This window comes from Phasianus colchicus, chromosome 1, assembly GCF_987193195.1.
Source record: "Phasianus colchicus chromosome 1, bPhaCol1.hap1.1, whole genome shotgun sequence".
NCBI classification, from domain to species: domain Eukaryota; kingdom Metazoa; phylum Chordata; class Aves; order Galliformes; family Phasianidae; genus Phasianus; species Phasianus colchicus.
The window spans coordinates 6,197,677-6,341,855 of NC_143436.1; the positions used below are offsets into that span (position 1 = coordinate 6,197,677).

Below are 144,179 nucleotides of genomic sequence, written 5' to 3' on the forward strand. Positions count from 1 at the left end.
ATTTGCCATCACTTCAGTCAGCACTGCAGAGCACTGCCCTCCCTGTGCCCTGCTTTCAGTTGATGCAGACTTAATAGCACGAGGACAGTTTGGCTGTTGTTGAGCGATGGTTGCGCACTTGGGGCCACTATGTGGGGAAGAACTACCACCTTTATAGTGTGAGGCAGAGGGCAGGCTGCACACATCCCCCAGGTCATGAGTTGCGGATGCCTGTTTTAAGAGGATGGAGGTCTCCTGATCTCTGCTGAGTGTGTGCATGCACTTACATGTATTCATGTGTACATGTGGTTTTACCGTCTCCGGTGATATATCATGTACATTTTTCTAATAGTTCTACCCATAGTTTTCAGTGATAACAGAAATTCCTATCCTTTTTCATGTTTTAAGTCGTTTTTTCTCTATATTTGTTTTTTTCAAATTTCCTAAATAATGGGGAAACTAAGCTGTGTTGGAAATGGTAGGAAAGAGAGGATTAAGTTTGTTCAATCAGACAACTAGATATTCTTCCTTTCATCACTGTGAAATAAATCAGCTAACTAGTATTCAACTCTGATTAACTTCCATTGTGCTCTTTAGCATCTCATTAAAAAATAAATAACAGCAGGTATGAGCTTGAAGACAAAAGTTCATACAGTGAATATGAAGAAACTGTAGCAAATCTTGAATCCAGCCCAAGATTTTAAATACAGAATGTAATGTTTTTATCGTGTTTGTTCTGTTCAGCTCACACACACACAAAAATATCACTTAATGGTTTCTGTACTGAGCTACTGTATACGTTTTTTTTTTCCCCTATTTTCTACAATTTTCACTCTAGAGATGGCAGCAATAGCGGACGAGCTGGAAATTGTGTACATAAAGCTTTTTGTTGTCCTGAATTAAAGTGTTTTCAGAGAGACAGTGGGACTTTCAAAAATTTCAGCTAGCGAAGAATCACTACTTCATAAGTACAGCTCATCTACTATCAGATAATATGCTTTGACTTGTTCACTACCTCTCATTGAACCTCCAAGAAGATCAAGGAAGATTACTTTAATGGAAATTAAGTTGATTTTTATTACTTTTCTTTCACCAATTCAGAGCCATAATTTTAGGCAACATACAACCTTCAATATTTTGAAACTTCCTTGGTGTTTTGTGACCACTTGTTCTAACAATTTAATAACATGTACTAACAGCTCACAAACATTATTTTCATTTTGGTGAAAAAAAAAAAAAAAAGATGCCAGAAAAGTGTTCTTTATATAATAACATGGTATTTACTTTAATAAACTTTACATTACTTTAGTAAAAATAATTTATTTCAATTCAAGCTTTGTTTCAGTTGTTTTAAAATATCAAATTAACACCAAACATTTATCTGGGGGCTTTATACGTGGGAAAAATATTTCAAAATGGATTACAAGCAGTTGTTGATTTTCTTTAGAATGTTGCATTCTTTGGAAAGTTAAGCTAGTTGACCTTGATGAAACTAGTTCAAAACACTCCAAAACATCTCCATGCATTAGTAAGTGCCTGGTTCTCCCTTGTCTTTTATATCTAATTGTGCTGCTCATTATATTTGCAAGAGAATTTTATCTGGGGATCTGATGAACTAAAAGCATGAGATGTGAATCTGTAATAATTTGTAGTAATAACAGAATCCAACCTTTTGCCAAGGTAAAAGTTATATAAAAACAGAGGTTGCAGAAATAAATTTATTATCACCTGTCCCCAGTAGTTTGCATAACAAGGATATATCTTTGCAAAACTGGATATAGAATATAGGGAAGTCGTGAAGTCACTGTCCCTGGAGGGTTTCATGAATAGGGTAGATGTAGCACTGAGGGACATGGATAGTGGGCATGGTGGGGATAGGTTGACAGTTGGACTAGATGATCTTAGTGGTCTTTTCCAATCTGAATGATTCTATTTTTTGATGAAGTAATCACATAGTGCAATGCCAAACATGAGATAGCTTAAGTAGCCATACCATCCTCTCCTCCACTGTAGACTGCCACCCTCTGCACTGTGCCTGTGTTTGTCAAATAACTGTAAAACAAACCTTTAGTAGAGATAAATCCACACAGATCGATTAAACTCCAGTTTACACCAACTCAATATCAGCCTTAGTGCTAAGACTTGGCAGTTAGAATTAAGAACAAACAGGTTGGTTTCCTTGTTTGTTTGTGGAGGAAAAGAGGTGTTATTGGCTGCCTCTGGGGAAGCAAGGAAGATAGAGTTGAAGCTGGAAACTGTCCAAACCAGTGAATAACTAGGGCTGATTCTCAATCTTTCTCTGGTAGCAGGCTTCTACCAGAGAAAAAGAAAGAAAAATCTGTGATTATCCTAGCAGACTTCCAGACACTACTGAGTTCTCTTCAACCGAGAAAGTGTTCTAGAAAGTTGTTTTGTCTGGCTCCTCATTTTAATAGCCAGATTCTCAAACAATTCTTTTAAAAGCTAGTGATGCTACCTGCTTGAGGGGGAAAAAGTTTTTAATGATAAGAGTATGGAACACTGGCACAGGTTGCCCAGAGATGTGGTAAAAGCCCCATCCCTGGATACATTCAAGGTCAGGCTGCATAGGGCTCTGAGCAATCTAATTTAGCTGAAGGAGATATTTAAGCAATTAAACAATATGAGCTTAGAATACTCTACTTGCTGAACAATGCATAAATCTGTTCCATGTTGAAAGATTCAGTGAAAGTCCTGTAAGTTCTAGCTCAGAGACGTTTTTTCTTTATTCTAACATTGTCAAAATATTGGACAGATTTCCTGCTGCTACAAAAAGATTCAGCCTCATAATATCTCTGAACATCAATTAGCACATAGGCTAATTTATAGAAGTAAAAGCACCAGTTTCCTGCTTTCATACAAAAGATTGTTGAAACTGTAAAAAATTCCAATACTTTCCAAGATTTTTATCATATTTCTCTTAATATTTTCAGTAAATCCCCTGTATCTGTAAAATAAAGTGTTTGGGTGAGAATCTCAGTTAATGCTAAACACAATAAAGAGTAACTCTTATGTTTATTGAAATTTGTGAAAAACATTCCTACACTTTCTTATAATACTTATCTCAGGATGATTTAAATATTTTAAAATTCATAATATTATTTATCTGGGAGGATTTTGGTGGCACAGTATTGGGAAATGAACCAGGAACTGAAAGCTCATGCCAAATGCAGGCAATTAAATATTGTATTGTGAGAGAAATCAGTGCTTTTGAGCTAAATATCTTTAATGACTCATATAATCATTGGCTCACCCAGGAAAAGATGTGTAAATCCCAGTCAGGCACTTTTAGTTGAACCTATCCATTTCTACAGCCAGTTCAATCAGAATAACTGGTTGAGTAGTCATTCACATTATGCACCCTTCTGGCATTACATTTCATGCCTTTTCCCAACAATCTCGGTCTTTTATCTTGTGTAGTATTGATTTATACAACAACAGCACAGGAGATTTCCATTCTTCCAGATAGGGGTCATTGCATACATTCTTAAGTCCAGTCGCACAGTACGTTTTATAAGCTTTGGATAATGCATAGGTCACTAACTGGAACACTGCACATTCATCTGATTTGCCAGCTGAATGCTAACAGGGCATCAGTATTTGTCCATTCAGCATTGCATTTCCATTTACAACAGTTAATAAACTTCTTTCCAAGGAATCATGCTGTCTAAGAGAATTGTAGCAGTGTTTATTCCCATATTTATTCCCCAAAGGTTTCCTCTCGGTCCTGTCCCTCACTGACTCAGAGGTCTATTTTGTATGAAGAAGACAAAGAAAAGGTTACATGGTTATCCACAGAAAGCCAAGAAAACATACTTGGTGGCATGCCTTTTTCATTGTTACTTGGAAACCATTAAAATATTAAAATGTCTACAAAAGCAATAAAATGATCACAGGAGTATGTAGTGATATTTAATTTTCCCACAAGTTAAATATCACTGATAATTAACTGTTAGAAGTTTATTTTGAAATGACATTTCGGTGGTATATCAGACCTTTACAACATAATTAAAGGTTTTCTCATTGTAATGGTGCCCTATTCCTGGTATGAAAGCTTTTTGAAATTATCTGTCTGCTTCATAAATGATTTTTTTTTTTTTAACCTTTTTAATTTTTTTTTTTTTTCCATTTAGTTTGGCCATTTCTTGTTTTGTTTCTCTTTTAACTACTGATCATAACCATCACACTAGGTAGTGCGGATCTCTTAGATGGTAAAATGCCTTTTTTTTTTTTTTTTTAATTGTTTGATCTGTTAGTTTTGTCTGCTTAGATGGATTTTTGTTGTAGTCTGGAAATAATTTGCTATAAGGAGAGTGTCCTTCAGGATATTATACCTGGGTGACTTGGCCAAATAGAGTCAAATTTAAAAACATGCTCCATATCTTATCTGAAGTAGGCTTTTGATGCTCCATGGTTGTGCATTTTACATACTTCAGATCAATATCTAGTCTGCCCTGAATGAAAAGAGAGACCAGTGTTCATTTTATTGTAGACAACACTAGGAGTGACAAGCAGAAATTGCAAGCATAAAATAATTTAAACTTGGTCCTATGGTCATAGAAGGGCAATTCCTGAGGCAATTTCAGACTCCTAGGCCAGTAGTCCATTTTCTCTTGTGAATCTCCTTTAAGCTCTAGTCCAAAGCTGAGGACATTATCAAAGGCACAAAAGCTTCAAGTGTTACACCATCAAGCCAATGCACAATGATAATTATATGGACAACCTTGTGCATTATCATCCAATGCTTGATAATAGCTCTTACTAATATTCTTTGGTGCTGCTGTCAAGATGGCTTCATCAAAACTAGTAAATTAAATTATATTAGAAAACTTATAGCTAGTTAGACCAATCCCTGATAATGTTTCTACAAAAACAAATAAACAATCTCTCAGCATTTTCTAGATGCTCTTTGATATTCAGCACACCTCATAGATGATTTCCAATAGACAACTGGAAAGGAAATAAGCAGTCTTAGTGAAAAAAGGAGTTAACATTGTGGGTTTGAGATGCGGCATAGAAGGTGGTCTCAGTGCTGGAGAATGGTTAAATTTAATAGAAGAGATAAAACTTCTGTATCTTTGCCATCCCAAAGAGCAGACCGGGCATAAGGAAGAACAATGCAAGCTAACTTCTGGTGGCTCATCACTACAGGTTAGTACAGCTGGAAAGAAATAGGCAGTGAAATTGTGCAAGTGTTCATCATACACATATTGCCTCTGAAGTTTCAAAGGTGATCCTAAAGATTACCAACCAAAGTGGTTTTATATAATGGAAAGAGCAGTTGGTGCTGGTGGATGATGAATTCTTTTCATTTAGGTCATAAAGAAAGCTTCAAAGGATGATTTCAGCCAACAACAACTGTCTTTAGTAGGCACTGGGATCCACAGAGGCTATCCTGGACTTCTGTACCAAGGACACACCTCAGAAAAATCTTCATTTTGCAGATATTACTTACTCAAGTCCCTAAGCTCTGTAAGAGTTAGATAAATTTCTTATACCTTATATTTTATTGGTGAAAGTCTGAAATAGACAAAAACAAAACATCTCTTACAGAAAGAACAATTTATCCCAAGAGTCTTTGCACAATATTTATTTTCTTCGTAACTTTAGTTTCTTCTTGGTCTCTTTATCAGAACTATTCCAGAATTTTAGCTCTGACAAGGTGAGAAATAATATAAAGGGTGTTAACATCATATAAATCTTCTGTCAGGTAGTGGTTGTCAGACAACCTCTTTCCAGAATTAAGTGGAAGAAAAGACTGATAAAGAACAAAGAGTAGTTTAGTCTTGATTTTTTTCAGGAAATGCGTGCTGTTAACCCTTATATTTCAAAGATTAACAAAATTCTTTGATTAAAACCTAGTTATAAAGGAGTTATCTTCAAGATGAGTAATTCTACATGAAGTATGCTAACTGCAGTTTGTAGTCATATTATATTCCAGACAAGAACCAGCTGAAGGCATTCCATAGTAACAGTCACAGGATGTACAACGATGTTGGAATCATCTGCTGAAGTAGACACAGATGCTTATAAGGAGTTGAAGATATTTATGCAATTAAAAATGAGAACATCAGTGCTATAGTTCCAGGATGCATTAATAAAGTTTCTTCATGGGACCATTATTGTGTTGAGGGAAGTAACATAGGCCTGTCCAAACCATGGAAGTAATGAACTCGGATTTTTTAAGGATGAGTTAATTTGAAGGGTTTCATTTCAATAAAGGCATTTGGCCCTTTAGAAAGAGGTTCAGTAACAGCGAGGGTTATCAGAAAATCTCAGGATGTATTACAGGAGAAGTAGCATTTTTCTCTCCATTTTACAGATAAGAAGGAACTCAGTATTAGAAAAAAAGGATAATTTGCCAATAGGCAGACATAAGCATATCTATAATACAATATAACACTGTACTCCCACAATGCTATTGGAAAAAATAGTATCAGCTAAGTAAAGTGATATCTCACTCACCATCCATGAGAAAGTTAATAATGAAAATGTCATTCTAGGAAGAGAAATAAACAAACAAACAAAAATCCTTAACTGCAGTCTAGCAGGTCACAAACATTTTTCAGACCTTGAAATCTTCAAATAAAGGGGTAAGACATCACAATAATGTATTGACATTGTCTTTGATGTCCTTCAGCTTCACACAGATATCTCCACGTGCACTTTCCTGAGACAGTCACCCAGCAGTTAAGGGCCTTCTGCAGAAGGAAGACTTGTATTTTGAACGAAAGAGATAACACATTTCATGAAACATTTGCACAAAACATTCACTGGCCAGTTATGTTTGATGAAAGTGTCACTACCCTCAGCTGTTTTCCATTGTTTCTGTTGTCTTCCTGTTTATTCTTATTTTCTGTAAAGAGTATGTAAGGGAAATAAAGATTGCAGGTATCAATGAACTGACAAACACACTCATTTGCACTTTGGAAAGATTCAGACACATAGAAGAGGAGAGTGGCAAGAAGCCAGAGTCCTCTTGGGGAGATTTTCATAAGTCTTGAAGAATTTTGCTGTGTTCAAACCTCCAGAATTTCTCAAAGGCTTTATTTGGTAGGGATAAAAAAATAATAAGTGGAGCTGCAAAGGTTGGCAGTACCTTCTAGGCAATTTCACAATAAAAATGCAATTATCTTTAAAATGCTTAGGAGTATCCAGAAAGTTGTACCCAGCAGCTATGTACTTGGGCAAATTTATGTGCACAGATATCCTATTCCAACTGATAAAGAAATATTCATATGTCACTGCTGGTTACAAATTGAAACTGCCCCTTTATAAGGGAAAAACAAAATTATTAGATAACTGTGTTTAAAACAGTTGCAACTTTTCTGCATTGGTATTGTCACATCCATTTCCAAAATCTAATCTGTAAACTCTCTCTTTTTTATTTCTTATTTTTATTTTTTTATCTTAAAGGCTGAATTTAAAATGTGTTTGATTCCATCCTACCAGAAGTTCATAAACAATACATCTCACTAAAAGGTAAGATCAGCAAGAAATTAAATATCTTTGTTGGACTGGTACTTAGGAACTGAGGGATTCATTATTTTTTTAAAAATAATTTTCCTAACCTTTCTTCATAGCTGTGATTCCTCTTTATCCCCTAGAGATATTGGCCAAGTGGATACAATCAACAGCAGCAGTTTGTTCATTGATTCAAGGACACACACAAAAGCAGAGGCTACCAAAAATGTTCAATAGATATGCAGGTACTGCACTGTTAAGGTTTGTCCATGAATAACTACTCCTAAAAATCAATATGACAGTTGTCTAGTGTCAAAGGTAGTCAAGTCAGTTTGCAGGTAATGTGGTGATTTTCTTCCTAGCAGGTTCAGGTCCCATACAAACGAATTTATCATGAAAAGAAGAAAAAGAATCAAGCCTATTATTAGACAAAGCAGCAAAGGAATTTTGTAGCAACTAGGGCACAGTCAGCTGTAGACACAGATCAGCACAATTTTTGTTTCCAAGGAGGTAGAGAGATTTTGAATTCATAGAAGAGCAAAAAATATGCATATATATATTTTGGAAACAACTGCAGGATTCAACAAACACATTTGGATTTTAAATTGTTATTATAACCATGCAATGGCTTTACTTAGAGCTCACTGGGGTCTAATTACCATGACATCAGTCATCCAAGTACTGAGCTACTATCCATAAACCACCATCTAATCCTTCTTTTCATCAATTTAACCCCCCACCCACACAAAGAAAATGGAATAAAAGACATGACCTGTCAATCAGCAGTGATAACACCCTCATACAATCGAGCAGCAGAGTCCAAGGAAGGATTAAGCAAGGGGGAATATCAGGGTTATCAACTAGAGAAACAGCAAATCAGACAAAGAATGGGTAAACATATAATAACAATAAATATCCTGGGAACAATTCTAACACACTCCAGTAATGAAGAAAAGCATAGCATATCCAATCTATGTTTTTTAAGAAAAGATATTGTGGGCTATTGTGTGGAGAGGGCACTGGTGTGAGTGAAATGAGTTGGTAGCTTAATAACTGCCGCTATTTCTCCTCCTGTGAATTTGGCCAAATTTGTTCCTGTTTCTCTTACTAAAAACATAGCTAGAAGCTGAATATCAACTGCAATCAATAATTCCTCACTATGTTTTATATGTCTAGTTAAGGTGTTTCTCCAAGAAAGATAGAGGTAATAAGAAAACTGAAATTGAAGACAGGCTTTGTCTTGCACAGTAGTAAATGTCTACCTTGTTAGACACAGTAGGCACTCTTAAGATAGTTTGTTCTGGGTTTAAGGACAAAAGGAATTCTAGAAAATAATCCCTACACACACACACAGAGAGAAATGCTTCTATCTCCTAACGATATCTTTAGGAAAGCAAAATGCTTCAGACCATCACTGGCATGTTGTTCAGTGAAGTATCTTTCCATGAAAATTCTGCTGTGCTCAGTGTAACTTCTTTCAGAGCTGATCAAAGCTGTCTTAACAGGGAATATATCACAGGTCTATGGTAGACTAGAAAGAGACTAATTCTAGAATTGTTAATATGGATGACCAGAGAACTTGTAAGAGCAAATAAAGTACAAGATGACACTCTGACCGCCTCAGCCTGTCAGTGTATCGCTAAAGCTAAGTAGTGGTCTCATATCCTTGACCTGAAGGATATGAGACAGATCTCCCTCCTGTTTTCATTTCAGTGCAGAACAGACACACTTCAGAATTCTCCAGAATTTTAGCAGAACAGAAAAAAATTTACTTTCATGCACTAACATTTGTCATCTCAGACTCTGAGCTGCCCTCTCTAATATAACTGTTTTCACAGTTTTCTGAAGGTTTGAGAAATGCTAATTATCCGTGCTTTGTGGTTAACAATACCTGAGAAATGAAGGGAAAGGCCCAACAAAGTGTGCAGTCTACAATGACTAACTTTTGTGGATCCAGATAGTATCCAAAACCTAAATGACACATTAATTCCTTCCTTAATGTTGGGTAAAAGCCACATAAAATAAGGTATTGAATAAAGACCTGTGTAGAAAAACCTGGTACAAATATAATTTATGTAGTTTGCATATGAACTTCAGCTCAATGTACAGCAGGAGCATCTGAGTCAGGTCTCCAAATAAGCATCTTTGTGCACATGGGATTAAAACAGATGCATTTTACAGCACAGCTACAGAAGAACTCAGTCATGCTATTTCGTGTTCCCCAATCACTCCTACATTTGCTATAGCACAGAGAGAAAAGCTAACTGAGATCACTCCCCTTTCCTCCTTCTAAGTTTGCTATTTTTTGAGGAAAAAAATGAGACAGTGGGAAAGGAAGGATCAGTGTTATCTTGTGGCAAAATAATACAGAAATGCAGAGTCCTTGTTTGAACTATCGCCTCCTTGTGCTGTTTCCATTTTCATCTAGCTCTACAAATTGATTATACGAAGGCATGACAAAAATTCTGGACTTTTTCTGCCACTCTCCAAAGTTTGGACAATACATTCATTCAGCTAAATCATGGGAAGCTATCTCTGCAGTCATTGGTCCTGCAAAACAGTCTGGTCGTGCTGCCTGACTACCAGGAAGCATCCAACATCTAATTTTTCATCATTAATTGTTTGATACTAGCTAGGAATAAATTATTATTTTTGTCTAGAATGGAGAAAGGCAATGGACATTATCAATCATTTACTAAAAATAATATATCTAAAATGAGAGAACTCATAAAGAGACGTGTTTAAACAGCTGTACAAAGACTGACAAAACTGAAATTTGAACTGCTTCCAGTCCATAAAAAACAACTTGTGTCTGTCTCTTGATTTAAAAGAGAATCCATAGCATATTGATTACACTAATTACAGTGCAGCTGAATCCTTTCTTATTCCTCAGCCACTAGGGACCACAAGTACATTGCCTATGGTTCTGTCTGAACAACATGCTTGACTTCAAATTATGGGCATAGAGAGATTATATTCTAAGTCATTTCATACTCCACATGAGTAGAATAACGAGTTTTCCTTGCATAAGTTTCAACGCATGAAGTCTTCTATTTGAAACTGAGCAATGTAGGATGTTAATACCAGAGATAAAAATGAACACACAGCATCCCCTCATAAAAGAAGTAAAGGTAACTGAGAAAACAAACAAACCAAAGAAAAAGAAAAGCAGAGAGAGAGAAAAAAAGAGGGAGTCTCACTATTTGAAGAGTCCTTAAAGGTTTGAGTTAAGGCACACAACATGGAAGTGAATTCTAAAGACTGATCTAATTTCCTCAGATCCACCTGATGTATCTCATGACCACTTTATAAGACAACACTTGTCACATGAAGAAACTTTTAAAAAACTGTATGAAAAACTTGGGAATATTCTTGTTAAAACTAACTTCTTGTTAGCATGAAGAGTGTGAACAGTCTGACTGAGATTCCTTTCACTCTTCTACCTGAGAACCTCTTTTCTTGTTAATTAATCTATTTGCTGTCTCATCATAGCTGGAAGCTTTAATTCACTGTTCTTATTAATTATCACATTAAGCACTACAGCCACGAACAAAATAGAAGGGAACTGTGAAGATACAACACCAGAGGGTAGGGAGAAATCTTAAGCAGAAAATGCTTGGCAGAGAACTGAACTTCAGGAGAAGCAATGAGCATTCATGGTAGGAAGAAATATACTGCTCTCTTGGGCAAACAACTCCTTCCATCCTTGTCAGAGCTATGATGTTGTCTGAATAGTGACTGGGCTCTTTCCTAATGTTCTTCCTACTCTTTGATGTATGTGAGGCATAGTTTTAGCAAACCTGAGTGGATAAATCAAAAGTTGATTTCTCCTTCAGTCTAAAAGTAAAAATAAAATAGCCTGTTGCTGCAATATGCTTTTGTCTTCAGTACCTACCTCTACATCTTCATACTGGTTTCTGTCTTTTTCTGAGTACAGATCAAAGGTACTTGCCCAGTGTTCCAAAACACTGCATAGCTAGGACATGTAGCAACACAAACATTTCACAGTGGATGGGAAAGTGTCAACCATTAGCTTCAGCCCAGGACCCACATAGTTACTCTGTATGACTTTATGATCACACAAAGATCAGGTTCATGTTTTATTAATTAGGATATACCTCTTGCACATGATTTTGGGTAGTGTTACTTGAGAGATAACAAAACCCTTACACTGTGGTTAAATGAATTAGCCAGGAACAGGAGGAAGACCTTGATTAACTTCCTTGTCCATCCCTTAGATTCTTTCCTCATAGTCACCACCAAAATTTAGTAAGCCCAGAGCTTCCTATGTTCTTCACAGTAGTTGTTCATGGAGCAGAACAATAATGCAGAAGACACTTGCCCCAGTCAAACTGCTTCACCTCTCTCCCAGAGTTCTTCTACTCCAAACTGCATAAAACTTCCCTGCCAGAGCTTATTCTTCACTCCATTTTCTAGTGGGCAGATTTCACCTAATTAGATGTAGAGAATTGGAGTGATCAGCTTCTGAGTTAGTTTTCCTGGGATCTCTTCATGATGAGTGGAGACAAAAAGACTGCCGTTAGAACACAAGTCATATGAAGTTTAGTTCATATGAATGGAGATGAAGGGGACTGCACCATGAAATTAAGAGGTTTAACTTAGAATAGTCAAAGTTTCATTTTGATGAAAGACAACTTGGGAAGTTTTCATTACTCCTTATTCAATGTTTCTATTTGTTAGTCCTTATTCCATTTGTATAGGTCCTACTTTGATTACACTCACCAATCATATTACAAGAATACCCATCTGCAACCTGTGTTCAAGAAGATGGACATTAATTCACAAACAAATGTGAATTTATTTGTGAGTTAAATTGTGAGCTTATAATAATAGTGTTCCACTAAAGAGAAGTAATAGTTAAAACTTTTCTAAATGGTAAATATATCTCCTAAGCAGACTCGCTGCTGTAAAATGAGATGGAATTTTTTCCTCTCATACGAGAGGTGGCCTTTCCTGTTAGCAATTTTCTTAGAGTTTCTAGTATGGTCATGAGAATGTTATTCCTTTCTTCCAAATTGTCTTCTTTAGGTACTCAAGCTGTTTTGATCTGAACTTATTGTTCATTGGAACTATGGACTTAATGGCTCAAAAATCTTTTAGCAGTGACTTGGCAAAGGTTATGAAGTGACTCAGTAGCAAAGCAGGAACAAGCACTCAAGCAGACCTGGTTCAAGGTCTTTCTCTGTGGCTCTCCGCCTGGCTTTAAGTACTTACATGACCATCATCACTCAATCTTTCTTAACAAGAGTATTTTTCATTACTATTATTTTAGAAGTGCTTTGTAATAACTCAGAAGTACTAGGGAAAAAACTCAAAAGCTTTTTTTTTTTTTTTTTTTTTTTTTCCTAACTCAAAATATATGTTTCCTTCCACTGTGTACAATCTGTTTCTGTGGCAGTGGCTTGGGTTTCCTAGGAAACGGCTGCAGGTCAGACCTTGATTGGTTGTGTTGTCAGCTTGATTGCAGTGTTTCAGGTGGTGGGCCTTGTAAGTGCAGCTCTGAAGCAAGTAAATAGGGGGCTATCCAAGAGCTTTACATTAGTGGTCTGAAAGAAACCACACAGATGGCATTTGGGGGGAGTATGTGACACAGGGGGCACCTCTTTGAAGAGAATAGGAGCCTGCGTGGGATTAGAAAAGAGTCAAATCAGAGATGTGGGCAGGAAGGGTGGGATGGAGGGCTTTGAGGCCAGAAGTCTGGCTGCAGCAAAAAATTGCCATAGTCTCAGCTCTCACTGAAGAAGGAGCTGAAGCTGTGGTCCTGTCGTGGCCTGAAACCCACTGATGCTTCTGTCTCTCAGAAGCTGGGACTTAAACACTTCTTTTCATCTTTAACTTTATTGATTGCACTGCATGTTCTCTGAGACAAATGTCTACTGAGAAGGGGAAAAAAAAAAAAAAAGATGTTTTCTACTGTAGCATTTAGGTGCCACTAAATTAAAAAACAGAGATATCAAAGAGAATAGCATCTTTGTATCCTGCATTCTTCTGGGAGAGGAAGAAAAGATTGCCTAAAAGGGATATATCTGATGCTGCTTTGCTTGTGAATCAGAGAACAGCAAAAGCACATGGGAAGAGCACTCACACTGGGAAGTAAACAGCAGAAGTGGGAACAGTTCTGGAGAGTTCCTTGAGCTTCAGTTCATTTCCTTTTTCACCCGTCTTTGTACACACACACTCCAGAGTTTTCTGTGCTGATATGTGAACACAATCACTTAAGCTTTCTTCTGGTTAAACCCCATATAATTTTCTAAAACATAATTACAGAAATGCAGAATACTCCCTTCCTTTCCCCTCCCTTTGTTTCCTGGAAAGTACTTTAATTTTGATCTTTGGCAGAAAAATACCAATGTGTACTTCTAAGTCATTCTGAAAAATTTCCACATAGTGATTATGTCATGTTCTGACTCCTTAATGCGCTTTATAAGTACTTACGTACTTGATAAATTATTTGATGAGTTGACATACCCTATGCCAAATAAGTAGATGGATCTATGGATTAAAAAGTAAAATGGTGTTACTTCTTTTCAGTGTGTGCAATTGCATTTATTTTCTCCCTGATTCACAAGTGCATCACTTTCTGTTATTTAAGTAAAAAGTACTTAATAGAATTAATCTGAATTCAGGTCCAAGAGCACTCACTATTTCTGCAGTTAATCTTAGGAAGCTGGTGGCAAAAAACATATATCAAGACAAATTTGTGGCGGATGCTGCAGGCACCACCCATGGTTAGAATCACAATCTGCAGTTTAACAGCTTGGCTGAGTGTCAGCTGAGAACCAGGGACTGCAAGCATGCTTTTGCCTATAGAATATGCAAGTTAGTGTAACCCTGTACAGTTTGCTATGATATAGACTGGAGACAAAAGATAAATCCTATTTTTTCATGTTTGTTGCAGGTCTGCAAAGATCATCTCAATTCATCTGATGTACTGTAACCTGTTAAATTGTGTTTAACAGATACAGCCCATGTTGAAGGGTGTTACAGCCCAGATAGATCAAACCCACTGTGAAGTTTCACAAGTTAAATGGAGAAGGGAGAAAGGGAGACCAAAGAAAAGGAGACCAGGGGATCCTTCTGCTGTCACATGGAAAAGAAGCAACAAGTGAGAATGTGGAGAAAAAAACCTCCTGATTTCTTCTGTGGTGCCCTGCATAGTTGACAGCGATGCTCTTCTTCAATAATGTAACACTTTTTTTTTTTTCATACAGATGTGCAGCTCTCACTTAGAGATAATCCTCCACACTACCTCACCTTCCATTTTCTGGCTTTACACAGGCAACGCTGAGTTATCGTCCTTTTGTTGCCTTGCTCTATTTTGTCTACTTAAGGAGCTACCTGCATTACAGTAATCTATGTATATAAAATAGAATTAAGAAGGGAATTGAATGAATCAGAGAGAGTCATAACTAAACAGTAAAGGAAATTTTAAACAGAAAAATGCATAACTATAACTATTCAAGTAGCACAAACTGATGTTATTTTATTTTATTTTATTAAAAATTTCCTAAATTCTCAGCATAGACAGATTAAATGGCACAGAAATGTTTCTTTTTCCCCAGTAATATCTTTCCCTGGAATACTTATTCCAGACAATGCATTTACTAGCATCCTTTATATGGTACATAGAGGGAGCTGTTGGCATAATTTTATTAGACCAATCAGAGTGAAAATTTTCCATTGCTACCAAGCCCTTTATAGGATTTCATTATTACTTGAACTGGAAAAATCATGGCTTCATTAATATACAAATAAAAAAATCTCATGAGTTTTAGGCACATAAAGTAGATATGAACTATAATACAGTATTCTGCATTCTGTGGGACCTAACATTCATTAGTACATACATTCTCTCCAATACTCAAAAGTTTTTTGCTGTTCAATAACATAAGATTAGAAATATTATCTTTACAGTGTATGAAGAATATAAAATGTACCAGATACATAAGACAACTGCATACATTCTGATATGTGTGTTATGCAGTTCTCCTTATTTTGCTACTATCCCAGGACAGTCTGAAGCCCTAGTCTAGCAGCTGGGATTTGTGTCCTCAGCTCAGTACAGACAGAATATTATTTTGACCTGTCACTCTGCTGACCTTCAGGGGTTTTGTTCAGGCTGCTGCAGAGACAAGGATCAGATCAGTATTTTAAGGCTGAAATGTTTAGGTGTTGTTAATTGCCACTGTAAAGTCAGGGGTGCTTTTCATTCTATAACTCTCTATCTCCTAAATCAGGAGCGTTTGCCCTCAGGATTAGCATAAACACATAAGAAGTGCAAAAAAGTAGATTGGAGAAATACAACAGTTACAAAATCTGTCTTTAAAATGAGATAAGGAAAGATCAATTAGGACAAGAATACTTTTTAATAATGAGAAATAAAAATGAATGTAACATTTTTTTACTAAACTTACAGAATACTTTCAGAATATTTCAGAAACCCCTAAACAGGAAGTACTGGAAATGATGACAGAGGAATTAATTCTCATCAAACATCTGGCAAAGCTGTTCAGGCTCACAACTTCAAAAACACAAATGAATCCTGGCAATTTAAGCCAGATCAACATCGAGACTTTATACAGAGAGCTGGACATCCCAAAAAAATAACATTAACATTTTATGAGATCATTCTAGACTTCAGGAGCATGCTATGTATGGAATATGTTTTGCACACTGCAAACATTACAAATGCTGCATGATAACAATGTGGTTGTTTAATTTCACAAAGAGCACACAGATGTTAAAACGTACTCATTTTTCATCTGCCTAGTAAATGAACAAAAGGATATTATTTGCAATTCCCAGTCTTTGACTGGCCTCTTCATTTTCAGAATCACAGAATCACAGAATTCAGGATTGAAAGGGACCTCAAGAGATCACTGAGTTCAACACCAGTTAGAGGAAGATCCCTACAATAGGTCACACAGGTAGGAATCCAGATAGGTCTTGAATATCGCCATGGAAAGAAACTCCACAACCTCTCTGGGCAACCTGTTCCAGTGCTCTGCCACCCTTACCATATAGAAATTCTTCCACGTGTTAGTACAGAACTTCCTATGTTCAAGTTTTAGTTCCTTATTCCTTGACCTATTGCTATGCACCATCGAGAAGTGCCTGGCCTCATCTATTTGCCTCCCACCTCCCCTTAGATATTTATAAACATTTTTCAGAACTCCCCTCAGTCTTCTTTCCCTGTGGCTGAATAGACCCAGGTTACACAGCCTTTCCTCATATGAGAGATGCTATAGGCCCTTTATCATCTTTGTGAGATCACTACCTTCTGTGTGAGCAACAAGGAACCTTTCATTTCAGCTCACATGCAAATAACATTTTATTTACTGCTCAGTGCTGTGCTGAGCAGGTACAGTAGACACCTTGATGTCTGAAAAACAAAGACAATTGTATAACTTGTATGGATCTTAAGCTTTGTACCCACCTGGTACCTGGAATAAACCAAATTTAGCTTTTCTTACTGGATATCTCAATTTGGCACAACACTCAAACAGAAGTTAACTTCAATGCACGCACACAGTTATAAGGAAAACAGTAGAGTTATTTGTAAGCTAAGGATGGCTTAATAATTTTTGAATGGTGATTAAAACATTTGCTTACGTTTCTGCTTTAGCAAGTTCACCATATTTAAATTTATTTAGTCAGCAATTTGATTTTAACTTAAGTGCTCTAAAACACCCAAATGTGTTCTTTTTTGTTGTTTTGATTTGTATATATAAATATATATTATTTAGAATGAATTTATATTTATAATATTTGAAACTATCGTTCCTCTAGAACATTTCTGAAAGAGAAAAGAGGATATTTAGTTTAGGATAAATGTATTTAAAAATAAAAATCAAAATTCTGTCATTTTGCATTTGGAAGAAAATTAAAAGATAATCTTAACTATAGTGCTATCGCTTTGGTTCATGACACTAACAGCTGCTGAAATTTAGTGCTGAGGCAAAGAAATTTCTGTTTTGTCGAAAATGTATACTAAATTGTTCCTAAGAACCGCATAAAATCATTCTATTGGGTTTCTTTATGTTCTGCCAGAAAACTTGTATAATCACAATGCATTTATTTTTCATTGAACTGTGTTCTCCATAGCAACAAATCACAAAAATATATAAGTACTTAGTATGGAAAAAGTAAAGATACCCAAACAGCCCATACAAATCCTCAGTTGCCCATAAAAAGATAGTGTGATAAGTCTGAGAAAGAGGACCCAAGAGGTTTGAAAGAATTTATGGTCAGCCTGCTTCCTCCTTGGTCAGGACAGGAATAGCTGATGATTAATAACAAACATCATAAAAATATCTAAGAAAACGAGGATGAATGGATTTGTCTTGTCCGTGGATAGGAGGGAACAGTAACTGGAAGGCTAATTGACATGGTTCAGGACACTGGTAACTGGTAGGTGCTGTCAGAGATTTGTTTGTTTCTTTGTTGTTTGTTGTTGTTTGTTTGTTTGTTTGTTTGTTTTGCTAAAGAAGGGGAAATAAAACACTGATGGTGCTTTGTTAAATTTTATGACACTTTTCCCTGGACCCCCCTCAATCATAGTTTCTAGTTTATTTAAACGTAAATACAGACAGTAAATTTCACAATGGATTATGACTCTTCTTTGGAATTCTTGGTCCTGATTGCTAATACTGACCATGTATTCCATGATTTCTATCATAGAGGAAGGGTTCTGTGGGATGGATGAGCTCAATTTCTCTGCACTGCTGCTGTATTCTTTTTCTTAGCATGCAAAAAACATTGCACATTGGTCCTTTAGAGTACAAAGTCTATTTGAGCAAATAAAAAATCCAGAAGTGATTGTAGAATAGATTCTAGAATCTGAAAATTCTAGAAAAGTTACGTGTTGTGGTTTAACCCAGCAGGTGGCTAAGCCCACACAGTCATTTGCTTGCCCTCTCCTTTCCAGTGGGATGGGAGAAAGAACTGAAGGGAAAAATGTAGAAATAGTGAGTTGAGTTGAAACTACTTGCTAAGATAGAGGAAAGGAAAAGGATAATAGTTATTACTATATATCTATATATGAATGTATATAAAAAGTGATGCACAAGCAGTAGCTCAACACCCCTCACTACCTCTCTGAACAGCAAAAGAGAAAAAGATGAACTCCTACACCCTTCAAAACTCCTGCATGATGTGGTATAAATTATCCTTTTGGCCAGTTTAAGTCAGCTGTCCTAGTTCTGTTCTCTGGCAGTTCTGTTCAGCCCCTTGGGCCCTTCACTAAAAATGGCCTTGGCTCTGTGCAACACTACTTAGCAGCAAAGTATAAATACTGTTGTGTTATCAACATTGTTTTTTTTTTCTTAGTATCAAAAACATAGCATCACAACAGACACTGTGAAGAAAAAAATCCATCCTAGCTGAAACTAATACAATAGGTAATAATTTTATTGTTTCTGGAGTATTTTCTACATAAATATAGGCATAGATAAAATTTATCATGTATAAGTTTGGAAATATACAGAGAAATGCCAATAATAAATTGCTTTTAAGGTGTTTATTTGGAAGAGCCAACACATAAAGAAACACAATAAGTAGAATTTTCACCTTTAAGTGTTTGGTCATGCTTCCAATAAATGGTTGAAAAGGATGAAGATTATACAAAGCAGAATTTAGGTCATTATGTTCTGCAATCTATGTATAAGATATGAAAGCTCCTACAAAACAGAAATCAGATGGGTACTCTATTTCTAAGACTGTAAGGTTTCAAAACCTTTGTATTCTGTGTCAAGATGAAACTAAGCCTTTTCAAAGGTCTTTTCATTTATGTCTTTTCAGGTGAAAAATGTGACTTTTTCTTGGACTGTTGTTCCATTTATTGAGTAAAAACAATAAAGAAACCAAACAAACACCACTTCACTACTCTTACCAACCAACACATGCTCCCAAATTTATCTCCTCTTGGTGAAGATTTGAACTGAAAACTCATCTACCCCCTTCAATAACGTCAGGGTAATTAGATGGTTCGAGTAACTTTTACTGATTTTCTCTTATGGGAACTCTTCCATTTTGCTTCAATAGTTCAATCACCCCTCTAGCAATTAGGTAAAGCAGTTAAAACTAATGAAGAAAAGATCATAAAACTGGTGGTTCAGACAGAAAATGAAAGATATTTCCTTTTTCATAAAGCCTCTCTTAAAGATACATAATTGGTTAGTAACTAAAAGCAGACATATAGATTGCTGTGATATTAGATTACTTCTTTGCAATGCTGTTTAGAAGAAAAAGATGAAAGAAACACAAGATGTGGCTATGCAGATGGGACAGCAATGAAAAAAAATGGCTTTTTGAAGTTATACTGGAAATTCCTACAGTTTACCTACCTGAATATTTTGGAATAGTCTTAGAATATAAGTCCAGTTCTGCACAGTAATCAGCATTAGATCTTCAGGCACTATAAATTGCTAGGCTTGTGGTTCTCAAAAAAATGCTTAAACTAAATGATGCATATTGAAATTAATATGCCAACTTTAAAATTAGTTTCAGCATGTTAGTGAACTCTTATTTCTTTAATCACTTGTTTAAAAATGGGAATGACTTTACAGAAGAACACTCATTTTTGGATTATCTTCTGAGACAAGTGCTTCATAGAACACAGAAGGTAAGGGGTACTTTGGTGCTATTTCCACAGTGAAAGAAAACTCAGTTGTTTATACAGAACTTAAAGAGACTCACAGCAGTTTGCTATTATACTCTACAAAAGGAGATATAAACAAAAGAAACCAGTCAGCTGGTTGTTAGTTCAGCATTTTCTGAATTTCAAGAAAGTTTCAGTCCTGTATCAAATCTAAATCGATAGGGCACCTTCAGATACTGAAGAGCTGTCTAGGATAAGTTTCATATTTGAATATAATATTTGTGTTTTAGTATTGACTATTGGGTAAAAATAGATATAAAACAGCTGTCATTCAAATGTTGTCACACTTTCTACTACATCAAAAGTCACCTTAAAAGTTTAAATATTTTTCAGGGTTTTTTTAAGCTTTATAGCTACTTAGATCATTTCTTTTTCAAGGGCTGTAGAACAATTTTATCATAATAGATACTGGCTAGAGGGCCGTGCCCAAGGGGTGGTGGTTAATGGAGTTAAGTCCAGCTGGCGACCTGTTTCAAGTGGTGTTTGCCAGGGGTCGGTACTGGGGCCTATCTTGTTTGATATCTTTATTGATGACCTAGACGAGGGGATTGAGTGTACCCTCAGTAAGTTTGCAGATGACACCAAGTTGGGAGGTGGTGTTCATCTGCCTGAGGGTAGGGAGGTCCTTCAGAGGGACTTAGATAAGCTGGATCGCTGGGCTGAGGTGAATGGGATGAGGTTCAACAAGGCCAAGTGCTGGGTCCTGCACTTTGGCAACAATGACCCCATGCAGCGCTATAGGCTTGGGGTGGAGTGGCTGGATGATTGTGAAGAGGAAAGGGACCTGGGGGTGTTGGTTGATGCTCAGCTAAAAACATGAGCCAACAGCGTGCCCAGGTGGCCAAGAGTGCCAGCACCATCCTGCCCTGCATTAGAAATAGTGTGGCCAGCAGGAGCAGGGAGGTAATCATCCCCCTGTACTCAGCACTGGGGAGGTCATACCTTGAGTATTGTGTTCAGTTTTGGGCCCCTCAGTACAAGAAAGACATTGAGGCCCTGGAGCGTGTCCAGGGAAGGGCAACAAAACTGGTAAGGGGTCTGGAGCACAAGTCTTATGAGGAGCGGCTGAGGGAACTGGGTTTGTTTAGTTTGGAGAAGAGGAGGCTCAGGGGAGACTTCATTGCACTCTACAACTTCCTGAAGGGAGGTTGTGATGAGAAGGGGTTTGGCCTCTTCTCCCAGGCAACGAACAGGACCCGGGGAAATGGCTGCAAGTTGTATCAGAGGAGGTTTAGGCTAGACATGAGGAAAAACTTTTTCCCTCAGAGAGTGGTCAGGCACTGGAATGGCCTGCCCAGGGAGGTAGTGGAGTTACTGTCCCTGGCAGTGTTCAAGAGGCGTCTGGATGAGGAGCTGCAAGATATGGTTTAGTAGCTTGTGGTAGCAGTGGGAATGTGAAGATGGTTGGACTAGATGATATTAAAGGTCGTTTCCAACCTTGTGATTCTATGATTCTATGATTCTAATATCTTAGAAAAAATATTACAGAATCTTATGTCATAGTCAAGTTTATTTTCGCCATTTTGCACCTAGAGTAAGAGGAGATATGAAATCTTCAGATGTACTGACATTTAAATTTCACTGGCATCAAAGATAAGTACTTTTCTACTGTTCCTCAGCAAATTTTATTGAAAAAATGGCCAGGTTGAAGAAAATATTGAAGAAAAACACGGGTTTCTTGAGTCCTAGACTAGAATTCAAGTGAGTTATCTAAGAACCACTAATAACGAACTTAATCTGATCACTGAGAATCACCTTTTTAAACAATCAGGAGATTAATATTAAATTTCTAGTTGATTAGATAATGTGGTTATTTATGCAATTGTAAATAGGCTGGAGTATAAGTAAACTGGAGACATGGAAAATCTAGGCATTCTCTCAAAGATTGCTATGTAGATTCTCTCAAAGTCCTGGACAGAGAAATTTGCATCTCCACAGTGTCATTCATCCTATGTGTTCTAAGCACTATTGAAAAATAGGATGAATAAAGACTGTCCATTGGCCAGAACAGAAGTGTATCTTAAACCAAACACTATTGTTCAAATAAAGTTAGATGAGGTGAAAGCCTCTAGTAATGACAGAAATTTCTGCTATGAAGTTTCACTAGCTTTCTGTTAAAAAAAAACAATTCTTCACAAAATTATCACAAACCTAAGGATGTAGAACTCTTTGCACTGCATTAATAGGTCTGAAATCTATATGGAAGTCATGTAAATAAATGTGGTTCTCTATACACATTTATGAAAGTACCATCAGAAAATCCATCAAATCATTGAATTGTACATCAAAATTAAGACATGTGTTAAAGAACAATATTTTACGACGTTTGTAACTCATTTTAATACAAAAATGTCAGTAAGAAGGTAAGTTCTTCAAGATTCATGGAATGCAGAGTTCAGCATGCCATCAAATTAGTAGGATAACACACAACAGTCTTACTGATTACTTAATTCTGAAAAATTATGTTAATAATCTATCATATTCGACAATCTATTGGCTCAGTGTCGTGGAGGGGAGTCAAAAACTTGGCTGCCTCTTTCTCCTGACATGTTCTATCTTTTAGGCTATGTCAGCAACAGACAGACTTTGTTATAAACTTTAATGTTACTGAAGCTGAAGACTCAATGAATCTCTGGAATGGGCTCTGGCAACATTTGCAGTTGAGCATAGACACCTGAGCTTGGACATTTGCTGAGCTTCTCAGTATAAGATTACCACACATTAGTTTTCCTTCTCATTCATCTCTCACAACAGTGTGATAAGTAATTTATTAAGAGATGCAAATTCCATAACTCAAAAATTGAGACTTTCCTGGAAGTAGATCCAAGTTACATTTGGAGCAATTCCTCAAATTCACGCAAAATGGAATATTTTTCCTAATAGCATGCCAGTCTTAAGATAAAGCTCATGTTCCAATATGTCACGTACCAAAATTCTCACTATATTTGTTTTGTAATTTCAGATGATAATTTTACCCCTAGTTCAAAATTTCTTTGCACAGAGTTGTCTGTATCTAGAGAGAAATAGCAAGAATCTGCCTTCTCTTTAAAATGTAAGGAGTTCTAAATATTATCTGATATAACAATATATATCCTCGGAAATACATTATTATTTCTATTAATTATCTTTCCTTTGGATAATTTTAAATATTGGTAGGGTAAGTTAATTCCCAGTATTTGGGTTGTTGGATTAATTTATTATCGTATGAAGAGAGCAGAACTTACAAAACATTCTCTTGATATTTTAAGCACAAGTCCCAGGTGTTTCATTTTTAAAAGATGTTACAGCAATAAAAATGTTATTAAACTGTCTTCATTCACGCTGTTATAGTTGAGGCTGTGTCAGCATTTACATTACAAGCTCATTTTTTCCAGAGAAAATGCTCTGGTCCATTGGGTAAATAACATGTGCTTTACTGTGACATATACCCAGGAAAGCTAGAAATATTCAAGAACAGAATTATTTAGGATCTTTTCTTAATTCCATATCATCTGTGTTGTATTGCAGTTTTTTCCTATTAATGAATAAATCAATCACCTCCCAATCATCATAAATATCCTTTATACCCCAAGCTATGTTACTGTTATTTTTATTTAGATTTTTAATATTGAGAAAAATGTATTTCCTACTGTGATTGTCTATACTGACCATTGGTGTAACTCTTTGAAACATCACCTAGTCCTAAGAACTGAATTGCCCTGAACATTCATTAAAAAACTCAGAGGTAATTGCCGAGTTTTCAGTTCACTGCTGAAATAAGGTCCCAAATGTCTCAAGTTTCACGTTACATTATGGAAGCATCTCAAATCATAAATTATTTCTGGGACTTAAGTGACATACAAAAGACTGGAGGTGTTCAAGACCAGGTTGGACGAGGCTCTGGGCAACCTGATCTAGTAAAGGTGTATGTTTGGTGGCCCTGCTAGGCAGGGGGGTTGGAACTACATGATCCTTGAGGTCCCCTCCAACCCAGGTCATTCTGTGATTCTGTGATTCTGTGACTGCAGACTAGACTATACAAGAAGGAAACATAAATGAACATATATTTTCTCTCAGGTCTTTGTTAAATAGTAGATCCCTCAGACTTATAATTTCTTAGTTAAGTCTCCTTTCTCAAGACATATCTCACAGACCTATTAGATTCAGTTTATGTGTTTTCAGTCACCCGTTGCTATGTCTACACCACATCCACTAAACTGAATTGTAATGTTTCCCTCTATTCTGAGGCTGTGATTCTGCAGTTTAATAAACTTCTGGGCCAGTGTTACGAGCCAGTCATATTTCCAGGTTCTTTATACCTCATCTAAAATTACAAAAGATCAGGTTTACAGGTGACTGAAAAAAAAGTAGTTTGAATTTCACACCTCAACACTTTGTACAGTCTTTAAGAACTAACGTTAATCCAGGTGTCTCTGAATTTAATCACAGAATAACGTATATCCTGAATTGGAAGGGACTGAGTTGAGCTCGTAGCTCCACGTAGGGCTACTCAAAATTCAAACCTGATGCCTGAGAGGATTGCCCAAATGGTCCTTGAATTCCAGTAACACAGGGCCATGCCCACGGCCCTGGGCAGCCTGTTCCATGCCCACCGCCCTCTAGTGCAGGCCCTTTCTCTAACACCCCCTGCCCATCCCTGCTTCATGCTGTTCCCTTTGGCCGTTGCTATCACAGAGAGCAGAAGTCAGCGCTGCTCTCTGTTCCCTGTGATGAGCTGCAGCTGCCATTAGGCCTCCCTGCAGATAAATAAAAGACAAAAGTGGAAAGGAGTGTTTTCACACTCAAGATTTGTCCTTAGCATAAGCTTGTTATGGATTTCCTCTCTAATTTAAGGATGGGATTCATCATATATTAGAACTACTCATCTCTTTCTCTCTATTTATTAAGCTAAGGAGGTAAATTTGATGATGAGATTAAACTAAAGAACTCAGTTTAGGATAACTGCAATCCAAGTCAGATAATTCCATCCCACTCTCTCCCCTCTTATTTCTGTTTTTCTTACTTTAACAACTTGCTTTCTTTCCTTACACTAGTGCCTTGGTGTTTCAGTAATGCCTCAAGGTTTCAATCTCTTTTACTGGGGACTATGCACTTTGCTCATATGAGATATCTTTGTCTTTCTAATCCTCTCTTTCTTGTTATAAATAATTTTCCAAAGGAATCAATACTTTTCCTCAAGTTCACAGATGTTCGAAGAAGACGTTCCAATCTCCAGCTGTCTAAGCTAATTTTGAGCTACTTAAAAAGTTCAAACTAAACTATTCATGACTTAAGTATGAGTTGTTTTGAACATTTTTCCTTAAATCCAGTTTTCTGGAATGAAGTATTTTTAACATTGACAGTTCTCATAAAGAGAAACCTAATGATTTTCTTCTGAGCATAATATGCGGATAATTAAGATAATGTTTTTAGCAATCTGAAATGTTTAACTGCCTTCAAACAATATAAATCTTTTTTTGCACTCTTCGTATATTTAATTTAACTAGGCAACAAAACAGTAGAAAGAAATATGATGGCTTGCATAATTACACAGCTATATTCAACATCATATTTGTGGAAGTCTTTCTCAATCTTACACTTGGTAATTTTCTCCATAACTGGGCAATTTGAGATTTATTTTTCTTCTTTCGTCTTTCTTGCTGCATTAAATGTTTGTGTCTGAGCATTACACTTTTGCTTTCAGTTTGCATATATGTAAGTAAACAAAGATGCATAAAAATATGCATAGCTGTATAGATTTTCTGTATAATATGCATGCATATGCATTTACATGTGTACATACATGAGCACATTTGCATATAAAATTTAATAGGATATATGTTCATAAGAAGTATTTAATCAATACATATTCCTTGGAACCATAATCATATAAATCATCCACTTATTTTGAAGTAACATTGGAGAATTATTAATAACTCCTTGATTAAGTTGAAGAAAGCTTTGTCAGTGTGAGAGTGCAAAGATTTGTTCTGGTGAATTCCTGAATACTGCTGGATAATGAACCAATCTGAGGGCTTGTGACTCTTCTGATGCTTTTAAGAAAGATCTGCAGGGAGCAAAGTCAAGTTTAAGATGTATTATACTGGTGGCAAATAGGAAAAATAACAGAAACTACGTGAAAATAGTGCTCTATCTCTGCAATGTCTTTCTCCAGATCCAGATGCACCTTATGTACCTTAGTACACTGTAGCTACTGATTGTTGTCAGTGAGGAGTGGGTCTATGACAAGTCTGGCTCAGCAGCTATGCAAGGCATAATTACATCATGCAGCTGCAAGCATCCAACTGCAACAAGAAAAGGTGTTTCTGCACTGAGGTTTCAGCTATTTTTCAGGGAAGGACGTTTTAGTCTCAGTCTCTTCATACTTGCTCATAGACATGTAATGAGGAGGAGAGATGGTCAGAAACTGGTACACAAGGTTGCATTGTCCCTACATTTAAAAAAAAACAAAATGCTTAAACATCAATTCAAGTGCCAGGGAACCTGATGAAAAATCAGTGGAAATATTTCTGCCACAATTTCTGAACAGAATATATTTGGGATATTTTAATAATTTCTATGTAAAATATCAGCAGACTTTTTCCTTGCAAACTTTCTAAAAGCTTAAAAATCTTCAAGATTTTTAAGGTCTTTTGTGCTCTATATTTCTTTTTCAGTAACTCATCAACTATCAATTGAAAAGATGCCCTGAAATTGTTAAATATTATTACAATAGAACTGTACTTTTTTTGAGATTAGATGAAGGTTGTCAACCCATGCTATTTGCTACTAATATGAATCCTGCTTTGGAAGGGAAAATCATATACTGGTTTGCATACAGCTTGTTGAGAATTCAGAGAAACTAAGATCTTGTAGGCAGACTGTTAGAAACAACTGAGAAAGAGAAGAGTAATTTCTGTGTAATTTTAGCAGGTTTTGTAACAGTCTGATGTAAATATTGCTGAAGTTGAACTCAGCATGATTTACTGAGGATTTAGATCACATTCATTACTTTCCACTTGCATAACTCAATTTATCCATAACTCTTTCTATACTTTTCAGAGGGAGAAAAACAATCATTGTCCCTATTTCCCCAATAGGTGATGTCTGAAAGCATCAAAAGAGGTGATTTAACTGACATTCACACATAACATGAATCAACTAGGAATGAAGAGAGAATCTTTAGTCCCTAAATAAATTCAGTATTGATAGATTATCACATGCACAATCACAGGTTTGTATAGATAGACAAGGGTATTTACATTTAAAATTATTAACACTCCTGCTGCAATTTCACTACCAACAAAACATATATATTCCAGTTCAACTGGAAACTGCAGAGCATGACAGTCAATGTGTTGCTATAATACTTGTTGTTATGAATTAATTAGCTCATTTGCATTTATAGAGCACTTCATGCAGAAGCAACACATGGCATTATGCACTTAAACTACATTACAATTAAACAGAACTTCTGCTAATGAAGTTAAGACTAAACATTAAAAAAAATCAATCTCAAAAAAATTAAATTCCTCAGCTCTGATGGGAAGAACCTTATATAATAACATGATCAAATTTTTAACAAAGGGCAACTACAAGTGTCAGTTACAGGGATAGTGACTGATCGACTGTTCAAGAAGGTAAGTGGATATGGAAACAAGAAATGAATAGTATGTAAACACTGTAATAGCTATTGTGTATTTGATAGGAGGACTATAGAATCCATTCTTGCAATGTGATAAGCTTACTTTTTATATAACTATTCTACATGCTGATTTTTTGCAAACCAGAGACTTACACAGTCAATGGTCAAGGAAGGCTGCAAAAACAAAGCGGCAATAATTCAACTGTGGTGTTATAAAATGTGAATCAGGAGCAGTGCATCCTGCTGAGACAGAAATGGTCTTAACCTTCTAAATTCCTGAGATGGCTAAAATGAAATCTGAACAGCATGGCTCACATAGGCTGAATAGGAAATTAAAATTCCACTCCCAGCCAAATGTTGACTGAAGAATCTCTGTTGAGAGAGTTATTGGACCTAAGGAAAAGAGAAAAAACAAAACAAAACAAAACAACAAACCCACAATCAATTCAGTTTTCTCCAAGCCAGATAAATAAGGAAAAGAAACTATTAGAAAGGATCCAAAACTTGAATTCCAAGGAAAGAAAAAACAAAACAAAAACCCGCCACCACCACCAACAAAAAACAAAACAAAACAAAAGAACCCACAACTGTTTATTAATATCTCTATAAACACAGTGGAAACGTATTCTGGCACTCCCTAAGATGTAAGCCAGTGAAGTTTGTGAGACAACAGTGTCTACATCCAGAGTTGAAGAACTTGCGTCACACACACACATTCTCATGTATTACTCTTGGTGCATTGTCTGAACATTTTTGCTTGAAGTATGATTCTCTGAGCTCTTTTATTGTCTCATTTATTCTTATGAGTTATTTTCTGACTGATTCAAAGTTTTTGTTTCCCACTAGGCTCAGGTTCTTTGGCTATTTTTGCCCACAGAGAAAATAATAATATAATCTATTATTAATATAGTAATAACAGTAAAAGAAAGATTTATCACTCAGTTTCCTTTATTCTGACAATTTGGAGAGCATCAGTCATAAGACTGAATGAGCAGCAGAAGAATAGACTCAGTCACCTGTGACCAAAATCTTAGTGAACTTTCTCTTCAAATGCCTTTAATTATGCTACTAATACATTTTTCTTCATTATATCCTGCTTTACTGAAAATATGATCGTCATATTCTGACCTGGCAGGTGTTGAAACAGGTCGCCCAGAGAAATGATAGAGTCACTGTTCCTGGAGGTGTTTAAAGAAAAGGGCAGGTGTAGTACTTAAGGACATAGTTTAGTGGCCAATATTGGTGGTAGGTGGATGGTTGGACTAAATAATCTAAGCGATCTTTTCCAACCTCTATGATTCCATGATTCTATGCATCCTACTGGATCAATGAAAGAAGTAACAGTTGCTAAAGGCACCCTGAAGTCTCGCCCAGGCTCTTCCAAGATAAAGTCTGACTGTTAAATCATGTCTATTTGCAGTACTAGCTGAAAGCTGAATTTATATCATATAATTGAAATTTAACTTAAAGGTCAGAGAAATTTCAAAAACACCTAGCAATGAGAATTATAGAATGGTTTTCCAGAGAAAGCATAAGAATGTCCTTTGATTTTGATGCATCTGTAAGTAGAGTGAATTATTTGCTACAAAAAAATGGCAAGAGAAGTTGGGGAAAGAGTATGTGATAGTAGGAAGGAAATAAGGAATTGTTTTTTATCTTTTGTTACTTCTAATTCCCATTATTTTTAGAAATGCAAAAACTTGAGTTACGGTTTTCCAGAACAGCACAGCTGGTAACCTCCCTGTTCTGAAAACACCATGAGATAGTTCTTGCATTACTCCTACAGGGACCCATAGATTGGTAATACTTTTGTATTTTCTTTCAGCAATATTCCCACTTTTGTACGACTGTAACAGTGCTCTGCAGGAAAACTTCACTAATTCCAACATTTTTTGGGCTGAAGTGTTTGGAAAACTCTCTTATATTGGATAATACTGGAAAAGATTATTCACTGAGAGGGTGGTCAGAAACTGGAACTTTTTGATTGATGTTTGAACAATAAGCTGATGGCACATCTTTTAAAAGGGATTTTTTGTCCAAGACTTATACCTTTCTGCTGTTCAGTAGATTTACATTTGCAAAAGAATTTGTGAAATTGTATGTGGAAAAAAAAACATAAGTCTAAAATACAATCAAAACCAAATGTATTTTTCAGAAAATATATCAGCCAACCTAATTAGAAAGACAGCAAGTTGTTTTGTTTGGTTGGTTGGGTTTGTTTGCCTGCTTTCCCTTTTTTCATAGGAGTTCAAACTGAAACTTTAACTGTTGTCCTTCAGAAGCTGAAGATAACCCATGTGTCGTAATTCAAGTATTAAATAAAACTGTCAGTTCGGACCATGTGTATATCCCACGTATCCCATCATATGCAACACTATCTGATTGGCCAGACTGCCTGTAAGATTTTGCAAACATGGCATTTGCCCTCTACTATTATAGATTTTGGAAGTTATGGTCACCTGAGATAACTTTTTTCAACTCTACTCAACATTAATCCTGCAGGGTCTTGATACAGTAGAGGCAAAGGAGATGGTAGGCTGTACCCAGTGTGTACAGCCTTATCCTGTAATCATAGAACCATAGAATTACAGAATCATTAAGGCTGGAAAGATGAATAAGATCATCAAGTCTAAGCATCAGCCCATGTCTGTGACCAATCTAGATTATATCTGTCAGTCCCTTATCTACCCTTTTCTTGAAAAACGCCAGGAATAGTGACTCCACCACTTCCCTGTGCAGGTTGTTTCAATGTATCACTGCACTTTCTGAGAATAAATTTTTCCTAAAAAAAAGGAATGGAGCCCCGGTGCAACTTAAGGCCGTTTCCTCTTGTCCTGTCCTGTTCCACAAACCAGGGAAGCTGAATAGTAATATGTGCTGGAAGGGTGATCTTTTACCTCAGACAATGGCATATGAACCACATTATGGGAATGCGAGAGAATTTGCGGTATTTGACCAAAATGAAATTGTAGCTGTATCAGCAGTCAGCAATAAATTTGAGCATCCTAATGTAAATGCTGACAGTTATAAGCACACGTGAATAGATAAGCCAAAACAGGGGATTAGGTGAAATAAAATTTGAAATAAATAAATATCTCACACAGAAGAGGAAGGTGGGAAAAAAAAGAAAGAAAAGGAAAGAAAAAGGAGGAATAAGAAAAAGGAAGGGAAAATGTAGCTACATGTACACCCAGGAAAAAACATGTCAGTCTTCCTCCTGCCTTGCTGGCAATTTGGGCATGGAAAAATTACTGAAGGCAGATCATCATTATTAGAGCAAGAAAAAGATATTCCTAATAACTGTGTTATCTTCCATCAAATCTCCAGAGACAAAAATAGCCTCATTTGCTCCAAGGTTGCAGGGGTTACAGTGTGAGGCAGGAACCACAGAAAAAGAGATTGATACCAGGGATTAAAGATCACAGCTGTACAGAGAGGAGGTTGAAACAAATTTGAGCTATTTCTAAAGCCCTGATGAAAGAAAATGGTGCTTTGTTAGAGAAGGTGACAACTGAAAGATAAAACTAGAAAGAAAACATTTTAATAGTAGAGCTGAGCATAGTGTTGGTAATGAAACTGAACTGCAGTTTTGCTTAGTTTTGTGCTTCTTCACAAAGCAAAAGGTTGGGCCAATTCTCAAGTTGAGCAATCCTAAGCCAATTTATTCTATCTTCAGGTAAAAATGGTATGGGGGAAATATGATTTTACTAGCTTGGATTCAACCCAGCTATCCAGCCTGATGCACCAGACTGTTTCGCTCTGTTATTAAGTTACCTCAGGCCTGACCACGGCAAAGCAAAGGTTCTTCTATGCGAGGGGCTGGAGCAGCCAAGCTTTGCAGAGCTCAAACTAAGCTGGGATGCGATCAACCGAAGGAGCAACTGCGATGGCTATTAAATCTGCTGACACAACAGGTATTAAATTACAGGTTGTTAAGGATTCGACTATCACAAGAAGTGCTAAGTAGGAAAGTTTCTAAATCTGAAATAGTGACAGACTGATATCTCTTTTATGTAACATACTGAGACCTAAAATGCACAATCAGACTAATGCATAGTACTATGAATATTACACTTGCACATAAAACTGAAAACTTATCACTGAGACATTCTGAAGTGACTATTCCCTTCAAACTGGTGGGAGCTGAGCGCAGGAGAGAAAAGGATCTCCCCCTAAAACTGTCCATATTCTTAACTTTATAAATATACAAAGTTAGCTTCAGAAGGTACAAATTTTAAAGAGGAAAGACCAAACTCTTAATAAAATAGTTTAGGAGCATTCCTTTACCTTTATTAATTTTTCCAAGATGCCAGAAATCTTCCGCAGTACCCACCTCACATATCGTCTGCCTACTTATGTTGATTCACTAAAAACAGTTATATGATATTTACTTACTCTGCAGAATTATAACATCTGGTTTTCATTAGATGAGCACAACCTAGATGCCTTTATTCTCTGCTAAATCATTTGACTTTCTAGGAGCCCCATTGTGGTTGTCTGTTTCATGGGGCTATCTTGCAGTGGTGGTGGGAATCTTGCGGAATTTGATGTCTTGCTGGGTAATTTGTCCTATTAAATCATCACCATGTAAGTACCTGAGAAGCTTCAATAAACTTAGATTTTTATATATGTGAATAAAGATTTTATATGTGCAGATGTATAGCCTGTAGTAAGGAAGAAGTGTGTGTACCGTGATTTTGAATTAAAATTGAAGTCTTACAGTACATTAGCTGTGACATTTTCTTCAATGAATGATAATGACAGAATTGGTAATGGATTAGGCCAAAGAGACAAGAGGAATATCCTAAGGATTTAAAGAGCTATTTATCCTGTATCTGGCTCGGCAATCCCAGAGCAGAAGGGGCCAATTTGTTATTTTAAGTGAGGTGCTGAGAGGCTGTAGAGCAAAGAGACATGTTCTGCCTGCTGCCAAAAAAGGTTAAAATGACTTAAAATGACTATAAATATTTGTTATAGAGGACCTTTTGTTCTCTTCAAGGTATTGAAAAAGAATCAGAATAAAAGATTTTATGGTGATAAATCAATATCTATTGGACTGTAAAAAATTTCTTATGTAAAACGGGGTTTGTCAGTTCTTGCAACTAACAATGAATGACCAAAAGATGCTTACTGGGGTCAGATATATTACTGAAAAGTATTAAATAGCTCAATGAAAAAAAAAAAAAAAAAAAAAAAAAAACCCCACACAAACAAACAAACAAAAAATACCTAAAATAATGAAATGAAAATAAGTAACATTAGTATATATACTGTTTTGGCTGTTTAAATTTCAGCTGATATACACACAGGCTGCTATTGAGCAAAGTGGACCCTTTACCTTCTGGATCTTCTAGGACTCAGAAAATTTACAAGAACTATTGGTTTTGCTGGAGATGATACTTCTGTCATTTTGCAAATGACAACTGGGATACTCAACTGGATTTATGTGTCTTGGTTCATCCCTAAGACGTTGAAAATCTCTTCCCAACTCTGAGAAAAACTCTGACCATTAGGAGTAGCAACACCAGATACGTGCAGTACTAGAAAGACAATAATGAAAAAGGCAGAGTTAAGGTTTTCTTTATGTCTTTATGATATGAAGAATATCTTAAATATTACTCAGCCAGGGTAATGGTCTCAACAACACAGCATCATCTTTGGTCTATCATCTGCAGCAGAACATTCTTCAGTCCCTGTTATCACCTTTTCTGAAGATAGGCATCCCTCAAAGAGTAGTGATCTAGTACCAGTCAGAACAGCAGATCCCATGGTGTCTTTGTGGCAAATTCCTGAGAAAGACAATCTACTCTTAAATTTATGACTCCCAAAGATAAATACAAATCTGCTTTCTCTGTCTGTGGAAGAGATTAGAAAGAGATTTCGATTCCTAATGTGTTCTGATTAACACATTAGAAATGATATTTTCCTTAAACATTTCCCTTGTAAATGAGTTGGTGATGGATTTCTGCTGGCCAGTTCTGAAGAATCTCTGTTTCTGTATCCTGAGTGTACAGCATCATCCCAACTCACAACTTCAGTTCAAGTTGTTTTATGAATGATGAATGCACTCATAGTTCGCTCAATATAAAACCTACTGTGGGGATTTTCCAGGAAATCATTATTAAAATAAAAGTAGGAAGAGAGTTTGAAGTTCTGAACAATTATCCATGTTATATTGCTTCTTAGAGATTACTCACCATTAAGCAGATTTAGGTCTTGTTAACTGCAGAAAAGAAATTGCTGAGATTCTTTACGTGTATGTGGGGACCCACTTGCTTCCTTGTAAAGTACCTCATGCATTTGTTAGTACTACTTCTAGCATACAGTAATTAAGATTTATATTGCTTGAGGATATTTGATGTTAATGCTGGAAATTATACTTTTCCATAATCAGAAAGTAAATGAAAAAGATATACACTTGAGACTCCATTATTGTGAACATCATAGCATTCTCATTTATATTTAGTTTAACACTACAATTCAAAGGTTTGATCAGAAAACATCAAGTTGTGGCAGTCAAGGACATAAGTAAACTGAGATTCATAGACAGAACTCACCAAAAATAGGGTATTTGTATTTTAAAACAAAATTTAGTCAGAGCAGAAACCTTACTATTCTCCAGAGTGAATAAAACTATTGTTTCTACAATATAAAAACATCTCAGTTGGGAGAATCTATGGACTACTGAAACCAGAAAAATATTTCTAAAAACTTTAAATTTGTCCAATTTTTTTCCATATAACATTATTGTTTTAGGATTAGAGCATCTCTGACCTAAAAAATTTACATTAATCACAGGAGAAAAAAAAAAAATTAAATCAGCTCTTCACTTTTGGGATAGCATAGTTCTGAAATCCCAAGGAGAAGAGAGAAAAGAAAGGATAAAATATGATAATGTTGATCCACTTCAGATCTAGTAATTACATGCACAAAATCACAGAGAAAGTGACCATAAGAGCTGAGAACTGATTTACAGTTTAATTTTGTTTTACTTTGGTTTTATTTGGTGTTTCGCTGTCTCAAGACTGTGGCCCCTTATACCTTCCATTTTAAAGTAGCTAAAGTGAAATTTTAATTTAATGAAAACAGTTTTAAGGGTTCAAATGACAATAAAGTTCCACTTCAAAAACTAGAACCCTAGGTACAGCACAAGAATGCACCTGATGTCCTGACCTCTAGAAATTTGTTTATTTTAAATATGCGGTCAAGATCAGAAGTGTTTTAGTTGTTTTAGTCATTTGCTGATCCATTAACACACCATCTCCCATACAAGGAAAAGAAAATCCATTTGATTTACCTATCTGTTTCTGCCCCGTACTCCAGAAAGCTTTTGACTCTATGGGTTACTTTCAAACAAATAAACACAGAAACACTGTGTTTAAGTGATAATAAAATTCTTGTGGATTTTGTGAATCTCACCAATCAGACAGAAGACACAGGTTAAAATTAGTGAGAAAAAATGCAGAAAGCACAGCTGATAAATATTCTGTTTGGCAGTAATTTTTTGCAATGAGCACATTAAAAACTCACAGTATGACAAGCTATCATGTGATCATTAGCCTGCTGCTAAAGTGAAGAGGCTATCCAAGAGACACAGGGTAAAGTTGAGGTTGTGTTGTAAGAGGCAAAGAAAAGTTACAATAGACACCTTCTGCCATCAGGAAGAAAATTTTATTAGCTCAAACATTCACAGAACTATATAGTAAGATACAATTTCCTATACACTTGAGTGCTGCTTAGTTAGAGATAGAAACATTACAGTTGATAGGAATACCAAAAAGTAATAATTATATCATAGCTGATCTACTGTAGCACTAAAATCTCCCCCAGGAAGAATTCACTTTGTGAAGAGATTCTTAGATTTCTATCCAGGAGAATTATTTTAACTAGATACAAAGACACAATGTGAAAAATAGTTTTAAATTGCTATTTACTAGTAAACAACTGCTTAAAAAAATTACACCATGCAGGAACTCCTGAGGAACGAGACAAAAGGTAGGAGATAAATTAGAATTTCCTAGACACATAAGAATTTCCTCTAAGTAAAAATTTCTTCTGGAACTGCATAAAGTATCCCCTGGATAAGCTGTGATTCTAGTCATCTTGAAATTACTAATGCATAACTCAAAATTGCCACATATTTTGGATATAAAACAACCACAAGAAAAGGGGACGCTCCATCCTAGGAAATTCCATAAACATGAAAGAGAAGGCACTGTCAGGCAGGGACTTTTCACTTCCTCCAATTCAGGCTGCTCCTTTTAGTTCTGAACAGTGAGTTCTTCCATAAGAGTCATCTGGAATCCAGACATGCAATGACTAAAGTGGCAGTCCAAACCACCAGAATCTAGATGTCTTGACCATGATGTGTAAGTGCTTGAAGGCATATTTGTGTCATTATTTTCGTAGTATGAATCAAATGAAGTGGACTTGAGGCCCTATCTGGAATACTGTGTTCCCAGCACAAGAAAGATGCAGAGCTCTTGGAATGGGTCCAGAAGAGGACCACTAAGATGATCAGAGGGCTGGAGCACCTCTGCTATGAGGAAAAGTTGAGGGAACTGAGCTTGTTTAGCTTGGAGAAGAGAAGGCGCCAGGGAGACCTCATTGTGGCCTTCCAGTACTTGAAGGGAGCATATAAACTGGAGGGGAAACAGCTGTTTACATGGGTTGATAGTAATGGGGCAAGGGGAAATGGTTTTAAACTAAAACAGGGAGGTTTAGGTTTGATGTTAGGAGGAAGTTTTTCACTCAGAGAGTGGTGAAGCACTGGAACAGGTTGCCCAAGGAGGTTGTGGATGCCCCATTCCTGGTGGCATTCAAGGCCAAACTGGATGTGGCTCTGGACAGCCTGGTCTGGTGGTTGGTGACCCTGCACATAGCAAGGGAGTCAAACCTAGATGATCATTGTGGTCCTTTTCAATCCAGGCCATTCTATGACTCTATGACTTGTGGTGAAGGTGGACTTCTTTTGATGGGAAAAAAGAGAAAGCAGGGAGCTGTACTGTGGTGTGTCATGCTATATGCTGAGTATTATAATCATTGAGTTACTAGGTCTTCCCTTTACCAGCTTCTTCTCTGACAATGTTTTATGAATCTAACTTTTCATTTCCCTTTTCTTTTGTCTATTCTGCAAAACCAAAATATTTTCTCTCAAGTTGAATAGAAAGTTTTATATGCCACTGACTTTTCATTTAAAGTTTTTCTTAGTAGACAACAATAAAAAAATTCACTCTGGATCAAACCTTTTTTTTTTTTTTTTTTTTTTTTTTTTTTTTTTTTTCTAGTTTGACTGTGGAGAGGAATAATCTATTATTTATGTCCTGATCCACTACATACACAGTTTTCTCTCCAGGGAGAAAATAAGACTCAGAACAAACAAACTAGGACAGATGTTGCTCACATTCTTTCATATACTATGGAAGGTGTTCAGATCCTGCTATAGTGGAAGTGGCATGAGAAAATAGAAAGTGGAAATTGCAATGGTCTTCCAAGGAGGGAAAATAGCTTATGGAAAACATTCAGTTACTAACAGACCATCCAAAATGCATTAACATCAAGGTAAGAAAACCACTGGGATAAACCTCCCACATGTTACACCTTGCTTTCTAATTGTATCCCCTCCTTAAATTATACCTAAACATTTATTTTGCAAATTCCTAGAAGAATGTTGCGCAACCTAGCTGCAGGTCCCTGATGTTTATGACACCATCTAAATTCAAATCATATATAGAAGAAACAACAGAGGCCTTAAATTAAGAAATTGTCAAAAAACGGCATGGAAATATGTTTTTTTCCTTAACATGGAACACTGTGTAATTGATTAAAATGTAGTAAGTCTGTAGAGAAAACAAAGGCAACGGCAGAGCCTTTATTTGAGAAATAGGTGCTATAGAAAACATATCAAAGAGGAATTAACTTTCCCCTCCCAGTGACAATTTGGAGAAAGGGGTAAGCAGCCTTCTCCTGTTTGTACTCCCACGTCACAGGAGAAAGGCAGGGGGAAGGGGAACCCACACAGACTCAGAGTCCTGGAAGCATCACTGAGACAGAAAGGGTGACTCCAACTCCCCCAGCCGCCCCCACCCACTCCAGGCATTCATGTGGCCATGTATTGGTTCAAAAATTATTATTAAAAAAAAAAAAAAAAGAAGCAGGTGAAATAGAATTAACCATAGGGTAAGTTAACTACAAACATAAACACAGACACAAAAGTACAGAAGGTAAAGATCCTAGGTCAAAAATTCCAACATTAGTTTAAACCGTAATTCTTATTGTTTGTAATGGGAATTAGTCCAGTTTTTCTGCAGATATTGCCAGGTATGAAATTCCTTGCTGGGAGAGGACTTACCTTTCAATAGGGTAATTACCAAATCTGTGAGGCATCCTATGTGTAGGCCGTTACTTCTAATCTTAATCTCAGTTTGGTACTGATTTAAATCATGGAATACATTACCTGTAATAAGATGCCAAGAAGCAAATTGCTCTGAGGCAATAAAAGTGAAGATGCACAGAACTCACACTAGAAGCACTGTTTGCAGATAAACTATCTTCTTGATTGAAGATAATGGTCAAATTCAGACTAATTACACCATATCAGCCAATTGAGTCTCTAGCATTGCTGGTTGTTCCATTCTCTGTATGTTGTCAATCATTTACTGTAAAAGAGCTCCAAGAGTGTTATAATATATCCTTAAATCCATTATGTTGGTACTTTCCTAAGATTAAGTATTGTCTTTTATTTCTGAGTAACTATCAGTGTTTAAGTCAGATTCAATCAAAAGACACTGTACCATTTTATAAGACACCTGTCCAATTAAGAGAAATTTATTGACATTCACATTTCAGTCTTCTTGAGCTAACACTTAAATGTTTTGCAGAGTTCATTACTCCGCTATTACACTGTAAAAAGTGTATGAAATTAGAAATAATTTATCTCATAGAACCTGGTATTGGTTATCATTGGGTGCAAGTTCAGCATGTACCAAGAAGCATGAGCATCTTGCTGATTTTTTGAAGTGTTATGCTATGACTCTACAAGAGCATTCAAGCATCTGTTTGTCTCTGAACCTGGGAGGTGCTTCCCCGACACTTCACTGAATGGTCTTATCCAAAAAAGGTTTTGGCACAAGAACGATGAAGCTTAAAAATTCCCACCTCCAAACTGCTGTCTGAGTTCTGTTTGACTTCTTTGAGATTGTCCACACAGGACCTCACATGTCTCACCTACAGTTTGCTTTCCATGTTGTATACATAACACTGAATTGGGTGATTGTAGGTTAATGTCTCAGCATTGTATTGCATGTGGGACAAAATATTCATGGTCAGAAACTTCAGTATATAGTGATGATTTTTCTGTCTGAACTCAGTTTGTTTGTTTGCTGAACAAAAGCCAATTGCATCTTTTCTAGCTATTCAGGTTTTGTATAATTATAACAAAATGCACAATATTTAGTTCTACCTCCTGCACCATCAGTTTGATACCGAACTTCTTTCCAAGGAAGTTCCAAGGTTTAATTTTTTTTTGTCCAATCATACATGATTAGCTCCAAAATTGATTGAAGCCGATTGGAGCAACATTTACAGAAGTATTTAGAAACCTACTGTACTGATGTGTGTGGGAAGCAAAATTTCTGTTGCAAGCATAGTCTTCATGGAAAAATTGGATATAGTCCTGGTTTGAGCGTATCATCTCAACAAATACTGAAATGTCACACATTTCAGAACTGTAGCTAAAGACAAGTCTCTAGAAATGGTTTTCAGGCATGAAAAGAGTCAGCTTTATTTTATTTCATTTTATTTTTGTCATCTTTGGAATGAGTCTACTCATCTCAAGTATTTGAGACTCAGAAGTACCTCACATATCAGATTCCAAGCTGCTGCTTGCTTAATTCTTCCCTCAGACTGAGATTTGATTGCGCTTCTGCTCATTTGTCCTCTCAAGAAGTGCTAGAGTAGTAGAAGCAAAATATGTAGAAGCCATGGAAAATCCTTGATGATAAAACTCAAACTACTCATCTTTCCACTCAGACTGTGAAAAAAATTCAGAATTTTAAGTTTTTAAATATTATTAAAAATTTCTCTCAACCATTCCTGACTGAGGATTTAGTAGTCTACTATCCAGCAAAATGTTTTCCTCCAAATAAACTTTCTCTAAGGGGGAAAAATGAGGAGAGAAAAAAAAAAAAAAAAAAAAAAAAAAAAAAAAAGGTGATAGTAATCATGTAATACTGTAATGCTATAATAACGCATTGTTCTTAAATTCCAAGGAATATTCTGAAGTGGTTTCACAATTAGAAAATGTAAACATGGTCCTGATGAATATTATCATTAATTGATGGCTAAGTGTAGAAAACTCAGAGCATGTTAGACAAAAACACTGTGAATCTGATAAGTGATAAAGGCTTATAGTCTTTCTTGTCTTGTTTTGTAAGATCACGCTTTGTGGGTTTGTTTTTTTTTTTTTTTGCTAATGCCCCACTTCGCCTATTCTTTCAACTCTTGACTCAACAGACTCATCCTGCTTTCAGAATCTTGATAAACCTAGGAGGCATTTATCTGACATGATTTAGTCCTGGATAACATAAACATCCTGTCATCTGGCCTCTCCTTATGGAAAGGCTCTAATGGCAAATTATACAATCTTGAAATCAGTGCCTGAAATAAGTTAGATAAATAGTCTCAACAGTGCAAATTTCTTATCCATTTATTATGATGAACCTCACAATGTATATGGGGAAGTCCATATTGTAAGCAGATAAAGTTACTTGACGTGACTCCCACTGCTGGTAGTTAGATCATACAAAGATTTGGAGGCAGATTTTAATTTCTTGGAAAATGAGATTTCTAAGCAGGGAAGAACAGATTGCTGTAAAATATGTCTGTGCTGGTGAGAGAGAGCACCTAGGGAATTGCTGTGATTCCAACGTTTTGTAAATGGCAGTCAAGCAAACAACAAAAAAATCCAATTCTGTCCTAGAAAAATAACAATGCTTTCTGCAGGGAGATGGGACATAAACAGAACACTGAAGCTGTCCAAAGGAGTAGTATTTGCACATCTATGTACACTCACATATGTGGCTCTTGTTACTCTGCTAATAGCAGAGGTGCAAGGCTTCTTTTATATTCCAAATCACAGACTTGCTTAAATAAGCTGTTTGCCTGTTGCTATCACAGTTCTACTTGTTGTTTGCTTATTCTCAAGACTTTATAAATGTGACAATTCCCTTTATGAGCACCGATAATAGGATTGTAAGTGAGTTACTAGAGGGTGGCAAATAGCAGAGTACATTAGTTCATTACAGTGAGGATTTATTTCCATAGTATTCCCAAACCCTTTTCTTCACATTTCATATCTCCAGTGTAGGTTGATACTAATCGTCTTTGCTTTTGCATATCTCACTATTATGTTTGGCTTGAACAAGTGAGATAAAGCAAAGAGGAGGGAACAGATGGTAGGAAGCAAATTTGAGTGGACAAGATACATTTTTCTGTGTCTTGCTGCCTCTCACAAGGTGAGAGAATTGGAATGGAGCAGTTTGTAGCTCAGAGCCTACTATGGGTTTGCAAAAAAATTGTCAATAAATTGCATACCACTAAATTTATAAAAACGCTAATAATTTGTTTTTAGCTTTTTTTAGACAAAATCTACTTGTACATGGAAAGAATAGAATGTTTTAGAAGCAACAAGAAAAACCTCCTATCTTTGTGCAGTTAATGATTCTCCATAAAATAAATATAATTATTATAACAGCTGTAAGATACATCACAAAGGAGAGAAAAAATCCTTGCTCTATAGGAGCACAGGCCTCCTGGAATAGATTACTATTATATAGTTGAACATCACAACAGGGGCTGGACTTCATATCCCAGAGATCTTTTCCAGACAGGTTTCTTCATACCACAGAAGAATGATTTGGATGTGAAAAGACTGTAAGAATGTAGTAACAAAAATTTTAAACTCTTAATAAATGACTTGTATTAATTTTTTCATAATTCTTCACTTGTATTGCTTTCCTCACCAGGGGAAGCTTATGGACATTCATGAGCAGCGCATCAAGATAATCATATGTAACTGTTTGCATTATTAGGTACCTCTTATTTATTTCTTATATTGAAGGAACATAATAAGTATGTCATTCATGCTATTAAAAACAAAACAAAACAAAACAACAAAAAAACCCCACAACCCATCACAACTATATATTTACTTGCAAATTCAAGATATTAAGTAGCCCAATGAAATACTTGTGGTTATGTTAACTATGCTGCTGTCAGACTACATTTTTTCATAACAGTTTCATAATTATTTAATCTATCCTACTCATGACATAGCCAATCATTTAAAACTGCAAATATTTTAAAAGGTACATATAGTCCGTCGTCATCCTATTTTCTAGCGTCTTCCCAGAACAAACAAATAAATGAATAATCACATTTATTTTAATTCTGCAGTAAATGTTTATTTGACAAGCTCTTTCACTTCGAGTCATTACCACATTCCACCACCAACAAAAGACATTCACTTGTCTTTTACTCCCCACTAGGAGCCCTTCATACTTTTAGGATTAAAGTATACCATCTTACTCAGGTAGTTATGTTTGAATTAATCCATATTTTCCTTCTAACTGTGTACACAGTCTACTTCAGAATAGTCTTAGATTGGAAAACGTGAAGTTAGCAATTTTTGATTATTAGAGCAGGGCACATACTCATATGTGATAAAACAGCAAGCTTGGTTGAATCTGTATTTGGCCCATAGCGAATAATAAGTGAGGAAATTGCTGTTTGACTTAAATGAAAGTTTTGTAAGTCTACAGAAAAGATCTTCTTTGCATGCTGCTGAATCAGCAAGGTTTGATCTGACTTCAGCCAGCTTTGTTTATGTATGCTAAGGAAAACTATGTTTCAGTTGTCTGGCTCAGCTCTCCATAAAAGCAGTGGAGAGGCATGGATGTTCTAGCTGAGTAATTATTCTCATTCTATGGTAGATATTTAAGGTTTGATTCTGCTGCCCATACTAAAGAATCTAAAGCAGTTATAAACGCCTTGAGTTACTCAGAATATCCACATATAATCAGAAGATGTAACAGAGGACCTAGTGGAGAGCTAATTGCACTAAGTGGTAGCTACACTGCGTGAGATACTGTGCATTCAAATGACATTATACACCTCAGTTTGAGCAACAGAATCAGACTGTAGCTCTAATAGCTCTAACAAATGGAATACTATAATGGCGTGGTAATCACTGACAGTGATCTAACCCAAGCACTATATTGTAGTTAAAGGAGATGTGTTTTAGAGAAGCTACTGGAGTATGTATTAGAGATTGCAGTGATTGTTAGCATGTCATTTTAGATATGGTATTCAGTCAAAGATGACAGAAAGGACAAGTAACAGACGTATTGTCCAGTAAAATATATGTATACATATGTATATAAAAGAACAGCCCATCTAAACTACCACAGAACAGAACAGTTGCATAACATACAGAATATCTGCATGGAGTTAAACAAACAAACAAACAAACAAACAAATAAATAAAATTCTACTTCATAAATTCAAATTATTGGTGAAGATATTGATTCGTTAGTTTATCTAAACTTAAGTGTTGTCCATTTGTGACCTAAAAATTTTAAAGTCTCAGTGTAGTTAACGGAGGTCTAGTCAAAAGAATCTAGAGTTTACAACTGTCCATAGTTGTTTATCGCCTGCACTGTAAACCAAATCTGTCTGTATATTCTGTTGAATGGATATTTATTTACTTCTGAATTTAGATACTAAACTCACATATGGGCATCTAGATAAAAGCATCGTAATGTAGGCAACTTGTCCTGCAAACCTAATCCCCTCCAACTTTTCTTCTCTGCTTCTCATCCTGTCAGCAAAATCAAAACACTGGTATTTCCTCTCTTCCATCTCTTTTTTTTTTTTTCTGTTATGAGATTAGTTTGCGGGTTTGAACTAACTGAGAAACATGTTATGAAACTTCTTTCCCTTGAAAATATCTTTGTTTTCTTCCTACAAAGTTAACATATGTTAATTTTTGACCAAAATAATAAAGAACAACAAGTAAGCTTTAAAAGGTGATTTGTTTTGGAGAAAGAACTCAAGCAATCCTTCATTATTTTATGTCCATTAATCATGTTTAATGGAGACAATCTCAAATGGAGATGATATCTGTGTGAAACAATGGAGGCTTTATTAAAAATATTTGGTTTGATAGTCAACATTTTAAGTCTTTGTGCAGTTTGTAGTCCTACGTTCTAGACTCTTTCACATAAAATACAATAGAATATGAGTGAATTTTACTATTCTGGAGAATGAGGCTTTCCCAGTTATTATTTCACAGAATGATATAAGTTTTGGATTGATGAAAACTCTTCTACTTTGGCATAAATGCTTACATCATATTTCTTACAAACCAAATATTTAGAGAATAGAGAGTAGTGGAAAGAGTTCCTCTGGTCAAATTCTTTGCTTTTTTGTTAAAATCCATTTATTTTTGAGGGACAAAATGCAACAGAAATAAACGTGTAAATAAGCATGTAGAACCCTAGTAATTTAGACTTCAGCAGGTCATGTTGCTTCGCAGGCTTAAGAGGTAGTTCATAACATTATTGAACAAAAGCTAAAAGTATAGTTACCATAGCAACGACCACAACACGTGATGCTGATATTTCCCTCTGAGATTTTAAAGACCCACACATTTTTATGGAAGCAGTCACTGAAATATCTCAGCTGCACTTGTTGATATTTATATTTTTGTTAAAACTTACTAGATCTGTGGGGTTATTTTGAAGAAGGCCAAGAAAGCAGTTGCAAGAATACTAATTGTTTGAACATAGATACTGTAAAGTTTCATTGCCTCCTGTTATTGGAAAGACGTACTTTCACATCGTATATTATGTTTGCAAACAGAAGGAAAAAAGAGAAGCTGCATGAAGTCATATTTCCCAGATCAGATAACCACCATCTCTTTTTTTTTTTCCTCTAGAGTGATGAGTCTAACATATGTAGCAACAGTTTGGTAGGAAATATCTCAAACTCCTCTGCCTAGTGGTTTCCAGGTCTATCCTGTCATTTCCCTACTTTCACGTTAATTTTCTCCAAGTGAGAGAGTGCAGAGTATTTAGTATAGATTATCATATTAGTTTTAAATACATATCACATGTGGGTGCTAGTATTATTAATCTTGTGTTTGCTGACCTATGCATTCTGCTGTTGAAAACTGCTGTCCTGCTGTGATACAGCATTTCTGAAGTCTACATAATAGTTTTTACATTATACTTCTGCAACTGATACAGATGTAGCTATACATAGTCATTGTATGTGCTGAAAGATATGTGGAAAGTCCTATTATTTAATTTTAATAATAATTTAGTGTAGAAGAGAGTTGCATTGCAAATATCTGAGAGAGCATTTCAGAAAGGTAGAGATCACTGGCAATGAAGAATGGTTTCATATAACTGAAATTGTCAAGATAATATTTTACAGATAATATTAGGAAGGGTAAATGAGGAGACAGTAGTTCAAAGTGAAAATAAGCTCAGGATGCAGTGATCCAAAAATTGTATTTGAAGGCTATCTAATGGAAACACAAAGCTGGCAGAGCTGCATGCTTTTGAAAAAAAATATATATATATAGAGAGAGAGAGAGAGAGAGAAAGAGAGAGAGAGAGAGAGAGAGTCTAATTGTTAAATATGGCTCCATTTACTGAACAAAGAGAAGAGTATTATCAGCAAAACGATGAAGAAAAAACAAAGAGGCAAGCACTCATTTATACTGTGGGTAGTGAACTCTCTACAGATGAGTAGAACAAAGAATATGGATTTGTACACTCCCATTTAAATTCTTAGGGGTTATCTTGTACAAGGACAATATCAGTTTTCATTTCTTTACATATAGTGCTGAAAATAAAGGTTTGGTTGTTCTGTCTACAGTGCAAACACATAACTTCCCTTTTGCTTATGAATGGAGGTGTCTTTTTAATTACATTCTTCTGTGCATCTCTGAACAATATAAAAGATTTATTTTTGAGTCACTTGTTTATCAGGTACTTGAAAGCAACACAAAGATACTGTGTAATTATTGATGAAATTTAGTACCAAAAGCATTCAGTTACACTCAGTCAAGGTAAAACAGGAATTCAATCCTCTCTCAAAGCAGGAGGAGATAAAATTTGGATCAAAGAAATGTTGTTAGAAAACAGAAACCCTTTTTTTTATCAGTGGGATATAGAACTAGATCCTTCTTGTGCTGTCAAGTATATTATATAATATCATCAATAAATGTAATATTCTCTGTTTTGAGAGTAATTAAAATGTTGTCCTCTTCTTTTCATTTCAGACAGATGTTGCACAACTCTGATGGTTAGTATCCTCTTTTCATGTTCCAGAATCATAAAATCATAGAATCATAGAGTTGAAAGGTTGGAAACGACCTGCACGATCATCTAGTCCAACCGTCCAGTCTAAAGATACTCGTGATTGATGCAAAAACATTTATTCTTATCCCTCTGTTATTCTTTACATTTTCCCTTCTTTGCAGTACTTTGAAAAGTGAGCTTAACTCTGGTTCAGTCTTTATTTTTTGTGACTTTTGACTGTGATATTTAGTTTAAATTTTATGTGATAGTATCCTTTTTCTTGATCTAACTACTTACTTTCTCACAGAAGTGTTCAGTTCCGAAGTCTGATTTCAACTTCACTGGATGAGGCTGGGAATGTGACCACTGAGGATAAGAAAAAGGCAGAGGTTCTGAATGCCTTCTTTACATCTGTCTTTAAAGGTCAGACCAGTTTTCCTCAGGGTACTCCACTCTCTGACCAGGTAGTCTCGACTGGAGTGCAGATAGAACCCCCTGTGATTCAGGAGGACACAGTCAGAGACCTACTACTCCAGCTGGACTGTCACAAGTCCATGGGGCTGGATGGGATTTACCCAAGAGTGCTAAGGGAACTGGTGGAGGTGATAACTGATCTGCTTGCCATTATCTATCAGTGCTCTTGGTTGACTGGTAAGGTCCCAAAAGACTGCAGGCTTGCCAGTGTGACTCCCATCTACAAGAAGGGTTGTAAGGAGGATCTGGGGAACTACTGGCCTGTTAGCCTGACCTTGGTGCCAGGGAAGGTTATGGAGCAGATTGTTTTGAGGGAGATCACGTGGCATGTAGAGGACAACCGGGGGATCAGGCCTAGCCAGCATGGGTTCACGAAGGGCAGGTCCTGTTTGACCAATCCAATCTCCTTCTATAATCTAGTGACCCGTCTGGTAGATGAGGGAAAGGCTGCTGATGTAGTCTATCTAGACTTCAGCAAGGCCTTTGACAATGTCTCCTACAGCATTCTCCTGCAGAAGCTGGCAGCCCGTGGCTTGGATGGGTATGCTCTTGGCTGCATAAGGAACTGGTTGGAAGGCTGGGCCCAGAGAGTGGTGGTGAATGGAGCTAAACCCAGCTGGCGACCAGTCACAAGTGGTGTTCCCCAGGGGTCGGTTCTGGGGCCTGTCCTCTTCAATATCTTTATTGATGACCTGGATGAGGGCATCAAGTGCATCCTCAGTAAGTTTGCAGATGACACCAAATTGGCTGGAAGTGTGGATCTGCCTGGGGGTAGCGAGGCCCTACAGAGCGATCTGGACAGGTTGGATAGCTGGGCTGAAGCCAATGGGATGAGGTTCAACAAGGCCAAATGCTGGGTCCTGCACTTTGGCTGCAACAACCCCAGGCAACGCTACAGGCTTGGGGTGGAGTGGTTGGAAGACTGCGTAGAAGAAATGGACCTGGAGGTATTGATTGATGTTCGGCTGAACATGAGCCAGCAGTGTGCCTGGGTGGCCAAGAAGGCCAATAGCATCCTGGCTTGCATCAGAAATGGTGTTGCCAGCAGGAACAGGGAAGTGATTGTCTCCCTGTACTCAGTTCTGATGAGGCTGCACCTCAAGTACTGTGTGCAGTTTTGGGCCCCTCACTGCAAGAAAGACATTGAGGCTCTGGAGCATGTTCAGAGAAGGGCAACAAACCTGGTGAGGGGTCTGGAACACAGGCCTGATGAGGAATGGCTGAAGGAGCTGGGATTGTTCAGTCTGGAGTAGAGGAGGCTCAGAGGAGACCTCATTGCTCTCTATAACTACCTGAAGGGAAGTTGTAGTGAGCTGGGGGTCAGCCTCTTCTCTCGTGTAACTGGTGATAGGACTAGAGGGAATGGCTTCAAGCTGCACCAGGAGAGATTTAGGCTGGACGTTAGGAAATACTACTTTTCTGAAAGAATGGTCAAGCACTGGAATGGGCTGCCCAGGGAGGTGGTGGAGTCACCAACCCTGGAGCTGTTCAAGGAACAGTTGGAATCTGTGATTCTGTGAAAAAAAAAACTTTGGAAATGGATTAATCTTAGCCATCATAGAGACAAAGTAAAGTCTGTTATCACCACCTCAAGAGTTTCCATTGATTACACAGTGAGATCAACATGAAACCTCACTTTATGGATGGGCTTAGAAAATAACTTTAACTAAAGCTATGCAGAGCATATTTGTATTCCAAAATTTTACCATTTACTTCCAAGCAGAATGTAAAATGAAATGTTAGATCCCTCTTGCTTCTCTTTCCAGACATTAAGCCATTTGCAGACAGTAAACCAGCTAGCACAGCTGCTATTCTTCTAATGCAATGCTTCTTTTTCAATATACATAGTAAGTTTTATTAAATCTATAATTCGTATTTCTTAGTTCCTTTTGTCACATCAGGAGTTGTAAGCAAATGTAACAATGGTATGCATCAGGAGTTGTAAGTTAGAATGTTAATAAGAATGTCACAACAAGTAAAACATTGTACAAGTCCAATGATTCTCTCCTTAAGCCTCTATATAAAACTTCTGGCATGTGTTGAAGAGTCAGAAGCTCAAAATGCCCCTAGCTACATAAATGATTTGGGGAACTGGGTCTTTAGAATGAAAGGTTGTCTTCATGTATTGTCAAGTTCTCACTGGCCATTGTACACTGCAAAAAGATATCAAGGAAGAATTAAAGTTGATAAAGATTTGTTCCAGTCTGTTTTCCCCAGTTACAATTGTAGCAGATTATAAAGATAAAATGGTTTTAATTTTATGGAAATTGTGCAAAAAGTGCTTGCATATTTAACCTCAAAGTCTTTCTTGAATAAGTGGATGATAAGATACTTGTTTACTCTTTTTTTTTTTTTTTCTTCCCTGCTACAGAAAGATCATTTCTACAAAAAAAAAAAAAAAAAAAAAGGAAGGAAACATGGAGATATGTGCATTACTATATAGGTCAACTATTAATTGGTTTCAGAGGGCTTTATTCTTTAAAAGAAATCATCCTTTTATACTTACAGAAGACATTTGTTCCATTTGCAGTATAAATTGGGACACATGCAGTTTCCTTTGTTGTTTTTCAAACCAAGATGAGTAAGCAAGCCCATTAACTCAATGAGCAATATAGTGAGGCCTTTTGCAAAATACTTTAGAAGAAAAGTAGAAAAATCTCCATAACCACAGGTGAACAATAAAATAGCTATAAGGCAAAAGTTTTGTTTGCAGTATACCCTTAATCAGTGGCTCTTCTTTTTACATCTCAGTGTGAAATCTTCATACCAGTTAAGTTAGTTTAAGAAGAAATAATCAAAGAATTTTTATAAAATCTGAAGGTCACAAGAAATTAGATTTTATCTCTATCAAACATCCTTTAAATGCTCACAAGTAGACAATTCTGAGCTCATAACAGTTTCTGTCAAAACTTTGGCTTGAATAAAAATGTCTTAAATTTTAAAAAATATTACATTATTTAGAAAGAGCTCCATCTTACTTAAGATACACAAAGTTGCCTTAAGTAATTTTTTTTTTCCTCTTCAGATAAATCTTCTAGAATTAGTTTAGACAGATAAAGGAATTAATAACTGCTTACTGTAGAAGCTGTCTTCTGTGGATGACAAGTTCGACTCCAGATTAGCCATGACTGGACAGTTTTATCCTAATTTCAAAATAAAGTATGGTCACAACCCAAAATGATACTGCTTTAATCTTTGTTATTACACTGTACTTGTACCATTATTGTACCACACTGTACTTCTCATACCATTGCAGAATAAATTTATTTCTTTAGCCTGCTGTTCATCCAGTAAACATGCATTTCATAATTTGGTCCTTTATTTCATATTATATTTTCTTTTTGAGTGAGCATTAGAGGTGGAGTGTGGAATGAAAGAGTAAATCTGAGACTGTACTTCTACAAGTCTGTGTATCTGGGTGACATACACTCCAGGGTCCTGAGGGAACTGGCTGATGTGGTTGCTAAGCCACTCTCCAACATATGTGAAAATTCATGGCTATTAGGTGAAGTCCCTTGTGACTAGCAAAAGTGAAATATTACTCTCATTTTTAAGAAAGAGAAAAAAAAAAAGAGCCAGAGACCTACAAGGCAGTGAGCCCCACCTCTATGCCTGGAAAGAGCATGGAGCAGACTCCCCTGGAAGTCATATTAAGGTACATACAAGACAAAGAGGTGAGACAGCCAGCATATCTTCACTAAGGGCCAATTGTACCTGACGTATCTGGTGGCCTTCAAGAAGAACTGACAGCATCAGAGACAAAGCAAGGACAACTGCTGCCATCTGCCTGGACTTCTATGACATGGTACCACACTACAGCCTTTTTTGTAAATCTCTGAAGCTCATAAAGAACAGCCCTAAGGATAAGGAGTTTGGGATCCTGATGGATGAAAAACCAGACACGAGCCAGTGGTGTACACTTGCAGCTTCAAAGGCCAACAGCATGCTGGGCTGCGTCAAAAGAGGGATGGTCAGAAGGACAGGGACATGATTGTCTCCTTCTACTCTGACCTCATGAGGCAACATCTGGAGTACTGTGTCCACAACTGAAGTCTCCAGCTCAGGGAAGACAAAGAGCTGTTGGAGCAGGACCAGAGGAGGGCCATGAGGATGCTCTGAGGTCTGGAACACCTCTGCTATGAGGAAAGGCTGAGGAAGCTGGGCTTGTTCAGCCTGGAGAAGAGAAGCTCGAGGAAGATTTCATCATGGCCTTCTATACTTAAAAGCTTATAGTCAGAAGAGAGACAGAATTTTTACATGGTCTGATAGTGATAGGATAAGGATGAGTAGTTTTAAAGTAAAAAAAAAAAATAATAATAATAAAAAAATAAAGATTTAGATTTAGATCAGATAGGGGGAAAATCTTTACTTGTGCTAGAACAGACTGCCACGGAAGCTGTGGATGTCCCATCTCTGGAGGTGTTCAAGGCCAGATTGGATGGAGCCTTGGGTGGCCTAGTCAAATTCTTATTTAGTGCATAATTTAGTAGTTGACAATCCTGCCCACAGCAGGGTGTTGGAACTGGATGATATTTAATGTCTTTTTCAACCTAAGCCATTCTATGATTCTATGATTTTAAAAAATAGTCATCATTTTGGTAATTAAAAGACAAAATGAAAAAATAACACAAGTACTACACTTGCCATTAAGAGTTTATAGATTCTACTGTCCTTCTGTTCTGTATTTAAATTGAATTTTTGCAGGAAAGGCAGAGTAGGGATTGTCTCATACCATGTATGTACAACTTAGGAACTGGACATGCTCAATCTGGACAAAAAAGGACTATCATTATGTAGTCAACAAAAATAATGACTTTCTATGAAGTACTATACAAGGGCCTTCCAAAACATTTTTTATCTGTCATCTCTCACTGGAGAAAGGCTTGAGTTAGTCACTAGTCTTTCCTACGTTTACATTTTAGTACTAGGTACTAAAATGCACATACTAAGTAACGTTCTCATGTAAGTCTTCATAATACTGAGTTTTTTATGCCTGGAAGCTAGTGCTGCCACAGATAACAAATCATAGAAGTCAAAATGGCTCTTTTGCTATGTGTATAGTATACATACATAAGCAAGTCTGAACCACTGCCCATAAGCCTCCTAGCTTCTAGATGTACAAACACAATGTAGTTTCTAGAACACATCTGGAGGCAGTTTGGAAATTACATTGTAAGAGTATCTAGGGAAGCATATGTAAAATAGTATGTGTTAGAAAGTGCTCAAATTGGAATATAGCACAAGAGTTGTATAGGTTTCAGAAATAAAATACCTTAAACATTGTTAAAAGATATTAAATTCATGCTGATTTTACACAAGAAACAAACATTATTTATTAAGCATCAAGTTAGTAAATTCATACATTGAGTGATATTCATATACCTTTTACTCCTTATTGTCCCAAATGGATTGATTTTCTCAACCAGTTTGTCATGGTTTATGAACAAAATAGGGAAAAAAAAAAAGAAAAGAAAAAAAACCAAGCCATTTAATTTTAGTAAGTTTGTTATCAAAGAAAACAGCTTTGAAAAGAATTATTATTTGTTCCTTCTCATTTTTTGCTTTTCAATATGAATTTCATTCAGTATTTTAATTCAGAATAACAATAATGTCAGAGGATTTTGGGGTCTAGGATGGTGTTTGAGGAGGAGTTGCTTCTGCCACTGAGTGATTACCACTAAAACACAGTCTTTCAATACCTCTATTTTTCAATACCTCTTTACAGTTTATCTATATGGTCTACTTGAATCCCAGTAATTTATGGACATGGTCATTTTCCTACTGTACCTATTATTTATCTAATATTATGTGTACCTGGATTTAAGGCCTCTAGATGTTATCATAACAATGACTAAATACATATAATTCTAGATCTATATTCTGGTTATCTACAATAGTTTTACTGCACTCCGCACACGTTGACTTCCTTTCAGGAGTTCAGTTCATCTGTAGCAACACAAAGTTGAAAAAGTCAAAAGGCAATGCTGTTTTGTCATCATATTTTAAATGTCATGCTGAATGTAAGGTGGAACTCTTAGATACTTACCCCAAGGTTAGTTTCACAGTCTCTTGCTTTGTAGTTTCCAATGATCTGTTTAAAAAGCTTATGTTATGCATTATTGAATTGTAACTGAATCTGATTATATTTGTCCTAAAGGGAAAACTCCCAGAACATGATCAATCTATTCAGGGATTTGAAGTGTGATTTGTATAATTTACAAGCTGTGTTTAATACAAACTATCATCGCACTTACCTTTATTCGAATGTCTTGAAGGTTCAAAGAGTTGTACAAACACTGATAATTAACTCTGGGATTTTCAAAGAGATCTAACAGTGAGCTATGCATCTACCTCTGAATTGGCTAGCTGACTCCTGGAGGCCTCTTTGAGAAATCCAGTCCTTGATTATTTCAATCACAGCTCTGCTCCAGAATAGAAAACCCTTACTTGTTCCATCTGCAAGTCCTAATATTAAAGATTCCACCTGATCAAACTCTTTACATTACAAATAAGATTTTCAAAGAACGACTTGACTCCAAAAAGGATAAGAACAAGTTTAAACAGCCTCTTGAATACATCAGAAACTACAGGTTCTACTAGTGAAAAGTTGAAGTGTTAAGATGAAAATAAAAAATATTGTTCATTAGCAATAAAGTTGATTAACACTTATAATAATTTATTGTAAATTCCTAGAGATTGTCCATGATCAGCAACACTAAATACATTTATCCCTGAGTTATGCAACATTTTGATCTTAAAACTTCTTGTTTCTATTTTTCCTGTCTTTATAACACATACTATTATCTCTTAAAGATTTTGTTTCTGTTTTTTCGGAATACAGCTGCTTCCAAAGAGAAAGGGAAATACCATAAAACATCTAGACACTGTTGAAGGATTTTCATCTAATAGTAATAATAATAAAGTAAAATTGAATTTGTATTTTCCATATTCAAACCGACTGCTCTACTCACAGCCTGTGTAACTACCCCAAATTAGAATCCAATAGGGCTCTTATGTTGAGGCTATTTAATTCCTTCCAAGTGGATATACTACATTCAGATTAAATTGTTTCTAATGTACAGGAAAAACAAAACAAAACAAAACAAAAAACAAAGCAAAACAAAACAAACAAACAAACAAAAAAACAATATCAAAGACTGGCATCCTGGTGGTAGTAATATGTTATACTTAAATTTTCAGCCTCTATTTTCAATGAAAGTTTCTGGGTATCATCAACCATACACAGTCCTGTATTAAATTGTCCTGGTAAGCCTTACAACAGAGATTACTTACCATATTGTATGTCCAACTCTGCTCTCACATTGCATCTATGTTCCAAAAACCAGATATCAGCTCAAAATGAGTTTGTGACTTTCAGTGCAAAATAATAAACTCTTTTTACACTACTGACCCATTATATGCACATTTTCCAGTCTAAAGCAACAATCTTTGCTAAAGAGAAACATAAATAAGTTCTTAGTTTGGCAGTTTTATTCCAAATTGTATTGCAAGATAACAGATGAGCAATATTATTCATTGACAAATGGGTTTGATCGGACTAGTGCAATGGTTCATTAACCTCATGATAAGTTTGGGCTATCTCTGAAGTGTTCTTGCTGTGAATTTAGATTTGATGATGGCTCACACATCAAGGAAACAAATTGCCTTGTCTTTTAAAGGAAAAAAAGAGGGGGGGTTTAAAGAAGTTAATTGATGTCTTTTAAATCCCATGACTAATAAAGCATTTTTTCTTCTATATATTTCTTTCTAATTCTTATGAGATAAATGAGACAGACAGAATGCCAAAAGCAGAGATTGCTTTAGTTCTGTTGTTACCAATTAGAGGGAGTCAAAGAACTCTGATTACAATTATCAGATTTTAATGAGGAATTGTCTGTCAAGATTTTTTCACAACTTTAAAGGTATATGTGAGATTTGTATGCTGTGTACAGGTTGCCCTGTACAGAAGGCTTGCCTTTAGATAATCAGTACCTGATTTTTAACTATCAGTCTTCAATAGGTGTTTTGAATATTATTTTAATCTCTTGGAGGAGATATTGAGGAGATATTGAGGAGATATTGAGGAGATATGGTTTAGTGACAACTAATTGGTGACAAGTGGATGATTGGACTAGATGATCTTATAGGTCTTTTCCAACCTTGGTGATTCTGTGATTCTCTTGTTTAATCTAATAAAATAAAGACTAAGATATTAAAATCACAGTAAATCAGGAAAAGCAAAATTTAAACTTACAAATCTGCTGATGTAAGCTGGCATTTTTTTCAATGAGGTTTTTTTTTTTTCCACTTTTTCTGCAGTTTATTTCACCTTTAAAGGTAACATAATGGAGCTGTTGTGTTTGAAAACTTGAAGTTCATAGGACAATAGATGTCCTAGCATTCAACTTGTTTTTACATATATTAATGCAATGAGGAATGAGGAAATATTAACTTGAATGTTTCTACAAATAAATGCCCACTTCACTTCTATGTGATTTAAAATGGTTCTCTTCCATAATTCTAACCTTGTGCTATACACTTCATCACATACTACTTTTTTGAAATTACCTGTCCTTGAAACACTCTAAATGATGGATGCTAATCAGAAAATTAATTATAGTTGTACACTGAATAGACTGTAGCCTACAAGACCCAAGCTTTATTTGATGAAGGAATTACAAGATATCCAGTAAATGATGCACAAAGAAAGAAGTATGGGCCTTGTGCTTTATGACTATAAATGGAACATGGCCTTTGAATTTGCAGCCCTTTGGGACAGTGAAAGTCACACATGAAGAGAAATAAGAAGGCAAGGCTTAGTATTTTCACTGATTATTATGTATAATTAATGTAAATATCCAGAATCTGCTTTTGGTAGCTTCCTACTACTGTCTGTTTTTTGTATAAGAAATTTGGGTTTCTGAGATTGCCCAGTGAAATAGAGAGCTAATCCCTGTTTAGCCTGCGTGATCTAAATCTTTTTTCTCATGCAAATAACTCACTTAGACACTTAAGAAAATTAGATACACAGTGCCTGTGTGAGAGTTTCTGTATTTTTCTATCTCCCCCCCACCCCACCCAGTTGTTTTTTAATTGATACGGCCAATTTATGTTCCAGCCAAATATGACAGATGGGATAGCAGTCTCAAAGTTATTAAGGTCTGACATAAGGTCTTATGAAAATCACTCTTAGGAAAGTAAAAAACACAAACTAATGAATCCATGTAGAGAAAGGCAGCAGCATGAATTCTCATTAGATGCTGGAGGATCCAAGTATAAAAGATAAAATCATTTTATGAAAGCCCCAAGCACAGACATATCTTTAAGTGAAGTTTACTAGACAATAGAACATCCATTCATGAGCCATATATCTTTTGTAATGCAGGTTTCAGAAACAGCCAAACACTTTGTGTACTCTAGTGCTTTTTTGCATTTCTTTGACTGTTTTTGTCCTTCTTAATATGGAATCATTTTTTTTTTCTAAAATTAAAACAATATAAGTTAGTCTAATAACATCAGATCACAAGCTTTTATAATTTTCTTATTTGTATTATTGTTTAATATGTTGAATAATAATCAAAAAGAAAAAGGCACAGTTATTTTTACTTTCCTTGAAAATAACTCTATCTTAAAATCATAGAATCATCAAAGCATAGAATCATAGAATGGTTTGAGTTGGTAGGGAAATTAAAAATCATCCAGTTACAAACCTCTGCTATAAGCAGGAATACCTTCCTCTAACTACATCAGGGTGCTCAAAGGCTGATCCAACCTAGCCTTGAACACTTGATTAGATTAAAACACTTAGATTGCTATCAGGTTTCCCTGCAAACCAACCTGTCATCCTGGTCTGAAGATTGGAAGCAGACCTCCACTATCACAGAATCACCAAGGTTGGAGAAGACCTTCAAGAGCACCCACTCCAATCCACCTCTCACCAATAGTACTCACTAAACCATATCCCTCAACACAAAATCCAACTGTTCCTTGAACAGCTCCAGGGTTGGTGACTCCACCACCTCCCTGGGCAGCCCATTCCAGTGCTTGACCACTCTTTCAGAAAAGTAGTATTTCCTAACATCCAGCCTAAATCTCCCCTGGCACAGCTTGAAGCCATTCTCTCTGGTTCTATTGCTAGTTACATGAGAGAAGAGGCTGACGCCCAGCGCACTACTGATGTCACTTGGCTCTGCCCTCCTTTTAATCTTGACCCATAAACTCTCTGATGGCTCATCATCCATCCCCAAACAGCACTCCATCTAATCACTGACATAAAGAGCAACACCTACTTCTCCTCTGCCCTGTTTGTCCTTCCTGAGGATTCTGTATCCTTCCTGAAGAGCCTTTATACTTCCGTTCCAGCACAGCTGTTGTAATGGACAACCCACCATGTCTCTGCAAAGCTTATATAATCATAGCTCTGGAAGTCAACTTGTTTATTACCCATGCTACATTTGTATGGGGATTTTAAAAGTAAGATCCCTCTGAAAACTTAGTGGCTGAAGTGGCTGGAGTTTCTCTGTACTTCTCTTCAGGTTCTGTCCTGCTGATCTGTTATCCTTCTCCAGGCTCTGAACATCTTTTGCTGATACTAGCATTACATTGGTAGGAAAGGGATGGACTGAGGCTTTCCTCCACTGGAAACTTAAATGTAAAGCCATAAGCCTGACAATCCTGTGCCTGAATATGCTCTTCCCCTCCCGACCTCTGGGGATTGATTCCATCAGACCCCAGTAGACCACCGTTCTCAAAGTGAGTCTGGTGGTCTAATTAGCCAAACCCCTGTGTACAGCACCAGTCCTGCAGCCATTTCTTGATACTTTAGGTTCAACTGATCTTTCCAAACCTCCTCTCTTTGTCTGGGAGGATTGCTTGGCCACAAACAATCCTCCCAGTTTGCTGCAGACTGTATTTGGAACCAGCTATCTTACTCCTTCTCACTGTTCCTGATATTACACACACTCCTCAACTCCTGAAACTCAGTCACCTGCTGCAGGAGGTCCTCCACCTGGGCACAGTAGTTGAAGGAAGCTCTGCCACTTGTCTCTTCTCTATGTGGAAGGTCTAGACACTTCCTGCAGTGCAAGGTCCTCACTCCAGCCCATCCCTTCAGCAGCTCGGTCTGGGTGGACACGTTGGCTATGTTGGAGTATATGGTGTTGACACCCTAGCTGGAGCTGCAGCCTTTGCCCTCTGACAAGTTTCACCATTCTGCCCTGAGCCTCAGGTAGGATGAATACCTGTACCAATTGTCACAGAATGGTGTCTGGTTGCTGGGTTATGTGTGCTTCAAGTTTCCCTCTTGTCCTTTGGAATGGCCCTCCAAGACAACATTCTATTAATTATTAAGTAATTATTAATATATATGGGTTAATATTTAACAGAGCTGAAAGACTTAACTGTTTTTTATCAACAACCACTTTTTTTTTACTCCTTGTCTAATGCGCTCTTTAGAAATGTATGATGGCTCATTCCTTTCACTTTCTTCAGTGATAAACTAGATAAAACCTCACATGAATCCTGCTTTTATAGCCTATTCTTGTCTTCTTTTTCTAAGTGATATAGTGTAGAATAAGGGTCTTATTCTGTCACTGTCATTTTTTACTGAAGTATGTGCTATGCCATTAAATACTTCCATTAAAATAGATATTGCTACTTCAGAAATAAGGCACTACTCGATTTAATGGCAACATTGGTTCCAAAATGTCACCTTGCTATGAGAGCTAAAGTTGAAAACAAAGAAACTACAGATAATAAATAGACATAGATGTCAAATTCTATCACTATTTTGTTAAAAATCTGCAAAAACATACCAGGAAATTCCATTGTAAGCACTACCAGTGCTTCTGGAGAGAGAGGTTCTGAAATGTCCTTGGACACGGTATGTTCTGCTTTGTTCCGCTTTCTGCCTACTTTTCATCAACATGTCTGCTTTAAACTGTTTATAACCCAAATATGCTTGGACACACTGGACTGAGCATCCCCTAAAGAATTCATTTAGGTTGTACTTAAATTTATGCTTGCAAGATTGCAATTGCAAGTTGGAGATAATCCCCTCTGGTCAAAGAGTAGTTTCAGCCCATCCATAACAGATGGAGCACATATAACAACTAAGTCCAGCTGAGGAATTTTTTAGTAATCAATATGAGAAGGAATATATTACTGCTTTGACAATCTATCGCAAATGAATACCTATGTTTTGTTCTCAACTCTATACTACATTAAAGATAAAATTTACAGCTGTATGTGGTTTTGTTTTGCCTTGAGTGTGAATGGGTGAGATTTAAATTGGACATATTTCAGCATGCCATTGATATGTCTTGGTCTCTACACTTAATTCACAGAGCTGCTGTTAAAATAAAAACAATGTGCTGCTATCACAGCTCAGCAGTTACTATTAGTCGTTAGAAACAGAAGCAGTAGCATATTTGAGTAATAACTCAAATATGTAGTTCAGTAGTTTTTGGTTCATGACCTTTAGCATATCACAATTAAGGTAAAACATTATTGTTTGTTTTTGTTTTTCAATAGACAAACATGATTTCTACATTACCTTTTTGCATTGAACTCATCTGCTGTATTTTAGTTGTGCAGTGATGACGTGACTGACCTAACTACTTTAAACATCTATTTTAGGATTAGATGTATTTGCTTTGTGAAAGTGCCCACCTTTCCACTAATAACGTGACATCTAGATCACATCTCTATTTTAGAAGGTTGAAATAAAGAGTCCTACTTTCTCTGGAATTACCCGTGTATGTATTAGCACATGAATATATGAATGAATATCTATTTTGAATAGCTTTACTTATTTTTTCAAGTTTGTGAATTTTAAAAAATAATTTAAAAAAATGTAAGAATATGATTTTCTTGTTTGTCTTTTCCCAAAGTACTGACATGTTAATGCAGGATATTCTGAAATCAGTGGTTTTAGAATCAAATGGCAGACATTGATTTTTTAAGGTGGAAAAAATCCTTTTCTACAAAAATAAATTTTTGCTGTTTTTTTATAATAGATGAAAAATACTGTCTTTTCTTATCACTAGTCAAGATTATGTCTCCCAGATGTCCTCCAGGATAGATGGATGGCACACATTCAAATGCTCTGAACTCTCAAAAGCTCTAAACCCTGCCACTGTCATGACAGGACAGGATTCCTCAAGCATCAGATTATAATACATTTTATAATTTTATAATACATTTTATATATTATTTTTCCATTATTACTATAGTTATTATAATTTTGGAGGATAGTGAAGCTGATTATGCAGTTTGTAGCTTGTATAGCTAAGCTGTACATATCCCACCACCTGGTAATATTTGTCATGATGAAGAATGACAGTCCCATATTATCCTCACTCATATATGTAATAGAGAGGTTCTAAGGCTTTATTCAGTACATATACCAGAGCAAAGCTACCTAACTTAACCTCCTAAAGAGAGAAAAGCTCCTTCAGATGATGACTTAGCAGTTTCCCTTCCTTAGGCAAAAGTAAATCTTATGAATATCCCAGCTATGAGGGTGATGCTCTGTTTTTCAAAGAATTTAATTACCTGAATGCAGCTGTTCCAGGATGCACATAAACTGGATTTAAACAAATTTATGATTATTCCAAAAACCCATGCTTAAAAACATGTTCTCATATTAGTGTCACCGGCTGTATAGTTGACTATGTTTTTTTTTTTTTTTTTTCCAAGAAAAGAATTAGTACTATCATTTCCTTCCTTTTGATTGAAAGTGTTCTACACAATTTTTTTTTTCATAATCTTGGGACAGATTGCTGGGAACAAAAGGCCAACTCTTTGAATTGTCATTCAACTGAGTTTGTCATTCTTTAGATCTGTCAAAAGCGAGTGTTCTACTTTAAAGAAATATTATGTCTAATTGCAAGAGTCCAAGTAGTAATCTTTGGGAAAAAAAAACCACCTTCATATACTGAAGAGGCAGTTCAAACCTTCTGATTAGCTTGTCATTTATTTTAAAGAGTTGGTTTGATTAATATAATGAGGAAACATTCATGAATGGGCTTACGCCCAGTGCCATGCTCTAAAGATTTATGCTAGATTGATATAATTTTTTTTTTTGCTGGCGTGAAGACGTGGAACTAGTACATGAAGTCATATTATAGCTGAAAAATCGTCTATGTGATCTAAATAGCTGCAACCAAACAGAAAATGTTTGAAGAAAGCCAAAAGAAAAATAATTCATAAGGAAAACAGCAGTGAAGGTGTGAGGTAAAGAATCACACAAGGAAACACTGGAGCAGATCTCATCTCATCACATCAGCACTGGCAGTTTAGCTTCAACTACAGAAGTAATAACTGAGCACTGACTGAAGTCACTGGCAGCATGTGGTGGTGCTTGCCTTCACCCACCGGTGTAGGCAGCTCCCCACCTTATGGCAGCCAGCATCAGTCTCAGACCAGCTCCCCAGGCCCTACTAAAGGAAGGGAAGACAAAGAGTAAAGCATCTTCTTCCCCAGGCACAGAAAGAGCAAACACCCCTGCCACTGACTCTAAGTAATATTCTCCTAAGGGGATGAGAGCAAAAGCAGATATGCAAAATTAATAAAGTCTTCAGACTTCAGTCCCTTCTTTATCTGTAAGAGACACATACAGAAGATAACTTCCCTGCTATTCTGCTTTGATGAGCATATTAATAACCTCAGATTAGCCAAGTTGAGGTGGATGTCACACAACCAATGGGTAGACATTTCTACAGCTTGAATTCAGACATATGTGTGTCTCCACACACACCTCCAAGAGATTATAGCTTAAGCTTTTTGAGCAAGCTTACTTTGTTAATATTTAAGACAGGTACAGTGATAAATAGCCTCATGAATACAGAGAAATCTGTGGTAGCTATGAAGCTGCTGTTGGTAGAGATAGATTGAGTAATAACTGTTCTGGGAAATACAGGAAAGAAAGGGAATGGTGATTTATTAAGTGCAATGAACATATACTGTTTAACAAGTATAGCAAATGGAAGTGAATAATACATGAAAACTGCTAGGCCTTAAATTTAGTGCATAGAAGACTGCAGATTAAATCCTTAGTAGTGGAATAGTAAGTGAAGAAGCCGAAGAATGACAGGTTATAACGGGCAGTGAGGAGAGAAATGAACCTGATTACGATTGTCTAGATGTCATAGAGCCTTAGGCACAAGGAAAAGTAGATTGACACTTGAAAACCATGTAAAACTTTTTGGTGTAGCTAAGGGGCCTGTTATGTGTTACATTCATGGCATGTGGTGCTTAACTTATGGCTTTGTTCCACGCTGAAAATGAGTCATAAGTGCTGCTTCAAGCTGTTTTCATTCTGACGACAACTCTGAAAATATAAAGCAACCAGTAGCTCCCTACAGCAAGCTGTTTCCTGTCCAAATAACATGTCAACCTACCTAACCTCCAGGTTTTCTGGCCTGACAGACTTTTGCAGATTTTTCAGGCCCTAACACCAAAATCTCAGATTTGAGCCTAACTTCAAAAATCTCAGCACTTCCAGAACTCAAGCTGTGCATGGAACATTAAGAAGAGCAAAATGAATGAATAGCAATCTATGAGACTCCCTGGAAGACTCTGCCCTCTTGAAATCCAACATCATTGATGAGTTTAATTTATATTTATTATCTCTACAATATCTGTCTGCCCAAACTCTTTCATAAACAAGAAAGAGAGTAGCCTGGGTGGAACTGTTTGATTCTTCATATCTCAGAGAAGCATGTATACCACACTGAGAATTCCTGCAGGGTTCCTCTGCTGTTCAAGTCTGGATTCTCAATTGAATATGGCTTTAACCAGTCATTAAACACTGTTCATTCACAGATTCATTGTGTCTGAAGCCAGCAGGGACCACTGGATCATTTGGTCTGACGTATTTGTACTACATGTCATTAAGCTTCACCATTTTAGTTCTGTACAGAGTCTAAAAATTTGCTTACATTGTACCATCAAAAAATGTAACTGGAATATCTGAACACAAAGCTATTGAAGAGTAGCAATACTGGTTAATGGTCACTGTAGTCTGAGCTGTCTATGCTAATGCTACCTATCATTTTTTTCTCCTGATCATACTGAAATACCATCATGCAGCCACCTGCCCTTCCTACAGTTTATAAGCTAAACAAAAAGTCTTCTAAAATTTCCTCTGAGATTTTACTGTGGTGTAGAAAATTGTATTTTAGTGCCAGCATGAACTACATGCACTACTTCCCAAATGTGATGATGATTCCACTTTGAAAATACTTGGTAAAACTTAATAAATTTGCAAATGTTATTTGGTCTTATGCATATCATATATTAATTCCCTTGTATTGTCACCAAGAAATGGAATTCAAACCGTTTTAATGGATTTCTTCAAAGATCCATCTTGATTACAATTAACTATAGTCCAATGAATTCTAGCCTATTACGTAACATGCTCCAAAAGTAATGCCTCCTATATGTTTCCATAGAAATTATATCAGATACAAAGAGAACATTAACATTATTTGATAGAGAAGTTTGTCAGATACAGAATAGTATTTTTCAACAGCCACCACTATTAATGTGCATTTTGGCTAGTGAACAACAAGAGCCTGTGTGCTGTGCTCATAAAGTTCTATGCCAGTGGAGGTGACCCACTGTTTCACAGCTGCTATGACAGAGTCATTGCTAGGAAAATTTCGTCCATGCAGTTCATCATTCATTAGCCTGAACAGATAGAAGCGTGAAGGCACAAAATCCAGACTATACAGTGGGTAGGATAGGACAGTCCAGGCAAGACTTTTAATGTGCTCCACAGTCTTCAAACTGGTATGGAGCCTGGCATCACCATATTGCAAGAGAAAGGTTGTCTTCTCTTGCAAGTTTAAAGTTTGAACTTCTCTGAAAGTTCAAGTCTTCAGATTAATCAGCATCACGATATAGATGTCAGTGTTGATGGTTTGTCCATGTTCCAGGAAATTCAGAAGGATCACTCTTTCATATCCCAAAAGACAGTGCACACCACTTTACCCACTGAGGCCTACAACCTGGACTTTTTTTAATAGGAAATTCACATCTTGCCATTCCATCAGCTGTCATTTTGACTCCAGCTCATAGTGGTGACACATCTCATCACTGATAGTGATGTGATCAAGGAAACTGTTATCTTTAGATTCATACTGCTTCAGCAGGTCTGAAAAACTTATACACAGTTCTGTCTTGTGGGACCCACCTGGAGCAAACTTTGTATTGCCACCATCAATTCCAACACAATGAAGCCAGTATTCAGCTCTGTACACAGTGCACTGGTTGTAATCCATGAATTCATGCAGATGAGCTGATTGAGATGTTCTTCTTTTTGTAGCGTGACAGCTGTGCATGGCCATCCTGAACCTGGTTTGTCTTTAACATCACCCTCACCATTGCTGAAACACATCACCTACCACCTCACTCTTCTGACATCCACTGTTTGGTCTCCATAAAAAAACAATCACCAAACACAACCTTTCTAACACCACAACAAAATTAAGCTCTACTATGATGAATATGTGTATGTATATATATTTATCCCCCATAACTTCAAAAATATTTAAAACATGATCCTGGAAGCTTCACTGAGCTTTCAGGTCTGCCGTTCATCAGTGGAGATAACAGTATGAATATGGGAACACATGAGGCTTCTGCAGACAAAATATTTGGGATTTGACATTTTCACCAGAAAAGAAATTTTTCCCAACTTTTCTGATGGCATCAAAATAACTGAAAAAAAGAAATTGCATGTAAGCCCAGAACTTCCCTAGTTTAGGAAAAAATAATATATGCTAGAGCCACAAAGGAAGCTTCAATCTTTTTATCTAATTTTCAAGAATTGCTCCAGAAGGAGGTAGGCTGGACTTTGGTTTGTTTCAATCAGACGACCTCTCTGAAAATGAATACGTATTTTCCTTTCTCAGCCTAATTTTTATTTTTATTTTTTTTTTTCATTTCTCTCTTCCTTCAATGGAAAATCATTAAGAAGCTCTTTACAAATCCCAGACTACACAGGCACTGGACTGGCTGAATGATTTCTAATCCTCTAATTTTGTACATGCAGAGTGCCTCACGCAGTGGAGCTTTTACTTCTTTGTAAGTGGTTCCATTCTTACTCTTTTACTTCTCCAGTTTAAGGTTGCACTGTACTTGAAAACACCATCTTAATTATACTTCAATAGCAACTTCATAGTTTTTGTTCCTCTTTCAAGTGTTTGAAATGAGTGCATAACTACTCCCCGAGGTTATTTCTATTAGCCTAATACAAAACTGCTCATCTTCATTTCAGGTGTAGAGTTTTGAAGGAGACAGCAGCTTTCAGCAGGCATTAGTCACACTGAGTCTGCTGAGTAAAAGTAGTTCTGTGAGTGCTAAATGGTGCCAGAGGACTTTGGCCAGATGAGTGCTCCAAATGAGTCATTTTCATGAGTGAACCACTGAGTATCAAAATGAAAGATGCCCAGTTTGAGGAGTGTCAAGTGAAATACTGACAGGTGCTAGAGCTGTCTGTGAAAGAGCTGCCTGTGATACTGGTTAGCATCAAATGTACATTTCAGTATGGCCTTTCTCTCTTTGAATAACTGATCCAGTTCCTGCAAAGTTGCTAAAGTTTACTGAGGACAGGAATCTTTTTCACTTTCTGATTATTTATAAGTAAGAGTTTAGGAGTGAATGCAAACATATACTCACCAAATTGTGCTCAGAGATGAAGAGTGTGACTGTTTTTTGTTTTTGTTTTTGTTTTTGTTTTTTTAAAACCATATTTCACAGCCAAATGTTCCTTTAAATTAATAATTAAGATACTGAAATTTTGTCCTTTATGCCTATAGTAAGTTCATGTCCCTTGAAAAAAATTATTGTCCTCGTCTATTTGAGATTCCTCACTGAGGTCACCTTTATTGTTATTTTTATCACTAGATATGCTGCATTTTTTTATGGCAGTACTCCAAGGCCACAGAAGAGGTCATTTTATTTGGCTTTCTGTGAACCCCGAAGAGCTTGTGATCTAAATAGGAAAATTATATATCCATCTTCTGTGACTATTTTGACCTTTCTCATATTGCCAACTTCTCAGATACAATGGCAATGATTCTTGTGCTGGTCTAATTACCTCTAATTGTGTTGTTCCTGTTACCTTGCTAGAATGACTTTCTGCCACAAAATGACCTAATATGGACAAACGCGAAGTAGAAAATCTTGTTTCCAGACTGCTTTGAGTTGAAGGAGAAGGAAATAGGTGTCCTAGTGGTGAACTGGTTGACCATGAGCCAGCAGTGTGCCTTTGTGGCATAGAAGGCCAGTGATATCCGGGGATGAATTAAAAGAGTGTGGCCAACAGATTGAGGGTTTTTCTTCTCCTCCTCTACACTGTCCTTGTGAGGCCATATTTGAAATACGGCGTCCAGTTCTGAGCTCCTCAGTTCATGAAAGACAAGGAACTACTCAGAGAGTTCAGCAGAGGGTGACAAAGATGATCAGGGGCCTGGAGCACCCCTCTTATGAGGAAAGGCTAGGAGACCAGCTAAGATTGTTTAAACTGGAGAAGACTGAGAGGGGATCTTATCAATGCTCATAATTATGTAAAGGGCGAGTGACAAGTGGGTGGGTCCAGTCTCTTTCCAGTAGTGCCCAGAAACAGGACAAGTAGCAAAAGTCTCAAACTGGGACATATCAAGTTCCATCCGACTATGAGGAAAAACTTCTGTACTGTGTGGGTGACAGAGCACTGAAGCAAGTTGCCCAGAGAGGTTGTGAAGTCTCCTCCTCTGGAGATATTCAAGGCCCATCAGGATGCTTTCCTCTGTAGGGAACCTGCAGGGAGGTAGGACTAGATGATCTCCAGGGATTCCTTCCAGCCCATATGGTTCTGTGAGTTTGTGAGTCTGTAGTAAAAAAAGATTCAGTTGCATCTTCAAATGTCAATAGAATTTTCCAAGTATGTTGTAGAGTTTACAAAACAAATCAACCTTATTTTGGTAGCAAGAAATGTGAAAACTTTCTTTATTCAGACACTAATATTTCTTATGTACATTCACAATGTGTAAGAAAATACTTAGAGCATTCTAATCCAGACCACATGAGGACCAATTTTATTTAACAAATACAGTCTGGATAAGATGGCAAATAGCAATGGAAATGATTAACCATCTGTGTTATTCAAAGCATTCAAGTTATTCAGGATAATAAGAGACTACAGAATAAGTAGGAATAAATGAAGAACGCAAATGAAATTCACTGTTGAAAAATAGAAGGAAATGCACTTGAGAAAAAAACAGTCTTTAAGTATACAATGACAAACTGACCTGCACCTGACAGAAATTAAATCATGAGGTTATAATCAATAGACTTACACTAAGTAGTTGAAAATGGCAGCTTATTACTTAGGAATGGTTAAAAAAATAGAAATATGTTATGGCATTTCATAGAAAAAGAATACAAGATAAAGAGAAAAACTTTATTACCCTTTATTAAACTATATCTTGTAGAAAACCATTCTGTCTCTCCATTGAAAATAAGCTACACTGTAAGTAAAATGAAAAGAAAACAAAGGATCATCAAAAATGTACTATAGTTTGCATGTGAAAAACATCTAATCCTTTTTAAAATCCTTTATTGGGTGGGAGGAGGGGGAAATATTACTGAATGTGATGTTATTTAAATCTACATAACCTTGAGTGTTGTGGGATTGACTATTAACTGTAAATAGGGACTGGTAGTTAGGTGTCTTCTCCAGCACAAAAATTAGAAGACATTCAGTTGCATTATGGCGTAGCAAATTCTATATAACGTATAGAGAGATGTTTCTCTATACAGTGAGTGAATTTTTTAAACTTGGCTATGAACTCTGTGCTTCTGGATGCTGAGCATAGATGTAGAGCATACACAAAAAGTTACCTGGCAAATTCATAGGAGGAAAATCCAATAGCATCAGTTAACGAAAAGTACACCCTCTTTTCCCTGCAAGTTCCTGAACTGCAATTTCCATGGATACATCACCACATCTTGGCCTGTCCCCTAAACATTTTTTGTCAGAGATTCCACATAATCCTCTTGCAGAGCTGCATGGCCTTTCTGCTTCTCTGTGTGTCAATTACTACTTTCTCCTCCTTGTGTTTTAGTCTTGGATAAAATAATTGTTCCACTAACAGTCAGATTTTGAAAATGCCATTCATGAATTAAATAAAAAAAGAGGGAGAGAAAGAGAAAAGGAAAATGAAGAGGAAAAAAGCAGAAAGAAGAGAGGAGAGGAGAGGAGAGGAGAGGAGAGGAGAGGAGAGGAGAGGAGAGGAGAGGAGAGGAGAGGAGAGGAGAGGAGAGGAGAGGAGAGGAGAGGAGAGGAGAGGAGAGGAGAGGAGAGGGATTATTATCTTTACCTATCTGTCCATGTTGTGTTCCAGTCTGTTACAGGGTTCATTTCTTTCAGGAGATTGATTTTTATTTGGACTCTGTTACGTCTTACACTAAAAGACTCCAATGCCTGCTGTCTTATCCCTCCTTACTGACAGGCAGACATAACTATTCCTTCTGTTTTGATGTATCTAAATAGAAAGTATACTATCTATCTTCCTTGATTTTTTGCTTGGAATGTAGAAGACTTCTAATTCACTCCTAGCTTAGGCTGAAAAGGCAAGGGTGTGGACCAGCTACACAACCAAAGCTAGAAACCTATCCAGGACTGTGAACTTGGCTGCCCTAATGAGATCGGCTGTATTTTTGCCAATTTTGCTATTTGCTACTTCCCAGTTTGTAGTAGTCCTGATCCTAGGCATAAAAGGTATAAATGAGCTCAACCGTTTTGATATCTGACACAGCAGCATTTGATCTGAGACTTTCAGAGCTACAAGTATGAACAACTGTCTTACACTGACGAAACATGCTCACTATAACAAGCACAGAGGAAACCTGCATCGCTCACTTATGAGAGAGGTGATGTGAAGATCTCGTCTGTCTTGACACCTCTGGGGAAAAGAACAAAACTTATTTTTCAAAAGAAAGAGAATGTTAAAACCTTCTTTCTCAAACTCGATCTTCAATTGGCATCAGTGTAACTCAAATGTAATCTCCCTCGTACAGCCTCATTAAGTCTTGACTTGCTTAAAGGAACATATTTAAAGAATCTAATGAGGCACAGCACAGGTGAAGTAACCAACTAATTTTAATATGCTGGCCAATACTTGTGTACAGCTTGACTTGAAAATCATCAGGTGCCTTTGATGAGGACATCTGCAATCCATGGTGATGAGCACCCATGGACATATTTTACTGTGCTGGGCAGCCCCAAAAATCTCACAGAAATAATCTATATAGTACTAAAGAAGATATTTATAGTTGTGGTAAAATACAAATCCTTATATTAGACAATTCTTTCAGTGAAATTCTTAAAGCACTGCAATCAACAGCAAAATATCTTTTTCCATTTATTCTTGTCTTACTTGGCCAAAAGCATAAACCTAGTCTTTTATGATAATGCTTGTTTTACAGATTTGAAGAAAAAGTGTTCCCTACTCTTTTACTACTTGGAGAGCAGATGACAACTTCCTACATTTTCTCATATCACATAAGCAGTATGTATCAGTGTAGGCAGAAGGTGTTCCTAACCCTAATCACAAAAGAAAGCCAGAGAGAGAATCAGCAAGGCAGCAATGACAGAATGGTTTTGTGTTTGTTTTGTTCTGTTTTGTTTTATTATTTCTTGCACCTCTTAGGTCATTGCCTTGCTCCATGACTACGCATTAAAAAGATGTAGTCCGTTTGACCTCCTGAGGCTTGAAAGCTTACTTCTACTGCCATTATAGGTTATCTTGCAGTAGTTTGAATCTGTCAAATAAGTCTTAATTACAGAACTATTACTGATGATATTAAAAAATATCAAATTTATTAAAGAATTGTTTCCCCTCTTTAAATACTGCTTTGTCTGACAGTCTCAGCTGTCTTGAAGTGCTTTCCAGAACGGAACTTGCAAAAAAATATTTAAGGTATTATACTTTGCTGATAAATAACCTCAAACTGTCAGGAAGTAGCAGAGGCTTTACTGGGTCTGGAGCAGAGCCTTTCCTTGGATACTCTTTTGTTCCCTGTATCCATTCCCCTGCTGAGCACAGAATATCAGTCAGTAAATTTATAGCCTCATCAAACTTGAACACTTGCTCCTAGGTTTTAAAAATGCCAACTGTTGCCTTCCCTCAGGAGACAGTGTTTCACAGAGCTGATAAGAGATTGTGAATTGCGAAACTGGGACTGATTTGAGGGTATTAGTTTGGAGATCCAGAGTTGAGCTGGAGTTAATTTTAAATTAAGAGTGTAAGTAAAGAAGAAAAAAGTAAAAATATTGAAAATGTGATATAGATTTATATGGGATTATGGTAAGAATAATACTTTATGACCAAATAACTTCAAAAATACTCAAATGATATGGCAGTTCAAGGACTGCTGTTCTATAATTTTCCTACTTTTCTGTGTTCTCTTTTTTCCATTAAGAGTAAACTATTAATGCTAACAGAAAACATGGACTTGCAGAGTGGTAAAATGCGGCAAGATTTTGGCTTGAAGAACTGGCCACCAAAAAGCTGTCTTTTGTAAATAACAGAATTATTAGCTTGATGCTTGGCTAAACATTTCTTTTCAGGTACAGTTTACCAAATACCTCTATTGCCTTCAGCAATCCTTTCTGAGCTCACCTGAACAATTTCAATCATATCAGCATATTTCCCCACACTTAGTCTTAGTGTGGTCCTGTAGAAGACAACTATTTAAGCAGAGTACAGGGACAATATCTCAGAAGGCATGACTGGACAAGTGAGACCAGAGAAAGCAGACCATAAGCCAGTAGTCCTCAAATGAAATATCTGCATTTTTTGTTTCTATTTCTACTTCTTCCCAGATGTAACATATAACATCAGCAGTTGTGGAAGAAATCATGAGATAATGCTTCATTTATTATAACGGTTATTATGAGCATATCTCAGCTTTTCTTGCCTCTGCCTATCATGGCAAACTAGAGTGCCTTCTGCTGTATAAAAAAATCTTTGTCATCACTACCATAATCTTAGAGCCATATCTACAACTTTTTTAACTGTTGACTACAACATCCCTATTCTGGAGTTAGAGATCTCTTAAATCTTACAACAAAATTATTAAGAAAACATCCAACAAATAATTTAACCTTATCATTACTCTGGATAAAATATATATATATATATAAACAACAAACTATTTTCTCTTCTCAGTCCAGTCAGACTATCAGTGTTCTAGAGAACTTGTTAAGTGTGTGGGGAAAGACAATTGCAAAGTGCTGTAGTACACATAATTTTATCATGAGTGTTATTTCTGATTTTGGGTGTTAACACAATTGAGGTTTTGACACAACCACTGTGATGGATGAGTTCTGCAAAGGCAGAACAAGAAAAAACCTAAAAGCAGCAGATCTGGTGGAATTCTGCAGCAACAGAATTCTGATGGAAGAGGTATGGCATTTATGCCCATGTCTCACATGTCACAAAGCACTGAGACATTTCAAAAAAAGCATTCAAACTTGAATACGTTTAATTTAATTTGAGTAAATGGATAAAGAGCACAGCTAAGATACACAAATCTAGGTGTGTATATTGAGGTGCCTACACATTACCTAGAGTATTTAAAGATGCTATAATCAATGGACATCTGATCAATACAGTTAGTCAAGTTTACTGATCTACAGAATTGACTAAATGGAGGTTGGCATTCATTGAGATTGTTATTTTCCAAGACTGCTCACTGTATTGACTGTTACATGTGTTAAGACTCATTCAACGACATGCCCCCAATTCCTGATGCCATTCAGTATGAACTAAGGAGTTCATGAACTAACGAGGTTGGCCTTAGTAGATATAACATGTGTTTATAGGAGACCCATGTCTTTCTGAACCAGCAGCTGGTAAAGCAGCAGGGTAATCTAGGGCATTTCAAACATCACTGTACCCTTACGTGAGTTATCTGGCATGCCATAGATCTCCACTTTCTCCAAAAAAAAGCTTAAGCTTACAGCTGTCATAAATATGCCTACATATAGAAAATGTATACCCCAAAATGCAGGTGTCTATTCGGTTATTCAAACATAGCCATCTAATTCCATTTCAGATTTCCCTGGATATCCCATCTGGCACTCACCTGCCCTTCCAGAAAAGTATGGTTCTCCCATGGGTCTTGCATTACACCTTCCAGACGTGTACAGATGTTCTGGATACCCCAGGGCATCTCAAATGACAGTAAATGCCGAGTCTTAGGCAACTAAATCAAATCCTAAGTGAAGGTTGTAAGTGTCCCTATCTCAACCATCTGTCTAGACTTCTCCTGTTGTCAGCATAATCTCTGGAATTTAAAGTAGAAACTACTTGACCAAAAGCAAGTATTTAAATTAGAGTATGATTATTAACTTTTTCCTGTTCTCCCTTCAATTTTCCTTTGGTCATTTATGCCTAGTGGAAGTAGAAATACATGTATAAGGCTACTGCCTTGATTACTGTTTTGATTAGGTAACATTTCATACATGTAGTTCAAGTGGAAATCATCATACAAGAAAACTAAAGTAAAGTTGGGTCCTTTATTCTTGCTATCTAGGCACAGGTAGTAGTTATATTTGAGCATAGATAATAAGATTTACGTATGTGAATGGAAATAAAATTTTGTGAAGAATACTTTTATGAATTTATTTTTTTGTCTGATGTAGTGAATAGGCTGTTAATCTCTAGTAAAAAAGCACTAAATCAATTTATTTAACTATGTCTTCTTGGAATTAAAATTGAAGCAATCTTTTATTGTTTATATATCATTCAAGTTTTGAGAATCTCTCTTCCAAGTTTTTCTGTTTCGTTGACTGTCAGAAGGATCAAAATCACATGTAATGAAAAATGAATCTGCAGATCTTGACTCTCAGTATTTCACAGCACTAATTTGGCATTCTTTTGCTTCTTCTTGGTAAATGAAGTGGCCTTTATGACTTGAAAACTTGACAGAAGTTTTGTAGAAATAATACTTGTGGCTTTAGATTTTGCAGTTAAATACTGTGTATTGTTACTTTTTCTTTTTTTTTTTTTTTTTTTTTTTTTATATATATATATAATATAATGCAGAGGAAGCCAAATTGAGTGATTAAACTCTGACTTGTATCTGTAGGAAGCAATTTGAACAACCTCTTTTAAGAAGTCTAGCCTTCTCTGTAGCATGCACATAGCTTTCATTAACATTAAATACAGTTACATGTGCACACCGGAGCATAAGCTTCTGAGTATATATTAATTATCTAAGAAATGATCTCATGTTTATTCTCCTTGAAGTTAGTGTTTAGGAACTTCATTTTGACTTGCCACCTTCACAACTTTTTGGGAGTATGTTCCTTCAGTTTCCTTTAATTATTTCAATTAGCAAATTTCTTCAGTGACCTGCTTCAGCACATGCAGACATTTAAAAGAAAGAAGGTTCTGTACTGTAACCACAATAATTTACTTTCCATCCATGCCTCTTTATAGACCAATCTCTATAAGACATTACCAATATTTTAACACTGGTTAATTAATAAGATCAGAGGAAATTAATTCTGGGTCTGTAGTCAAAAATGCTTTGTGGTTGTAGAATTATATTTTGGAAGAAAATGCAGATTTTCTTCTTCATGTCTCAGATGGTCTATCCAAAAAACACTGCTTTCTTTGTAGCAGTTAACCAATTCAAAACATCAAGCTGTGAAAATAAATCAACATAGTGATACAAGGGGCTAGCATTTTACATTAATCATGGCTTCTAAAAGGATCACTTACAAATAGAAATTACTTAATTACACTTGGATTTGGGCTCAGGATTCCCAACCAGCTTTTCCAAATCACAGCCTTAATCCAAACTATAATTTGTGAGTGTTTCAAATCAGCTGCTATAACATTAGAATTAAAAGTGCAAGTACTTACTAGAACTGATAATAACAGTTCCGACAGTATTGGAAATGAAATTCATTTTGTCTTATTTAGATGTCAATGATGTAAACATCCACTGTAGATCTAGTTTCCCAAACTCCCTGGGAATCAGCGGATATATTATGCAATATACCTCATTCCCTTAGATGTCAATTGAGTGGGAGACTCAATTGTCAGCATTGTAAGAATGCTCTAAGTGTGAGTTAGAACCAAACAACCCTGCAAGTCCCTTCTAACCTGAAATATCTGTCAATCTTGTGAACCTTTGAATAACTATTTGTCTATTTCTCTCTTTTTACTGCAATAATAGTCTTGCTAGTTCTCTCAAACAAAGCTGTTTGGTAAGTTTAGACAAAGCAGTTAAAGGTTTAAGTGAGATGTCATCTATCTTTTTCTTTTACTTCTTTTGGAGGTATTCAAAATAAGAGATTCTTTGTGTAATCAGTTTAAAAATCAGGCAGTAAGCTCATTCGTGCTTATTTGATGTATAAATTGGAGTCTTTGGAGCTGATGTTTTCTAATTTTGCAGGCATGCAAAAGAGATGAGTTATGCATTCATCTCCTGTAGGTTGAGTTTTGGCTCAAACATGAATGGTTAATTCCAGAATCAGGGAAATTTGCCTACCTATTCCATACTTATTCCTCTCCTTTATTTATTTTTTTATTTCTCTTTATTTAAGTTAAAATAGTACTGCCCTTTACTTTCAGGCCCTGATAGTGCTGCAGGCTTAAACAGAAAGAAGGCAAAATTAATTAATTTTTCCTTTGGAACTACCCTTTGGCCTGAAGTCTGTTATTTTAAAAATAGCTTCCCTCTGCCTAATGCCAGTATTATCACAGATACAGTTCTCAGTTTCTGTCCAGATCAGAAATGAAATCTCTGTGTTCAAGAGATGAATTCTGTATGCACTGCTTCCCTGGTGTGTTCAGACAAGTTCTTTCCATAGGCTGCATGGCAAGATTTTGTGGGTATTGTTTTGCTTGGTTGCTGTATATTTGATCACGCTTGTCATACAAGAGTAAAAGTTGAGGGCATGATGCTGATGAGCCTTGAATATATGTGTATAAAACTGATGTTCTGCTTTCCTGGACTGCTCAGACAGTTTTGGCAGACTTGTAGCACTTGAATTTGTATTTCTTTAACAGAAAAAGAAAAACAAAACAGCCAAGCAAACATATTTCAAATATACTATTGGGTATGTCTGTTTTCTAGAGACCCTTGTTTGCTCAGAAAAATCCTTCTAGATCCCTACCTTAGCTTAAGCTTTCAGTAAAATAGGCATCTGCTTATTTTAAAGACAGGCTCACTGCAATCACAGGAAGGGATACTGTGTGCAGCTGACATGAAGTTGACACAATTTTCTGAGCACTTGAAAAAATGGTTGGTTTCACCCCTCTCTGGAAAGTGGGAAGTCCAGGCTCATAAACTAAAATTTGTATTTACTGCTGTATGTCAAGATAAATTAACTCCCACTGAGTATAAGAAAGAATCACAAAACTCATGTGCATTTCACTATAGCTTATTTATATCACTGTACTGGTACTCAAAAACCGCAGTGTGTGCTAAACTACAGCACGTTTCCCATCTATCCGGAAACTCAGATCAAAGGAAACGTCCATATGCTTAAACATCTGCCATGATGCTATATCAGAACAAACCTTTCTTCATTTATGTTTCAAGTTGGTGCAGTGCTGAAAAGGAGAGCTAGAAAATTCTCAGGCCACACAGAAAAGGTGAGTAGTGGTTGAACTGCCCATTCAAAGAAAGACTCACTGATTTTGAGACTTAACTTTTCTCTCACCTTGTTTCCCAGAGATTGCTACACAAAATTACAAGAACTGAGATTTTAATATTTAAGCCATTGAAGAACAATGAAAAAAAATCAAGTTCATTTATGTGTTTCCCAGTTTGTATACAGCTGTATAAAAGGTGTTGCATTTCAAGCTCGCTTTCTTTATAGGGATGTTTTGATGATTAATTTTCATGAATCATTATGAGATCTTTAGATAAAAGATGCTATGTAGTATTCCATAAGGCCTCACGCATGAAAGCATCATTAATGATTTAACAATAAAAATATGGTTACCCTAGAGGCTGTCAGATACCTCTGGTGGTAGAAATATCTACACAAATAGGTACTGTAACATTGATAGAATAATTTATTTGATGAATTTCTCAGTACTTTAAATACATTTGACAGTGTCTTTCATTATTCACCTAACTTGCATATCACTGTTAAACTGTTAACTCATGAATGTAAAATGCATACTATAAGTTTTCAGAATTTCATTTAGTGATGAAAGGTGTTGGGTGGTGGGATGGTTGGTGGCCCTGCGTGTGGCAGGGGGGTTGGAGATTCATGATCCTTGAGGTCCCTTCCAACCCTGGCAATTCTGTGATTCTGTGATTCTGTGTTCAGAGAATGTGGAACACTTACCCAAACGTTCTATTAAGGGATACAAAATATAAATATTATAACAAAATATTATAGCCATTTATGAACATTTTCTTGTTGAGGACACTGGACCAAGAGCTTTCCTGGTGTATAATTCAAAGACATTGCTATGGGAAGTATCACTAGCTTTCTGATGATAGAAAATGTGACTCAGTTGACAAGGCAGCTGCAAGTTATCCATACTGAGTTATATCTTCCATTATGTTCAGGACATGAAGTGTCTTGAAGATACGTGATTGTACTGAAATGCATACATTCAGAGCTGATTCTGAAACCTCACATTCATCCACCATACAGAAACCATTTAGTCTGGAAGCTTATCATATAGGTCACACCCTTCAAATCCATATCACTCCAATTTAGAGACAAGGGTGTGGTAGGGGACCACGTCAAAGGACTTGCAGAAGTCCTTCAGTTGCCTTCTCTTTGTCCACTGATTGGTGAAGCACAATCTGCCTTTGGTGAATCTGTTCTGGCTATCTTGAATCATCCACTCATCCCTCATGTGCCTTAATATGTCTTCCAGGAAGACCTGTTCCATGATCTGCCTAGTCACAGAGGTGAGGCTCACCAGCCTCTAGTTCCCTGGGTCCTCCTTCCTCCTTTTCTTGTAAGTGGAAATGATGTTTCCCCCTTTCCAGTCACCTTCCAGGAACTTCACCTCACAGCTGCAGCAGGAGCAGATCAGCAACCACATCAGCCAGCTGTGCTAAAAACAACATGAAGCGTTATATGTAAATAATCGTTAACTTTGTTTTGGCTGGAATTTTAGGGTGATATTGGATAGGTCAAGGTTCACAATTTATCTGTGAAAAAAAAAAATGACTGTAATAGATAGAATTGGCATGTCCTAACATCTACTGTAGAGATATGAGTTTGTATAATGGCACCCAGTCTTTCCTGCAGCAATCTAGACTATCTACAAACAAGACTTTCACTAGACAAAAAAGCAGGCACGGGCAGATTAAATGACTTCTTCATGGTAATAAAAAAGGTTACCAAAAAAGGTTTCTTTCCAAGGTAGTCTTGAATGTCAAATCACCCAAAACGACTTGTAATGCTATAAACCCATCCTTTTGTGGATAATTGACTTAGCTTAAATGGTTTGGAGGCCTTTAGTAATAGGTATGGTGAGGCTGAAGATTTCATCATGGAAAATTGTCGAATACTCAGTAATCTCTAGTATTCAAATACACTGCCATTAAAATATTCCCTTAACAAGAACAGCATTGTTTTATTTAGTAATGGAATAAAGAATAGATGTGACTTATTTGTTTTTGCTTCTTTTCACAGATGATTATATAGTAAAGTTGAAGGAGACCCTATTTTTTAGCACATCAAAGCATTTGTTTTACTATTTAATTCTTTGGTACTTGCTCTCCTGAGGCCTCTGCTGCTATGAGCTAATGCAAATTCCATCAGGAAATCCAACGGTCTTAGTAAACACTGAATATTAATTCAAGATGTTTTTGAAAATGCATAAACAGCATCAGTCCCAAAATCCAGAGCAGAAGCAAATAACAATGATAAATTGATACATCAGAATTTTATGTGGAGTGCGGTTTTGACCATAAAAATGAGCTTTTTTCTTGCCACGTTGAATGATCATGTTGTGCTTTTCTAATACATTAATTCTAAACAGTTGAGAGGTATCCCGGCTTTCCCCAAGTTATACCCAGGGCTCACCCAAATTACTAAGTACAGCTATTCCTGTGTTGACTAGTATCCTTTTTTCTAGAATCACCCATGAAAAGTATTTTTTGAAAAGAACTAGTTTTGTGATCAAGGACACAGAATAGAACTTAGGAAGCACACAGTTAGTCTTTAAGCTTCATCAAGCATTCTGTGTAAGTTATAGCACTGCTATTGTTCACCTATGAATATGTTCCTTCTCTGGTCTTGTCTAGATAATAGATGATTTAGTAGAAATGCTTTCCATACTTCAGTTAGCAGAAGAAGATCCAACTGTCAGCTGTTGTTGCCTAGAAAAATGTTTTCAGATCAGACCCATCCTAAAACAAATTTCATTGTGAGAATCAGAGCAACCATAATTCAGCTAAGAAACTTTCCAATCTACAACTTAAAAACAAGAAAATACTTGTCACTGCCAGGTGTTCCAACATCATCTCTAAAGTGCCTGATTTTTAAAATGCAATTTGTGGCTGCTATAAGAATAATATATGCAATTCTCTTCTCTAATAAGTCTGATGGTATTTAAATATCTTATGTGGCTCTGAAGTTGCTGAGGATATATTGTTAGAAATTCTGGAGGCCAGACTGGACATTCAAGGAAAATAACTATTGTTATCTGCCAGAGGCCAATTGACTGAGACCAAAGGCTGTTTTTTGTTTCTTTCCATATTTGTTTTGTCTGCTTCATTCAGGGACAAAAGTAGGTTTTATGAATATTGAGATACATAAGAAGGATGCACTTGCATGTAGTTTTCTTTATGCATCATTATATATTCATCTTGGGGACATCTCTTATAAAAGTATGATTTTGTAAGCAAGGATCTCTCTTAAAGTCTGAAAAGTATCTGAAAGTTTGAGCTTCTGTTATCCAGGAAAACCCTCAAATTCTGTTAAAAAATACTCCTATATAGAGTGGAAGCAAAGGTTTTACTAAATGTAGAAGATCTACTGATGTACAGAGACTCATCTGATGGTAGCAGATGATACAGTGCAGTACTTGTTCTCTGGAGAGCACAGCTATTATCTCTGATATTCTAAAGATTAAAAAAAATGGCAATTTGAATATTTTATAGGCATCTAACCTCAGCTAATGCCTGGATTCTTTCTGGCAGTCCACAGATGAACTCATGCTGTCTCACAGCTCATTGCAGACATTCACATAAATGCCTTGTGAAACCACTAGCAATTGCCCAATTGTCCAATGTGACAATCAGAGCTCTTGAAGCCACAGGTTCCACTTTGCAGGATGGAAAAGAATTGTGATGTACTCTGACAGCAAAGGAACATCATTTTCTTTCTCTATTAACCTTCCTTTTGGAGACACTGGAAGATGCATGATGTTTCCAGGGTCTATTGACAACAAAAGCAGTTTGGTACAGAGTTGTACTCAATTTTTCTCTAAATATAAACTCAGACCCAATATTACTGGTTATATCAGTTTTACACCTGGGTATATTCTGACATAAGGTATTTTGAGGACAACAGTTTCTGCACTGCTTTTATAAATAATAATTCAATTTTATTTCTCTCATACTGTCAGTTCTAATTTGGATGAACTATTAAACAAGGACACCAAAAACTTTTAACTAATAAGTACTGTTTACTCTTTAGTTTACAACTAATGAAATACTCCCTTTTTAGTTGATTACTTGTACAGTTATGTATCTCTCATTCCTCCCAGGCAGAGCAATGAAGGCTAAAGCCAATGTTGCAGTAGTTATAAAATCATTTGCTGAATTTCAAAAATAGACACTCATACAATCACAGAATCACAGAACTGCAGCGGACCTCAAATGATCATTGAGTCCAAGTCCCCTGCAAATGCAGGCACCCAATACTACATCAAACAGGTAGGAATCCAGACAGGTTCTCTATAGAGAAGAAGACTCCACAGCTTCTCTGGGCAACCTGTTCCAGTGCTCCATCAACCTTACCATAAAAAATTTCTTCAGCATGTTTGTATAGAACTTTCTATATTCAAGTTTTAGGCCTGTACTCCTTATCCTATTGCTACACACCACGAAAAAGAGCCTGGGCTCATCAGTTTGCCTCCCATCTCCCTTTAGAAATTTATAAACATTTTTCAGATCTCCCCTCAGTCTTCTCTTCCCCAAGTTGACCCAGGTTACTCAGACTTTCCTCATACGGGAGATGTTCCAGGCCCTTTATCACCATTGTGGCCCTCCACTGAGCTCCTGGGAGATCCCTGTCTTTTTAGAACTGGGGAGCTCAGAACTGGACGCAGTAGCCTGAATGTGGCCTCACCAAGGCAGAGTAGAGAGGGAGGATCACTTCACTCAACCTGCTAGCCACGCTCTTTTTAATGAACCCTGGGGTACCACTGGCCTTCTTGGACACAAGGGCAGAGTGCTGGCTCATGGCCAACTCTGTAGAAATAATTCTGGTGTTTGAATGCTAATATCAATTAATGACAACTTTCTTCTATTTCTGAAATAAATTAAAAAAAAACCCAAACAAACAGAAAAGAATTCAGTCTGATTTGTTTTGCTTTTTGTTTGTTTATTTCAAATGAAACGTAATAATCATTCTTCTGACAAGTGCAAAATCTAAGATAAAATACTTCTTTTATAAAATGTTTCAACTTTTTTTTTTTTTTTTTTTAATTTGGTTTTGACAAATAAATGAAAGATTTCTGCGAAATTTAGACAGAAAAGGAAATGTACTCTTCATTTTAGTTATTTCTCATGCTAAGAGTGTACTATAATGAATATCAGGTAGAAAAGCAATGACAGAAAGAGATGTATTAACCTCCCTTGGCCACCTTGGGAATCATTAGTAGGGATAATGATAAAACTAAAGATTTCTTGGCTTCCAGCCTGATGTTTTGAGCAGAAAATTTCTGTATTTTCTTATAATCCAGAAGTGAACTGTCTTTGTTTCAGTTTATGGGTTGAATTTTAGTTACCCAAAAGATTTATAGTTTTGCAGGTGAATATTTGTCCCAATTTTAAAGAATTTTCATTAACTTCTGTGGATTCTTAGCAATTCCAGTGTCTCTTTTTCTTTTAAAAGTATATGTGAATTCATGTAAGCAATCTACTCACGGCAATCGTCACTGAACAGAGTCCAGAGTACTTTAAATACAGAATGTAATGCCTAAGGAATTTTTCAGACAAATTGAAAATGTTACTAATCTACTATCGCATTTTGACCAATAAAAGTCACAAAAGACAGTTTCATGCAAGAAAGATTGTGATATTAAAATTAATACTAAAATGATTCCATTCCATTGCACAGAAACAGTAATTTTGAAATACTTAGGAGTACTCAAAGATAATTTAAAAATCTGCATGTCTTATATTATATGTGTCTATTCAAGTCCCAATGGATAAAAAAAAATCCACTGTTTGCATCAAATTTAAAAAAAAAAAAAAAAGTCAATTTAGACTCTGAGGAGAGAATTTGGTACCTTGCACTACCTACATCCATAGGTCAGCAGATAATATGTATGTACCCTTAGTGGAGGTGAATAATTGGTTTCCATATTTCACATTTTACTTGAAAGATGTTGGTATTTTTTATGGTGGGATGGTCTTTGAAAAAGCATTCAGGACCAGGAGTGGTTCTGTTTCCAAAAATGTGTCTTGCATAGTACAGTAAAGATAATAGGTACATTTTGATTCTGCAAGTAAATTCTCGAAGCTGAATCACTGAATTAGAATGCAGGGTAGAGTGTGGTCTTTATTTTGCTTTAGCTCAGAGGAATTTGCTAGAAACGTAATACAGTCTATATACACTGGTTGTATATAGACACATATGTGTTATATGACTAATAATATAACAAAAAGAGAACCAGGGTACAGAAAACATTCATACAACCTTTACTGCTGTTTGATAGAAGTTATTCTGTATTTAAATGATTATACAGTTTTACATCTGAAGATGTCATAAAGAATTACTTTTTTTTTTTTTTTTTTCAACAGCTCTCGAAAGTGAAAATTTTCACTTCCTTTTCACAGAATTACAATGGAGAAAGACTTGTCCTAGTCACGGTAGAGGTTTGTGAAAATCACATTTTACTTTGAGTTCCATCTGTCAGAGGACTCTTCCTGCCACTCGCTGTTCCATGACGGTGTTAGCTTGATCTGTCATTACATACAGGTTAAAGATTTGATCGTGGTAGTCCTTCTTACTAAAATAACAATCACTCCATAGGTTCTCTCCTCTTTTCTCTTTATTTTAGCTTTAGTTTTCATACTGCTATATTTTCCCTTCTCTTGTTTCTGACTTCTGCTTACACCCTCCTCCTCTCTTTCTCTAAGCTTTTCCAAAAATACCAGTATTTAAGAGAGACTTTCAAATGGCATAATGCCTGAGTGAATTTAAAATTAGTTGAAATCTCTCTAAGAGATCATCACTAACTTCACACTTAAAGATAAAACTGATTTTTCAGCAAAGAGCAATAGGCAGAGTAGCAGTAGGCATACATCAGTGTTAAGTCCTTTTTTAAAGGTGCCCATCCTTAATTTGTAACGAAAACATTATAAGAGGTTGGCGTCTTTATTCCTAAGATCAGGCCTTTACATTTGTATAAATTAGTTGTTAGAAATAACAACTAGACTCAAGGAATCTTTTACCAGATATTTTTCAGAAAAAAATTGTTTCAGACTGAGAGGAAACATAGGAAAGTGTAGGAAATACAATGTTCAGATATTCGTGTGTTTTACTTTGGTTTGGTTTTCTAATCACTCCTGTTTATACTGCTTTACCTAGCTAAACATTAATCCATACATCCAGAAAGTTCTCAAATTCTATTGTCAAGCATTCCAACAACACACAATATCTTCTTCCATCTCAAAGTAAATTGTATTAAATGGTTCATATTTGTCATTGTATTTCTGAAGTCATGTCTCAAACTGTGTTGTTTTCTGAAGCAAACTTCTTTTTTTTACTGAATTCCTGGGAAGTTGGATTATCCTCATTGGGTCTCATCACTGGGTTTAATCCTTATTGCTAATTTTTAATCAATTCCTAGATGTTATTATTCCATTGTATTGTTTTTGAACATGTGCTGAAAAAAAAAAAAAGTGTGATGAAAATACAGAATTTGTACTGTGATTAGGTGATTTATTATTTGCCTACACTAGCTTTCTGGGCCCTTCCTACAGTCAAAAGGAGAGGGATTTTGCCTTAGTTATACCTATCTCTACGCAATTTTGAGGAAACCTAGGTGATTGATGATGGTTAGTTGTCTAAATCTTAGTTATATTTAGAAGAGGACTCAATAAAAATATATCAGAGATTTAGTTAATAATGTCCCTTTTGGGTTTCACTCAGAACAAATTGAGTTAGTAAAGATCTTTTTCCTCAGTGAAAACTTAACTAAGAAAATCTTTGAGGATTAGCTACCTATCCAATTCTTATTCTCCTGGATAACTCAAAAGGGAATAAATACCCAGAAACAGCATTATGACAGCTTGTGAAAAAACATACATTACACAGCCTTTGGCATCCAGGCTCCTGTCTTGCTATGAGGGAGAGATATTGCTGTCTAGTCTGTGTGTTGATATGTATGAAATGGTTTTTCAGTATGTTTCTTGGTGGATTGAATTATAAAACTACTGGCATCTTCAGAATTGAATCTGGAAAGATACAGATCTCCATGAGTTCCCAGTGCTTGAAGTAAAAACTGATGATATTCTGCAGCTTGTCAGCACTCAGTCCCATCTGAGTTGCTAAAAGCTGTGCAGGCAAGGGACACCTGAGAGTGTGCTGGAGGACCAGGTGGGATTTATGCAATACCTGCAGATACCGTATCTCTTGAGAAGTCAGAAACTTGATCATTAGCCATTTGCTTGTTTCCTGCTTCAAACACTTTAGTACGATATGCATTAAGAAGACAGAAAGCTGCTTTTTATTTGGCCCGCATTGTTAAAAATATTGAATGAAGATACATGAATCAGATTATTCACACTGCATGGATGTGATTTTGTTAGCCTCTGCCAAACATTGGTTCAGTAATTCCTAAAGTGCTTGTAGCTTACAATGTGAGATGATTGACAGCCATTAAAGTGCTATACCTTGCCTTCTGAGAAAAGAAAAGTGCATTACTGATGAGAACAGTAAAAATTAACGATGAAAATCATGGAACTAACACTTGATTACTATTGGCTCAAACAATATTTCTTTTCATCATGTTTAATCATGTGCTGAAACTAAAATTCCTGTCTCATTAAATAAGAGCGAGGAAGCTTTATAAAAACATCCATCTTTCCAGCGTGAAAATTCAACTCTGTTTAAAGCTCTGCTGGTGTCTAAGTGAATTTATATTGACGACTCCAATGGCTCATCAGATCAGAGTTGGTCTTTTATCCCTGTCTTCATGTTTCTGACCATGTCATCTATTTTTCTGAATTGTAAACGATTATTTCACTTCTACATCCAGCACAAAAGCTGTTTTCTTTTTCTGGAAAAAATCTTTTTCACTCTGTGTTTTTTCTTTTTTCTTTTTTTTTTTTTTTTAAGCTGATGCATTGTTTTCAAGGGCTCTGGATAGCACATCACATAACAAACCCAGCTCATTATTATGCATTATCTACTGCTGCTTGCTGCAATGCAATATTTACAATTTGGCATTAAGGCAGGAGATGGCCCTCATTGTGCGGCACAGCCACCGCTGATAGATCGACACAATGGTTCTTTAGAAACATGAAGAATTGAAAATGGTTCATCTGGGGATTGCAAGTGCTATGAATTCTTTATATCTAACAGTTGGCCTGCACTGACCCAAAGGATATTAGATTTCTTAGGAGCAAACATGCTATGCTGAAATGTACTTAAAAACCTCAATCTCAGTGGCCTGCAGTGGTGCCCCCCCCTCCACCCTCCATTATTGTTGGCCTTTGCCAGGCAGAACTTCCTCTCCCTCCATGCAACCCTTGCTCCCTGCCTCCTGCCTCCCGCTGGCTGCCTTAAGTCTTCCATGCTGACACTGCACAAGGGAGCAGCGGCAATGGGGAGGAGTAAGTGAATTCACCATTGGAAGCTGGAGGAGGTCGCTCTCAAGCCCTGGATTTTACAGTCGTGTCACTTGGATTGGTTTTACAGCTGGCAGGCCAGAGTGACCTTTGGCTGCCTCTTCTCATTTCTGCTGGCTCCTTCCCCAGTGAGTCCATGTCAAAGCCACTTCTCTTGCAGTTTTATAAAGGGCTGCTCTGCCAATGCCGTTCCTGCCCACACAGCAGGAGGCTCTGACCTCAGACTGGAAAATGGAGGGGGAGAAAGACAGCTGAAGGGCTATTGAATGACCCCCCACTTACCAAGTTTTGCTGCTCTGACAACAGGAGGACTGAGCCAGATGCTAACTTACAATTGCTACCATCAGACACCAGCAATTCACCCAAAGTTGTTGGGTACCATGCAGGCAGGAAGATGCTGCAGAAACAAAGAAGGACATGAAGTGACAACAGCCTTGCAGGAAGCACAAGGCAAAATCATCTTGGAATGGTAATGAGACACTTCTCTAACGGTTTCTCACTGGTTATTCCAAACTACTTGACCTACAAAACTTAAGCACAATAATATTTTTCTGCAGAACGTAAGTATAAATCTTACACATTTTCTTTGTGCCTCAGTCTTCTCTGATAACTGCTCATCACACAGTACTGAAGCAATTGGTTCAGAAGCAGGAGGTTGGGGAAGCAATAGCTGTCCTGCTGTGAGCAAAGATCAGGCTCAGGACCACCTGAGAAACCTGAACATTCGTAAGTCTATGGGTCCTGATGAGACACATCCCAGAGTTCTGAGGAAACTGGCTGATGTACTTGCCAAGATACTCTCTGTGATATTGGAAAAGTCAGGGAACTCAGGTGAAGTCCCTGGTGACTGGAAAAAAGGCAAAATTGCACTCATTTTTAAGAAGAGTAGAAAGGACAACTCAGGGAACTACTGACCTGTGAGCTGGAGAAGATCATGGAGCAGAAGCTCCATGCTAAAGCACGTGGAAGACAGGGAGGTGATATGGAAAAACCAGCATCGCTTCATCAAGGGCAAATCCTGCTGGACTAACCTGGTGGCGTTCTATGATAGTGACATTGCATCAATGGACAGGGGAAAAGCCACTGATGTCTGATCTATGTGGGCTTCAGTAAGGCCTTTGACACTGTACCCCACAATATCCTTCTCTCCAAATTGGAAAAAAAAATGGTTTTGACTAGTGGATTGTTCAGTGGTCAAAGAACTGGATGCAAGATTGAATCCAAAGAGTAGTGGTCAGTGGCTCAATGTCTGCATGGAGATCAGTGAAGAGTGGCATCTAACAGGGGTCAGTACTGGGACCAATACTCTCATCAGTGACGTTGGCAGTAGAGTTGAGTGCATCCTCAGCAATTTGCAGATGACACCAAGCTGTGTGGTGTAGTCAACATGCCTGAGGGTTGGGGTGTCATCCAGAGGGACTAGACAATCTTCAGCAGTGGGACCAGGAAACCTCATGAGGTTCAACGATACTAAGTGCAAAGTCTTGCACCTGGATTGAAACAACCCCCACTACCAATACAAGCTGGGGGATGAAAAGATTGAGCTGAAAAGTACTTGGGATGTTGGTGGATGGGAAGCTGGACATGAGCCAGAGGTGTGCCCTCGCAGCCCGGAAAGCCAACTGTAACCTGAACTATATCAAAAGAAGCATGACTAGCAGGTTGAGGGAGGAGATCCTGCCTTCTACTCTGCACGAGTGATACCTCACCTGGAGTACTGTGTTCAGATGTGGTGTCCTCAGAACAGGAGAGACCTATTGGAGAGCATCCAAAGGAGGGCCACAAAAATTATCCAAGAAGTGGACCACCTTCCCCATGAGGACAAGCTGAAAGAGCTGGGGCAGTTCAGCCTGGAGAAGAGAAGGCTGCGAGGTGACCTGAGAGTAGCCTTTCAGGATCTAAAGGGGGGGACAGACTGTTGTGATCTGTTTAACAGGATATGTTGTGATAGGACAAGGGGAAAAAGGTGAAAGAGGGCAGACTTAGGTTGAATATAAGGAAAAAGACTTTTATGCTGAGGGTGGTGAGGCACAGGAACAGGTTGCCCAGAGAGGTTGTGGAAGTCGCATCCTTGGAGACATTCATGGCCATATCAGGTTCTGAGCAATCTGATCTAGCTGTGGATGTCTCTGTTCATTGCAGAGGAGTTGGACTAAATGACCTTTAAAGGTCCCTTTCAACTCTAAGGATTCTATGATTCTATTACTCTTTTGAGATAGGTCAGTTGACTTATGTTACTGTTGATCAGTGAACCAACTCACCGCTAATGGCCATCTGTGCACTGGAGAACATTTCCACTCCACAAAACCATTCTCCCTTTCTCTCTGTAAAGTCTCCCAGCACCTTTTCAGAGAATCATTAAGATTGGAAAAGACCACTAAGTTCATCTGGTCCAATCACCAACCCATCACCACCATGTCCACTAACCTGTGTCTTCCAGTGCCACATCCACCCTTTTATTGAACACCTCCAAGGGCAGTGACTGTACCACCTCCCCGGGCAGCCTTTTCCAATGCCTCAGCACTCTTTCTGAGAAGAATATTTTTCCAATATCCAATCTGAACCTCCTCTGGTGCAACTTAAAAGCATTACACACTTCACATCCCCAAAACGTTTCCACTTCTATGTTAGATGCTCATTACTGAAAAAGTTTTCTTAGTAGCAAAAAACTATATAGTGCTTGTTGTTGATGCTGTTGTTTCTTTACCTAGACTCCAGCAGAGCATTTGGTTCTGCCAACTCATGATGATTTTAGAGACTCCCCCCAAGATGGAAGGCCAGCCATCACAGTGACTTGTACTGTACTACATAGTTGAGATCCAGTCCATCTATGCAACAGCACACTTCTTACCTTTGCCAGCATGGCTCTTGTCCTTCCCCTCATTTGGATGACAATTCAGAGAGAACAGAATCTGGGGGGGGGGGAGGGGGGGATGAAAAGCTGTAAGAAAAATGAGACAATTTTTAATCTAAATGTGTGTTTCACTAACTGCATTGCACAAAGCTTTATTGTAAGGTTGCTGTGGCAACCTTAACTTTGAGCGTCCTGATGTGTGATTAAAATCTTAGACTAAATTCTTCATTAACAAAGAGTATTTTTCATGGACGAATTTGACCAAAAATTGCTGATCCTGAGGATTGAGATTCAGCATCACCTCTGATTTTAGTTACAAAGGGGAAGGAAGGACAGAAGCAGCTATGTAGATGGCCGAAATTCTAGGTGGGAGGGAGATCCTTTTCATGCCTTACAAATGCCTGCCACCTTTCCCCCTGCCCCACGTCTTCCCACTCCCTAAGGATGCTATACTAATCAGACTTAGTAGCTTAAAAGGCCATAAAGGGAAAAATGTCAGGTGTGAGCTGCTCTGCTCAGCATGACAGGAGTTCAGATAAGAACACAAAAAATACCACATGGGGTTAGACATAAGGTTCATTTAGCTGGGTAACCTTTGCCTGGCAACAGCAAGTAGCAAATGCTTAGGCTATGTATAGACCTGACCTTTTTCTCCCAGCCCCTCCCAGCTCCTGATAACCACTACTTAAATGTGTCCTTGCAAAGCTTCCCCAAATGGTGGTTTTTTCCTAGTAAAGACCTTCTGTGCTAAGATAGATGTATCTTTCCCTTTCTTTTTTTCATCTTTTTTTTTTTTTTTTTTTTTTTTTTAATGTAAGTGGCCAAACTTCATCCTTCGAAGGAAAAATGATTGCTGCCCATATGATGATGGAGTGGGATCAAGGATTCAGGGCAGCCCTGTAGGCAAACAGTGAAGTAGAAGCATGCTAGCAATGAGAGATGCTTTCTCTTTTCTTTTGTTCTTTCTGTGCTTTTTAAGAGTATAAAGCAAGTTGGATACAAACACTAATATGCATTTCTATACGGAGATGAGGATCATTCAAGATGTTTCCTTTTCCCATTTAACCATGGCGATAGCTTCAACCTGAAAAGCTGAGGCCAGATCACCATTGCTGATTTTAATCACTGAGGGCAGTGAAGGGAAAAAGAGCAGCTTGTATGGTTAAACTTCTGACAGCCTGAAACCCACAGCCTACAACCTATTATTCATCAACTCTTCTTATGTCTTTTAATTTCGTCCTGGCACAGCTCTCATTTAGATTATGTAGGAGTTATGATACAGTGGAAAGATATTATATGTTAAATAATGAACTTACCCAGGAAAATGAGATCTACATTAATGTAACATTTATTTCTCAACCTACAATTCTGGATTTCTTCATTTCTACACCCAAGCAAGGCTCATTCAGTATTTCATTTTCTCTTGTTTTTTGAAAAAAGGGTGAAAACTTACAGAACGTGATTGTTTGTGCAACACAGGAGAAACATAATTTCCTGGCCTGCTGGGCAATTAGTTTATGCCCTGAAGTGTGATTTTTGATCACCATCCTTACAGACTTAGTTTGCTGTGCTAATGGCTGTAAAATTATTGAGTCTCTTATTAGATGGAGTCACAGAATTTGTGTCAATGATTCCCAGTTACAGCAAGTTACCTATACTGATCAGATGCTGCATGGTCAGGTGCAAACATATTTTCTTTTGGGTTCGTCATGCATCAGAACTGTTACAGAAGAGAGAAAATTTACTCCAACTTGCGTAATATCGAACAACTCAAGAACAGCAGGATTGCTTGTTTGATAATATGATTGTATTACATAATTATATATTATATGATTGATAATATTTAATAATATGCTTGCTACTGTAATCCATATTTTTATTTTAAAAGAAGCAAATTAAAAAACCCTACATTTAGGAATTGACAAGAACCACATTTTATCTTTTTTCTTTTTTTAATATGGTTTTTACAGGTTTTCTCTGTCCTAATATGGGACAAAACCTTGTGACTTATATAAAATATTAACATATATATTTTACTATATATCATTATATAAAATATTATTAATAATTTATATAAAATATTAAAAAACCAACAGTCACACATAGAAGATAAGCTCTGGTAAAATTAACTATTCATACTATGTGTTCTATGTGTCTGTAAGATGCAAGAATTTTTTTTTTTATTAGAGAAGGAAAAAAATACAGAATTGGACTATGACACTTTTTTAGAATATTATTTGCTGTGTTAGAAGATATTCTCTCAAGAAACCTCCTGGCACTTTCATATTTCTTTTTAACTAAGTACAGTCTAAATCCAAATATATTTTTGTTTTACCTACAGAAGTTTTTCCAGAAAACTTTGTTTGCTTTTTTTTTCCTTCTTCGTGGTTCTAGAACTGTTTTTCAAAGGGGCACTTTGTTTTCAGCAGATCAACCACCCATTTCAAATTAAAGAAACAAAAATTAAACTCCCAGTGATTGCTAACAGATCTTCTCTGTTCAAGAGGCGTCTGGATGAGGAGCTACGAGATATGGTTTAGTAGCTTGTGGTATCAGTGGTAATGGGAGGACGTTTGGACAAGATGATCTTGCAGGTCGTTTCCAACGTTGTGATTCTATGATTCTATGAGTACTTTACCTCAAGATTTTTAATGTAGTTAAATAGCAGCATCAAAGTTCCATAGACAATGATTCAAGACAGAAGGAAATAATTATAAGACAAGGATTAATGAAAAAGAAAATTACAGAATCACTGAATTGCAGCAACACAGTGTTGGAAAGGACCCTTGGGGATCATCAAGTCCAACCCCTCCAGTAAAGGAGGTTCCCTAGAGCTTTTACAAGTCATGGTTTCATGCTGATCATCAGGATCTACTGAGAACAGTAAGTCCCATATCCTCATCCAAAACAGAACAACTGAAAGTCATGATGTTAAAGAGTCATTCTTGGATTCCATGAAACTTCGTTTCCATGGTGAAGACATCCATGTAAATTCCTTTTTGGTCTAACAAGATGCCAGGTCCTATCTTCCAGTTCTCAGAAGTGAGTCAAAATTACAGAATTATGAATGGATTGGAGAGGGATAAGAGAGAATTTAGGCTAAAAAATCTCCAGGGCAGCGAAATGCATAAATACAGTATAAAAGGAAGGAAAAGCTGGAAGAAAACTGGTTATATTGTTAAACAGGTATATATGTCCTTGCATTTTTATATCTGTGCAGGGCATGTAGACTACTTTCTCCATTTGGCTGCTGCTACAACAAAGATTTGATATTTGTTTAAAAATAATTTTAAAAGTAAAATCTGAGATTTTTCACATTATCCCCCAAGCAAAGACTGAAAGGAGAACACCAGAAACTATGAGTGCTTTGGCAAAATCACCCTTAATTATGTGTTCTAAGCAACAAAGGCATTGAGCTTTGTAATCACTAGTGAGGAAATAATGGCTCTTGTTGTTCTTCTGGAAACCTAACCTGCAAAACCAGGATCTATAATACAGGATTTTATCCTGACGAAATGCATTATTGAATACAACTAGATTTTGTTCTGAATTATACTACCGAAATCCATGTTTTCACCTTCCCTCTTTGCAAAGTTTGCATCTTCCCTCTGAAAAATAGTGTAGATTAGTTTATGTGTTTTATAAATACACACAGTTTCCCTTGTTGTTGTTGCTGTTGTTAGATTCAATGCAGTTGAACTGTATGGGAATTAAACAGTTTGTTGGAGATTTAAGGGAAGCTGAAACTTACCTCCATTGCCTGCTTTCCTTTTTTTTTTTTTCTCTTGTCTGCATGTCTCTGAGTTTTGACATTCTCCCTGGTGACGGTTGCTATGCTATTCCTCAGCACATTGGTTGGTGATCCTTGCAATGCCTAAGGTGCTAAGGCACATTTTGTAGAGAATATCATTAAAAAAAAAAAAAAAAAAAAAATCTTAGGAAAAATGCTCCTTTTAAAGAAAGAAATAGAAGATGGTTAGATGGTTCCTTGGAACAAGGCTTCAGTACAATTATTTCCCCCATGATGGTGTCAAATTTATTATCAACACGCAGTACAGCTCAAGGTGTACACATGACCAATGATATTTTGTACATGGTCCCTCTACATCCTGTCATCTAGAAGGATGCACAATTAGCCAGATTTGAGTAACTGACTGATTCATTTTAGCCAATATCTGAATTATTGCAGATATCAATGAAGGATTGCAGAGAGAAGAAATATTTGCACTTAACTATTGTGTTCCTGTGTGGAGCCAAGTGTTAGACTTGATAATTTTTAAAGGTCCTTCCAACTTGGGATGTTCTATGATTCTATTAACAAGGTGTGCTGTTCTTACTAAGAACAAGTGGGGAGGTTGTATGTGAATAATGCCTTCCTAATGACTGACAAGTGCAGCCCAGCATCTGAAGTCTGAGATCACAAATCTGTCTTATGCACTGTATAAATGAGTTTTCTCCTTGTTTGATTCTGTTTAACAGCGAATTTCATGTGTGCACAAGAAGGCAAAAGTCTCTTTTCCTAGTTGGTCCCTTTTCACGTGTCATCTGTCTTCCCTCCCAGCTCAGCCTGTGTTCTGAGTTCCTGAATCGACTTATGAAAAAACAAAAAAAACAAAAAAAAAACAAAAAAACAGCACTGTTTGTCCTCATTTTTGTGAACTCTGGCAGACTCAGGCCTCTGGGAGAGTCACCGGCAGGTAAAATTGACAGCAGGCTATAGCTGACTGCGTGCCTGCCACTAGGATCAGCTCCCGCCAGGCCCGCCACAGATTGTCACCCTTGTTGCGCCTGCAATAAAGGATGCACAGGCTGGCAGAGTCATAGAGGAAAGATCTTTTCAGAGTGTGTACTGAGGCTGGCCGGATATATTGAAAGCTTTGGTGAAAGCCCAACACCAAGTTGTGTTCTTGAGGCAGACTGATTGAAAAACTGATTTGTCTTTTCAGAGTTTGCTGCCAAAGTGGGGAGAAAAGTGGTTGTACCAATAGAGCAACAACAACAAATTGAGCTAGCTGTGGAACATGAGGGAGAGATTGCGGAGGAAAATCTACTGCTGAAATAAAAAATGTCATTTCACTCAACTCAAAATGAAAAGTTCTGTTAGTGGCGCTTGTAAAGCAAAAAAAAAAACAAAAAACAAAAAACAAACAAACAACAAAAAAAAAACCACAGCAGCAACAATGACAAAGAAACAAACAAACAGAAAACACCAACAAAGAAGGAAAAGAAAAAGAGCTACCACCTAGGCATTAGCATCACCTACCTTTACTTGGTAGTTCAAGAGTTACCACATGTAACACTATCTCTAATAAATCAGGATCAGATCTCTCATGTATCTGAAAATGGTATATGGGATCCTGAGCATTCATAGTCCCTGGTTCAAATTGCTCCACCAAGCGAGTTTGCAATCCAAATTTACTAAGGTAGCTGAAAGAAGAGGAAACTCAACTCAAAAGTAGGAAGTATTATCAGCTGCTTACCTAAAGAAGACTAGAAGGAAAATCACTTTTTCTTACTCTTCAGCATTCATTTTTTAATTTGCTGCATTTTTTTCCCTGTCATGACTGAACTATTTCTTTAAATCTGTATGTGATTTATCCATGTGTCTGGGGGTGGGTGACAAATTTCATTTAAAGTGGAATTCTTCAAACAGTGAATACTAATTGCTGTAGTTAGCCTGTTTCAGGAATCCAGCCCCTGATAATCAAGTCCCCTCTGCTAATGTTCCTGACTGATGAATGTCTCTTTCTGATCTTTAAATATATCCATTGCAATCTCACAAAATTTAACACATACATAAAAGCATAAGAATAATCCCAGGGGCAGCCCCATACAGAGAAGAGTGTAATGCATCAGTGTGGGTGCTACACTTGAATTCATAATAGATACATTAGATGTATTTTCTCAGCTTGCCAGGTGTTGTTTTATCCACTATTTATAATGAAACTGCCCCACTAGGAAGTAACATTTAAAACTGGGCCATAGCATCACTTCTATCATTATGAACTGAGAATAAATTACGCTGTTCAGTGTTGCATAGAAAGATGCTGAGGTAGAAGTGGTAAAGAATGCTGTTCCAAGAAAACATGGAAAAAATCTGTAAGATTTGTACTAGATGAGTGGCTTGTACTTTTCTATCTTTTTGTCTGTTGTTATTGGTAATTTCTATATGAAGTTACCACTATTACTTTCCAATTCTGCCTTATATGTCTAATTTGAAAAAGTCACTTAAGTAGAAGTAAATTCAGAGAAAAATATTTTTAACAATTGTACCGTGAAGTTTCTGATGTACCTCATATATAAAATCAGTATCTTTATCATCTGTACTAGAAATCTGGACTTTTTTCATTAATTTCCACCACAAACAGAATTCTATTATACTTTGCCTGAAATCCTCCAAGATAATCTTCAGTTTTCAAGCACCAAAGGAAAAATCAAAATAGACAACCTGCCAGCTATAATCTATGGAAAACCTCCAAATCAACACATCTGTTTCCATGAAGACAGTAACCATCCAAAATACATCAAGACAGTTATATTACAAAGCCATGCCCTGGACACCACTATATTTGCTCCAAAGAGAGCATTCATCATCCCTACCTAAATAATTCAAAGAGGAATTTTATCCGAAAATACACTTTAGAGTAGGATATTCTGAAATAAGCATTCAAATGCATCAAAAGAATAATTTCCATGTGTTGTATACACCATGTTATAAGTCACTCTTCCTTGGAATCTGTATGGGAAATCAATGAACAACATGATTAAATGACTTATTTAATTATACATTAAACTTGTATGGGATGATCGTATCTACTCAGAACTCTTCAAACCATTTACAATATCTGCAGATCACTAAACTCATAAGAGAAAGAAAACTTTTTTTATGCCAAAAACATGACTAAGAGATTTATATCAGAACTAAGGAAGATATTTAAACCTTATCAGAATGTCTCCACTATAGCCTCAGTAAATATTCCCACAGTGGATTCATAAAGCCTTTGATCTTTCCCTTGTCATTTTACACAAGGTAATGCCCTTCATGAAGTTCACCAACTGTCCTACTCCTGAAATGAAAGAACAAAAATAAACCACATAGATGATAAATAGACAAAAACACTCCCAATCAGGGACACCCTTTTTTTTTTTTCTTTCCCGCAGAATATTTATTCCCCACTATTTCAATACTGGACATCAGAAGAGATTTATACAAGTCTTCTAAAGCTGAAACTGGGAACCAAAATTTGTGACTTGGTTGATTACTAAAAGACAGGATTTATTCAATTGGCATATTGATTTTGTGGTACACTATAATGTTTCTCATCCTGCCAACTGTCTTTTCTAGATATATTTATCTAATTAAGATAGATAATTTTTCATTATAAATTTTGCATTAAAACCCACTACTTTAGAAACGTGTCTGCATTTACTTTATTTACAACTTCTCTCTGATTTAAATATAGCAAATACTTTTTACTGACTATTTTATGTTAATAATTTTTCTGAATTAATATTCTGTCCTTTCATTTTATGAAGGAGATTCTGTTTTATGTAAAATAGTCCAATTGAAAATATTTAAAAAGCATTTTCTGAAGTGTCTTTGTCCTGTCTGCCCATTTATTTATTTATTTGTTTGTTTTAATTAAACTGAAATTCCAAATCTTTCTGTAGTTTATTCATAGTGAAATTAAATTTTAGGAGGAATTAATCCCTTTCAGTTATTTTTCTCCTTGGGAAGTTTTTTTATTTTCTATTTAATTATAAAAATTTGTAATAATTCTTGGGACCAAAGGTTGGATTAAAGTACTTCCTAAACAATGTCCAAAAACTTGATGATTGGCTGATGACTAAGAATGGGAATATCTTACATAAGTTAATGCATCTGCAGTGTAAATGTATCTGTCTGATCTTCACCTCCTTGTAAATTCTCTGGAGCAAAATTTAGACATTGATTCCTATCATCTCTTTCAGCTAACTGCATTATAGTGCAGGAATCAAAGTACTTGTCCAGATGCTTTCCACCCTAGATCCTGAAGCTTTAGCTGCTTTAGAAGCTTAGTTGAGACCAATCCAGATGCCAGTGATTAACTACTGAAATTAGGAATCCATGTAGAATGTAGAATATCCAGCAATGCTTGGATTATGAATCTACTTGTTGAGGAGCTTTTGGTTTCCATTTTTTGGACTCCACATTTTCTAACAGGGGCTGACTGCATGAATTTTCATCCCCAGGATTTACACACACAGCGTATAGACTAAATACCAAAGGTCTCTGAACTATAAGTGATATTTACCCACAGTATTCGTGTCATTAACAAGTAGCTAAGAAAAGATTGATCTAGATTCTGGCTTTGAGAACATAACTGGAAGACATGTGCATATAATGTGTTATCAGAAGGAATATTATCCTAGTAAAATGCTAGGGCTTCTCATTTAAAATTGTATAACTTGTTTTTTCTCTGCTTTCTGGCCAAATCATGAGAATTTTTTTTCAGATTGACTGAATTGTTGCTATTGGTATTTTTTTAACATTACACTTGATCTGTTGAAAGCAATACTCATTTCTGATCTTTTTTAAAATAACCAGTGTGCCATTTGCTGAAAAATTAAAAGATATCCCTAATAAAATAGTTTTGTTGAGTCACATTCCAATCAGTCAAGAACCATGAAAGATTATTCATAACTTCAGTTCTTACCCATTTCTGCCTGATTCAGAACAGCAACCTGAATTTGAGTCACTCACCTGAAAAAGATGAGTATATTTACACTGCAGTCAGATGATAGCATAGTTAATATTAAAACCCTAGTCCTTTCAGGAGTATTGCTTAACAGTTACAGCAAATCTTTGGTCTTTCTGGGTAGGTCATTCACCTGTGGTTTGTGGGCACATGGTGGTTTCATTCTCTGATTCATGTCCACTTAACTATTTTAATAAGGAGAGAAATTTCCACAGTAGCAATGGAGAGAAAGCTATCTACAGTTATCTGTAAAATTAGTGCTGGACAACTTTTGTCATTGTGATTTCCATTCCAAGTTATCACACAAAATTCAGTTACTTGTCTAAGATATATGTTCTGCCTTTTCACAGACACCTTCTCCTTTGTATAGATGAAAATAGCCCTCGTCATTACTATGTTTCAGAAAAAGAAATTCAGAATCTTTAAACACCTCTAAATACATGTTTTCATTTTATTTACTTTATTTTATTTATTTGCACCCCAATTGAGGTAAATGTACATGTTTGCAAAGTTTTCAGCAAATACAGAAGACACCAAAATTGATTTGTTAAACTATACTAGCCATACTAGCAAGCTCAGCCATCTGTTTCCTTCTCACTCCCTTAACACCTGCACTTAGCCTGTTTTTATTTGGCTCATAATCTGCATTTCCCACAGAGGACTGGAAAGGACAAAACTATGCCCTCTCTCACTTCTAGTGCCCACTTCACAATTAACACTTAGCTGTTTTTTTAACATATTACTTTGTCTTGCTGGAAATCATAGATTCAGTTCCAAACCCCTGGATTAGGCTGGTTGACATCTACTAGATCAGGCTGCCCAAGGCCCCATCCAACATGGCCTCGAATGCCTCCAGGAATGGGGCACCCACAGCTTCTCTGGGCACCCGATGTCTGTGCCACCCTCTGAGTAAAAAAGTTTTCCCCTGACATAAAATGTAATTCTCCCCTCTTTTAGTTTAAAATTGTTCCTCCTTGTCCTATCGAAGACAGATTGCATTTTCTCATTCTTTGTAAGATTGCACTTCTTTTTCTCTTTGAACTCCCTGTGCATTCAGCTAGAAATGTATACGGTCAAGAAGAGAATAATCTAGCTCCTCAAATGATGCAGTCGTGGAGGTGTGCATATGAGATATGCACATGATATATGCAGAAATAATTATAAAAACAAAATACACGGAGAAGAAAGTATTGATAATACAGCTTAGAATATCTCACAAAAAACAAACAAACAAACAAAAAAACACCAATTAGCAAGAAACACAGCACAACAAACATTGATCTTACTGAGTAAGGAAAAAATGATGAATTCTCCTCTTCTAGCAGGTTGTTGAATACTTAATTGGATTGCATTTAAAGATATGGCTGCACATCAATATCCTTTACCATTGCCATATTAAAGCCAGGAAGATTTTGTTCACTAAGTGAAAACCATGTTGGAAGATGCTATTTTATTCAGGAAGAGGTTTTTATATTCAATACGAAATTTAGCACTTCAATGTTAATACACTTCTAGTGATAATTTCTAGTATGTGCAGTTTGCAGCATTACCATTGGAAGATGGAATTATTTTAACAAACCTCTTCCCTGCCTGTGTCATCCACTGTAAGAGCAGATACTATAGATTTTTGTGTTTTATGGCACACGGCTAGAGTGAGCACTCTTTAGTATATTACTTATGCAGCTTGATATTTGTCTTGTATGATTATTTTTTCCTTCAGCTAAAAATAATTTAATCACACATTAAGGCCATGAAAATTCCATTGCTTTTGGAGACTAGATTCTCCAGATTTATAACCTACTTACCTTACATGGTTCTGTTTTGAGCTTTTGAGATTGGCTTTATTTATTATAAATGCCATGAAGTAAAATTATTCTAAATCACTCCTGCGGAACTACAAAAATGAAACTTCAGATATGTGAGAGGATTTTTATGTCTTTTAATTAGAGCTTGTGTTGAAACTTCAAATTCTGTGCCAAAAGGTTTGTTGAACAGCCTTTTTCAAGCTGTCTACTAAGGACAGAACCTCAGCTGTTTGGAGCTGAGAAGTCATGGCTTTTGGGTAGTTTTATATGACAGTATCAATAATCAAAATTCCCAGGTATTACTTCGGAGATTTATAAACACAATCAGATTTTTTTATCCCCACTTTTCAGCTTGGCATATTGAGAGGAGGTAAGTGCTTAGATTAGTGTATTTGTCCCGTGTCCACAGCTGTTTGGAGGCAACATAGTCATGAGTTTGTCCAAGACTTATATGCTGTCAATCTAAATTCAAACAGTGATAACAACTTCCTAAATTTAATCCTTGTGCTTCATGATTTCAGCTAGCCTGTTGTTATTCAGATAGTTTGGTCAAAATTTTCTCATTGTACCTTGATTTCTTTCTTTCTTTCTTTCTTTTTTTTTTTTTTTCTGAAGTATCTATTGTATTTGTTGCAGGCATGTGGATATTGTATTTTCTTTCCTGTTCTCTGCTTGTGGTACATAAATGAGGCTTCTGAAGATTGAAAAACATCACATTAGCTAAAGTCATTTGACTTGACTTAACATACTGCATGCATGTGAAACGTAATCAAGAGCATGGAGTTAGGCTCAGTGACCTAATAGTATCCTTTGGTCATCATCTATAAAATTATTAAAACTATGAAATTATTAAAACTGTGAAAATACAAAATATAAAATTTAGGATAATATTAAGCCATTTGGTGTGGTGGAAATTAAGCACCTTGAGTATTATTAGATGCTACATATATGTATTCATTAAAATCCAAGCAATAGAAATCATCTCAGGCAATACCAACACATAGAAAGAAAGAAAGAAAGAAAGAAAGAAAGAAAGAAAGAAAGAAAGAAAGAAAGAAAGAAAGAAAGAAAGAAAGAAAGAAAGAAAGAAAGAAAGAAAGAGGAAGAAAGAAAGAAAGAGGAAGAAAGAGGAAAAATATTTAAGGTCTCATATTTCTTCTCATATTTGGTAAATGCACACACTAAAATTTGTTTTCAAGGAATTAGGTGCTTGAGGTTCAAGTTGTAAAGTTAAGTAAATCCTGACTCACAGAATATGTTGAATTCAGTAAGGATTATTTTCAACAGAGCTTCAATATGATTGTGTATGCAAATTTAAGTCAACATACCCATACTGTAACTCTGTCTCAGCTATTATTGAACATAGAGTTGTTATCAGAATAGAAGAAGAAATTTCTAATCAAATATTGAAAATTTTAATAATTATATATATTATTTAATTAATATTATTAAGCTATTAATATAGCTTAATTATAGCAAGATTGTACTTCACAGTTACTTCAGCTAGTACCTATCTTAGCTCCAGAAATATGCAACTGGACCTACACCCCCTAAGGGCCATGTAGACAAGTGACAAAGCAAAATCTAATCTCTGGACTTCCAAGATAACTATTCTACTGAATATTCATATTTTCATGTAATTTATCTTCTACTGCAACATATGTCTTCCTTATCACAAACAGGAACACAGAGGCTGTGGCTATCATAACTTGGATCTACATGTCATGAAAATTAGCATATGCAGCATTTCCTTGTTGATGAGAACAACTGTAGTTTGTCTCTGCAAATAAATATCTAATAAAATCAAACATATAATTGAAAACTAAAAATCTCACAGGTGAAGTGTCTGGAAATAATGTTCAAAAGAGTATCTACAGAAAAGTTATAAGACATGCTGAAAATAAATAATAACACCATGTGTTGTTTGAAAAGAAGTCTCTCTTCTGACTGAACATGTAAAATAATTAAAGTAAGTTTACATTTAGCAAGGCATAGTGGGAATACTTTATATGACTGCTTTTAAAGATTTGGACAAAGACATTCAAAGCTCCTCAGTTTTTGAATTCCTCTTTTTTTCTACCTCTTTCCTGCCTTCCACTTACAATCAGTCAACTTATGTACCTTAGAGAAAATGATCTTGATGCATTATCTCAGAAATGCTTTATGATTTTAGGTGTGTCACTTCCAGTTGCCCATTTAAAACACTAAGGAGAGGACAAGCAGGACCGATAAGAAGGGCTAGACACTGGGAACACCTAAAGTCCGACCATGAGGCATATTAGAATAAAAGAAGTTGTTCTGCTCTCTTTTCAAAGGGACAAATTCAGGGTTAGTATTCAGTTCAGTTTTGTCTTCTACTACCTTGAAGAAAAGAGCTAACACTTCTATCATCCAGTCCCTGTCTGTAAAAGGAATAGTAACAGTGATAGCAACAGCAAAATCTGTCTTTATTTTGAAGAGAAATATATTGCAAGACTGAGATATTTAGGTGGTATGTTAATGGAGATCAAGTATTCAAACCTGTAGTTCACTGAAAATTGTAGCCCCTGGGTTAGAATCAGATTTTAGAAACGCTAGTCAGTTGCCTACTAATGTAGCCCTCATCATTGATAACTTTATATATGTCTGTATGTTCCAGCATTGGTTTGGCATGTGCAAATTTTAACTATGAGCACGAAATTTTAGAGTGAAGCTATGTATGTGATAGTGATTGTTTAAAATAATACTTTATAATATTCTTATCAGAAAAGCCATCTTAAATATAATGGTGCAAGAAACAGTTCAGATTTATATTTGCACAGACTAAACCTGCCATACATATAAAAGATATCATTAATAAAGTTAGATTGAAATAGAGACGTATTTCTATGGTGAGCGTCATTCCCATGTAATATAGACTCTCTACTACAGCCATTAATAAAGAACTGATCTTGGTAGATGCTCCATACCTATTTCTCTTAGAGGAGATTTACAGTTATCTCCAGGGTTTTCTGATATTTGGTAAAAGTTCTAAGATTTCATCTTACCTTCGTGACTTATTTTTTCTTCTTCATGTAATATAGTCATTCCCTTTCAATAAGAGTTTGTATCTTCACATTAACTCATTAACTGCACTTGTAAACTGTCACTGAAGCAAGCAGAGCTTACAGGAATCTGGACACAATGTTGGCTTTTATTGGTAAAATGCAATTACAAAGGTAATTGGCTCCTATATATCTGTGTGACACTTTCTTGGCAGAAGTTTCTCCCATTTCTGGATTGCCTTCCCGTGTTCTACTCCTCTTCAATATGTTTTAGTATTGGAGCCAGTAGCCTGGTGACCATTCAGAGGTTACACTTGGCAGGTTTAGGACACAGATGCTGGGTTTCAGCATTCAAGGGTTTGAAAGAGTTTTTATACCAAGTTCTCTGAGTGGCTCAATCTCTTGGATCATGTGGCAATAATAAAATTAACTTTAAATATAATGAGAGTTACTTACTGAAGAGTCAACTTGTTTATGAGCCAACTCATTTAGTAGACCATCAGATTGTTTTGATTTTATTTTTTGAAATAAATCCTCTCAGCTTCAGAACAATGTTTTCCAAATGTTCTAGCCCAAAATGAGATGATGATGAATTATTTTATGTAACTTCAAATGATAGTTCTTTGAAGACCACCCACCTAGTCTCCTGTGCAGTCATTGAGACATTACCATTTCTACACCCTACAACAAATAATCCAAAGTGTAAAAGAAAAGATATGCCAGGTGGCTAAAGTGGGAAGTGGGGGTAACAGGATGATGTGGTTCTGTCAATTCTTCAGTCAAAAGCAGAAATCACAGCCCACAAAATGGAAACAAATATAGCCATAATCTCCTCCATGACTGCACAAGATGTTTGTATGTAACTATGTAACTCTGAGTTTTCCGGATGAGTACAGATGAGGTACTCCTTCATGTCTCAGTAAGCACTGTTGTATACTCAGACTTTGTCCAAAGCACAGTATATACACACATACCCATGAGCATATACAGGGTTGGAACTATAGGATCATCAATGTCCCTTCTAACTGAAACCATTCTATGATTCTCTGCTTCTGTGATATATAGTTCCCGTGTGAAATATGATGTGGATCCCTGGAGAAAGTTCTTCAGACTTGTCCTTAGAGGGATCTCACCAGGAAAGCTGTGAGAGCATGGTACTATATCAGTTTCAGTGAGACAAAATTCTAAAAACATTATCTCAAAGTAAAATACACAAGTATCATCAGCTTCTAACATATTTGAGGAAGTTGAATGAAGCCTTCTGAATACAGGTGAAAAAGCTGAGACTCTATGCTATAAACTTCATATCCCAAATTAAATGGGATATTTACAGTATCAGACATCTCTTAATAATAGTCTTTTCAAATTGTACTGACAAAGCTTTTTGGAATTGTATCTTAAGCATTAGCAAGTTCATGATGGTATAGCTATAGGTATGAATTTATATCTTAAATCCTTTCCAGATACCTTTTTAAGACTTAAAAGCATACACGGTAAGGTAGTAAATTAGCATTCTTATAATTTGATATTAAAATACGGAAAAAGGTACCCACCAACATGGGTCTGCATTAATGGTTAGTCAACTATCTATGTTGTGCCCTGTCCAAGTTTGCACGGAACAGAAAAATTAGAAAATATATAGCTGGAGAAGGAGGAATCCTCTTTATGATTCATTCTTTTTCTCCTCTTTTTGATAAATGTAGATCTATCAGATTCTTAAATAGAGAAAATTCTAAGATAGATAAAAGTTAATGTTTTCTCTTAAATAGAGAAAATTCTAATTTATTCCCAATAAAAGGGTTTATTGGGATAATGGGCTGTTGGCAGGAGGGTTGCTTTATCACTAGGAGAACATATTATCCCTTCTATTTAGACTTTGCAGAGACACTGAGATACAATTTTCGGTTCTGGGTTCAGTGATGTCAGAGGCATTTAAGGATGTCCACCATTTATGAAAATTAGATTCCATTGGAAAATTTTTGCCTTTGGCTCTACATTAATTTATGCAGGAGCTGAAATAGCTTTTTCCATATTTGACATAATTATTTGCCAGAACAAAAACAAGCCAGAATTCAAGCTATTCTTTTTTGGTCATTGTAAGCTAGTTTAAAGGAATATCGAAATTATTCCATTAATACTCATCGGAGAAATTCCAGAGTGCTGTGGAAGGTTCTACAAGTTTGGAAGGTCCATATGCAACTAGCGCAAGTTCAGGTTCAATAATCAATGAGCACATTCAACAGCTTAATGAAGATGGTTAGTTGGAGTTATACTACAATCTGTGCATGAAGAAATCTGTTTTCTACTGCTGACCAGAATTTCTTCATCATAAGGGTTGAATTAGTTCAGCAATAAAGTGCAAGTCCAAAAATACAGACAAAGCTCCAACTAGAAGGAAGGAGAATGAAGAGAATTCAGAAAGCACTGTGAAGTCAACAAGTATTCATTTGATTAATGATTTAGTTATGCATGAATTTAAGTATGAAGAAATAACCATACATATAATGATGAAAAACCATATTAGTATAGGAGACAGACAAAAAATGTATGTGAGTCTGTTCCCACTGCTGAAGATTTGTTTTGGAAAGTAAAATAAGTGTGACTTAACTCCCTCACTTCTTTACGCAATTGGTTGTTTATGAATAGACAGCCTGTGGCAGCAAATATGTCATAAGCAGTCAATAGGTTGTCATATATTTGTATAAAATATTCATCAAATAACTTGAAACTCAAAAAATTCATAAAGCATGTTATACCAATTTTGCTTACACCCAGTGCTGTAGGAAGCATTAGTTCCATTGGCATCCATACAAATTCTCTTATTTGAGCAAAGATGCACAGTCTGGTCTCGGAGGTTTTTTGTTTTGTTTTTGTTTTTAAGAGCAGGCACTTTCGTAAATAAGTACAACAGCAATTTCTTTTTGACAATAATAGATACTAAACTACCAAAAAAATTACCTAGAAACACAATGGATTCAACACTACTGAAAGATATTAAATCACATTTTCTGATATTGTAGAAGAGTTGTTTGATAGAAGAATGGGTGAGTAGTTTGATAGAAGAATGGCTGAGTAAAAAAAGCCTTTTATTTTCCTGTACTTATGAAAGAAGATAGATTGTAATTTTTCTTTCTGGTCCTATAATCTATAAATCTATAATACTGAGAATGCTTTTGTGAATTATTTCTAAATAAATCAACTGGAAATATATTTATAATATCTATTGTTTAGAGAATAGAATTTGTCGTATATCATTCACTATACTGTCTATATATATCTATACATATATAATTTGCAAAAGGTAAGGAATATTTAAATGCAAGGCTAATTTAAGTGAGCATAACCTTTTGATCTAAAAAGTAAACAATCTAACAATAGGATAAATTGCAATCTGTTGAGACATATTTGAGTTATTTTGCTGTAATTGGCTTGGCAGCAGCTTCAGTCACAGATTTCTGTTTCACAGATTGTCCCCAAATGAATGAAAGGTTTGCTTTGAAATATAATTAATACTGCATTCAGCTGCAAGACTTTCTCAGGTTGTCAAAGGAATTTGAAGAAGGTAGTTAAAAAATAAAAGAAAAAAAAAATGAGAAAAGAAAAAAAAAAAAGCAACAAGATAAAGTAGCTAAGTCAAATGTAAAAATGAGATGAAGGACAGCAGAAAAAAATAACAAAGTTGACTGAAAGAATTGACAGAAGTCTCTCAGGTATTCATTTACTATAAAATCAATCATCAATAAATACTTTAATCTGTTGCATAGACCATGCATCCACTTTCACGGTGTCTGTTAAGGTAACTTATGAGCTCTTTGGCTCTGTAATGTGTATGCATTGCAACAGAGAAGAGTCTAGAAAAGCTTAATTTCTCAGTGCTAAAATCATAATTGCATTGCATACACATTCGGGTTAGTTCAGGCATAGTGTTTAGAATTCAGAAATTTAGTTTTTTGAAAATCTACAACTAAAAGTGCAATGTGCAGCACAAATAGAAAAGTGAGGACAATTTTTATCCATTTCACAAGGGGTAATTCAGAGCCTGGGACATTTTTTCTCAAATTTTCTGCAGATTGAGATTCTTGTCATGCACACAGGGAAGGTGTATGAGTCTTCGTAGGTGGTGAAGTGAAACCACAAATCTGGTCTACAGGGCAAGGCAGTGTTGGTGGTAGAGGTGGTGCTGGCATCTTAAGCCATCTGTATGGCAGGGACTGCTGGCCTGCAGTCCCAGGCAATGAGTGAGGAGAGACCCCAAGGTCCTAGTATTTTAGGTACCAAAGTCCCATGGACAACTAAGCACCAAATGTACATAACAATGTATGTAAAACTTCTTTGATATTAAGCTGTATCACTTGTTTATTGAAAGTTTAAAACATACTATTAATGGAATTGAAGTGATCTCCCTCTCCCAGTTGCAAAAAAAAAGGATAACAGCACTCTCTAATAAACATCAATGACTTGAATAGTTCAAATCAATAAAAGCCATACAAATTATGATGGCCAAGCAATGCTTCCGGTGTTGTAGCACTTACTGTTGTTTCATGGTGAAAGGCATTCTAGATCTGATGGTTGAAGTCATCTCTGGTTGGGAGATCTCTTTGCTCCCATTTAGTTTTAGTCAGGGATATGATCATCCTTTTGTTCCCGGTACTGCCAGTAAAGAACCTTTAAGGTTCAGCACTGATACATCTGATACATCTGATACATCCTCTCTGATCAACAAAATAAATAAATAAAATAAAATAAAATAAAATTACTACTTTAGACTTTTATATGCTTAAGGTAGAATAAGAGGATAAACACTCCTCAGTGTGGTCACATTTTTATTTACAAATAAAAAAAGCAACTGCAGCAGCAGAAGAGGGTTTCTCAGGTGAAGAGAAAGAAAAATACAATTAACTGTTCTAAATATCTAAAATGAGTTCACCTTTCAAAATGCAAGAAGCCAAAATGAATTTCCTCTGTGAAAATTACGCACACAAACATCTATGACAACTGTCTCAATACTTCAGTCTTTTGTTATTTGGCATGATAATATTTGGGTGAGCTTTCTTTTATCCCAAGTACCTGGGGTTAAATAAAGGTTATCAGATACCTGTAAAGGAACCCATATTTGATAGTCAGTCAACAGTGAGTGCTTTGCAAGCCATCTTGGATAGATTTCCTTAAATATTTAAATAAAAACTTTAAATATCATTTGGTTCATTTCCAGATTTCCTCCATTTATGTAGTTAAGGTCCAACAGGGAAGACAGAATATTTTTGAACTAGAGTGTCTGTATGTCACACTGTGTTACTAGACTGACAGTTCACTAGGAATTTTAAATTATCAAAGATGATTTACAGTGAAATCCACATAATAGTCTTTTTTTTTTTTTTTTTCTGTTCAGATAATTACCAGTAAATTAGTTGCATGTATTTTTTTTGTGGAAGAGAATGTGGGAAAGGTAAGGGTGTGTGACAGCAGTTTACATGCTTCAAACTAGCTTTACAGAGGGGTAAGGATTAGCAAGAATCTGGTACTGAAGCTGCCTGATATACAAAACAAAACTGTTTGCAAAGGATGCTGTGAAAGAGTGGAGAGAGGGGGGAGATTGAAGATGTGGCTTACTGTATATCCTAAATCTGGCTGGAAGATGGGCTTTGAACAAGCTGTTATTTTCCACATGGGAGTAGCATTGCTACAGTAAAATGCCAGATTTCATCCATCATAATGTCATGGCTCATATTAAAATGTCTTGAGGGACCTTAGGGAGGGATGGGCAAAAGACATCAAATCAATTTTCAGGCAATTGCTACGGTTTTCAGAACCTAAGCCCTATGTGATGGCGTTATGGTTGCACAAAGGGAGGCTATAAATAAGGTCCATGTATCAGGAGAGGAAGTAATTTAGAAAAAGGCAGTTGATTTGACTTTTGCATGAGGCTGAACATATGGTGAAGTACAACCAGGTTATCATTCTTTATATTCCGCACAGAGACAAGAACTGACTCCTTATTTCTGCAAAATTAGCACATCAGTGCAGTCCTAAAAGTGACAGCTTTGGAGCAGGGTACTTCTTGTTCATGAAAAGAAGTAATAATTTAAAAAATAAAAATAAAAAAATTGCATGGATGTTTTATACTTATTTAAATTGTCATTTAGTTATGAGGCATACAAGGCAAATACATCATAAAACTAGTAATTTCTGGAAGCTTGAACATGAACTTTCTGCAGAAATTTGATGTTTTTACAAATGTTTTTAAGTGCAAAGGGTGAGAAATTTGCCCCAGGATGGTCCTTCACTACAGGTAAACTTATAAAGTTTGATAATCTACAGAAAAAAAGCTTAAGTGGGTTTATTATGAGCTTTGCAAGGCAACAAATGGTATTTATGCCAAATGTAGTAGTTGTACATGTACACCAAGCAGGTGGCTTAGAAGCAAATTTATCCATCTAATGGTTTAGTAATCTGCAGCTTAGATGCTGCACCCACTTAGCAACACCTCAGCTCTGTTGCCTACTCTTTCTCCAAGAAAAGGACAAGATCTATTCAAGGCACACAGAATCATAGAATCATTAAGGTTGTAAAAGACCTCCAAGATCATCTAAGCAAGCCATCCACCTATGATTAATATTGGCTCACTAAATTGTGCCCCTAACCACAACATCTACGTATTTCTTGAGGTATTCTGATAAAAACAGGAGAATTCAGTGAGTTCCTTATAAAGATTATTAGAAAAATATCTATTTCTCAGTTGCTTGTGGACATTTTCCCCCTTTGTGAACTGTGCTGAAGAAAGTGGTTAGAAAAACAGTTATTAAAGTAGTCCTACAAAGCTATTCTTTTCCTTAAGTGGTCAATACCTATTGACCTGCAATGACCTTTAAAGAAAGAATTCTGTCTTTTAATGTTTTGTATTAATCTTAGGCAAGCAAATATCAAGATTTTCTACTCAGCAGCTGTTTGTCTTGTATAAAATTAGCAACTGGCCTCAATCCTAGCCAAAATGGACATATGGTTGAATAAAAAAACCTACAATACTTAACACTAATTGACATACTTGTTTGCACTAGAGCTGGGTGAATTCAGTTCTTATTATTACTATTGTTTTGTAGCCAAACCATACCAAATAAAAGTGAGAAAATTTAAGACATGAAAATTGTTTCAGCAAATAATAAAAACATAAAAAAAAAGGATCTATGCTTTATTAAAAAAAAATAATAATAATAAATCTGTACATAAAATTATTTTCTTTCCAAGGTTAGTTGATGCTATTATTTGATCTTTTCTTCTTTCAGCATAGATGATTTATTTAAGTGCAGAGACCTGAACATTTTATTACAAGAAAGTTTCCAGTCAATAGCCTGCTGATACAGACTTCTCAGAGTGATAGAAGTACAGAACCAGGAAGCAAGAAAATCTTTTGGACCGTACACTATTAAATTTAACAGTTCAGTTTATCTGTATCATTGTAGATACAAAATCAGAGTTTCAAGGATGAGTACATCTGGTGCAAAGAAGGTTGGCTTTATTATGAAAGAAGACATTGTGGTTTTGTCTGGCCACAGCATGTGGTTCTCTGATCTTGGGTAATAACTTCTTTTCCATCCAGACATCTCCATTTGTAATCATTAGATAATTCATTAAGCAGTGAGTTGAGCTATGATAATTATGAATGAAAATTTTACAGCTCCAGGTGGGGATGTTGTACAGTAAAACTCTGTAAAATCAACAAGAGTTTTATTTTATTTTTTTTTTACTAGGTAGAGGCCAAAAATGAATATTTCACTTTATTGCATTGATGAATTTATCCATCAGTTTGATTAGCTGAGCAATAGAATTTTTTTTTTCAAGAGAGAGCTACTTTAGTTGTTACTTCACCTTAATAATTGTTACTTCACATTAGTAATTATGTTCTTTTCTACAGCTAATTTGTATACTTTCTTCATCTTGAATCCTTCTTTGATCTCATACCATTAATACAAGTAACACTATTGATTTCTCAGCTCTTATTAAACAAAAAAACAAACAAACAAAAAAACAAAAAACAAAAAACAAACAAAAAAAACATTAGTGGTTAATTCTTTGTAGGCCTGTTAATATAGTATTAAACAAAGTTCAGTTACCTGGACAGAAGCATCTGCCGATCTCCTGCTCCAGCTCCAAAGGTCACAGGTTTCCCTTAGGTCCTGCATCATATTTGTCAGGTCTGTACAGATGTCTTGGATACCCCCAGGCATCTCAAATGACACCAGATGTCTATGCATAGGTAAATGAACTTATTTCTAAGGATAGGATGCAGTTCGATATTCAGATAAGATACGTAGCATGCAAGCGTTTATAAGAAATTCTTTTTTCTAGCTTTCCATTATTGTCCATAGAGTTTTTTAGTCTGCAAGAGTAGGACTGTAGTACAGGGACCACCTTAATATCTTAGTCTCTTTTTATCTGGGCTTAGTTCTCCATGCAGACATCTAGAGTAACCTTAGAAGCTTGACTATATTTAGTACATTTATATGGTGCTTGCATGGACACATGACATACAGGAACCCATATTTTCTGGAGTAGTAGCTGGTGAGATGCTCTACCATACCTTCATTGGTAGTACATACATAAATATGGACAACTGGTTCAAACACTTTTGACCATAACAGTAAAGGACTTGATCTAGTTGCTAAAGTAGACATCTACTGCCTCTTAAAATGCCTTGATTCCCACAGAGATGGTAAACGTGGCATAGATCTCAAGAAGACTCAAGCCTCTCATGGTCATGAGTAGAGGTTGAGACAACTTGAGTTCATACATATACTTCATACATATATATATATATATAATTAGGCATATAGAACAGATATATATACAACTGAATAAAGTCCTATGTCTACCCTGTGCAGAAAAGGAGTAGCAAGCTCTTTACCTCCCACAGAGGCTCCTATAGCACCCAAATTAATTGTTGAAACCTGAAACTGAATGCCACCTGCATTGAACAAACACTGAAACAACAGAGTGTTTAAGTATGCCAGATATCAAAATAGCCGTTATAGGCATGTATTAAAATGCACAAGCTTAAGCATAAGCTGTGCATTGAGCATATCACAGCCCTTTCCCTTCGCAAAACTTTTCTTTTCTTTCTTTCTTCTTCTTGTTATTTTTTTTTCCCCAAGGCAAGAAATAATTTTTCACCTTTTTAAGTGCCACTTGGCTGTGGGTATTGTAAAGATAGTTACATCTTGTGGAAGTGCCAATTAGACACAATAATTACTTGACTTGTCTGTTTTAGCATGAAAATGCCTAGAACATTTTGTCCTTGGCAGTTAGAATTTTTATTTCTATACTCATCCGATTTAGGAAACACACTTTTTTATGGAACCTGATTTAGTTCTTCTTCTCTACACATCATAGGTGAGGCCACACATGGAATATACTGTCCAGTTTGGGGCCTCCAGTACAAGGGAATATACTGGAAAGAGTCCAGCAAAGGGCCACAGAGTTGATCAAGGTACTGGAGCATCTTTGCTGTGAGGAAAGGTTGAGAAACCCTGGAAAAGAAGAGGCTCAGGGATGTCTCATCACTGCCTACAAATATCTGAAGGGAAGATGCAGAGAGGATAGAGACACACTCTCTTCAGTGGTGCACAGGGCCAGAACTAAAGAAAATGGGGACAAACTGGAACACATGATGTTTCTTTACTGTGTGAGTGATGGAGCACTAGAACAAGCTGCCCAGAGGAGCTGTGTAGTCTCCTCTTTGGAGATCTTCAAAACCCAGCTGGACATGATGCTGGGTATAACTCTGGGTGTCCCTAATTGAGCAGGACTTGGATCAGATGGACCCAGAGATCTCTCTCTGCAAATTAACTTTACCTTCTGTAAATTTTCAGCAAGAAGACTGCCCAGTTACAGAATTCTATTCTTTATTAAACTAATATTTCTAATCTGTTTATTTTGTTTATTTGTTTTAGGGATTCCTTTTCAGAGCATTTTGTCTGATCATTTTGTATCATTTAAATAATTCATATTAACTGTAACAGTAATGTAGATTTTATGAAGGATGTACTCCTAGATTAAATATTCTAAAATTATATTGAATTTTCCCATCCCAAGTAGCATTTTCAAGGAAAATTAAATCAGTCTGCACTAATGAAAACCTAATTTACTAGAACTATGTATGTGTTAATGAAATGGAGTGCAAAGCAGAATGTTTGTTTTTTTTTTTTTACATAACTCTAAGTTTTCTGATATTGAGGATGAGAAAGTGGAATAACCCCAAATCATCTAATGCATTTTGATGTGTTTTTGCTTTTTAACAGATCCCCCTAAATCTTAAGGATCATATATATACGCTTATCTGGAATGTTTTTATGGGTTTTTAATAATTCCCATGTGTAAAATAAAAGCTCTGTTTTAACTGCATGTTAGATACTTTCACTGGAAAATGCTTCCAGCCAAATTCTACAGTTTTGTTGTTGTTGTTGTTGTTTGTTTGTTTGTTTGTTTTTATTTTAACTAATACAAAGTATTTTAGAGATTTTTTCAGAACTATTCAAAACCACTTTTGACCAAAAATGTATATTCATAGGTGGGTGTTGATTAGTGGTGCTAAAAACACTTTGTGTAGGATCTTATGCTAATTACCCTTTACACCCTAACCTGTGTCAATTCTAACAATCTAAATTAGCATTTTCTCTTAGGACCAAGGAATGTGAGAATTGTGAAATTGGCTCAGTAAGCTGAATTAACAGTGCTAAAATGGAGACATTCTGCCTCTCTGTATTAACATCTGCTGCTTGTACTAGATATGGTGTTCTAATCTAAGTGATGGAGACATTACCCTATCACCATGGGAAAAAAAATAAAAAGAAAGAAAAAAAAAAAAAGATTAAAAATAAGACAAAAAGGAAAAGAAAGAAAAGATGAGGTGGGGAAAGGGAAATGAAATTATGAAATTCTTGCTGCGTTGTAAAAAAATGTAATTGGTGACAATTGTTATTGGCAGTTCCAGGTAATCATGTCTGGAATAATGGATTTTTGACATGCAAGTCTTGAAAATTGGTTGCATTATTGTTGATGCAAATAGTTTAGTTTCTTTCCTATTACTGCTGTCGTATAATGGAACACATTCTTATAGGCAGTGGGTGATACATAGAGCACACTGCTCAGATAAAATCCTGATTACAAATGGTTCCATTTGGTTTATTTTATATTCTAACAGTAACATAAGTCTTTCTGGGTTCATTACATTATTAAAATAAAAACCTATGTTTCTGAAGAGAATAGGAAGTTTTTATTATTGTTTCTTCCACTAAAACATTGCAAGGATTATTCCGATTTTAGGTTGGAGACATTTAGTTGATAAACAACAGTAATCAATGGCAGTGAGAAGGAGCTTGTGTGTTCAAAATATAATGAAATCTCCCAGACTTGTGAACTGCCCATTGTTGCTCATTATTATCATAATCAGCACTGCCCAAAATATTTCTAGGCTGCCAGGATGGCATCTGTGCAAGAAGCATATCCAGCAGTACTGACACGCTCCAGCTGAGTGCAAGTTGAACTGCAACATCCTATAGGCTGTACTTACTGCCCCTGGGAGCAGGAGGCTGCAATTAAGAACAGATAAATACAGTCAGTGTATTTAAAGATTTTTCTTTGTTCCCAGAGTTAAAAGCACTCATAAATTAATAAAATGTATATCTATATTTAAAAAAAAATAAAAACAACTGGAAAGCCATGCTGGGAATTTGGATGGAAAGGAGAGAGGTGTAAGCCAGACCAGTGAGCTGGTGCCATGTTAATTTAACTTTAATGGGACTGAGCTTGCTCATGGCTGGCTGGGAAAAGCCTGCTCCAGAAGCGCTCCAATGGCCTGGCTAGGCAAGGAGGATAGGGGAGCATCAGAAAGATGTCAGTGGCAGAGCTTGCTTCCAGCTCACAGATATATCACAGTGTTGCTGACAGCCTGAGCTCTTGGAAAGGCTGGAGAGAGCCAGTACAGGGCCTCAGTGCTTATCCTTCCCTGTTTGGCAGGAAGTAATGGGAGGAGAAAGAATTTCCCACTCCTATTTTCCTCGCTGCTTTTGCTCAAACTTGTATGAAAGATAGAAATAATGAGTTTGGCCCCCAGTCATCACTTCATTAAAATAAAAATCCTTCCTGACAGCCCAAACGTGATCTTTAAAATCTTATTACTTGTCAGAATACACTTTTGTCCTATTTCTAGCCAAGAACATTTTAAATGATTTCCTTTTATTATTTTTTTTCATCCCCACAGCATTGCTATACACAGTCCTTCACAATCATTGTATCAGTTTCCAAGAATTCAGTTCAAATTGAATTTCCAGATCTTAAAGGGAGTCCAGACAAAACAGCTTACAAGTACAAAAGTAAAGAAGGCAGTATAGTTACCCTTGGTTATGGTAGCTATATACTCAATTCTTTGTAAACTAACACAGTCCAAGAGATGGTTTTGAAAAGACTAAACAAGTGAAAATGTAAATGAGTTGTCATCCCAAAATACCTGCTTGATATTTTAGGCTTTAAGTCTGCACAACCATTAGACACCTACTTAAATTTTTATTTGAAATAACATTTCATAACCCAAACATCATCAGCCTGATTTTTTCTTGTTAGAACCAAATTTTTGTGAATCTCAAGCAGAAGCCACTGTTTGAACCCTGCTCTTTACTCGCTTCTGTAGAATGTCAGGCAATAAACAGTTTTCTGGGAATCCTCAATTTTACTGCTTTTTCAGTGGGATGCTAACTGACCCAGGCAGAGCAGTGATAACGTTAACAGATACTGCATGTACCTATTGATGAGTTACAGGTCTAGGCTTTGATCTACACAAGTTGCACAATTTGTGCCTGCTAAAGGTATAGATTTATGCACCAGGACTTGCCAGCCACCACCCATCTATATCTCTGAGTTAGTTGTTCACCGGGCATGCTATTAAGATTTTATTTTAACAGTCCTTGAATGTCTGCAATAACGATGCTGTGATAACCTAGTAATCAGATGGTTGGATGGAGACATAGAATCGCTTCTTAAGCACCTGCAAAATTTATCTGGTTTCTTCCACTTTTTCTTAAGGTATGATAAAAGTGATGAACTGCATCTTAGCTTGTCAACAGAAGGGGATGTTTCCCTAACAAATTATCATGCCACTTCTAATCCACGATTGAAGACACATGTTTTCCTGATCTATTTTACTTCAAAACTTTTCCTGTGCTGGACATTACAAACCACACTGACCAGTTATTGGTACTGTCCATCCACTGGAAAAACATTGGGTTTTTTTTGGCCAATATCAGCTTCCCAGGCTCACCTGCTTTCTTCTTACAAAGTTTGCATGCCCCACTCTGAGTGATTTTGCCCCTGAAATCAACTCTGCCTAGCATCTCTTAAGAATGGGATCTTTAACCAATTATGTTCAGAGCTGTGACAGAAAAGACGGTTCTGTCAGTGTCACATTGCATGTGCCTGAGTGCTGAATATTTTTGGCAAACTCGACTTTTATTAAGCATATCTGATTTATGTTTTACAGACTCTTGGGGGCGAAAAGGCAAATTAATTTAATAATAGATTCACTTTCTAGCAACATCTGTTTGCAATCTGCCTAGGCTGCTATGAATATCATTTCCTTGTGTATCAAAATGTACTCTTATATTACTTATACTGATTCCAGACCCCCTTCTCTTGGGAGGGATTTTTATTATTTTATTTATTTATTCATTCATTTATTTTATTTTCTGAAGTTAAATAATATTGCATTTGGAGCTGAAAAACAAATGATTTACTATTCCACAAATGGTACTCTATGCAATAATATTATGTTGCGAAAGGCTGAATAAATTGGGATGTGGAATGGGTAGAGAAAAAGTTGCCAAGCAGAAATTATGAAATTATACATATTTTCCTTCTATTTGAAACAAATGGAAACTTGTTAATCCATTTGATTATTTGTTTTTTATTTATTTATTTATTTATTTATTTATTTATTGTTACTTTATCCTGGTGATGCTTTGGAAGGACCTGCATGTTTATTGATAGAAGTAGTCCAAGCAGTGGAACTAGTTCAAACAAAGATACCGAGAAGACAGTGACCTCAGTACTTCCAGATGTGGAGCACTGCGTTTCAACAAATCACATCAGCTCATGAATTTCTGCAATACTAGTGAAGAGTATGTGCTCAATCATATTGCTGGACTGAGACCACAGCCCTCAGATCTTTCAAATGCTGACATCATGGAATAAAAGAGGAAGAGCCACGGCTGCAGAGAATATTAAAAACAGGGAAGAGCATTTTGAATTTTGGAGATTATTTGATGGTGGAGGTTCTGTGTCCTTTCAAAATGACTGAAGTAATATCTGTGAGCATTTAATTAAGAAATTCACCTGTTGTACTATTTGTTCACCAGTCTTTCTGCTAGTGTATGTGCCATGAGTGCTACTTAGTGAGACTGGTATTTTAGAAAGTTGGCTTCATCCTTCATACAGAGGAAAGCCAAAACAGAGTCAGGGACTCTACATTTCAATCAGAACGGAGTAATGTGGTGCACAATAATTCAGGAAGAGCTCATTCCATAGGCCTATTCCTGCCTTCTCTTCACCAGTATAGCAATGTTCTGTCACATGGTGATGTTTGCCTTCCATCTACAGCTAAAATACTCTGCACCTGAGCCATCGAGACGACAATGGAAGGGGTCTGAATTCACTGGGAAATCACTGGAGGGAGGAAAACATTTGAGGAAAAAAACGTGATATCTTTATCTTGAAAACAATTGTTATGTTCTTGATTTCCTGGAATTTACAAGGAAATATTGCTACAAGGTGTATGATTACTAAACCAGATCAGTTTTGACATTAAACATGGTAAATTACTTTGGCCTTAAGTTCCTTTCTTCATTGCCCCCTTTGCAAATTCCCTGTATCTCTTTTCTCTATCCTCTTAGATAGATTCTCATCTCTAATTGTAGGGGAACAGTTAGGTCACAGCTTAAACTGGTGATCGGGCACCTGGTGAAGTGGTGTGGTTGGCATGGGGAGCACAGGCAGAATGTTTGCATTTGTGCTCCCTTAATGACTAGGAGTGTACCCAAGGTAGAGCCACCCTAGACTTGTGTAAGGGCCAATAGGGAAAACAACTCTTGAGTCTAGGCTGCTTTCTGTGATGGAGTGCTGCATAGCTAGAGATTCTCCTCACCAGTTGGGTGAGGTCAACTCTTTTATCTGGATGTGATAATTGGCCTGTATATGATTATTGTGAATACGTTGCCTGGTATTGCCAAGAACCTGTCAGAAGCAATTTTGTTTATTTGTGAGCAGAACACCCATCATTTGACACTTTTCTCTATTTTTATTTTTTTCTTTTCCCAATGTGAAATTTGTGCCCCTCTTCCTTCCTTTTCAGGTCTGGAAGAATCAGCACCAGACAAGGTAATTTTTACTTCTGATTCTCTTTACAGTTGTAGATACTATCAGATATTTAAAATACTTCTTTCTGGACATGTATTTGCCTCTCATACTAGCAATTTCTTATCAATTTTTTTGTCCTGAAAATTATTTTCTATTTCTTCCATGCTCGTGATGCTTCACTGACTTGAAGAGAATCATTCAATTTCTTATAGTAACAACTATGCTTGCAATGTTCCTAAGGTTAAGATGAATCTTCAGAGCTACCCCATCTCCCATCTTTCATTATAGTTCTTATTTGCACATTTTTACCATGTGCAAACTAGTATAACACTTTCAGCAGCTCTTTCTTTTCTTTTTTTTCCTTTTTTTTTTTTTTTTTTTTAAATCTTCTTTCATTTCAGCATTGTGTTCATTGTCTATATGCTCCCATGTAGGTTGCTGATTAGCATGGACAGTGGCAGAGAAAGAAAGACAACCCTGACAGTTCTCATTGACGTGGAAGATTGGACCTTCCTTTTCCATGTCTCGTATTGCCAAGTCAAAATTAACAGCTGAACAAGGATCTCAGACCAAACCCTACATAAAAAGAAGCAAAAGTAATAGGAACATAAAAACTTACAATTCCTTGACACATATCTCAATGCTGAGGTGAGTGGTTTTGTGCTGTTAACATTATGTATTATTTAAAAGCTTTTTCCATTCTTCTTATTCCTGAAAATTCAGTTGCCCTGTCAGCAAAACGTATCCCAACATGGAGCTAACCAGTGAACTGCATATATCTTACCGAATTCACCGATTATGGTGTGCTACCTCTGAAAATAAAATCCCAGAACAGAACAAAAAGTGCTAGATCTCTGCAAAAGCTGCATATAGCAAGAGAGAAAAAGATGAAAATTATTTAGTTCTTGCAAACTTGATCTTCATTCCCATATCACAAGGAACAAGAGAAAGGAAGGAGGTAGTCATTTGCTTTAAATCAGAAAAGGAGCACATATCCCAGATTAGGTTCTCTGAGGAACTACCACAGCAAAAACTCGAACTCTGAATGAGCTTTCGTAAGGTTATCTCCCTGCTCCTTTCTTCACAATCTTTCTTCAGGGCTACTTTGTACTTCCAAATGCCTTTCACCTGACAGACTGAAAGAGAACAGAGGTCATAAGATTCTGAAGCTGCAAGATCCTGTCTGTAAGCAGATAATATTAATTGCTAAATTTTTGAAGCATGTCTCTTGACAGGTGCTAACTTGAGTTTCTCTCTCTCAAACAGTAAGATTCCAAAATGCAGGGATCTCTAAAACCCACCTACTACCTGCAGCCCATCTGCCTAGCAACGGTGGGTACTGAGCTCAATGATTAAGATTGTATTTAACATGTATTTGAACAAAAGCAAACTCCTAAACTCATACTACCAAAACTTTGGGCTCATTTAGGGTTCATCTTATAATCTTGAAGAATGGTTTATCTATAAATGATTTTGCTCATGACCTTGCAATGTGATGCTGATTAGTAATGTAACACCAGAACTTTGAGTGTTTTGTGAAGTATGTAGAGGTGTAGGAATACACTTCTGTTGTAGAATCCTTAGAGATGGAAGGAACCTTTAAAGATCACCTAGTCCAACTCCCCTGCAGTGGAACATGCACAGCTGAATCAGGTTACCCAGGGCTTGATCTAGCCTCTCCTTGAAAGTCTGCAGAGATGGGTCATCCACCATATCTTCAGGCAATCTTTCAGTGCCTCACCAAACTCACTGTAAAAGACCTTTTCCTTGGATTTGACCTAACTCTACCCACTTTGAGCTTGAAGCCACTACCCCTTGTTCTATCATGACAGACCATGCTAAAGAGTCTGTCCCCTTCATTATTGTAGATTCCCTTTAGATCTGGAAAGGCCACTATCAGGTCAACTCACAGACTTCTCCAGACTGAATAGCCTCAGCTCTCTCAGCCTGTCCTTGTAGGAGAGGTGTTCAATTCTGCGAATCATTTCTGTGGCCCTTCTCTGGACATACTCCAACAGATCTGTGTCTCTCCTGTACTGAGGACTCCCCATCTGGTCACAGTGCTCCAAATGAGGCCTCACCAGTGCAGAGTAGAGGGGCAGGATCACCTCCCTCAACCTGCTTGCCACGCTTCTTTTGATGCAGGTCAGGTTATGATTGGCTTTCTGGGCTGTGAAGGCACATTGCTGGCTCATGTCCAGCTTCCCATCCACCAGTATCCCCAAGTCCTTCCCAGCAGGGCTGCACTTAATCCTTTCATTACCCAGTTTGTATTGGTAGTGAGGGTTCCACTGACCCAGGTGCAAGATCTCACATTTGGATTTATTGAACCTCATGAGGTTCACCTGGGCCCATTGCTCAGGCTGTTTAAGTCCCTGTGAATGGCATCCTTTCCCTCTGGTGTGTTCACTGTTCCCACAGCTTTGTGTCATCAGCAAACGTGTTGAGTCTACTCGAGCCAACTGTCAGTGTCACTGGTGAAGATATTAAAGAGTATCGGCCTCAGCACTGACCCCCATAAGACACCACTCATCACTGATATCCATCCAGACATTGAGCCATTGACCACTACTCTCTGGACTCAATCCTGCAGCCAGTTATTCATCCATTGAACAGTTCACATGTCGAATCCATATCTTTCCAATTTGGAGAGATGGATGTGTGGTGTATAGAGTCAAAGGCCTTACCAAAGTCGAGATAGATTACATCAGTGGCTCTTCCCTTATCCATTGTTTCAGTGTCACTATCATAGAAGGCCATGAGGTTGGTACAGCAGGATTTGCCCTTGGTGCAGCCATGCTGGTTCTCCTGTATCACCTCCAAGGAATGCAACATCTACCCTGAGAAGACAGGCTGAGTGCTGGGGCTGTCCATCCTGGAGAAGAGAAGGCTCTGGGGATAGCAGTGAGTGACCTTTCCTTATCTAAAGCAAGGTTAATGAGAAAGAAGGGGCAGACTCCTTAGCAGGGTCTGTTGTGATAGGGCAAGGAGAAATGGTTTCAAACTAAAATAGAAAAGTTTGAGAGTCGATATAAGGAAGCATTTTTTTACAATAAGTATAGTGAAGCTCTTGAACAAGATGCCCGGGGAGGTAGTGGATGTCCCGGTAGCTGAGACATTCAAGGTCAGACTGAACAGGACTCTGAGCAGCTGATCTAGCTGTGTATGTCCCTGTTCATCGCAGGGGAGTTGGACTAGATGATCTTTAAGGATCCCTTCCAAATCAAATGATTCTAAAATTCTATTTCAGTTTACTTATTACTGAGGTAAATTTCTCCTGTGAAACTTTATTTTCCATAGGATAATAATGTCCCTGAGTTTTTCATAGCTCAATGCTTTGACTTGATTTTCCTTCCTTGATATTTCTAGTCCTCACAGACATAATTCTATAAGGTGCAACCTGACTATTTAAGGCTAGCAAAATGAATGTGACCTGAGAGCGCAAACACTTGGAAACTGATGGAGCTTAATTACACGGGATTATGAAGAAGTAGATGAGAAACTAATTGAAAGTCAACAGACATGGATTTGACCCTCATTCTACCAAAAAAAAAAAAAAAAAAAAAAAAAAAGGCATGTTTTATGATCTCTGTTCTTTTTTGGCTTTGTCCTTTCAAATGTAATGCTCTCTAGGACAAAGACTGTTTTTTTTTGTTGTTGTTGTTGTTGTTTTTTCCTTGTCTGTACAGTCTGTAGTACAAGAAGTTTCAGTGTTAGCAGAAAACAAGTGGAATTGCAAGAATAGTAATTATGGAGTATTTGTTTCCTGTGTCACAAGCCCCTAATGAGTTAATAGAGAAATGTCAGTATTAATATCAAAGGAAGGACAACAGATTCAGCCAGCAGGGGATTCAAAAAGAACTTTAGTGCCTGAAAAATCTGTAGTAGATGAAGAGTTTCTTGTGGAGTCTATTTTATTTAGACAATAAGACATTTGTTCAAATTACAATAGACATTCTAACACTTCTTATTAGAAATCTTAAAATCCTGAAGGAAGCTTTCCTTCTCTTTTTTTCCACTGAAGGCAGAAAGAGAGAAAGGTTCTTGCTTTCTTGTTGCTCTGGGAGAGACTTTTTTTGTGAGCAAGTAAACCATTTGCTAAATATAAGGTTTTATGTTTTATTTTGTCGAAGTCTTTTGACCATACTCATTGTTTTTAAACATTTTCCATTTCTATAGTGTCCTTCCATTTTTCTAAAATGCCACAGTTATTCAGATTGGAAACTAACAATGGAGCTTTGAGCAGTGCAGTGTCAAATGCATTGTACTGAATATGTGTGTATTTGAGAATGATGAAAATGATAGAACCCCAGTTTGTACTGCTGAAAAGAATAGCATACATTTGTGCAATTCTATTGATATAGAAATATTCCTTGGGTTCACAGGCTATGCTTGGCGATGGGGAATGAATGTGTTTACATATCTTAATTTCTTTGAAGAAGAATGTTTACCATTTTAGCTCCTCACTATGAATAGGAAGCAGGGCTTACATGGTCACTGTAAGCAACAAAGGAGTTTGTAGTATAATTTCCCTGAGGCTTCAGCATAGTGCAGCAGTAGGAAAATAGCACAGCAAGAAAGTTCCTTTTTGTAAGGAATTGAGGGCTAGGTAGACATGGTCTAAGAGAAACATCCTGTGAATACTGTCTAAGTAGTTCTAATTCTTTCATGGTTCAGGGCCAGTAAAGTATAAAAGCATGATGAATTTTAAAAGTTTGGTTCACTTCACATGGACCACAGAAGTGTTTACATTGAACGTGTGTTTGATTTATTGCTGGTCAGTGTGCTCAACCTGATACTTACTGTGAAATAAAATAAGAGGAGTGAATTAGATCATCATAAAGGGAAGCAATTTCTAGGCAAGTGAGATTAGACAGAAGGAAGTGCCTATGCTTGCAGATAAAAATTAACTTTAAAAAGTTTCAAACAGCAGTATTTTCAACACAAGAGTGCAGTTAGGTCATGATAACTGTTACGAAAATATCCTTCTCCACCCTTCTCTCTGGCACCTTTCTGCTCCTCAGACAATATCAAAGAAGAAATATTTTAAGAATCACTTCTGAAGACACATCCATGTCATGTACATACCCCACATTACAAACTGGAGTATATACATGCTACGTCTAACTTCCTCCTGCTATGGTAACTAAATAACACCATGTGATTTATCTGTTCATGTATGTTGAATTTCAAAATACAGGTGGCAATATTGCTGCACTGACTTGGAAGGCTAAAATAGATGCTTGGGCAGAATGAGAGTGCCCAGACCTTATAGAGCACAGTCTACTTTCCCTTGCTTCCTAGGTTATGAGGTATCTAAATTAAAGTGCTGTTCACATTACAGAGTTTCTAGATTATGAAGATATCAAAAGCATAGTTTCTTCAAGTTGTGGAAAAAAAACTGTTATAAAACATTTCTTATTTGCTCTCATCGGGATTTCTGGCCCTAACCTTGCCAAACCACAACATCCCTGTCATGCCAAGAAGACTCTGGATGCATTTGCCCCATTATTTACTGAATTGCATTCAATATAGAGTCAGAATTGGGAATATACGTTAAGCTCATGAGTGTTTTCTTAGTCCCAGGGCTAAGTGAAAATTCCTACAGACTGATGTGGAATGTCCACATATAACCACACTCCTTAGTTCACCTGTGCTCCTTTGGTGTCTAAGCTGTTCTTCTGGGCAAAGTACTCCAAAGAGAAAGTTCAATCGGATGATGGTAGGATTTGTAAAGAACTGGAGCCAAAGCTGCAGGCTTGACTCTTCTCCAGCAGCTTGTATGAAGATAGGAACCTTTCTTGTTCTTTGGTCCCTTCCCCGGATTGTCACTTTTTGTCTACACAGAGTCCCTGAAGCATTTGTGCTAGAAAAGATATTCACTCGGCTCTGAAGATTCATAGCTTCAGGATGATAATTTAGTGATTTTTTTTCTTTTTCTTTTTTTTTTTCCAAAGGCTCGTCGCTTTGAAATGCCAATCCTGCACGAACAGTTAAGTGTCCTATGCCAGTATAACATGCTAGAGACCCTATATGGTCCTGTTCTCTTACTCTGCTTCACAAAATTGGAGGATGAAGTCTGCAGGTAGTTTTGCTTTGGTTCTTAAAGATTTTTTTTTAATTAACTCTAGCTGTCTGCATTACATTTTTGAAAAGCAATTATATTCACATATTTAGACTGTTCTCTGCAGACATCAGGTGGTAAGAAAAGAGTTGTAAAAAAAATCACAAAAGCTATCTAGAGCACCTGGCTGAACAGATAGGAGGTTGAGGTTTCTTTTTGGAAGTGGACAGACCTTTGAAGTCAATGAAATAACTCTCCTGCTTTAGATTCAATTTTCTGTCAATTGCTGGTTGCATTAGTTGTAGGCCTGCTAGTGTCTTGCTGGTGATGAGCTAAAGCAATTAGATGCCTGAAGCTTGTCATCTCCTTGTTAGCAGTCTTCTGGGTATGCCTGCAGCCCCCTTATTTGCAGAAGACTGTAATTCAAATGACATCTGTGAGTTATTTATAGGGAACGAGTGCAGGAGCTGTAACCCATATAAAATCAGTTACTATTTTAGTTCCTTGACTGACATATATTTTCCAAGATTCCCAGGCTTCAGGATTCTCCTGATTTCAAATATAGGGTCAAGGCAGACCCTTTTTTTTTTTTTTTTTAAATTTAGTCTCTTTTTTTTTTTTCCTCCAGTTCCATGCAGAAATCTTTCTACTACTCTGTGCAACTTCTGTTCAAGGCTCAGTTCTAGGCATAAGAAATTAAAAAGAGTGCAGAAATTGCACAAATACACGTGCGTCAGTGAGCAGCTCCAAGACCAAGCAATACGAATGTTTCTTGGAGTATGTTCCTTCACAGACTGAGGACATGGCAGAGCTTATATGGAAAGCACTCAGGTGTATCTGCTTAGTCAGCTGCAGAGGTGGACGCACTGTAACAGCAACATTAACTCTGAGAAAGGAGCTTCATCTGCCCTGTCACTCATAAGCAGGCACATTTTCTCTGCTTGCTGAATTCATCCACTGTTGTCATTATCCTGAGTATTTTGCCTTTCACTTCTCCCTGCAGCACTGCCAAGTCAAACCTCCACTCTGCAATGTATAGGAATCCATCACACCAGTTCAATACTGTCTAGTACAGTGCAACACTTTCTGGTCCAAATCCACTGAATAAATATGGTGAATTTGGTTGTTATTACTTATCAGACCCTCTTTTCTTAAATTTCCCTAATTTCCACTCAATTTTTCCTTTCTTGCAACAACAACAATAACAACAAAAGGATAGATAGATATACATATGGGAAAGAATTTATCTTTAATCATTGAGAGAGATTTAAATTGGAACTGAGCAAATTTAATTACTATGTAGAATTAAGAATTAGAATAGTGTCAGTCCCTTGTTATTAATATATGTTAAATTTCTTATTTAAGAGCAGGTGTAATTTACTGCAGAGCCTAAAATTGACCAGATCGATGTGTAGAAAAATGATACATGGATGCTGAGATTATGGTAATTAATCACTTAAATGTATATTTAAAGTGAAGTTTGATAGGTAAAAGACAGAAAGTTTTAAATTAGGAGTCCACATAAAATGCAAAACATTTTCAAGATCGTTTCTGTAAACCTTTTGTAATTCTTTACAAATATTAATAAAACAATATATTTTGACTTCAGAAAATAACCTCGAAAGCATATTGGGCTCCATTTTCATTACCACTCAGCTATTTCCAGGATAAATATGTTTCTGTTATGCATAGGAAGATGCCAGATTGACACATCCATTCAGGAGTGCCAAACTGTGCTCATTCTGACTGCTATATTGCTTCTTGTGAAAGGTTCTGTCACCAGATCTTAATTAAGCATGCTGTTGATAAAGCTCAAAGCAGATTACACACAACACATTCTTCATTGCTACAGTCATTCCTCAGTGACATTAGAAATCAGAAGCAATGGTAGAAATTAAATATATCTTGATTTTGTAAATGATTTAGGCTTTCATGATAAGATATGAATACCATAAATTACCATTGCTATGATTTTTTCATTTCCCATATTTGAGCAAGTGGGAATTTATATATTTGTTTTGATGTATTCATGCATTTCTATGTAAATATATGCTCTGTCTCTAGCCTTCTAATCTGATAGAAATCTAATGAACACTGGGGTTGGAACTGGATGATCTCTGAGGTTCCTCCCAACCAAAGCCATTCTATAACAGAGTCTGGAAATGATCTTTGACACAGAGTAAACATTTATATCGACAGCTATATAGGTTTCTAGTCTATGCTGCATCATGTGTAGGTTTAATGACTGTTAGGAGAGTGGAGACAATTACCTAATGTACACAAATGTCTACCTTAATACATCTATCAAAACTTTTCAGTATGTTGAATATCATGCTGACTCTTCAACAGTGACATTTTTCCCTGTTATATGATAATATTGGTAATATTTTCTTCTCTTTCATAAACCATAGATCCTAAAATCTGAGCTTGACCTATGCATATATTTCTTTTCTAGACTTGAAATCTGAAAAGCACAAATGCAGAAATAACTCATAGCTGAATGTGTGATGAATGCATGAACGTACAATAAGTTATAAGAACTCAGATGTGATAAGAATGAAAAAATAAAAACAAAAAAAAGGCTTATTAAAAAAAAAAAAAAAAAAAAAAAGCTAATCGAGAACTTCTGAATATTTTTACCGACAAGGTAGGTAATTATTTAAGTTTTCTGGTAAAACACTTTATCTTTTTTTCCATCTGCTCCTCACAAGATGACCATGGAGGAGGTCTGGTTATTGCATTTTCAACATCCAGCAGTAAAATTCCCCTCTGTGAATTTCTCAGAGAAGTCCCTATTACCATGTGTATACTACAACAAATAAACAAAAAAACTACATCACTGGTATTGTACCAATACCAATATTCTGGGTGACAGGACACTAGTTTTGGAAATTCAGTGCCTTAGAACTGCATTGTCATCTCTCCTGCAAGACAACTGCGAACCATGCAAAGGTCATTCTATACTATGAATGCAGCTGTTTCCCAGCTCCAAAAGTCTTTCCTTTTATTTTGGAAATCTTGTCTGCTTAATCTGTAAATTCTCCAGCGTAGAGACTATCTTGTTATGCACAGAAAGAGGTCTTGATCTCACAAGACCTCCACATTTTATGATAATACAAATAACATTCATCTCATAAATATTTGGCCCTGTTTAACCTAGTTATGTGAATGGGCAAAGCATCTTACTTGGTGAGCATGTTTTGAAAATGAGTTATTTTCTAAATTGCTTTCAGGAAATTATTTCAATCCATTTTATGGTCATTTAATGATAAAAAGTGAGCTTCCTTTTAAAAACAGAACTGTTTCACTGTCAGAGTAATGCATCTTGTATGCAATCACTGACTTAAAATATTTATAATTTTCTCCAGTGGACAACTTGGTGTGGCCAAGATATTAGGGATCAACACATTGTCCACAGACGTATAAAAATTAAAGATATCCATAAAAAGATTTTGACATAGCAATGCTGATAACCTCTAAATATACCTCTTCAAAAGACACTTCTACAGCTTAATATATACAGTCCTGTCTGGTGTTTGATGAAAAGCCAAATGTTTAATTTGGCCCTAATAGTTCTGTTTGAGTCACTTGGGTCTGTCATGTTAATAAGACCTCATAAATCACTTGGCTATAACTCATAAATTTCCAAGCTGTCATAACAAAGATGAGTTGTGTACAAAAACTTCAAAGCAATGTACAGAATGAACTGTAAGCTTTCTGTGGGGATGTCCTTCCCTTATCTGAAATTATAACCCATTTTGTGCAGGAAATGAGTGGCAGAGGACTAGTGGTAATTTGTTCCTATTTACACCCTCAAATCTCAGTTCTCTAGCCAGTTTTACTCACAACTGCCCTGGCAAAGTGAAAATTTAGGCTTTCTGCTCTAGATGCAGTGACAAATTGAAGATTTGATGAGCTTAGTGCTCACAAGATGAAAAGAAACAGTGGTTATTCCATTGAGTATGACTGGAGATTTGACATAAATGTGCATTGGGAGTCAAATGTTGGAGCCTATGATTAGAGTATATGGATTGAAGAACAGACATCTCCATAGGAACAGGAATATATCTGACCAAAGATTGGAAGAGGAATTATACAATCTCATATATACATACTTTTTGCGTGTGCATTTATGCATTTGCTTATGAAGCAGAATAAAATAGTCCCCCCCGGAGTCATTTTTGTCATTGGTGCTGAGTAAAGCCATTAAAAATAAGATGAAAATGAAAATGAAAAAGAGCTTGAAAGCTTCATTCAGGCACCATATTTCCTAGGCAGTGGATAAATTCACTATTCATTATTTCTGAAGACTTTACTGCTGCCCTCTTTACCAGCTTATGCTGATTGTCTTCCAAAATAAGAATTATCCCAGACTATTTAGCATAGAAAGGAAAAAATAATGTTAAAGAATAAGTGATAAAATAGCAGACAAAGTTGATGCCAGGAGCAGGGTCATGTAAGTTGCCACCATAATTATAAAATTAAACAAAAGATAACTCCCCAATTTGGAAATGATTATTTTTTTGCTTCATTAAATTGTAAAGATAATTCATTCATTGCCCTTTTCTGCTCCCATTAATTAGCATTTTCAACAAGTCTCTTCTTCAGCATCAAAGTTGTTATGAAGGAGGGGTAAAATAAGGTTTTTTTCCTCCAATTAATTGTAGGTAATTTTCAGGTAACTGAAAATATTCCCCCAATGGGAATCTCACCCATTTTTTTTTTTTTTCTTTTTCCACTTCTCTCCCCAAGCTGATGGCTGCTTTGGAGACAAGACAGAACTTTTCACGTATATGTGAAATTACACAGTGAAAACACAGACACTAGTAGATTTTCAAAGATCTAAATTTTTACCTGGATTTATTTTGGTAACTTGATAGCAATGAAGGATTGAAAACCAATGAAAGACCTGGGAGTCTATCGTAGATGTCTAGTGTATGTAGAGTGTCTAAATTGCATCTAGAGCAATGTAGCACTTAATCACAAATAGGTTCATGGATCTAGTACACCATATGGTTTACACCTGCTGTGCCGATTTATAAATCTTCTCTCTTTTAACTTGATGCAGGTAAGAAATGAAAAATTAAAAAAATGAATGAATTCAATGAAATTTCTCCCTCTAAATGAATCAAATAAAAACAGTTTAATGAAATTATTAAGAATATGATATATATCTGCTTACTTTTATTAATTTGTTTAGGATTTAATGGAAACATTTTTCATGCTGCTGATTCTTGGTGCTGAAAAATAGGTAATGAGAAGAGTAATGCTGGTATTAGCTTCTGGGTTGTGGGTTGTTTTTTTGTTTGTTTGTATGTATGTTTGGTTTGTTTTTTAATAATCTATTATTTTAGTGGACGAATAACTTAGCATATTTTCTCCACTAGTACTAGATATTGCAATTAGAAGAAATTATGTCAAATAACAAATTCTCAGAAATATTGCATAGGATTATAGGGAGGAGAAATTAGTCCAGGTATCTAGAACAATCCGTAATGCTTTATGGTGTGTAAAACCTAAGTGCCATTACCATTCTGCTGTTTGTTATTGCAGAAGGGTAAAAAAAGATTCCCAAAAGTCAGAGAAAATATATACAAATTAAAACTCAGTATTATTCCACTGGTAGGATTGTTCTGGAGAACTGTGAGTTAGTCAATCATAATTCTAATCTATTGAATACGAAAAATGCAGAAAAACTACCAGTACTTTTTATGCTCCCAAAGAACCTCAGGTTGAAATATTAGTCACTCTACTGCAAATTAGAAGCACTCTGAGGACTGAAAATAAAGTTTGGCCTAGTATTTTAGTTTGCTGCCAATAATCCTGCACAAACAAAGCCGAAGCTTTTTTCTCAGCATCTCTGTTGGTGTAAAACAAGCTGTTCTTTGTACAGCAAAGCTACAAACACCTGATTCCTGACAATTTAGTGTCCTGCCTCTTGCCAGTTCTCCACACTGTAATACAGTGGATACGATACAGTATAACATCATCTTTTCTGCAGAACCTCCAACCCCCTGAAGCAAGAACTATCATAGCTTCATGGTGTTACTGACTGCTCAGTAACAGAAATGGTTACTGCTGCATTTGGCACTTGGCAGCTCTTCTTTAGCCTGTGGAATTTCATATTTGAGATTGCACCAGACTGTCAAATTCCAGTGGGTCTTAAGTTATCAGAAAAATACAACGGGATAGTTCTATAAACCTGTTTCTTTGGTTAATCAAACTTAAAGTGCTAGAACTTCATCAATTTTTCATCAGATTTTAACCACTGAAATTCCTGCCCACCTATCGTAGCTACTATTTAGTAAGGAAGGGCCACCTGAGCCAATTCTTATGCAGTCACAAGTGTCAGACAACCAGCTTGTCTGATACCTAGGAATGAAATATGGATCTCCAAATATTTGATAAAGACTATAGGTATTCTTTGTATTAGATTTTCACCCTCTATTGATCATAAAATTTGGAGACCTAATGCAAACTGCTGAGTTCTGGGTAGTTTAGTATGTGTTATGTGGTTGCATTTATGAGCCTATTATTCCTCTGGTTTGGTCATATCAAAAGAAACCTGTTGTGGAAAGAAACTCTGGATTGCAGTAAGTTCCCACCATGGACTGTCTTGTCAGTGACAACCTCCAGCTTTAAGTTCTCTTTCCACTGAAATGTAGCATTTGTTTACCTAAGTTCAAGGATGTGGTTCTGAAGTATCCCTAATTGGAGTGACTTTGCACCTGCTTTCATACGACTTTCAACAAGGTGTTAACCTAGAATGAGGAATTTATGAAAACAATTATTTGAATTGTAAAAATAGATAACCTGACCTTGAAAAGCCTAAAAAACATAAATTTACCTTGGTTTTCAAAACTATCATGTTAACAGTCCTAGAAAATTTGACACTCTAGCACAGATTCCATAACTTTTAGAATGTCTACTGAATGGGTGAGTGTCCAGTGAAGGTACACACATTCCTATTTTACATTTTGCCACTGATAGCAAAAATTTACCCAGCGTTTCATGTTGCACACCCTTGAATTTTAGGATATTACTTCCTGAAATGTCTCCTTTGTATAATTTCTCTTCTATTATCTAAATATAGGATACAAAAAAAAATTTATGGCCTTGAGGGTGATTCATTTGAACTTAGTGACCTCCTGTTTCATGCTAAAATATCTCCCAGAGGGCTATTTCTCTCCCCTAACTGCAGAGAGAACTCTGATGACCTGCTCAGATTTAGATATTGATATTTTATACCTGAAAAAAGGGTTGTGGCAAGGTGGGAATTGGCTTCTTCTCCTGTGTAACTAGTGATGGAACGAGAAGGAATGGCCTCAAGTTGTGTCAGGAGATATTCAGGTTGAAAGTTATGAAAAATTTCTTCTCTGAAAGAGTGGTCAGGCACTGGAACAGGTTGCCCAGGTTGGTGGAGGAGTCACCATCCCTGGGGGTGTTCAAGAAAAAGGCAGATATTGTACTGAGGGATATGGTTTAGTGGTGGTATCTGGACAGTTGGACTGGATGATCTCAGAGGTCTTTTCCAACCTTAGTGATTCTATGATTCTATGATTTTATCCACTAGACTAATCCTACATCTCACAACCTGTACATCTTTAAAAAAATTAGCTTGCTATCCCACTGTCTGTAACTTTCAGGGTGGAAATTTTGAAAGTCTTCACTGATTTTATAATAGTGATAGGAGAAAATCCCCTGCTAATTAGGACAAGATTGCTTTTGAGACTGGGTAACCTATGCATTCTTCTATACATGCCTGATTTATTCTTTTTATCATTCAAAGTTAGAACGACATTTAATGCAGGTGAAAATCAATTCACTGAGCTACTTAGAGGATGAAAACATTGTAAAATTCATTGTTAGTATGTTGAATTGGTTCTCCACTCCCACTTCGAGAGAAGAAAACATGGCACTATTAAATACACAGTGAATATTTAACTGGCTGGGTACTCCATTGCTCTGTGAATTGAACCACTATTTCTGTCAGTGATTACATAAATAAAATAGAATGCTATCTGTTCATAATGTATACTCCCACAGGTACAAATTCCTATACCAATAGGTACAGAGACTCTGCGAATTCCACTGTCATCTGTCAGCTATGGACAAACAATGGATTTGACTCCAAGTCTTCTGGAAAACAGTCTGCAAGGATACTGGCACTGTGCATACCTTGTTTTGTTGAACCTTGCAGTCACCAGCAATCTAGGTTCTATTTCTTGTTAACTGCTACATTTCATTACCATAGCAGAGCTCATGGAGTTATCCCACTGCTTTCCCAAAAACAGCTGAGATATTTGACAGATTACAAAGATACTCAAAGAGATTTAATGAGGTATAGACATCTAAATCATTGAAACATTTAGACATCAACTTTAGATTAAATGCATCCCACCTTGATCCAGTTTTGCCTATAGACCTTAAATGGGAATAAGACAGTAGTGAAACTCACACTGTACTCAAATAATATTTCTTCAGAAAACTCATAACCATGTTTTCAGTGTGGTTAGTGCATAGAAAGGTAGAGTTTATACTCTTCCTCCCATTTTTTTCCAACCCTTCTTTATATTTCTCTTCATCTCAGCATGAAAAAGCATTTGAGGCATCAGAGACGCTTTAACTCTTGCCAAAACATTAATCTTTTTTCTTCACTGCAAAATATTCTGTAGAGTCCCTTCAGTTCATTTCCTAAAACTGCATTTATGTAATGGTTGAGTAATAAAAGTCAGCAGAATGACTAGATGGTATTTCATCCTTTTGCATTATCATTGAAAAAGACATTACTATTCCCCTATCAAAAATATCCATCAACCAAATTACATCCCTTTTCTTCACAAAGTTTTAAAATAGGATACCTAAGTATGATAGACAATGTAGAGTTATTATTTAATGACCATAAGGGAGTTACATTTTGATTCATTTTCTTATGTGTTAAAAATTTATGGCAAACATAAAACCTTGATATAATGGCCAAATCATTTGTAATGGTCATAATTTTATTTAAATCATATATAGATAAAACATTATGTACATTTTAAAGCATGCCATCCTGAAGCACTTAGAGAAGTAGATGGGGAGATTCAAAATGGTAAGCATAACCTAAGCTAGAAAGAAAAAAATCCTGTGAAACTTGACATCTAAAATAATTATATTTTTACAAAATTTTTATCAATTTTAATTGTCTTTCTTGAAAGGTCTACTTTCTCCCTGTCTAGTATAGAGATTTAAATACTAATTTTGTTATTGCCTTGCAATATTATTTTGTTGTGTTTGTATATTTCTCCACCAGTTCTGCTTACCATTAAAAAAAAAAAAAAAAAAAAAAGATCAAATAATAATAATAAAAAAGAAACAACAACAATAGTTTAAAAAATGGAAAAATGGGAGCAGATTTTCATAGAGCACAAATCATCTGAGAGCAAAAGATCTCAGTCAGTCCAGTCCAGGGGCAAAGATTTACATGAAACTGGAATTGCAACTCTTCTCTGCTTTGTGGGTGTTTTAAAATATTTTAAACCAAACCCTGATGGTTTCTGTTCCACTGGAAAAGTATGTGAATAAATTCTCCTTTGTTGCAAAAAGTTGGTCCAGAATAGTAAAAAGCAGTCTGAAAAAAAAAAAAAAAATGCAGAAATAATTCAAAATATAAAAGACATTTATCCTGGAATTCTCCTATAAATACTGATGGTAGATTTACATCTCTCCTCAAATTCTGGTTTAATAGCTTAGTTCTGGTTAAATTGTTGTCTACTCTTTTGCCAGATAATTGTGGTTCCAAGTATTTTCTATATATATTTTTTATTTTAAATGAAAAGCACCTCCTCACGGAGTACCTCTCATATAAAGATGTACAGCAGGAGCTGGGCTTATTCAGTCTCTAGAAGAGAAGGCTGTAGGGAGACCTCATTATCAACTTTCAGTATTTAAAGGGAGATTATAAACAGGACGGAAAACAACTTTTTACGTAGTCAGGTAGTGATGGGACAAGGGGAAATGGTTTTTAAACTAGAAAAGGGGATTTAGGTTAGATGTCAGGGGGAAGTTTTTCACTGAAGGAGTGGTGAGGTGCTGGAACAGGCTGCCCAAAGAGGTTGTGAGTCCCTGGAGGTGTTCAAGGCCAGGATGGATAGGGCCCTCAACAGTCTGTTCTAGTGTTTTAGTATTTAATCTAGTGGTTGGCAATCCTGCCTGCAGCAGGGAGTTGGAACTTGATCCCTGAAGTACCTTCCAACCCAAGCCACTCTGTAATTCTACGACTCTATGAAAGCAGGCAATGTGGAGTGGTTTACAGATTTTCCTCTTAAACGTTCTTGAGTTTACACTTTAAAATAACCAGTTGACATCAAGTGGGAATAAGCATGTATGGGGAAATTGGATCCTATAAGCATTTTTTAAGTTTATGGAACTATTTCACTAGAAAAAATTGATTTTCTTTTCTTTTTTATCAAATTAGGCAGTGGCCATTTATGGTTAAAAAGATCCTCTTTTCTGACTTAGATAAATGGCTGTCTTTCATGATAGTTAGTTTTGGTCAGTTCTGTAGTGTCACGGAACTGTCATACCGACTATTTGAAAAGTCTTCCTTGGTATTTATATCACTTTTTTTAAAAATCTTACTTTAAATAAAGAAACAGAAATTTACTTCAAATTTATTAGAGAAATAGTAAGCTTTACAATAAATCCTTAAAAAGCTCTTTCTCTTCTGTTAGAACTAGAGTACAGATGATTTATGATTTATATTATAAAAGTAAATTATCACAACAAAAGTCTATTCACAATATTTTTCATTTTTAGAATAAAACAACAGCATATTTTTCACTTGCTTCATTCTTCTGTTATATAACATTTGGCAGGTGAAGGATTTCTTTATCTTTGGGGATTATCCCAAAATGAATGTTTTGGATAAAATTTGTTCTTTATTTTTCTATTATCCTATCATAAGGTTCCTTAAAAATACTAAATCTCTAATAGGGAGATTTTTTTTTCCTAAGACAGATGATAGGATTACATGTCTGTGACTCATGAAAAGTTTTTCTGTTATCAATGAAATTTATTTTGGTGACATTTTAGATTTTCATATATATATATTTATATATATATATATATCAGCATTAATTACATGTAATTATCTTTAATATCTATGACAAGCGTGAGTTTGTTTAACTAACAATAACAAGAAATAAAGATCAGGAAATTACTTGCATTTCCAATACTTATCTGCAATACATATGAGTAAAGTATATATATTACTTGTTTCATTGCCATCAATATTAATTACAGCAATAAAACAGACTCGGTTATTGCTGTCCTGAAAAGATGTTAATGATGTGGTCATCACTGAAATAGCTAAATTGGCTAATATGATGGCACAATAAATTCAGACTATAATTGGCTTGATTCTCTTTTCTCTGACATCTGTGTAAATTAGGAGTTCCCTAAGCATAAAACTCATGTAAATGAGATAAGATTCAGATCTTTGCTTTATAGCTGTGGAGACCTGTTTGTAACAGTTAGGTAATTTTAGTTAGTCAGTCTGCACTCTTGTACTACATTAGCTGGCATTTATATTCCACATACATAGCCACCTGCATCTCCAGGCTGGTGTGCCTCTGTAATATCCAACTTACTAATGCATTAACATTCTTGCAACAGTGATATTTTCCAGAAAATCAAAAGAAAGAACTTCATGATGAATAAATATAATCATAAGAAAAGTAAACTTATAGCTTGCAGATATGAATTATCATACAAAATAAACTGAACTCATAATTAAAAAGATAAGTGTTTGGGTTTTTTTATATCTTTACTTGCCCCTGCTGTCTCTTTTATTTTCTCTACATGATTTCTTTCCTACAAGTTCTCAGTCTTGATTAGAGAACTGACTGGACAGTCAGCTATTAAAGAACCACCAGGCAATAACTTTGTTTTTCCATTTTGTTCAATGTTCTCAATCTTTATTTACTGTACAATATTCAGACTTTGCTCTGCGGACAGAATGATTGATTTCCTCCTAGCATTTCTACACAGCTTGTCTTTTGTAACATCCATTGGCTTCACAAAGATGATTGAATTTTTATGCATAACACTTCTGTCAGACAAAGAGATTATTCCCATTTTAGAGAAGGGGAGATGGTGGTTGACCTGGGTTTACTCCACTTACTTTAGTTGCATAACTGGTATCTAACCCAACAACCTACTAACTTCAGATTTGTCCTATAATCAGTGGAAAGAAGCAGAATCTTTACAGAAAAACACAGGCTTCACCTAGGTTCTTCTCTGTATCGTCTACCAATAAAGAAACTATGATTCTAAGTCTAGTAAGTACTCAAAAATTATCTGGGGTAGATGCAGCCTCCCATTTACCAGTGAGTTATGCAAAGCTTAATTTTTCATTGGAATCACAGAATTACAGAATTGTAGGGGCTAGAAGGGAGCTCTAGAGATCATCTAGATCAGCACCCCTGTCAAAACACGTCCCTAGATCAGCAAGCAAGCCCATCAACAAGAGCATCTGTTTCTGTTTTTTTTATGGTTCTGACCACCACCACCTGCAATTTCTTTGATGCCTGCAGAGCAGATGATACCCAGATTCACATGTCATAGAACTGTTTGAGTTGGAAGGGACACTTAAAAATCATCAAATCCAACTCCCTAAATGAACAGAGGCACCTACAGCTCGATCAGACTGCTCAGAGCCCCGTTCAGCCTGACCTTGAGTGTCTCCAGGGATGGAGCATCCACCACCTCTCTGGGCAACCTGTGCCAGTGTCTCACCACCCTTGTTGTAAAAACTTTCCTGATATCCAGTCTAAATCTCCCCCATTTTAATTTGGAACCATTTCCCCTTGAACTATCACAACAGACCCTAATAAAAAGCCTGTCCCCTTCTTTCTTGTAGACTCTCTTTAGATCCTGAAAGGCCACTATCAGATCTTCCTGGAGCCTTTTCTTCTCCAAGCTGAACAACCCCAACTCTTTCAGTCTGTCCTTGTAGGGGAGGTGAAACACCCACAAAGCGTGAAACACACATATAATGGCCAACAGTGGGAATTTTGCTTGAAGCTACTCGCTAAAATAAAGACGATGTCCTGCAGAAGCAGTTCTAGACCTGAGACTCCTGTGGATAGATTTTAGATACCTCTGTCTTCTTTCTAATTTATTATACACATTAAAATTTCTATTAAAAAAAAAAAAAATTCAAATCCCAACCTGGATCCTAACATCTCATTAAACTTAACAACTTCACCACATATCCCCCGGGCCTGGCCCATTTCTGGATCTTAGTGCTTAAGAAATTTAAATGGAGAATTCAGCTCTTAGCACACAGTTGCTGAAATACTTTGGCGCTCTGCAGTTTTTCACCACTTGACGCCCCTTGTCAAAACATTAAGGGGGATGTAGAGGAGCAGCATGTCATTATGTAACATTTTTACACATCATATTCATAAAGAGTCAAACACATTTTATTCTTGATCTAGAACTCCGCTAATTAGATGCTGCTGACAGTTTGACTGCAGGCTTTGAGTCTGAATACTGTCATGCTGTTCCCGGCTGGCATTTATAGTTGGCTGGTCCATAGAAGCATGGGCCATTCTGCTCGGGTTTTCAAGGCGAGACAGAAGCGTTGAAACTTTTCACCACTTGTTCATCATCTCTCGCTTGTTAATTAATGTCTGCAGTGTTTTGAACATGTGCTGTCAGAATCTGTCTTTTATTTCCTTTGCAAAAAAATAAAAATGCCTATAAAATGCTATCATGGTTTCTCTACAAACAGCTCAACTATCCTAGCCAGGAAAAGAAAAATCCAAGACTAAATTGCCTAGGACTAGAATATTTTCTAAAGTATATAGACTACAGTATTATCAGAGCAATGTAGTTTATTGCTATCGTGATTATAGAATAAATATATCTTTGCAGCTTAGTTGGTTCAAGTTCAGCAAAACTAGGAAAATGCAGAGCTCAGCAGCCAATTTAAAACTCCTTCCAAAGCATGGAAAGATAATGGACAGCTCAATGTGAACTAAATTACACCCCAGGCATGTCTTAACTTTTATTCTTGGAAATTACATCCGGAAGATCTCTCAAGACATCCCATAGGCAACTGAAATTTGTGCCTCAGTCTGCTATGAACATGCTACTAAAAAGATCATGTCCTAACCACCCTCCTGGAATACATACCAGTCAACTAAACATAGCAGGCACTCTGAGGTCCATCACACTTGTTAATAAAGGTGCTTATTAGATTTTCATTCTACAAGATCTTCATCTTTGTAGATTGCTGGTTTTATTTACAGTCTACTTGACACATGTCTACATAACAAAGGGATTAAGTTCTCTTTAAGGAAAGTAAATAAAGACTTAAGTTTGTATAGCCCCTGTTCATTACATATACTTTTCAGGACTATCTGCTCCTAAATTTACTGTGACTTTTTTTCTATTCAAATTTTCCTGCCAAAATTTAAGCACAGCTATGTAGTGAAATGGATGTCTCTTAATGAAAATACCACTGCAACATAGACTAAAGAGAGAGAAAAAAAGGCAGAGAATGATGAGAAACGGGAGAATGTCTCTATATAATGCTTTCTCTAAATTACAAGGTCATCTTTAGTTTACAAAAGTTCATGCAACAGGTTTTTTTTTACTAATTATCTGTAACTACCTCTGTCAAGATTCAGTGAAGAAAAAGAAATGGGAGAAGGAAAAGGAAAACAAAGGAAATGAAGAGGAAAAAGAAAAAGAAAATGAAGAAGAAAATAGAAAAGATGAATATAGCCATTCCTGATTCTTTGAAAAATTAATAAATACTGTTTCATGCTTCTTACTACCAGTCAGGCATACTTATGGAACTTCTGAGACAGTATATTTTTTATTTATGAGAGCTGTTCTGAAAGTAATGCCTCCTATTTTATTTTGTTGGCCCAGAACATCAGAAACTAGTGTTGCTTTGGCAGTAAAGGCTGAACCTTCCCACCAATTCCTGCTACATTTTGTTGCCATGTGACAGATGGCAGCAGATGGGCAGTATGGCAAAATGGCATTAGACATGAAAATGCATGTGAAGAAAAGGTGTGTCCTTGAATTCCTCCATGTGGAAAAAAATGGCACCCACTGACATTAATTGACATTTGCTGAATGTTTATGGAGATTAAACAGTGAATGTGAGCACAGTGAGGTGGTGGGTGATGCATTTCTGCTGTGATGGCAGCAACAGTGTATTACCTCCACTGGTGCAGACATTTATGACTGTGGCTTGCAGACTCTTGTTCATCTCTCATGAAAATGCATAGCTAACGGTGGTGTCTATGTTAAAAAATAGTGTTTTGTAGCTGAGAATTTGCTCTAACAAACGTATTATTTTGCTCTTTGTATCTGTTGTATTTTGCATGAAAATAAATAGAAGGCATTACTTTCAGAGCAACCTATGGAGATGTCTAAGTACACACAGGCTCTTCAAAGCCATGGAACCATATAGACAAGCAAACTCAGCTTTTAAAATGTGAAGTTTTGTTTGCTTGTTTGTTTGTTCTCCCCATTCTGTACTGGTATGAATTACTCCGTGACCCTAGACAGCAGGATCACATCAAAAACTCAAGGTTATTGTTGAGGAAATGGCCACCTGCCTCAGAACAGCAAATTATGGCTTTATATGAAGGCAGACTTTACCCTTTTCTGTTCAGCAATTTTTATCTCAGTCTCCTCCTTTGAAGAACTGCAATAAAGGGGGAGGAGAGAAAAAGCATGGGGGAAAAAAAAAACAAGGGAAAAAAAGAAGTGTGGACATAATTGGAGGGGAAAATGTTGTTTTCTTAGTTTCATTGTCTTTGTTCTTTAGAAGCAAAAATCACATTACTTTTCCTCATCATAAACCAATATCTTCCTCAGCTGTGAAATTCTTGCCATAGAAATCTTACATAGCGGTAGTAAATAATGCACTACAGTGGAATGACTGTGATACATTAGAGCTTCGTTTGAATGTGTGCTGTGCTTTGTGCATGATGCAGAATTCAATGGATGGTGATCCGAAGCAGGGGAAGAAGCCTGTTTATGTTCAGATTACATAATCCACTCGTCTTTGTTGTTACCGTTTTAGGCGTTTTGTCCCAAGCCGTTCTACTTCTCATAAAGTGCATTCAGCCTTATCTTGAGCTCAGAAGCCTCAGGCTTTGCAACAATAGCTATTTATAACTTAACTATTAAAAAAAAAAAAAAAAAAAAAAAAAGATAGCTGAACAAGAAAACACTCCTTCACTCATAAATAAATAGCTCATTTGTACCTAGGGAGGAGAAGAATGGCTTTCAAAAGAGCTTCCACTTCAGCTGCAGAATCATGACTTCCAGGTAGAAACTATTGGAAGACAGCTTTCTAAAACTAGTTTTGTGCAGTTTGGTGCTGAAAGTTTATATCTGAGATTCCCAAATGACTCTGGGATTTTAGTAACTTTGTGTATTTTTAGGTTCCAGTTTGGAATGACTCTGAAGAACTCCTTTATGATAGCAAGCATTTCTAGCTCCCTGAAAGCCAGACATCCTTGTCAAAAATAAAAGATTAAGAATATAGGAAGGGGAGAACAATGTTTTTTGTCTATGAGAAGACAAATGGCAGCTGCACACAGAGGTACATATTCATGTGGCATAATTTAGGCCTGAAAAACAGACCTAAAGCAAAAAAAATACGGAAAAGTTTCCTAACAAAAAGTTAAATAATGATTTATGAAATGTTATAAATATTAATTTTGTTCCCAGAAGGTTATTTCAGATAGGTGCCTAAGTTACCACTGAAACAAATGAAAAAGGAACCCTGCAAGTTTATGATGATATTGGTAGATTGATATCAATTGTAATGGTATGAAATTAAATAGAATCATAGACCCATAGAAACATTATTGTTGGAAAAGACCATAAAGATCACCCAGTCTGACCATCCACCTACGCCATATTTCCCCACTAACCCTCAGTAGAACATCTAAACCTTTCTTGAGCACCTTCAGAGACAGTGACTTCACCACCTCCCTGGGGAAGCCATTCCAACATCTGGCCATTCAGATAACTATATCACAGTATTGTTATTGTATCAACCATGTTGTTCAAAGGTATAGTAACATTACAGTGAAAAAAACAGAAAATTGATGGGCTCACAATATCTTACATATTTACGCCAGTGAAACAGTGGCATAACGGAGAGTTTACATTTCAAAAATTTGAAAAAAATCCCAATAGTATTTTCTCCTGCAGCTTATGAGGATATGTTTTTACTTTTCATTTCAGTAGATTTCTTATAATTCTATGGGGTAGAAAGAGAGAGGAAAATCAGTGTACATATACTGACTTCGAGTTTGAACCACACTTAAACAACATTTGTTACTAAATTTAGGTTGAGGCTGGCTTTACGTCTCCTGCCCTGCTTTGTTGATCTCTCTGATCATCATCCACTTCACATTAGAACATTTGCAAACCTCACACATAAACAGTTTTCTTTTTCTTTTCTCTTTGTGATTATGCTAAAAGACTACACTACCAATTTCTCCAGCAAATAAGATTTCTAAGCAGCAACAGAAAAGCCTCCTGAACTCTCCAAAGCACATGCAGCATTTCTCTACTCTTTAATTCCTTTCAGTAGGAGTTGAAACCTTTTACAGTAAATTGCATTTTGCATTTAGGAACTTCAAAAGAAGTTGTGAATATAATTGAAACATGATAAGTTTGACAGCTGGTGTCATTATATGATTTTCACTCAGCAGCTTTCTGAAGCAATAATAATAATAATAATAATAACTTCCTAAAGGAAGGAAGTTTATGCCTGTAATGATGACATAACTCCCTAATAACCTGCTTTAATCCATAAAGCACTCGTCCCAATCCCAATATTCAACATTTTGAAGTAGATTACATGTAACAATTCTGACACTCATAGTTCTGATATTATTTTTAAAATTGGTCATTGACAGATGTAATATTGTATTCTATGGTTATTATTCTGGCTAATATTTGTATAAAAGTACTGATGAGAAAAATACATTGTAATTGGCTACTGGGCACTTACATTAATTTTTACTACCCTTCAGTGTGTATCCATTGGCTGTAGTTCTGCTCTAAATTACCATACCTATTATAATTTGAGAGGCTGTAACTATTATTAAGTATGTTTCCATGTTTGTCAAAGATCAAGCCAAATAACAAAGAAAGGCCTGGGGACAGAACAGAGCTGCCAGAAATGTTATTTGGAGAGCCTGAAAACAGGAGAGACTCAGATATAATTTAGTTGATTCATTTCCTGCTGAAATTTTGGTCATTTTTGTGATTTAATTGATCAGTCAGTGTTAGGATTCAGACTGCTAAAAAGGATAGGGAGATTTTTCAGCTGCTTGAGGCTTTTGATGATAACCCACAAAATTGATCAGAAAATTTAGAATGATGCTAAATGTTCAAAATAATAGTTGAGAAGGCAAAACAAACCAACCAACCATCCTTTCAGTTCATATTTGTTAATGCATGATGGAATTGAGACCAAATCTGACCAATAAGTCCTTGGGGATATTCTTGGATTATGCCATATGACACTGATACTGCTTTAGAAATAGCTCCATGAGTTTTCAGGGTTTGCAACATCTCTCCATATTCCTTGCTGAAGCATGTTTTGCTGCTTAGTTTTACCTCTCTGTTCCTTCAGGCCTGCCTTTTATAGATCATTTTTCTGGAGGCAGTAAGAAGTTTTGTAAGTTCTGAGTATAACATCTTTTACGCAGTCTCTGCATTAGACTATTAACATTCACCTTGTCACAAAATCATCAGTTGTAACACTGAAATGGTATCTGCAAGAGCTAACTGGAAATTTGTTTCCATGAACATTGGAGTTTAAATTCTGAGTCTATCACATTAACAAGGAATGAGATCCCTAATGTCCCATTAACAGCTGTGGGATGCTAGGATGAATTTAGGTGAACACCAGTTTCTGCGCTGAGGCCACACTAGAGAAATCTGGAGTCATTGCTGTAACTGTGCAGTATATAAACAGTGCAATGCTTATGAAGAAGAAGGTACAATCGTGTCCACTCCCAATTTTACCATGAGCTGTCATGTTTGATCTTTCTATGGACCACAAAATTGTATCCCTTCTGAAAAGGGATACTGGTGGATGGTAAGCCAGACATGAGCCAGTAATTTTCCCTAGCAGCCCAGAAAGCCAATCATAACCTGAACTGCATCAAAGAAACCTTGGTCAGCAGGACATAGGAGGTGAACCTGTCTCTCTACTCTGTGCTGGTGAGACCTCACTTGGAATACTGTGTCCAGATGTGGAATCCTCAGTACAGGAGAGACATGGACCTGTTGGAGTGCATGCAGAGGAGGGCCACAAAAATGATCCAAGGGATGGAACACTTCTCCTGTGGGGATAGCCTAAAAGAGCTGGAGCTGTTCAGGCTGGAGAAGAGAAGGCTGTGAAGTGACCCAAGTGCAGCCCTTCAGGATATAGAACCCCTGAAGGGGTTCAATAAAAATGAAGGAAACAGACAGACACTTTAGCAAGGTCTCTTGTGATTAGGCAAAGGGAAATGGTTTCAAACTAAAAGAAGGGATATTTAGATTGGATATAAGGAAAAAATTTTTTACAATAAGGGTAGCGAAGCACTGACACAGTTTGCCCAGAGGGGTGGTGGATTCTCTGTTCTTGCAGACATTCAAGGTCAGGCTGGACTCCAAGAAACCTGATCTAGCTGTAGGTATACCAGTCCATTGCAGGGGAGCTGGAGTACATGACCTTTGAGAGTCCCTTCCAACAGATTCTATGATTCTGTGATTCAGTGAAAATCACACCATGGTTAAGGCCAGACCTCTGGTCCAGTGCTTCTGATTAAAAAGACCCACCTAGTAGAGGTTGCCCGGGACCATATTCAAGTGGCTTTTGAAGATCTTCAAGGAAGGTGACTCCAGGGTTTCTTTCATAAAAACGGACATCCAGTTAAGTATTGCAGACACCTTTTACAAACGATTCCTTGTACTATCCATCTCTGAAAAGGAGGACAGTATCTATATTATAAATTCTATTTTCGAACAATTTAAATTACAAAGAGGAGGAATATCGTGTACACTTGAAACTGAGGATAAGTATAGGGACTGAATCAATTAGTCCCAACAAATTTGAAAGCATTTATGAACTGCATGTCATCTCACTCATTTTGCAGGTCTGCTTGTCCTTCATGTGCTTACAAATGAATGATGCTTCAACATCTGCAAGTGTTCTGGAGGTCTGTTTTCTTAATTATGTAGGTATAGTGGAGTCAGGTACTGTGCAAAATGGTGCTCTATCTGGGCTGTTTTGCATTCATATTAATTAGGTTAGGTACTTCTACCTTTCTTGGACAGAGAAGTCTGCTACTGTAAGAATTCAGGCCATGTCAGGCCTTCCCAAGAAGTTCAAAATAAAGGTTTGTGAACTGTTACATTAAGAAAAGTAAAAGCATTTACTTTACACATTTCAAGTTTTGAATTAGTCTGGAAAAGGAGGAGAATAGAAATGCAGAAAGATTTTGAGATTTGTATCCTGAATCAGGTGAGTATCTGGGATAGACACAGTGTTGGGGAAAACAAGAAGGCCTACAGAGATTGATGGAGAGAAGCAGAACATTTGTCTAGCGTTAATGATAGCTGAGCAGTTAGGATTAGAACAGGTTTGTAGATGGACTTCATTGATAAATGGGCTGAGGGAGTATTTAATATAACAGTTTTTGATGGAATAATAGCATTGATTATTTATTATTCTCACAGCTCTTGTACTTTGTTCTTTAAACCTCATCACCAAAACTTACTCAGGCTCCTCTAAAAAATGTGATTCAAACATACCTCAAATACTTCAGGCAATCTTGTGCCTTCCCTTTCTTGTAATAGTGTTTGTGCTCATATCTTTCCAAAGACCACAGATAAGAATGTACTAATCTCCCAAAGAATTTGCCAAGGTTTTTCTGTATTTAGGTGCGATCTTTAAGCAGGATTTTCATCACAACCAGCATTCAAGTCCTGGAATACACACACAGAATGTCAGTCTAATATATTTGACATTCACCAGCACTTTCACCAGGTTCCTAGGCTGGTGTCCAAAGTGCATGACCTGCTATAGAACAGCTTATGTACTTATCATTGCATCAGTCCACCTTCCTAGAAATAGTTTTTCAGTACCTTTGTGGCACTTATTTTAGTAGGTTTTCTTACAGAGGTTTTGGTATTGATTCCCATAAAACAGCTTCACATAAAGCACCTTCAATGACCCTATCCTCTTAACAAATATCATAGAATGAGTGATAGAATACCTTAGGTTGGAGGACACCTTAAAGATCATTGAGCTCCAACCACCCTGCTGTAGTCTGCTTGACAACCACCAGATCATGCTGCCCAAAGCCCCATTCAACCTGGCCTTAATATTTTAGCCTGCTTGATCTGCTCTGATTCTATCACCTCAAACCCGTTTCATGTTTACTAGAGATTAAAGCTGCCTTTTCCAGTCTTCATGTCTTTCATCCAGACCTGAAGATATAGGAAAATCAGAGTACCATGGGGAGAACACACTCCATCACTGTGAGAATATAAGGCATACTCAAAATACAATGGGAGTAGTT

General features: G+C 36.4%; 1 long non-coding RNA gene across 1 annotated transcript; it reads left to right on the top strand.

Moving 5' to 3' along the window:
* The first annotated feature begins 17,808 nt into the window (after positions 1 to 17,808).
* LOC149919376 (uncharacterized) lies at positions 17,809 to 117,069 on the top strand. Its single transcript, XR_016463552.1, has 3 exons — positions 17,809 to 17,892; positions 116,497 to 116,522; positions 116,936 to 117,069. It is a non-coding gene; the product is annotated as an uncharacterized LOC149919376 (long non-coding RNA).
* Positions 117,070 to 144,179: the final 27,110 nt, after the last annotated feature.